This window comes from Diadema setosum, chromosome 13, assembly GCF_964275005.1.
Source record: "Diadema setosum chromosome 13, eeDiaSeto1, whole genome shotgun sequence".
NCBI lineage: Eukaryota > Metazoa > Echinodermata > Echinoidea > Diadematoida > Diadematidae > Diadema > Diadema setosum.
This window is the reverse complement of record NC_092697.1, coordinates 10,720,496-10,842,391: the sequence shown is the minus strand read 5'-3', so window position 1 is coordinate 10,842,391 and position 121,896 is coordinate 10,720,496. Positions and strand designations below refer to the sequence as shown.

General features: G+C 38.5%; 5 protein-coding genes across 5 annotated transcripts in view; 3 read left to right on the top strand and 2 right to left on the bottom strand.

Annotated features, from left to right (window-relative positions):
- Nucleotides 1-1,030: 1,030 nt before the first annotated feature.
- Nucleotides 1,031-6,697, bottom strand: LOC140237216 (glutathione S-transferase P-like). The gene is made up of 5 exons (XM_072317160.1): nt 6,429-6,697; nt 5,290-5,510; nt 4,546-4,680; nt 3,012-3,148; nt 1,031-1,346 (listed from the first exon to the last, which is right to left on the bottom strand). Exons 1-5 carry the CDS (start codon nt 6,509-6,511, stop codon nt 1,083-1,085), a joined length of 840 nt encoding a protein of 279 aa, XP_072173261.1. The 5' UTR covers nt 6,512-6,697; the 3' UTR covers nt 1,031-1,082.
- A 136-nt stretch (nt 6,698-6,833) lies between these two features.
- On the top strand, nt 6,834-60,682 carry LOC140237305 (uncharacterized). Its single transcript, XM_072317243.1, has 21 exons — nt 6,834-6,894; nt 14,886-14,930; nt 27,019-27,156; nt 29,473-29,568; nt 32,201-32,266; nt 37,150-37,275; nt 38,509-38,568; nt 39,659-39,883; nt 40,584-40,750; nt 41,400-41,571; nt 42,595-42,768; nt 43,879-44,088; nt 45,286-45,330; nt 46,917-47,066; nt 47,999-48,184; nt 48,795-48,884; nt 49,910-50,000; nt 50,643-51,230; nt 51,833-51,909; nt 53,197-53,628; nt 60,466-60,682. The coding sequence occupies exons 1-21, from the start codon at nt 6,868-6,870 to the stop codon at nt 60,622-60,624; spliced, it is 3,324 nt and encodes a 1,107-aa protein (XP_072173344.1). The 5' UTR covers nt 6,834-6,867; the 3' UTR covers nt 60,625-60,682.
- Nucleotides 60,683-74,213: 13,531 nt separating this feature from the next.
- On the bottom strand, nt 74,214-86,872 carry LOC140236909 (protein PET100 homolog, mitochondrial-like). Its single transcript, XM_072316845.1, has 4 exons — nt 86,732-86,872; nt 77,301-77,387; nt 76,423-76,455; nt 74,214-75,707 (listed from the first exon to the last, which is right to left on the bottom strand). Exons 1-4 carry the CDS (start codon nt 86,870-86,872, stop codon nt 75,588-75,590), a joined length of 381 nt encoding a protein of 126 aa, XP_072172946.1. The 3' UTR covers nt 74,214-75,587.
- Nucleotides 86,873-87,024: 152 nt separating this feature from the next.
- On the top strand, nt 87,025-100,596 carry LOC140237175 (metalloendopeptidase OMA1, mitochondrial-like). Its single transcript, XM_072317117.1, has 9 exons — nt 87,025-87,213; nt 89,961-90,304; nt 91,204-91,432; nt 93,357-93,530; nt 95,382-95,489; nt 96,192-96,320; nt 97,423-97,497; nt 98,751-98,900; nt 100,477-100,596. Exons 2-9 carry the CDS (start codon nt 89,964-89,966, stop codon nt 100,594-100,596), a joined length of 1,326 nt encoding a protein of 441 aa, XP_072173218.1. The 5' UTR covers nt 87,025-87,213; nt 89,961-89,963.
- A 17,406-nt stretch (nt 100,597-118,002) lies between these two features.
- The window catches only part of LOC140237174 (uncharacterized), a 17,893-nt gene continuing 13,999 nt past the window's right edge, over nt 118,003-121,896 (top strand). The window contains exons 1-4 of the mRNA XM_072317115.1: nt 118,003-118,009; nt 118,730-119,047; nt 119,642-119,929; nt 120,550-120,687. Coding sequence (XP_072173216.1) covers nt 118,003-118,009; nt 118,730-119,047; nt 119,642-119,929; nt 120,550-120,687 — 751 coding nt within the window. The remainder of the gene's footprint in view (nt 118,010-118,729; nt 119,048-119,641; nt 119,930-120,549; nt 120,688-121,896) is intronic.

Here is a 121,896-nt window from a genome sequence, read left to right as displayed (position 1 = left end):
ACTGTATTTGCAAAGTTTTGGATGTACTCTGGTTACTTGTCATATTGCTGTTTACAACATGTATGTCCAAATTTCAGAGGATATGTATGAATTTTGCCAAATATCTATTTACCAAAGCAAAAACTTCCTTTAGGCTGGGTTAACATAGAAGTATACGGTATACGGTATTCGCTATTCGTTAATCGCTATTTACTATACACTATTCGGGCACGCGTGTCCTACTTTTATACTCTTTTGGAGCCGTCAAGTCGACCCAGTACACCATCACCCGCACCATCAACTCCCATCCCATGCAGGGAGGATTTCTTCCTCCTACACAACCATCCCAGCAATCTTATTAACAGTTTCTAAACTGAGATTACATTGGAACGTACCATTTTTGTTACAAGAAAGCTATAAATTAAGTATATGAATAAAAAACTGACCCAAACACTGGGGGTCATTTTGGGTAAATCAATTAAAACTGATTATTTTTAATTTGTTTAATAACATTATATTTGATCATGATACACAACACTGCCTCAGAATATCAGTCTAAATGCTTATTTTTGCTGAAGGGCAAATCAAGACCAAAATTTTCATCATTTCATAAACGAGAGATGGTATAAGCTGCACGAAAATTGAACAAGCACGATTCCCACTATACTATACTATACGCAGCCATACGGCATTTTCGAATAGTGCCCTCTTACTGTACGAGCTGAAATTTTCGCACACAGATATTTTCGTGAATTGGTCCTTCGAGGACATTTTCGCGTGTTGTTAATTTCACGGTTGCGAGGGTCTAACTGAACTGACTTATTTGCGCGTTGTTATTTTCGCGTGTTGTTATTTTCGCGATTCAAAGGCGATTCGCGAAATTCGCGAAAATAAAACCACCGCAAAAATTTCAGCTCGTACAGTCTGTAACCCGGTATTAGGAAATCCTCATTGGATCGTTCAGTTCAAGCTATTTGCATGCCCTCGAAAACGTGCACCGTATACCCGAATAGTATACTCCTATGTGAACCCAGCCTTACAAAAACTCTATAGGCACCTTGTAGCAATGGATTCAGCAACATAATCAAATATGCAAGCTGCCGTTACATCTGCTTCGAAGAACCATTAACCGTGGTGGGCATGTAGGGGATCTTGTAGGGTGCCCTCCTTGGGCTCGACATGTAGGCCGAAATCTTCGGGAGCGCTCTGATGTGGTTGTAGTACGACTGCAGCTTGGGGAACTGGTCAAGAATGACCACAGGGGGGCGGCCCACGTCTAGCATGCCAAATTCCATGTTGACATCCAGCAGGTCGAATATCAGGAAGTCCACCCATGTAAGACGGTCAGTGACAAAGAACTGATTTTGCTGAACAACAAAATAAATGGTGTGGTTATAACTTTTGATATTAATCGCCAGTGCTCAAATATCATTACATCTGCCGAGAATGAGAAGGGCGTTAAGATGCCTCGAACACTATGGCTTTAATAGCAACTTAACACCCTCATCATTCTCACCCGACGAGTCAAAATCACAGTGACTACATCTTAAAGACCTGATAGTGTGGGGATAAAATGGAGTCAGAAGGCCGGTCTGGCTCAAATATAATTGATAATCTCTGTAACAAATTGTGCACAGCTTTAGCACTGATATCTATGTAAGTACACTCACAGCTGAAGAAGGTGGGCAGCAAATGAATAGGGCCACCCATGAATCCCCACAGTACTGGGTCTTTATACTGTACCTGTGCACAAGGCAGAAATAACTGACAATTTAGTGAAATTCTATTCTATTTTCATATTTGTCTGCATTGACAGTAAGTATTAAAGGGACTTTACTACTTCCACAATCCTTACAGTATACTTTTTTCACAGTGCACTTCCTCACCTGCTCTGAAAAGCTACAGTCTGTTCGATCCTACTGGATATTATTTCAAACAGTTGTTGTTTGTATGTAGAGTGTACCAAATAATCTCCACAAAAACAGCGACAGTATATTTTGAAGATATACAGTGATTTTCTTTCTTTTTTTTTTTTTGTTGGTTGTTTTCATTGCATGTGGTGGGGGGGGGGGGGGAAGCAAACAAACAACCAAATATAGTAACAATAATCTGCAAACCATTCTAGTGTTCACAGGATTTCATCACAGGGTGCAACTGGATTTCAAAGCATGTGTCAGGTTCCAGCTCACATGAAATGTGCAGTCATCACCAAAAAGTAGTTTTTTATATTTCCTTCAGTCTATTTTTTTTTTTTTTGGGGGGGGGGGGCGGTGTCAAAGTAACAAGGACAGAATTAGCAGTCATATGATCTAGCATGTAAGACGATAAATGCTACAGGAAATAAGGACAATTGGAAAATCTTCCAAGGAAAATGTAGACAGAGGCTATCATTTAACAACAGCAACACTACTATTACAACAAACTCTAAGCTTTCAGACTGTCTACTTCTTTTAAAACCCTGGCCTGACCGCAGTCAGAATATCACTTACGTACTATCGCAGTGCGTCATTAATGCAATATGACCCTAGGGATTAAAAGTTGAATCACAATTTGGTCCCCTTGAAGTCAAATGAAGAATTTTACTGGCAGCTGCACACCAGCATGAACTTAAAGGAGAATGGCATCCAAATATGTATGCGACTTGAGGGAATGCAGCAACATAAACAGAACAACTGAGCAAAGTTTGAGGAAATTGGCAATCTGTTGAAAAGTAATGAATTTCTAAAGTTTCAGTGCAGCCATCGTTTAATGATAAGACTGCAACATTTTGTGAGGTTGAGTAATGGACAATGATACAGAGAAACTATCAAGAAAATTCAACATATTTTACCTTTTCTATCATAATGAAAGAGCACTTGACTCATCTATTTCAGAAAGCAGGGGAATCGCTATGACCCTTAAGTTTTAACTATGTTAACAGCAAATTCAGGGAATGTGTACTTTTCATTAAAAAAAAAAAGGAAATTGTGTGGAATTCTCTTCATATTTTCTTTGGCTATAACTAATGGTGTAATAAGTCCTTTAGTATTTACCTGTGCGGTAATAGAGGGAGCAATTTTCTCGAAATATCCTAGCCAGAGGGGTGCAGTCTCCTGGAGGTATGTGTCCCTCATTTCCACGGAGAATGCCGGGTCGTAGATCAGCTTGGACAGCTTGCTCTTTGCATCCTCTGGAGAATGAGAAGCAGAAAAGCTACGTTGTTGTTGTTGTAGTTTGTGCGTCATTCAAGACTGAAAGTTTGCGCCTTCAAGTTCATCTTATTCAATCTAAACAATATTAGTAAATGGAAACTGATAAGGGAAACTAACCAGAAAGGCATAAAATTTATAAGTGAAAAAATAGGCAAAAATCCCATTTTCTTTGCTCTTTTTTTCACCTATTAATTAATACTACAATGATAATCCTACAAATATGGGCATAAATACTTTTTTTTCCCTTTTTTTATCTATTTTTTTTTTTTTTTTTAAATCTTGTGGTGAGCAGTCTGCTCTTAATAGAGTTGACGCAGTAAAACATGTGCATGATTATGGGCAAAATCTGGTCAAACCAGCTTGGTGTATGAGCAGAACTTCTCAGTTCCTTAACAGTAATCTAGGTCACTCAGTTTCAGCATGGGGGCGCTCTGCCCGAACACAAAATTATATGAGTGAAGAAATAGATTCTCAAATCATGGGCACCAAAGAGGATATTATCACACAACATACACTTCAATACAATACAGACTCTCATCTACATAATCTTTATTTCACACTATTTTATGTGGATTCATGGATAATTTGTATTCTCTAATATCAGTGGCTTACAATCTGCCAATCCTATTTTTGCCTCAAAACGCAAATCAAAGCACAATCATCATAAATTATCATCCACTTCAGAGTTTATCAGCTGTGAACCAGAGATCAACAAGTGCTAACACCACTGCGCAATGGCTACAGATGGAGTTAGTGTAGTTCTGATTCTCAGTGGATAGAGTTATGATACCCTCATCAACCTCCCTTCGGATAGACCTGCCTTACAACACAAGATGTGTAATTGAAACTCCCTAGACTGGTCCCATCTTACTGAAATCAAAATAGAAGAGGACTGCTGCCAAGAATACGCCATTATTAACTGGCACCAAATGGTTTACAATGGCCCAATGACTTTGTGAACAAAGATTGTAACAATTACTTTGTAGTCAGTGTGCCATGCCTAGTGGTATCAAATAAAAATAAATTCATTGATCCATTCAAACTTGCTACAACAAATATAACAAAATTATCTCTCAATATATATTTGGTGGCAGTCTGACACACATTTTTCTTTGCATGTCAGCTGTCTTCTTTTTGTATAATTCAATGAATTATTAGTAATGTATGAAAATGATGTATGGAAATGATGGAAACCACTTGAAAATACTGCCCCTAAAATATTCACAAGTTTGAAATACAAGACTATCTGTGGATAAATAACAAACCAAAAATTGAAAACAAAACAAGAAATACACCATACAAGAACTGAAGATTATGTGTCCCGAGTATAACAACAGTGGCGGCCTTCCTTTCTGTTTAGTACGCAACCACATACCGACTCCCAATGCCAGCACAGTGCAGTAATGAAGATTCTCGCAATCACAGTCCATTCCTGTTGAGCGACCGATGTAGTGAAGTATAGCCTGCTGCTGTACCATGGAAACTCCTGATGAAGTCACAATGGCTGGGACTGAAGAAAGAACAAAAACAAAACGTGTGTGACAATTTAACATCACTGATTTATGCACGTCAAATGCTTTGTTGATTAATAAACATTGTATGTTACAAGTGCCAAGTATTCTCCCTGCATGGAAGAGAGAGCAAATATCAGGTACTCAAACAAATTGTATCAGTAACTGTAATGTGCTTTCAGAAATCATTAAATGATACAGCCTTCATTCATCAGGAACAAAGACTGATCCCTAGCCCCATTCTGTCACTAGATAGATGAAGTTTTACTGTTCAAAGTGTCCCTAGGTTTCAAACAAATCATATGCCATCAATACATTGTCAAATAATCCTAGCATTCATTCAAGCATAGAACACAGAAGTGATGATGTCCATCGTAATACAGCTTGTGGTGGAACCGGGTGTGCTAATAAAAATTAAAGGGTGGCACACGCCCCCATTTTTTCTTTTTCTTTCTTTTATTTTAATCAAAAAATAAAGGGAGCACGCGCCTGGTGCACCCCCCGCCTGGATACCCCACCGTTGTTCAGAACCAGTTTCCATGGCAGTGAGTGGCTATGAGTAGACAGCACACTTTGTATTCTATTCTGCCCAACTGACATTTTGGTACCTTGGCCATAGGTGTAGAGTCCCTGCTCTATGCCCAGTCGCTTGGCTTCTGGCCAAGTTTCACGCGTGAAATCGGTCTGGTTGTACGGCACACTGGCTTGCTCCAGCAGAAATCGGATGGCCTCTGCCCTCCCTCGGCCCGCAAAGTAGTGGATGGTGACAAATCCCACATCGGCTACTGGAGCACAGCCTGCTTTCCCTGTTGCAAGCTCCTGGAATTTTCTGTGCATTCAAAGCAGCAAAATGTATCGTACTCTCTCATGAGAACTGTTGGATGAAACTCTCTCTCATCATTAGTATTCAACTTCCACTGAAACATGAACAATAATGAAGAAAGGTTTAATTTTTACTCAAAATTGCTTGATGAAATTTAATAATTAATTTCCCTCAAGTATATGGTAGAGTCTACAGAGGATTAAAGGGGCTGTACAGTACAGGTTGAGGTGAGGATTTAGGTTTAAAACATTGTGTGTGTGTGTGTGTGTGTGTGTGTGTGTGATATGACAAACCTCTTATAAAAAATGAAAGAGCATGCAATTTCAAGAAGGATTCAAGGTTTGTTTAATTCAAATTGGCCTTCAAATGGTTGAGATATCCAAAAAAGCGATCAATTGACATGCCACTTCTTAGACCATTAGTAGCAGTGTCTAGGCGGGGAGTGCAAGTATTAGGATCTCTTTGTTTTACCTTGTTTTTAGATATCTCAGCCATCACAACACCAATTTTCATCAATTTAACTTTTGATTCCCCTTAGAATTGTTAACATTTCATAGAGTGGTTTATAAATATCTCGCAATCACAAAAAGTTATAAATTGAATTTTCACCTCAACCAGTACTAATTCATTCTGTAATTAATACAGTCCCTATTTAATGACTCACTTACCAACAAAACAGTTCCTCTGCTGTTATAAAGAACATAAAGTAAACATAAAGTAAAGTATGAGTTAACAAACTGCTAGCTGTACCCTAGTAAATACATCGGGTTTCACGTGTTCCATGCATGGCATGCTCGCTTGTGTGTGGTCTATGTGTAAAAGTTGTAAACAAACGCTAATACTATCCCTCCCATATCACCTGCCCATCTAGGTCCTCCCTATATAGAACTAGGCTAGTCAATGGATGATCTTTCACACGCTTACCGCATAACCACTCCAGTTTTTCCAGTGAAATAAATCGTAAACAAAGCAGCTACTATCACTGCGCCGAACTGAAGAGCATCCATTTTGATCGTAGGAAGCCGAATTGAGAAAAATCTATGTCAGTATTTTTCGAAAGGCACTCGCAATCGTTTGTTCGTGACCAGTACCCCAGTGTGTCTTCAGCTCTAAGCCACGTAGCGTTGCCTGATTGAACAAGCAGCCGTCGCGGCGCGCCACATCGGGGCTCGCCCTTGAGATCGGCCGCAATGCCTCCGTGCCAATTTGCCATCGTACGCTGACGTCTCCGTGTACTAGAGATCTGCCGCCGTGGCCGTGGTTGACTGAATTTCAGATGCGCGGAGTCGATAGTCGCAAGTTAGCATCACTCATGCTCAACGGTAGCTGGCGCTACTGACAAACTTCGCTGGAATCAAGCAAGATGGCTGCTCTTCCCTCTATCAGCCAGGTAAGAGTTGTAGATTTCAACCGTCTTTTTTTACTATAAATGTGGGGTTTTAATACTTCTCAAGGGAAATCATACTCACCCGTATTTTGATTAATGTGTTTGTGTAAAAATTGTTGTGACAAACCCAACTGTATTTGTGTGAATGTGGCTTATATCTTCAGTTACCGCGCTGTATGTGACATCAATTAATTAACTGTCTTTAGCTGACATTTCAATGAGCACGGTCACAAATGGTCTCTGTGACGGGGGCACAGCCCCACCGCATCGCCGCTTGTCAGTGCCCGATCGCAGTGCACCACCACCGCACCACCATACTCCTGCGAGGCGAGGTGGAGGCGAACATCGCAGACCCGCCCATGCCATCCCGTCCGTTGTCCCTACTCAGTGTATCAAGAAATGCCACACCCACCCATAATTATAATATTTGAAGTTAACCAAACCTCTTGTTATCAGTGCAGGGTTAATAGCCACCATAACAAGGGAATAATTTTACCATTTATAGTGATAGGCATAAAATTAAAAGAAATGTACTGCCACTGGCTAGTCATCTGGATCACATGTAGAGCCTAGAAAGAGCACCTTTTGATAATCATGTTGAGAGTTTGATTTGAGTGTCATGTCTTTCATCATCATGGTCCAAATAAAATCTCTTTGTTTGTGGACCATTGTGGCGGGTAGCATTTCCCCCCCTCAGACTCATGTTGTACTCTACAATCTAGGCGTTGTTATGAATATGTGAACTACTACTAGATCGGCCTACATGTACCATAGTTTATATGGGTAAACTTGGTCTAACGTTAGATGTCTAACGTTAGAGTCTAGCTGGTAAACTCGGCCACTTGTATGTAATGCGTGCGCTGGGGGCCGAGTTTACCCGCTAGGCCGAGTTTACCCATAACTACATAGTACATGTATGGTAGAACTAGAAGTAGTAGTGTTGTCGCCCAGTCCAACAATGCTTTATATTCAAATGATATCCCTGTTTAGTGGCTCTTGTTATAAAGCAGTGACATTTAAATTCATATTGACAATATTCAACACGTGATGTGAAATTTTCTTGGACTTACAATTTACCCGCTACATGTCTTTTTCCTGTGTTGACGTCACTATGAGTGTGACATGGAACTACTTGGTTACTTGTTCTATGTGAGTGGTATCTCCCTTATTTGTTGATGATACATATAATGCACTGTATTAAGTTTGTAAATGGATTGAGTATTGAATGAATGAGTGTGAATCAAGGTAACTGAGCTATTGTTACTGGTTAATATTGAATCTTTGAGTGTGAAGATAAGTGTGTACAGACCAGGCCAGTTAGAAGCAAAACTTTCTAGATTTCTATTGTCTTCCACAAACATGATTGTGGTAGGCTTTAGCTGACATTTCAATCAGCACAGTGCTGTGACAGGCACACTGCTACCATTTTGCAGATCAATGAGGAAAAAACAAACAGCTTTAGTGCTTCAAAAATACTTGAATGTGAGTCACAATAGGAATAAAAATAACCTACATGAAATTGGTAATAAGTGTAATCAATGTTAAGTATTGTTTTTAAGTTATATGTGCACAGTGTGAACAATAGTTTTATTAATAAATGTAGAATAACCATCTCTGTGATGGTTTATTGAGAAAATTAGTATCTCCCTATAATATTTGCAGCTTCCCTTAATTTTTTTTTTTTTTGTACAGAAGGGTGTTTTGTAATTGACCCTATAGATAATGTGCATTGATCAAGTATGATAATTTGAACATGAAATCACTGCTCTCAACATTAAATAGTGACTTCCAATGGTATACTATTGTCTAAGTTCACAACATTTAGTTTTTGTTTAATATGATGGTGATTTTTTGTTGTTGCAAGTTTTAGCTGATTCTGCAATTACATGTACTGTACTATCTCTTTATGGCTGTATTTGACTTAATGAATTGTTTTGCATCGATTTAACACTGAGGAAAGTCTAAAATTATACCTGAGCTTATATATAATATGGTATGCATTCACACTACAGTAACTGGTCTTTGTACCAGCCACCATGAACAAGCTTCACAAAAAGAGTCATGCATGTCTGTCTTGTGTAACAGCTGTCAGTGAATAGAAAAAGTAAAATGATGGAATGCAAGTTTATGAGCTCAGTTGTGTGTATTCCATGTAACGCTCACATCAAATTCAATCCAAGAGTATTCATATGAATGTATAGTCTCTGACATTGCAAATTGTGTCTGAAATACAAGGTGGTGAATAAATTGGTGAAAACAGACAATGCAAAGCAAAGCTGCATAATCGTGACACACAAACATGTACTTTCAAGGGTTACTCCTTCTAGTAAGCTATTTATGTTTTTTTTTTTTTTTACATTTCCTACAGTTTGCTTGTTATACATTAGATTCCCCCATCAATCTGGATTACAAAGAGCATGATAGCACTGGTCTCCTAAAATGTTACCATCATGTTTACACTAAACAATGTCTGCTTCCCATACAGGAGACCTCCCAAACATTCTGAATTTGGAGGAAAGAATCTGAATTTCAACCATTCCCAGCCCTTGTTTTTATTAGTGCAGTTTCCTATTTTACATATTCATTTTGCTACACAGTCCTAGATGGGAACTGCTCTTTCTTTCCTATGTTTTTATAACCAAGAAAGGTTGGGAGGTCTGCACACAGTGGTAGCTAGGCACCCATACAATAGTTTCATATCAGCTTGTTTGGATGTCACTGTCAAATGACACCACAAGTCCCAGGAAGTATACTTAGGTTGATGATCACTGCATTTTTTCATGATGCATTGCTTGCATATCATAAGATAGAATAAAAGCTTCAAAGTCACTTGAACCCTAGTACATGTACCCCATTGTACATGGGGGATATATACCTTTGTTTATTACAGTTTTGGTTACAGAATTATCACAAAGCTCAGGATTGCTAATCCTTGCATTAACAATACATTTAAAAGAAGATTGAAGGTCATATTTTTGTTTTGGTCCCCAAATGGCAAATATTGTGTTTTTGCATGATTTTGAGCAGATTTTTTTTTTTTTTTTTTTTTCATTACAACCAATTCCATCTAGTCTTTCTTCAATATGAGATTTGCAGTTAAGATTGGAGTTTCCAACTTATGAGGACAAGAGGATAATTCCTGAAGCAAAATTATCCCAGAAAAAAAAATGGTTATATGGATCCTAATCAAATGATTGGCTGAGAGTAGTCACGTGACTTGTCTTTAATTTTACCCAAAATGCCTAGTGGGCATTAGTTTTTACCACTGACTGCCTACATATGACCGTTACTACCTAGTATCAAACTGTGGTTAGCCGAAATTATGCTCGATGACATCACAGTTGGGTACTTTAACAATGCGCTGCAGAACACAGCGCGTACTCAGTCAGTTTCAATTGTGTACTCTTGTCAGTTTCCAGATGTGCGGTCAATCACCCAAATTATACCGTAAACAAGTTTGTGTTCAGTACAGTACACATGCGTTTGGTTGGGGCATCTCTTCTGACATCTTGGCTTTTTCAATTTCAAGTTTGCCGCAAATTCTACATGTAGCTGACCGGTATTTACCCATAGAATAAGGTATCAATAGAACCATTTTATACAGCAAATAATGCACAGGTTTTAGTTCTCACACATGCATTATATGTGTAATATTCTACACCATTTGCAAGTTGATTTTGGTAACAGACTTGAAGCAGATGAGCAGAGAGGTAGGTTTCTGTCAAAATCACACTGAAAATAATACAGTTTTGGGATTGAGAACTTCACATAAGTTCGACATGTCAATGCATGTGTGCAATGATAACAAAAAATATGTACATCACTGACGTTGCATAGTATATTGGGATGAGATGAAAGTATTGTGGAGGATTAGATGATTTTAGTAGATTATCTATTTAATGCCCCGGGTGTATTGCTTAAACTCATATTGCTGATTTATTTGTGTGGAGAGCTCAGGCAGACAGCCAGCAGGATAATTTTTGTCAATTCAAATGGTAGAGTGTATATATCTCCACAACTGTAATTTAAAACTTTCAAAACGAGTAACAATTTACTGATGACCCCGTGCATGTACAGATGTCAAGGTGGAATTATTTACAAACATTTGGCTCGCATAATTGCTTGTGATTTTAAAACCTACTTGATTTCCATAGGCGGTGGGCTACAGCCCTACAGAATTTTCACCTCTACCATTGTCATTATTTTTTTTCATACTTTTTGTTAAAGTAAAGTTACGCTGATCAATGTACATTTTGTATTTCTGACACAAGTCTCCTAAAGCCTTATGTTTCCAGTAGAACTTGTAGCAGGTTCTTACTTCTGGTACTATACAATGTAAGTTGGAATGTGGTCAACCTATGTTTTTATGTACAAGTGTAGGGTACAACACATTTTTTGATTGTGAACTGTGCCAGTGACAATTACTTGTATGTTAGAGTTTGCTGATATGCACACATAGCTTATGAAGGTTTTGCCTTGAATTGCCCTGTTGCAATGTTTAGTGGAGATCACAGCCAGTTTGGAAAAAAACAGATAAAAAAAAAATATGTTAAATAGTGATGACACAGTTGCTTTTAGAATTGTTGTGATGCATCTTATCAGAATTTTCCAAAAGCTATGTCAATTGTTTTGCAAATCATCATTTTTATAGTTATTTCAGAGGTAAAATTTAAAGCTTAAAGGCATAATTTACCATTTGCAGATAAAACAAAAGCCCAGCATTAGTGCTTCAAATAGTTCTAAAATATGAGTTAAGGATAGAATTAGAAACAACCATTGTAAAAATTTGAACCAGTATAATCAGTGTTAAGTTAAAGTATTGTTGAATACACAAAATATGAACAATAGTTACAATGTATGATAAAATGTTTCCAAAGTAAACTGTCTACAGTTATATGATCAATGAGAAAAATAGTGATATCTCCTTGTATACAATGTATATTTTGGGCTTTATTGCAAACATTTTATATGGTTGGATGTTTTGTGATACAACTGACCTACAATACACATACAATATATGCATCAAAAGTGATAGCTTGAATATTTTTAAATCACTGCTCCCAAAAGTAAACAGTACCTTTAACTGCATACAAAATTGTATTCCAAACATGCATGTGTACATGTAGAAAAAATCAACTCTAAGAATGTATTGAAATGAGATGATAACAAGACAGTTGCTGTCCTAATAGCAATGTCATTAGATAAATGAAAGCACACACACACACCTGTATTCTTCCAGGCAGTTTATTTAAGATGAGGTGTTTTTAGTAATTTGATACAAAGCTACTGTGTGTAATGTGGATGTGTATGTATAACCATGGATGTGTGCTATTGTGGGAAAGAGGAAATAGGGAGTAAAGTTATCCAATACTAAAACATCAAGGCTATTGTCAGTGGTGATGAACAGAGGATGGTTCTATTTTCTTTTGTATGGGCACAAGTGTTTCTACAGGACAGCTGCTCTAATTCCATAATTCCTGTTTGAAATACCCAAGTGCTGTAGCAATCTGTTGAGAGTTCTGCAGCAGGCAGGAGAGTTGTCAATACCGTGATTATAAAAGATTGAGTATGGTGATGCACTGGTTTGCAGGGCTCAAGGTTTATTAATAGACAGAGAGGTCTTAATTGATAGACCACATTTGTATGAGTCACGCCTGAAACTTTCATCTAAACTCCGTGCTTCCTGGTTATGTTGAGATAGCACACTGTAGATAAACGCGTACGCCTGGTCCCATTTCCTTTGAATATTGTACCGTGGCGTGTGTACACCAACAAAACGGTGGCTGTTGTGATATGTTGGAAATGGTCACCCTGGCAAACACCTTCTCATGAAGCAGTATGTCCTCGTTCATAGTATCTGTTTACATTCTGTTTGTTACAATCTTATTGCTCTAATATGCCAAAAAGAGATTCATCTGGTTGGTATCATAATCATTCCAAGAGATTCATTGTGTCACAACCATGATAATTAGTTTGAAAAATTAACTGTCTCCAGAGACTTTCATGGTTAGGCTAGATGCTTCGAGTGACAATAACCTTGATGTTTTTGTATGGAATACTTGACTGTACATTCTTTGTATCTTTCTTATTACTCAATGTTTATAGATCATATCTAAATAAAAGTATTCTTTTATAAGTATTTGATAAATGTATTTGAAAACTCCTGCATTAGAACATCGTGGTAGGAGTTTTGTAGATTATTCATCTTGCAAAATTCATAGTAGGCAGTATGAAGAATTTGCAACTTTTCTGTATAAAAACAATACACAGCTCCTATAATTTTGTGTGCAATATGAAAGACTCGACTCTTGCTGACTCATTTTTGTGCAATTATTTCCAATTCATTGAACATGATCATATTGATATCATGATTTTAGATCCCACACAAACAATATCATAGATTGATATGTATGTTCAAACCTTTTTGGTATTTGGCCTCATGTTTGATATCATATTAAAACTTAACTGGTAACATTAAAAAAAAAAAATCCCAGATCATTTGTGTATATATTGATGTGAGTGTGTTTAATACAAATGTCACATATTCTAGAATCTGTTCATTCAGTTGATGTACAATGTATTTTCGTCAACATTTATCATTGTTTTTTTACATGCTTTCAAATTTGTAGACTGAACTAATTCCAGTATTCACAATTTAGCAATCGTCATGAAGTCTTACATCTTTTGGAGTTGTTTACCGGTAGTCCCTTGTCAGATTTGGCATAATCGGTATTTGCATCTGTTTCACTCTCTCTTTTTCTCTGCTCTGATTTGAATGTAAAACTAAACATGTTACTAATGAATGTTAGTCAGACTTAAACCTGTCTAACCAAGTATTGGCTTGTGATGTCAGATGTCAATAATTATGTGAATTCCACTCAGTTTAAAGCAATGTTCATATTTCTCACAAGATGACATTTAGAATGATAATGCAATGATCCTACAGTGTTGATGTTGCTCATATCAAATTTAAAATGCCCCATTGAATTGTTGTACTAGGAGAAAATTATGAATCTCATTTCAAGCCAAAACAACCAACAGTTAAGTAAGCAAAGCTACACTGTTTACTTTCCTCTGTGGATTCTGAAGCATATTCATGCCTTATGGCAGGGCTCGACACTAACGGTGGCCCGGTGGCCCGGGGCCACCAAAAACGCACCAAAAACGCGGGCCACCAAAAAAGGTCGGATGTTTGCCTTTGGGCCACCAAAAATAAAAGTTAGTGTGGAGCCCTGCTTATGGAAATGGTATAAAAAGTCATAGCTCTAACTATAAAATCTTGATTAAAAAAAGAAAAAAATATATATATATGGGCCATGACGCGAGAAAAGGGCCCTTAGCGCCGATGCGCGCAAACGCCAGGAAACGGCGCGGAAGTTTGACAAAGTAATATGCGCAAAAAAGATCAACAAGCTAACTGCGCACACAAGCATAGACACATCAAAAAGAGGCAGGATTTAGACAAAACATGCTTTTTTTAATGTCGTAATGGGGCCATTGAGGAGTGGAATTTCAGAAAAAGGTTTGCATTATACGTCAGAGTTCCTTCTACAATATGGAGGCGAAAACTCATTTTCAGTATTAAATGCCCTAAGGGCCCTTTTCTGGCGTCATGGCCCATATATATAGATCATATTGGATGATGACCAACTAAAACTTCATATAAAACTTTCAAACCAGACTTAAACCTGCATTTCCCTGTCTGTACAGTATAACTTAACATCTTTGAATAGCTAGATGTGCTTGAAAAGTCTGAAAATTATGCGTATATTTGGTCGAGACCAAGCTTTCTTCTGAAGTGACATTGAGGTCTGCACTTGACTATCGGTATGCGTTTCATTTTCATTCTCTTATCTGATTTTTCATCAAGTTTTGTTAACGATAGATTCTGAAGAGAAGTTGACTGTTGCTGAGTACCATGAATTTTAGGATATTTTAATATCAAATAGTTGGATTTGATTTTGTTTGCTTTGTTTATTTTTGTGCATTCACAGGTTGCTGGGAACAACCTCACTGGATATGAATCACTTTTCAGACAGGTAAGAAACTAGGTTCCAGTGTTCATGTTGACTGTAGTACACACACCTGCCTTTGTTGGCAAGACAGTGCTGTTGTATACACACATTAACCCTTTGAACCCCGCACTATTTGAGATGGTCGTGACCCTCACCCTGCATTATTTGCACATATTTAGCATGCTTTGCTAAATGACTGAATACATTGGTAATACATACAAAAAATACAACAAAAACAAATAACCACAGGTCTGTGAAGTGTGGTTATGATTATTCCAATTTTATTTGAGCTGCAATAATAGCTCAGTATGACAATAATGATTATAATCATAATGATAATCAACAATAGTAATGTTAGCTATAAAAACAATTACCTCACTCCCTGACTGTGCCACGCCCCCTTGACTTCGACGATCACCAACATGATCACCTCGATCTCCAGCTCTAACGGCATCCCAGCTGCTATTTCCCCCGCTGGTACCCGGCTGAGATTGTACATCACCTTGTGCAGCATCTAGCTCATCATCTGTGTCCGTTTCATCTTCAAAATTACTGCTTTGACTATAATATGACTTGTCAATAGCTTCCTCATAATCACCAGATGATTCACCTAAGATTATCGCACGAGCCTCCTCTGCAGAATAGCATCTTTTTGCATTTTTATAGCTCAGAACTTGCAAATCCAAACCGTAATCAACGAAAGTATAGACCGAAGAATCTCTCCACATCGTTGTAGTGAGATGGCGTCGTATTTAGGGGGTCACCTGACAGTTAAAACTCAAGTTATCAAAGTCACATGATTTCTGGCCGGTATACCGGCCTGTAGGGTATTCGCACGTTCTGCGCGCGGCCGGTTTTCCGGCCTTTCGGGTTCAAAGGGTTAATGGCTGGGTTAACAGTCAGTTACCCTGTTTATACTGCTAGTGAGTTTCAGAGCCTCCTCGAGGAGGTTCGAAAGCCCTCTCTGAAAAAGCAGCCTCTCGTCTGTAAATACTGCTCGCCAAAAGCAGACCCGAGCAGGCCCTAGCAGGCCCGACCTTCTCCTCCCCTCTGATATATGGCGCGGGCTTTTGAGTGAAAGTGTGCAAGTTGAAAGGCTTTCTTTGGCCGGGGATAGGTCAAGATGGCTGAGTTGTTTATGTAAGCAGGCGATTACCTTCAGCAATTACCTCCGGGTCGGCCAAAAAGCAGCTTCTCGAACCCCCTAGCGTTTATACTGCAGTCGAGCCTCCTCAAGGCTGCTATAGCAGCGTCTGAAACCTCCCCCTGTAGGTGGTTTCAGAACCTGACCTGATCGGATCTCCTTTTCTGAATTCTGTCTGTTTATACTGAGCTGAAAGGCTGCTTGAGCCTGCTATAGGAGGCTTCAGAACCCCCTTTTTCCTCAGTATATAAACAGGGTAACATTCCCTGTTTATACTAAGGAAACAATGTGTATGTGTATTCTTATGTGAAGCCAGATAGCTGGCATTGCTAAGATTTTGTTTCTGCAATCTGATGTTTTCTTCATTATAGCCTGCTGAATTGGATAGCAAGTTTTAGATGTGGGCTATCTATAGCATTATCCAACATGAAATAACAGTAATTTGAGCTCAGCTGCCATGGTACCACTTAAAACCCTAGAAGCTGTTGATGTAGTTGTGTGTGTAAATGTTAAGTGCAGAGCATGAGAAGATTTTTCGTAATATTTTGAGGAAGTACATGTTCTGATGTACATGGACGGAAAACTGCAGTGCTTCTCAGAAATTGTTCAAACAACAATTCTTTCCTGTATTCATGAATATTCCCATACACAAGAGTAGCTGTTTATGGTTTGATATGAAGTATGCAGGGGATTACTTTTGCAATCGAATGTATACTGTATACGCCATATATTTAGTGAGTCTAATTTTGGCGAATCAGGACTTCCTGACACTTTTTTCACGAGTGGTTAAATTTGCTATTGTGGAATACAGTGCTGAACAGAGAAAATACAATGTGTGCATGCCATACTTGTGTTGGGATAAGAGTTATAGTTTTGTGTGTTTTTAAATTCGCGAATGGCAACCGACTTGCGAAATTTGCGAAAATAAAAACCTCATGAAATATGTGGGGTATACAGTACTATAATTAGATAGAATTTCTTTTGTAACCGTTATTATGCTATTACTACATTTTGTCAATCAGGAACAATGTATTTCATAGTTTGTTGGTGAGAGAGCATCCATGAATGCGGAATTGCCCGAGAAGAAATGTAAGAAAGTGTGTATCAGCCTCTGATTTCCTTGGCAGATTGCTAATACCTCATATTCCTGAATACCCAGGGCAACCAAAACTGGCTGTTTGGCCGGTTGAATGCAAGAAACTTGCTGGTTGCCCAAATTGAGCAAATAGCAAACATTTCTGTCCACCCGATGGGGTGCAGTGATAGAGAATCCATGCACCAATCTGTGATGATTCACAAACATGGGGTATTAATTTTGCATCACATGAGTCACTGCTGCGTTTGCTGCCTGGATTCTCGGCTCAGACGGTTACGCTCGATGTAACAATCTCAGTGCAAGGGGTATTTTAGTCTGGACACACACGCACAGACTCAGACACAGACACAAGGTCATTGCCCATTTTGTCTGTGGATATGACATGTGCGTGCACACCCCTGACACATCTGCAGAGAGCATCATCAACACTAGCTCCAGTGCAGCCCTTCCTGTGACCACTCCCCCTTTGAGGGTCTGTGATGGATATAACGAATGTAGATTAAAAAAAAAAATGCGTACATGAGTAAATATAAATTATACACAAATGTATTTATCTAGAAATGCAAGGGGTGACATCTTTCTGTGCACATTTGCACTATAGCTAGTGCAGACAGTTGGAATTGGCAGCCGCTTCTAGAATGTCAAGTGGGAATGGGGTTCCCGTCACATTTTTTTTTTTTTTTTGTCAGAAGGACGGAGGAAGAAGGCCCAGGCTCAGGAAACGTCATAATGACAGGATGTGTAGATGTACCAGTGGGTTGTTGGGTTGCAACGGCACGCAAGCAGCCAACCCCTTGGGGTACCAAACATAGTTGCTTCATGGATGCACTGGGCTTCCATGATATCAAAGCTGGTAGCCTTTCCAGCTGGAGGCAAATGAATTCAACTAGAGGAGAGTGAAGTGATTTTTTTTTCTTTTCTCCACAGTGTGAATTCCTTTGGCAGTTAGATGAGTAGACACCATAATAGAGCTATTACAGTGTAGATACGTTCACAGGGGAGCTAATCATCGTTGGTATTGTGGCTAATCATCAATAGTCGCTACAGTGTAATCATTGATGATAAGATCTTGCACCCTTAACTAAAGTGCGGGTCCACATGACGACTTGCGTGTAAAGATTGAACTTTCGAGTACGAGAGTCCCACTCGATGATAAAACCACAGAACCGGAAGAAATTCAGGCTGTTCCTGAAGCGCTAGCGATAAATCTGATCATGGTGTAGTGATTCAGTAGTGTACAACAAGCTCTAAGAGATTGACCGGGAAGCTGAGGGGGAGTAGGGTTCATGGAGATGTCACACTAACTTTCAAATTCATCAATTATCGTGCCCACACATTGCTACAAACTATGAGTAGGGACCCCCTTAGCTCTCGGATAGAGCATAATCCCTGAGAAATCTTGTGGTTCTACTAATCCAGTAATCTTTAAGGTACAGTGTAGGTAGCTGACTTTCATATGGATCTGCACATTACTTACAATTGTAACTTCCGAGCTAATCATCAAAGTTTAAATCTTTGAGCTAAACATTACAATTGGAATGTTGTGTGAACGCACATACATGTTTTTCAGGTTGTACAATTGTATTCTATGCAAGCCTTTGTGGCCCTTAAAGGCCAGGTAGCATGGGGATATCCTAGACATGGATGGCTCGATCAAATCGATCCTCATATTTGCTGCCTTCCAAAACCACAATATACAGTATCCCCAGTTTGAATGTATATGTCGAAGCATGCTGGCCTAATCATCAGTAATGGTCAACTCCAGTCAAGATTTTTCAGCTGTGTGTGTATTTTACCTGTACATAGAGATCAGTTAGCTCTGGACTCAATTCGCTATTTTGAAAAAATGGGATTCTCGTACATACAATCCAATCAGGACCTGCCCACTCCATGGTATCCCCACACTACAGGGTCTTTAATGGGACTACAGTGCATGAAGAAACTAGAAATGTCGCTATGGTGACTGGTGTGCCTCCGCCATAATGCATGGTTCTCCTAGGGAAATGGTGAAATTTGAGGAGTTGACCTTGACCTTTGACCCATGATCCCTAAATTCCCTTGATAATCCCTGCCAGTCAGCACATACCAAGTTCCATGAAGATACCTTGAACCATTTACGAGATATAATGGAGAAAAAAGTGAAATTTTAACGTTTTCACCTGACCATTGACCTTTAGACCTTTGACCTCATGACTTGAAACTCTCTCTGGAGAATCTTTATTTGGTAGTACATGTATACGCTAAGTTTAAAAAAAAAAATACGTTCAGGAAATGCGTAGATATGGGGAAAATAGTGAAATATTGAGCATTTGACCTTGACCACATGCTGATTTCATTCAATAACTACATTACAATAATTTGTATTTCATTAATTGCCCCATCAAATGTCATCCTTGGACCAAGTTTGGTGAAATTTGCTTCATCCAGTCTTGAATTATTGCATAAACAGATAAATTTTAGGATTTGACCTTGACTTTTGACCTTTGACCTCTGGCCGATTTCACTAGAAAACTAATCAAGTACTGAGTAATTGCACCATCATAATATGTCATCCTTGGACAAATTTGGTGAAATTTGCTTCATCCAGTCTTGAGTTATCGCGTAAACGGGTACAATTTCATGATTTGACCTTGACCTTTGACCTCAGCCGATTTGACCCAAAATCTAATCAAGTAATTGCCCCATCATACTTTACACCTGGACCAAGTTTGGTAAAATTCCACTCAATATTACTCTTTAAGTCATCGCGTAAACAAATGCGGGCAGACGGACGTACGGACGGACAACCTGAAAACATAATGCCTCCGGCAACCTTCGGGCGGAGGCATAAAAAGGAATGGATACTGAATGAGTAGATGGAAGACTGAATGCATTTCATATTAATGTATGAATGAATACTGTATACTCCATATACTTTATTTGGCAAGTCTAGTTTTTCACGAATCGGGACTTCCTGACAAAATTTTGCGAGTGGTTAATTTCACCATTGTGGAGTACTTACTAAATAGAGTAATGCATATATGCGTGCAAGTCACATTAATGTTGGGAGTGGAGTTAATTCTTTCGCACATTTTTGAATCTGCAAATAGTACCTGACGTATTGGATGAAATTTGAAGAAATAAAAACCTCATGAAATATTTGGTGTATACACTAGTACCGGTAATTGAATGAATAGATAAATATAAATGAATAGTACTTTTGTATTTAACGTGCACACACACATGATGTATGCAACAAACATACATCATTTTATGAATTAAAGTTGCTTACTTCTCGGATCTTATTTTTTTAAAAGTCCAATCACGGCATAATGGTGGAATAGTATGCAGTTATTAGTGAAAAGCTTGTTCTTTTTCAGTGCCCATAATGCTTTTCCATTGCAGTTACACCTTGTGACTTACTTGTTTGTTGGAGCCCTATGAAATGTAGGCTGTACAATTGGCACACAGGCTATTTGGATATAATATATTTTGTGAGCATGGTAGTGTTTACTCTTTTCATTCAATAATATGGTACTCTAGAGACTTTTATGAAAATATGTTTTTAGGCAATTATGGTATTCTCTTGTGCCATGGATTAGTGTCTAACTAGTTTTTGGTAGTCTACTTGGACTGCATTCACAAGATTGTTGAATTGGCTGTACAATTTCATGATGTTTCAATAGTGCCATATACTGTATCAGAATATGAAACTTGAGGTAGAGTGTATACTACAGAATTTCAGTTGAAAAGGAGAGTCATTGCATTACCTAGAAATGTGACTAAGTCATTTCTGGTATACAAATATTTTCTCTTAGAAGTAGTACAGAAAGGGGAATCACAGTTCCCTTGGAAACTATTTGATGCTGATTTATCTTTAAAAATACACAGACATCTCTATGTCCACAGAACACATATGAATGCATTGTCTATGATAATTTCAACCTGCTGCATAGTCAGTGAATAGCAGACTTTATAAAGCAACCTCCTGAATCCCCCCACATAAGATAATTTGGAGAAAGGAGATGGTAGTAGAACAGGACATTTGTAATTAAGACATTATATTAGATATTTCATGGCCTGATGAGCTAGATAATGATATTTTGATATCTCGCCTCATGAACTCAGATTGTGTAACAGCGTGACATGATCCTTTTTAAAATAACAAGCAGGTCATATTGCTGAAAAATATTAGATATTTCATGGCCTGATGAGAAGATAATGATATTTTGATATCTCGCCTCATGAACTCAGATTGTGTAACAGCGTGACACGATCCTTTTTAAAATAACAAGCAGGTCATATTGCTGAAAAATATTTAGTAAGACTGCTATTTGAAAACTGTACTCGGAAACATGATTTATGCTGTATTTCTTGTACAGCCTGCACTTCATGCAATTACTTGTACATACAGTATTCCTGAAATCCTACACTAAATGCCACTTTGTGGTGTAATCTCCCAGTAGAATTTACATGGAGATAAGTATCTTAGTGTAATCTCCTAATAGAATTTAAGCATGAAGACGAGATATTGCAATTACTGTGTGATTCTGGTGAGATTCGTTCATAGCATGCAAGAGAAATTAACCTGTTTATTCTCTGCACAACAAGGGAAGAATTATGAAGAAGAGTTAAGACCCAACAAAGCTTGGAAATGTGGAATATAAAATGCATCAGCTAGCCTTTTTATGATATACACCATGTACTGGCACAAGTGTTCATTTGACCTGTTGGGGACAGCTGATTTTGCTGTTTATAACATGCATTTCCTATGGACACCCACCTGAGTATCCTAGGGACTAGATTTCAATGGGTTGAAATTAGTGAAACAAATTCTGCTCATCATACAACTAGCAAGATCATACTCATTTCCTCCATTGCTTTGTGATGTAACTGAAAAATCATGCAACAGGATTTCCACTTCCTGCAGTGTTCATGGAATGGCATTGATAAACATGTATTCAAGAAGTGAAGGATCCATATCCATGTAAAGTGGATGTGGTTGCAAATATGGATTGAAAAATGCCATTGCAAATAAATAACCTAAACTCATTTGTTGTTGTTGTTTTTAGAGAGATGAATTACTGCTGTGTGCCTGAATGGGCCTTGTACTGTATGTCTCAAATGCTCTTTTTACTCAGCTGTCCTTATTGTGTACTTGAATGTACATGTAATCAGATATACACCAAAATTGTGCAACCAATTAAACTTTGTGTAATTCTAACAAAGTTGTGTCATAGGGATATCTCATACGGCGAATATTTCGCGAGGTTTTTATTTTCGCAAATTTCGCGAGTCAGCTGCTATTCATGAAATTAAAAACACATGAAAATATTGACTCTAATACTGATATGAATGTGACGTACGTGTTAACATTTCTCCATTCAGTACACGACTCCACGATCGCGAATTCAACCACTCGCGAAATTGTCGGGAAGTCTTGATTCGCGAAAATTTAGACTCGCGAAATGTTCGAAAATTTGAATGAGGAACAAATCTGTTTCCCATTGTAGCAAGAGAAGCTGTGTATCACAGGTACAGTGTAGTCCGAATTGTGTAGATGTTACAGTCATCCTGGGCACCCTGTGTAGAGGTTACATCATTAATACACCCATCTGTCATACAATTATATGCTAACATGAAGAAATGATACACCTTTATGTACATTGTTCAATGTATGACATCATGCTTCAGAATATGTAGTGAACTGAAGTGTAAGGCTGTATTTTCATCTCTACAGAGAGGCATCACTAAGATACGATGAAGTTATAGAGATACATCCATGCTGTTATCTTAGGGTATGTTTTATTCTAAAAGAGGAAAACAGTTTAATAGTACAGTATGTTTTCTTTTTATTGATACCATTACATATTTGCCTAGCCAGAGAAGGTGGAATAACATATGGTTGTATTGGTACATTATCCTGTATGTGGAAGCAGATCACATCACTCGCTGAAGCGAGATACACTTGTACGTGTGTACTCCTCAATGCTGTAAGTGATGGAGTGAGAGCATATGTTTGTATCGTGTACAATGTACACATGTACGATGCTGGCATGTCATGTCCATCACATTCTCCAGTCTAGCGAGGAGCAGGCGGTAAGTATAAATAAAGGCTGGATGCCACTTTGCCGGGATCCGCTCTCTCCAGACGAGTGGTTTGCATTCCCCCTGTATCCATCCAGTCTGAGCGAGCACATCCACGGATGTCACATCGAAAGCATTGTATTATTTAATGGCAATCACACGTACAGTGGGATGATGTAGCAGGGTGTGTGATGGGGAGCTCCCAATCTTTCTCATGGTATTCACGCTCCAGTAATATTCTGCCCGCCCATGTGCCATGTTGTATCTCTACGAAGTGCATCTCATTTTGTGCATAAATTTCAGAACTGAGGGTAAAGTCATGAGTTCAATACAATGTAAATTGTGTATGTGTCGTGTATTAGCACAGACTCGGCTGAACTTGTACTGATTTTATACATTGTAAGTAAAGAGGCACAGCAGCAGAATGTTTTGTTAAAAAATGAATTCATATTATGTTAACTGTATGTTTTAGTTCAGTATGGACTTTAACTTATTTTATTATTTGGAATTTCAAAAGGGATTAAATCCCTTTTGACATACAAAACAAATTTTGTATTATTTCTAAAATGATGACAAAGTAATTTGCATGTTTTCATACACATTTGAGGCTGTAATTTGGTTATTAGTGGAACATGCTTTTACGAATTCAAACAAGTCTTGTATAATTTAACCATTATGTGGTAAGAATCAAACAGCAGGTACAATGTAATTCTGGAAATAATTTCTTGAATGTCTGACAGCTATCAGTGAATGTGTGTCATGTACAATGTAGTTTGAGCTCAATTCCAAGATATGATCTGCTACAAACAAGTATTTCTAGTCCACTGACAAACACTGAAGGAATACTGGGATGGTGTGAAAAAAAAAAAAAAAAGTTTGTGTGTGTGGGGGGCATACTCTGATTTTGAGTTGCATTTTGGTCAATCTGTGATCAAGACAACATACTCCCTTTTTCATGTCCCCCCCTCCCCCAACCCCCCCCCCAAAAAAAAAACCACCCTTCATTCCCAAAGTTGCTGCTACCATTGTTGTACTTTTAGCAGGCATTGTTGTATCCCATGGCTTGAACTTTAAAGGTGAGATGAAGTAAAGGGTGGCCCTGAAAGTAGTACTGTTGATAGAAGTTTCTGTGTCTTGTGCACTTTAGTTTGTCATCCCAGGCAACTTCAGTGAACATTGCTTGTCAGTGATTATACAGGCCATTCAGTCTTTGTGTACATAATTTCATATCTCAAAGTATATTTGTGTGATATCTCTTTCGTGAAAGTTCAGTGGAAAGTACAATACTGTCTATGTTTATAAACGTTTCCATACAGCAAAATATTTCTTGTTTGCAGCATTCTTGCATCACATACATGCATTTGCCGACTCGTTCATTCCATTTGTCCCACAACAAAACAAGTGATGCTCTTTCTTTGCAGTATTTCTGAGGGTTTGTGGAGTCTACCCACGCTTTCCTCTTGAGCCACTCTCTTTCATTATCAGAACTCCCTCCGCTGCTTCATAAACCAATGTTGAATACTCCGTGCTGCTTGAAGGGAATTCATGAGTATGCACATGTAATTGATAGCAATTGATAATTGTAACTGAATAACCACATGTGAGACAGCAACCATTTTCAGTTTCATTATCATTTGTCAACCATTGTAATGGCTCGTGCGATCGTCTGTCCATAGGTGTTAGGTGTACAGCTTTAAATTGTGCAATTACACAGCTTGTACCGTCTGCATTTTGTACCACTCTCTTGTCTTTTCTTTAAAACAAATAAAACAAAACAAACCAAAACAAAAGAAAAAACAAAACTCTAGGAACAGCATTTCATATAGTAGTACAGTTTGTGACTGCTCATAGATGCTTGCCTAGATAGTATAGCTTTCATTATCACATGCGTGTACATTATGTGTAAAATGCATTTCAGGCAGGATGAAAGCTGAAAACATAACAGCTGTCCAAATACTGCAGTATGGTTGTCTAAGTAATACAAACAGCTTGCTCTATGTAGCAGCACACTGGTGTTCTATGTTTAAAAAGGTCTGCACGGCGTGATAGGCTGTAGTTCTGTTTAGTTTATGGTACGTGACGTAGATTCATTTAGGTTTAGTAATAATGTGTCATGACTAACTCTGTCAATAGGTTTTAGCTCTTTTGTTTTACACCGTACAGTGCACTGCAGTACATTCAGGTTCTGTTTTTTGGGGATGAGTGTGGTCCTGAAAAGGTACATGTACTTACTACAAGTGTGTACAGGGTTCGAAATTGGCGATGGTCCGCTGGCCATTGGCCACCCAAAATCATGTCGGACTACAGCTAAAAATCATAAAATTCTGAAGTTACTAGTCCGTCTGGCTAGCCAAAATATTGCTTCAGTATCAAAATTGATTCTAAGTAGTCCGCCTGGCTAGTTAAAAAAAAAAAAGTTAATTACGACCCCTGGTGTAGTACTCACACACATTCAAGTATGTACCTGTAGTGGTATGTGATTACTGGCAACAGGCTGTAGCATTGTTTTTTTTTTTTTTTTTTTTTGTTTTTTTTTTGTTTTTTTGCAAAGCCACACTTCTGGTAGGTTCTTTTTTAGATGGGTGTAGGCCTACTTGTACACAGTCATGTAGTGGTAGGCATACATGATAGCTTGTCAAGAGTGGTGACTGTGCAAATGTGTTTTGATGGTGGGTATTGAAACACATTTCAAACATAGGAAAGTTGATAAATGCAGCCTATGTCAAATGAATGTTCTTGGCAGAATGCCAAACATGACAGATTGCGTGAGTGATATAATTCATATTGTATAATCTATTTGTTGCGAACAGTTTTGACTATGGTAATGTATGGTCGAATTGAGGTATGTATGGTTGAGTTGAGGAGGAACCAAAAGCAAATGGACACAGCATACATATCTACATTTGTACAAAGCATCTTTTGTACTTTGTGGCACCCTCATTTAAGTACTAGTAGTGGTCATTATGAAAACATTCATACTTCCATGGATATGAAGTTGGTGTGGGATTATTTCAGATTTCAGTTGACCTAGCTGATGTTTACAAATAATAACCCACTTTGCATGCTTGAAATTCTCTAGTAAGGAGTGGAAAAAAATTTCAGTGAATTGTTTTCATTTTCTTTTTATTTGTCTTTACATTTTCTGAAAATCACTTTTACATCATGTACTCACATTTAAACATTAACCTGTTGAGGACAGGCTGATTTTGCTTCAACACGTTTTTCTTATATAGACACTTGCTTGAGTATACTTGGGACTCGTCCTCAGTGGGTTAAAGGGAAAAGAAGAACTTATCATTTGACTTTTCAGCATGAGTTAGTGTGTAAACAGAATACTGTATGTCTCAAATCAGTGTATGTAGCTTTCTGTAACGAATGTGAGAATTTGCCCAGGCTTTTGATTTAATGGCGCGGGCAAACTAGATAGAGCAAATTCTTCTTATTGTATGCTGCAAAATGCAAGTATTGCATGAATATTACAAGTTTATACATATGGAGCCCTGGCCTTGCTTGACCTAAAATACTATCATTGTCTGTGCCTCAATACGATATGAAGACATCGCTAATATCACCAGATTTTTTGGGAGGGACAAGTACTGAAAAAGTTTTTAAACAAACAGACTATAAATTCCTATTATTTTCATTATGTTTCTTACTTTCTTCTTGTCCCCCTCTCTTTTTTTTTGTGGTGGGTGCAGAGAATAAATGGCAAATGGAATTTTGGGAAAATGTACCCAAGAAGGCGACTAGACAAGAAGTTGGAACAAGAGTGAATATTGTATTTTCTGTGTTTTCCCCATGTGCAGGTTGACAAAAATGGAACTGGGAAAATTGGAGCGGTAGACGCAGCAGCTTTCCTGAAGAAGTCCGGCCTGAGAGAGACGGTCCTGCACAAAATATGGGAGCTCTCCGACCCCCACGGGAAGGGCTACCTTGACAAACAGGTGAGGAGTGATACAGCTTACAGGGGGGGGGGGGGGGGGGGGGGCTGCTTGTGGCTATAACAGAAAAACAATATGAAAATGAAACGAAATTCCTTCTCATGGCCTGAGGCAGGTCTGTCTGGAGTAAAGTCTACATTTGTTACACAGCTTTAATCTGTTTTGTGTGACTTCAACGTGGTGGCTTTACGGCCATAATGTGAAAAGCAAAGATTGATTACTGTAAAACGAGAAATGTTCGCATGCATTTTAATTTCGCGAATTTCGCGAGCGCCAAGATTCGCGAAATTAAAATGCACGCGAAATTTCTTATCTACATTATATGCATTGAACGCAAGTGGCAATTCGCGAAAATTTCTTGCCGCGAAAAAGGCCGTCGGCTCCAATTCGCGAAAATTTCGTGCCGCGAATATATCATGTTTTACAGTATAGATTAACTCCACCTTAGATGTGAGATCTTTATACTGTCGGTGTTACAGAGCCGGCTTTTGGCGGTGCAGAGTTGCAATGTATGAGTGTACAGAATGACAAGTTAGCAGCAAAAGTTTGAATGTGATACCAACGTTGAACATGAATAAAATGCTGTGTGTCTACTCTTGAGCATAAATACAGTTAAACGCTGGAACAAGAAAAAGAAAATGACATTTGAAATAACAAATCTTATCACATAACTCGTGCAGTATCTTTTTTTTTAATGTAACATGCAAGGGAAAAAATTGCAATTCAGCTAGTCTCAGATTTCATAACAGTTTAACCTCAGTTGTTTTACTTTTACCCATTCCCTTTTCTGTATATAAGCCAGTTTCCTGAAACAAGTGTCACCAAATATGTAGAGTCATACACACACATAATATACCATAGAATCTGTAGTATAGGAACCATAATTGATTAGCGTTATCTTGAGTGCCATCATTTATATTGTTACCACCGATGTGCTTCTGTGAAAGCTCATAATTAATTACCACCATTGTGACCCATTAATATTAAGTTACATGTCATTCTCCTTTAATGGATTATGCAAGTCTGTGTGCATTTTGTTTATGAGGATGATTAGAACAGGTTTAAAGGTAGGGGATACCTTTTACAGAACTCCCAAAATGCAGCAAAACATTATATGAACCTCAGGGGACTTGTTTAGGCCACACTGCTTAGAAATTTTGAAGTCAACAGTTATCTACAATTTGAATAATGCACAAAACTCAACTACTCAGTAGTTCTGTGTGTCAGCCACACTTCCTGTAAGCCTTTTTGTTGCAGTCTTCTGTATTTTTTTAATCTATAAACACAAATCTAAAAGTATAAGAGCTGATGTAATAACATATACATTGTAGAGTGTGTGGCAAGAATGTATATAGAAATGTTTGTAAGTTTTGATGAACTTTATTCACAACATATACATGATGGACACACATGCAGTGCATGGGTCTGCAAAGGTAGCCTAGTAATGTACTGGAATATATGGTGAGCCCTGAAAAAAATTCAATTCAAAATCTAAGTCAATAAAAATGTACTAAGTGTTACCTTCCACTTTCAATACTTTATGGGAGTTTCTAAAATGATACTCTCTTCAACATACCACTGTGTTTATACAACTCTTCTTAAGGCATGCAAATGGGATTCCCTACCTTTAACGGCAAGCCTGCCATCACCTTCTCATTGATGATGTGACCTCAACTTGCTCTAAAATTTGCTGGTACTATAGACATTAAGAACCAGACACTCGCTTTTGATAAACACATATTTCTGATGGGGCGACGAAACCTCGTATCTCAATTGTTTCAAATGCTCGGGAGAGAGAAAAAATGGCAGCCAAAGCACTATGACAGATTGGATTGCCTTTCCTTTTCAATGCCGTTTGTGGCTTCATTTTCGGGTTAGACAGGATTTGGACAGGACATGACATGACTGATTATCTGATGATTAATTGGAAAACATGATATTTCACCAAAATTTGAGATACAAGCTTTTGTTACCCCACTGACAATATCTCTCTATACTGTCTGTGTTGAAGCACTACTTGTATTTAATCTACCCCACTCCCACAAATTATATTTGTGGTGTAAGTAATGTACCAGTACGCTCCCTTTTTACTTGTCTATCTAATCTGTTCTTTCATTTATTTGACAATGACTTTGTTATCTTTTCTTCTGTATAGTCCAATTTCCCATGTGAAATGTAGACTAGATTTATAATTTGCTGTATCACAAAATTCAGCACTGCTGATGTGTACTGCAAAGTGAATCCTGATTAACTGCCATACTTTAGTTGTTGCTGTTGTGTACTAGTGGCATCAGTTTTATTTTTCATCCCTCATTCTAGGGCTTCTTCGTGTCACTGAAATTAATCGCCCTGGCACAGAACAGTAAAGAAGTATCTCTTGCTGGCATAGGATTTCCTGCACCGATGCCCAACATGGTAAGAATGTGTGACCTGTCCTTGGAATGGCGTAGCTGGTTTAGTTTCGGACAAAATCTCAATCTGTGGTGTTGCATTTATCGTAAGCACAGTAGCATTGCTTGTATGTGAAGTTTCTGCAAGCTGCCTGTGTATTATTTGTCTACTCTTTCTCTGCATTGTGGTGTATTGAATCAGTGTGTCTACAAGCACCAGAAAACATGTTACTACGTACGTCGTAATTACAATTTAAGTGTGTGCCTGTGTCCGTGTGGATTAAAGAGAAATACCACTCCATGTTTAAGTAGATGGAATGAATGAGCATCACATCAGCCAAACAGGGCACAAATTTCATAAAAAGAAGACAAGAAATATGAAAGTTACGAATTATCAGTGAAAATAAAATGTTTACTGGTATTACACTGGATATATTTTAGTGTAAATTACAATGGCAGAACTATGAGCCCATGAATGGTTTGTATTTTTCGGTTTAGACTGAGTTTAAATTTTGTGAAAGCATGCCACACTGTGCAATGTCACAACTTCGTCTTTGCTGTTTTTTCGTGATATGAACAAAAGCATCTGCCACCATTCAGTTTGGTGCACGTTGCACATTTTATGTGAGTCATCAATGCATATAGAGGGAGTTTTCCAGCAGTATTATGCAAATACGTTGGTGTTATTGTAGATTGTATACATTTGGGTGACCTGATGCCTTCAGACTGTTTCTGCATGATTTTACTGAAAATATGCACAGTGTATACTGTAGTATGCTTGGCAACTGATTTACCACATTTTAATGCTCATTGTACATCAGTAACAGTCCATGAACACAAATAGTGCCACCAGTTACATGGATGTCAATGTGTTTTCGGAGGTCGAATCCACAACCCTGATGTGAGCCAATTGGGATGACTCTTGTAATACTGCTTCATCACTGTCATAGTCTTGACGGAGGACTTTAGAAATGAGCCATTGGTTTTCACTCCCAAGTGCTTTGTGACATCACAATAGGTTGTTGAAATGAAAGTGATGGCAGTTGGCAAAGGTCACGGTATCCAATTAGCATGTTAACAAGAAGAGCTGACATGGAAAGCCTTCAGCCAAAGGAAGCAGGCCAACAATGAATCTCTGAATAAATCATCCTCCCTGTCCTCTTGTGTGTATTTTGTAATATTATACACTCCTTTACCCATTGAGGACGGGCTGAGTTTACTTCAACACACATTTTCCATAGACACTTGCCCGAGTATACTCGGGACCCATCCTCAATGAGTTAATACATGTATTTTGTGTGTGTATGGAGAAGAGATCATGTATTCTATTATGTGTTATTGTTATTGTTTAATTTTACCAATTGTATGAAATGGTATTGTTATTGTTTAATTTTACCAATTGTATGAAAAGGCCCATTTTACAATGGGCCAGTGTTACACCGTTTCTGTACCTTTGACTGAGCAGAGTTTGAACTACATACAATTCCAAATCATGTTAAAGTTGCCTGTAGTAAATAGAGTGAAAAAAAAAGTGAATGGAATGATGACAGTTTGGTCAATATCATAAGGGATGTGAACAAACAATGTGAACCGATATGAATCATATGAAGTTAAATCTATGACACAGAATTCAGTGGGTAATTAACAAGACCCTCCTATTGTGGGTAAATAAATGTTAAGCTGAAGCATATATCATGTCATAGACCCCATTTACAGTGCGGGGCTGGACCGCGCTTTTAAGTAAACCTTTCAATATTTTGTCGTAGTGGCGCTCTGCTTGTAAACAAAAGCAATTTGGTATAGTCTGGTTTTCAGACCCCTTGCCAACTGGATTCCGTGGCGACAAAGTTGCCGTTCGGGCAAAGGCCTTTGGCGAAGGAAAAATCTTTTGCAGGACAAAACCACCTTAAACTATACTAGTTTTCGACGTTGAGGGGGTTAATATCCTGAATAGCGAAATAGTATGGGCAGAGGGTCTGGAAGCCAGACTAAAATTGGCCGCGCATTTGGCCCAGTTTGCGTTTACACTGAGAAAAGACCGGGCTCGGCCGTGGCCGAGCTGCGGCCGAGACCACCTCCAGAGCGTGGCCATTTGCGTGGCCAATTTTGGCCCTGCATTCGGCCTTTTGGCCGTTTACACTGAAATGAAGGCGGGCTTGGCCGCGGCTGAGCGGCGGCCCAGCCCCGCACTGTAAACGGGGTCATATTTGTGACATATGACTTGGTGGGTTTTCTATGCATTGAAAGCATCTTGAAGGCAGGCCGTTCGAAGAGATTTTGACATTTACTTTGCCACTTTGGTCAATCTCTCCCACCCCTACCAGTATTAGAATTCTTTTAGCTATTATGAACATCCTGCTCGAATCTCTGATCTAGCACTAATCACACATTGAGGTGATACATGGCTTCTTCGATGATCTGATTGTCTGTTCACACATCAGCAATAGTGGTCATGCTGTTCTAGATTTGATTGAAAAAAGTGTTAATAAAGAATATGCGCAGACTTTTAATGTCTGTCTTTAATACTGTGGAAATATCAGTTTTGTTTCAAAACCTTTTACTGTAGGCTCAGAACCCTGTTTGTCTTGTTTTGTTTTGTCTGGTACTGTTTTATTCATGTATTTTGTTTTTTTTTGTTTTTTTGTTTGTTTGAACAGAGTGGCACCCCAGTCCATGGCCGCTCAGGTAGCCCTGCCATGTCAGACAGCGCATGGGTTGTCACGGTAAGTGTTTGTACATAGAAAGAGTAGTAGTAATAGTAGCAGTAGTAGTAGTAGTAGTAGTAATAGAAGTATTTGTAGTAGTAGTAGTAGTAGTGGTGGTGGTGGTGGTGGTGGTGGTGGTGGTGGTGGTGGTGGTGGCAGTAGTAGTAGTAGTAGTAGTAATAGAAGTATTTGTAGTAGTAGTAGTAGTAGTAGTAGTAGTAGTAGTAGTAGTAGTAGTAGTAGTAGTAGTAGTAGTAGTATGAGCTGTAGTAAGAGTGGTAGTATTGTCTGTAATTTCATTATCATTTTTGTAATTATTTATATTGTTATTGATATTATCACTATTATTACTCATATTTTTCTTGTTTCCACTGTGGTACAATATGCATTTAATGTCAATGTTTGAGACTAATGAAAGAACACTTTCTAGGCATTTTTTTTTTTGCATATATGTGTGTGTGTTTAATATTTTTATGTAGCCTGCACATTTTGTTCATCCAATATGCTACATCTTCCATCAAGTTAGCAGTGAAGCTAACTCAATGATTATGGAGCCAGATGAATGCACGACACTGCTGATGGAATATAATGAAGTCATGAAAATGAACCACTTGATATGGCCTGCTTTTGCCTCAGCATCAAGTTACACAGTCTTCATGCTTGGATCTATTCTTACAACAAGAAAGGCTTTTGTAATTTATATGTGAATTGTATTCATTTTCTTAATTTATTTGTGTTTTACTGGTGGTGTTTCGCTCATGTTTCTTTGTAAACAAGAAATGTGGTTTGTTAAGTCGTTGGGGCCTCCTGAGATATTATGGGATTTAATTGTAATGTGATATCTTCAACAAGAAGAGTACTTGAAGTGAAGTACTTCATAGCCCAGTCGTTTTGTATGTAGATGGGCCTTTTCCTTCCTCGCTGCCTTGAATACTGGGGGATGCTTTGCCATAACTAAACTAGATTATAGTCAATTTTTGTTAAAACCAGGATGTGAGCGATATATGCACTCTTTCATTTCCTCAGCATTTCCTTTTTCGGGAGAAGAATTTGCTTGTAATGGCCTTTGATATGAAATTTCTGGAATAATGGATGTTTTGTGTTATTTACATTCAAAAAAAAAAAAAAACAACCAAAAAAAAAAAAAAAATTTTGGGACATATTTGTAGATGAAAGGATAGAGCAAAAGCATGTGTTGACAAGTATGTACTGTTGCCAGGCTTTATTATTAAAGGACAAGTTCACCTTCATTAACATAAGGATTGAGAGAATGTAGCAATATTAGTAGAACACATCATTGAAAGTTTGAGGAAAATCAGACAATCCGTTCAAAAGTTATGAATTTTTGAAGTTTTTGTGCAGTCACCGCTGGATGAGAAGACTACTGCAGTGTATGATGTCACATCGGTACAACAATATAAGGAAAATTAAGAGAATTTCACAAAATTTCATCTTTTGAAAAAAAAGTACACATTCCCTTGACTCGTTACTGACATATGTTATGGGTAATATTATTCCCATTGCCTTTAGAAAGAGGCAAGTCAAGTGCTTTTTTATTATGCAAAAAAAGTGAAAATATGTTGAATTTTCTTTACATTTTCTTTATACTGTTGTACTCATATGACATCATGAGCCTTAGTAGTCTCCTCATCCAACGGTTCCAACACAAAAGTGTTAAAAATTCATAACTTTTGCATCGATTGTCCAATTTTCCTCAAACTTTCACTGATGTGTTCTACTAATATTGCTGCATTCTCTTAATCCTTATGTTAATGAAGGTGAACTTGTCCTTTAACTGATTTATATGAAAAGTATGTGTTCTAAGATATGAGCAGATACTGATTGAAACGACAACATTTGGTTACCTCATCAACCCAGTTATAACAGAGACTCTTACATAAAAAAGTGCCGATCCATATCATGTTGTATTTGTATGATTTTATATAGTGCTTTATCACGCATGGTACAATTGTAGTGACCATCTTAAAAGACAAGTTCACCTTTATGTGGATTGAGTGAAGGCAACAATGTTAGTAGAACACATCAGTGAAAGTTTGAGGAAAATCCGACAATGGGTTCAAAAGCTATAAATTTTTAAAATATCTGTGCAATCACTGCTGGAGGAGAAGACTACTATACAGTGTATGATGTCACATGCGTACAACGATATTAGGAAAATAAAAAGAGAATTTCACAAAACTTGACTTTGTGAATAAAGTGCACATTTCCTTGACTTGTTACTGATTTATGTTAGGGGTAATATTATTCCCCCTGACTTCTGAAAGAGAGAAGTCGAGTTTTCTTTTATTATGTGAGAAAAGTGAGAATATCTTGAATTTTCTCTATACTTTCTTTATAAAGTTGTACTCCTATGACATCACAAGCTATAGTAGTCTTCTCATCCAGCCGTGACTGAGCAGAAACTTCAAAAATTCATAACTTTTGAACGGATTGTCCGATTTTCCTCAAACTCTCATTGATGTGTTCTACTAATATTGCTGCATTCACTCAACCCACATGTCTATGAAGGTGAACTTGTTCTTTAATGTTTATATTATGCTTGGGTACAGTGAAACCCCGTTATAACGAGTTCGGTTATAACGAGGAACCGCTTATAACGAGGTGATCGCGTCGGTCCCGTTTTCCTTTGCGTGTAAACCTATGGCAGAACGAATCGGTTATAACGAGTTCGGTTATAACGAGATACCGGTTATAACAAGGACAATTTCGGTGCATCATGACAAAGAAAAACATAAGCAATTTGATCGGATATAACGAGGTTCCATTTCTTGACTAAATTGCCGCTTTCAAACACGCGATAAACGAAATATTGAAAACTGAATTCAAGCAATCCACGTCTTTTTCCCATTTTGCAGAGAACCGTTCCCTCCATGTTTTCTTCTAAACCTTGCGATAAGACACAGGAATGCCTTCCGATGTTCCTACTAAATTATTAACATAATCATTCGCTTTTCTTTTTCGCGAGATACGCGTGCGTGATATCAGGTCAGATCACAGCGCATCGAGAAAAAAAAAAAAAAAAAAAGATAACGCATCCTAAAACTTTCCATGTAGCGACACTTGTGGCCAAAAGTGGACAATTGGAATGCGTGTGCAACTCAGCATTATATCCTTTCCACTTGTAGTTCTGACTTCCAGTTCTTTTGCTAGTTAGCAAATATGAGTGTGGATGATTAAAGCCGAAATAATTAATGAAATCATCGCGATCCCGCCGGCTGACAGTAGCGAAAAATAGTTGAATAATGTATGATGTTAACGTAATTAATCGGTGTTCAGAAAAAGAAACAAACGCATTTATTACTTTGAGTAGATCTGGATTTGTTCATTATGATTTAACAAATGATAATTTAAATATGAGTGTGTGTGATTAAAGCCAAAATAATTCATGAAATCATCGTGATCTCGCCGGGTGACAGTAGCGTAAAAATACTGGAATAACGCATGTTAACCTATACTTAATCGGTGTTCAGAAAAAGAAACAAACGTATCTATTAATCTGGATTTGTTCATTATCATTTAACAAATGATAATTTAAATATGAGTGTGTATGATTAAAGCCGAAATAATTAATGAAATCATCACGATCTCGCCGGGTGACAGTAGCGTAAAAATAGATGAATAACGCATGTTAACCTGCTTAATCGGTGTTCGGAAAAAGAAACAAACGCATTTAACAGTTCAAGAACGGATGTACAAGACGCGAAGAGATTTTCAGATGAAAATAAAGAACGCATTTTAATCCCTTCGGGCGCAACGATAATACATTGTATAAAATTACAGCCGAAATTATTCATGAAATTATCGAATTCCCGCTGGGCACCAACAGCGTCAAATACCTCGCAAGTTAACGGTAAACAACGCATGTTACTCTGAAATCATCGCGATCTCGCCAGGTGACAGTAGCGTAAAAATAGTTGAACGACGCATGTTAACCTAAATCAGAAAAAGAATCAAATACATTTATTAGTTTGAATAGGTAATCTAGGTTTGTTCATTATCACAATTTTAACACTGCATTTCACAATGAAGATTTTTCTTGCTTTCAGAATGGTCTGCCAGGTACAGATTTGCGTAAAAAGGATCACAACCTTCCACATTCAATCTTGTCGCATATTTTTCAAGAACGGATGAACAAAACGCGAAGACATTTTCGGAAGAAAATAAAGAACGCATTTCTAATCCCTTCGGGCGCAACGATCACACATTGTACAAGATTACAGCTGAAATGATTCATGAAATCATCGCATTCCCTCTGTGCACCAACAGCGTAAAAATACCTCCCAAGTTACGGTAAACAACGCCTGTATGTTACTCTATTTGCGCTGGTGCTAATAGAAAAACTTAACAAACAAGAATTACAATAAGGAAATAACTCATTTCAACCCCTATACTTTTTCTTCTAATTCACAAATAATTTCCCTTTATTCTCTCAATAATAATGATCCATAATAGTGTAATAACAACGCAAAGGATGTTCTTCAGTTTCATTGATGGGTATATGATGTCGTGCTTATGTTTTTCTTTATTTTTGATGCGTACGGTTATAACGAGGTACCGGTTATAACGAGGTAATATCGCCGGTCCCACGGACCTCGTTATAACGGGGTTTCACTGTACTGTACTGATCGGAATTCCAATAAATTCACTTGCTTGAGATGATGATATGCCCATGTTATGACTTTTCACTGAACAGTGATAAGAAGAAGTTATTAATTGAAAACAGTGTGATTCAATAGCTGATCTCAAATGTATCTCCACCTCAACATATTCTGAAGTGGACCCTTATGAATTTGGTGCTGTGATGAAAACCAGTATTTGAGCCACATCCTGGCAAAATTGATGTTCAATTTATACTCTTTTGTATCCATTTTGTGACCTAGCTGGAGAGCAAGGCCAAGTATGACAGCATCTTCGATGGACTCTCACCCATCGATAACAAACTGTCTGGAGACAAGGTCAAAGGTGTCTTCATGAACTCCAAACTTCCTGTCGACGTGCTCAGCAGAGTAAGATAATCATCTCTGTATGCACCTCATTTGATTAAACCTCGATTCTGATTGGTCAGAGGTGCAGTCAATAATTCACGCTATACTGCTCAGCAGTCATCTAGTAATGGTTCAAGATCCACACAAGTCTATCTTGCGTGTGTATCTATATTTGTGCATTGTTGCTCATTGTGAAAGTATCTTGAGTGCATATAATATCTATATTTGTGCATTGTGAAATGATACTTTATGTAATTTCTCTGACTGATAGCACATCTTCATTTTCATTACCTTAATTTAGCATAAATAGCTAAAATCAATCAGGATGCGGTTTATAAAACAAAATATCGACTGCTTTTTTTTCGGGTCGCAGTTAAAACTGCACATTACTTCATCTTGTGGCATAGTACTGTTGAGAAATAAGCTCTTGGCAAATTAGTTTTAACCATGTCCCTTGAGCCAGTCGATATTTGTAAACTATTTTGCCCCTTGATTAGTTATTTTCATTCTTACAATATCTGTGATAACTGTAGTTAGCACTACAGGTATAGGTATCATTTGAAAAGTTTGATACTGAAGATAGTATGCACAAGTGTGATAAAATATCTCTGCAATACACACTTTAGTCATAACATATTTTTATGCAAAATGTAAAGGAGCAGCTCTTCAAGTGTTGACTTTAATTCAGTTGGACTGACTTTAATTCAATCTATCTTGAAGAAACAAATATATTCTATCTCGTAATGTACGGTAGAGAATTCAGCCATTAGCTGCGCATTAGCCATTGGCTGAATTTGCGTAATATGAGAGGCCGTTCCGCGCGCAATTGCCATCTTCGTTCCAGCAGAATGTTTGATCGCGAAGCGATTTTTATCTGACCGAAAAAAATCAGAAAATATCATCGAAATCCGTGGAAATATGGGACTGATTTCATGCTCTCTTACAAGCGTGAATATCGTTGGTTTGTTTCGTACTCAGCATGGATGAACCAGCTGACAAATCGGAGAATGCAAAAGCCAAAAAAGATACCGAGCTGTGTGAACATATTTTGTAGTAAACCACGAATGCTTCGTACAAATCTTTGTGTACTTTACAGAGTTTGAACGACAAACTCGAGTCTTTGAAAGACGGTATAAAGTAATAATCCCATGTGTTATTGCATAATGATAGATTATCTGCTTTTGTGATAGATTCTAGGAGATAGAACATTTCCACACAGAAGTTGTAATAATATTCCACATTCACTTGTGACAGATATGGGATTTGAGTGACATTGACAAAGATGGTCTCCTTGACAGAGATGAATTTGCAGTGGTAAGTATTGATTTAATTTGACATCCTGAATCGAAAGGAACATTCAAAGAGAATTTTTTTGAGACATTCGATTTATGCAAAAGACTGAAAATATATTCCTGATGATGTATTGCAAATTGGTTAGAGGCTGTGTATCACCATGCAGGCTACAGTTCCACATTATTACATGTACTCACTGTTAAAGTGGATACTTTTGTGTGAGTAATTCTTCCCGCTCAGCCACGTAAGATAAATTTTATGTATGCGTTTTTAATTCTGGCTAGAGAATGAAGGCATTAACTACTGTAACGTAAAACAAGCAAATATATTTGCGGGCTTCTACTTTCGTGCTAGTTTCATGCTGGTTGCATAAAATGAGTTGTAGTTGCCCGTAAAACTCACTCCACAAATATCAAGTGTGACAATCTTTAACTTCGTCATTCGCTACAGTATTTTAGGCATGTTGACCACTACAAAGTACACCACTACTTACATAAAAGATAGCTACTGTGGCTGCTTGCCAGTGCTTTTATTGTAGTGAGTCTGGCAGTGAATGTTCATAATACACATTTTACCTGTATTTTTGAAGAGCACAAGAGGGAACACAAGTTTTATTCTTTGTGTAACGGCTGGAAAGAATCAGTATATAGGCATATTGCATTGTGCATAGAATAATGTAGTAGAATAATTGAATTCAACATGTATAATATGACATCTATCCTAGCCATCTGCAGCTATTCTCACCTTTCCAACCCGCCCTTGTCACTTAATTTGAAAATCTGTTGAAAGAAGTTGGACGGGATTCAGTGAGATTTCATCTTCACTTAAACTCTACTAATTGGTATGCCTGGTGCTAATTGCATCTATGCTTTCCTTTGCCATTGCCATGGTTCTCTGGCACCTTACCTTGTACTTATCTTCCTTTTTTTTGGGGGGGGGGGGGATGGGGATGGGGAGAAGGAGGGCATTCTTGATATTCTTGGGGATGGGGGGGGGGAAAGGGTGGCATCCTTGATATTCTGGGGATGGGGGAGGGGAGAAGGGGGCATCCTTGATATTGTGTACCTGTCTTTGTGTCTTCACCAATGCACCCATATCCCACTCCTCCTAGGCCATGCACCTTGTCTACCGGGCCATTCAGAAGGACCCCGTCCCCACCGTACTACCCGCCAACCTCATCCCGCCGGGCAAGAGGAAAAAGGCCATGATGCCCGGCGCCGTTCCCGTCCTCCCTGGTGGACTCTCATCCAGTGCTGGCCTGAGGAGAGTCACGCCACCCCCGATGGCCCCGACGGTACGAAGCGGCTCTCCTTCGTCGATGGCATTTTCCCAACAGGTGAAGACAACCCTGAAGATAATGTTCCTTGTCGTAGAGCTGTGATCATTATCTTTAATACTTATCCTTATTACACATTTTACAGTTTCTTACATTTTTAAGGGGGTTGAAGTCATTGCCTTTACCTCTTTGAAGACTGAACTTGTTGTCAGAGAGCTCTAACTACAATAATCATAATCTGGAGAGGTCACATTCGGAGTAATATCTTATGAAATTAAAGTCTGTACCTGCACGTGCATTCAAGATGCACAGTTTTGCCTATTGTTGGATGTATCACATGATACATTGCTGTTCCAAAGGTCAGCGCTGTTTATATTTTATTTCAGTTTTTGTAGGGGTATATTTTTCTGTTCAGACTTCACCTCATCTGCTGCTTTTATGCGGTAGCTTTTACTGTAATGATATCTTTTGGGGTAAATTCATATTGTAAATAGGAATTCTGTTATTGCTTTCCTCCCAGGAAGAGTAATTGAACAAGTGCCTTGGAAAGGTTATTGCAAAATTCTATGTGTTGCCATGGAACTGATTTAATCCTGTTGCCTGCATCACAAGTAATTTGGTAATTGGTAATTTGGTAACTGGTAATTTGCCACTGGTTGATACATGGTTTATGTGTTTCCAGTAAACAGTATGGTAATTTGACAACACTCCAGTTGTATTGTATAATGAAATGATGCGATAGGGTCTGTGTTCTCTGCAGTCTTTACCAGGGGGAAGCAGCTGGGTGGTCACAGTAGAAGACAAGACCAACTGCGACATCCTCTTCAAACAACTGGATGCGGAGACTAAGGGTTACCTGACCGGAGACCAGGTCAAGCCCTCCCTGCTGGAATCTGGCTTGCCCCACCCAACACTTGCCCACATCTGGTAAGGGCTTGTTGTCATGGAAACTTTGATCCATTGTCAGATGAACCACAATTATGTCCCCGCAATGTCCCTTTGCTATTGCAACATGTTTGGGTTGTCTTGGACTGGTTTCTGTTAGACAGTGTGCTTTGATTTTTTTTCCCCTAAGAAATGCTTAATTTACTTTTTTACCTCTGGACTTGATTGAAGGATTTCATGAATTTTAGAATCCAACTGCTGTTATATTTGTCTATTGAGTATTATTGTCACCTCAACATAAGCAGCAAGTTTCAGTCAAAGGTCTTTTTTCTTAACTATGTGTCAAACAGGGTGCGAGGGAATTGAAGAGTATTTGAAATTCAAAGAATGACAGAGGAATTTGTAATTAGTGAACCAAATCCTTTTCTTTGTTTTCGGACAGTTCAATGATGTGTGTGTATTCTTCTTAATAAGTAAATCTTGTCATTAACCAGACAGGAACTTCGGTTGCATGCTAGTGTAAAAGTGAAAATTTTTGGGCATTTCGCACGGCCAGAAACCTGCACCACAATAAAAACTCTTTAATATTTTGGCACAAAAGAGAGCGGGAGAAAACAGAATCCTCTGAAACAATACAAGAAAGAAAGCATGCCTTATTTCTGAATCTTTGTTTTCTCTGCATTTTTCCCAGGAACCTGTGTGATATTAAACAGACGGGGAGACTGAATTCAGACCAGTTTGCCCTGGCTATGTACCTGGTGAAGCAGTCCAAAGCAGGCATCACTCCTCCCCCTCAGCTCACCCCAGAGATGATACCACCAACGTTCAGACCGAAGCCTGGGGTACCCGATTCTTCTCTTGCGGTGAGAACTGCCCTCCAAGCTCCTCATCAGTCAATTCAGATATATAGCATGAGTCATCCCTTGCCAGATGTACATTTGAAGACATGAATTACTAATGCTGATCGCTGACTGTTTCATCAATTTTTGTAGAACGTGAATCCTATGATCTCAATGGTTTAGAGCTGTGTGTTGATTTTTACTGGCCGCACGCTGCCTCACAGAGGATACCCACTCTAAATATGTCATCTTGCACTTGTAGCAAAAGTTTGCGCACTAAGCAAATGTTTGCTCACTCAGTAAGAGACGCCTATTGACTGAAATCTGCACACCAGATGCATGGTTTTGAAGTACAGGATGCATGGTTTTTGTCTAAGGCAAGTCTAAAGGAAATGCATCCAGTAAATGTGCCATGAAATAACATGCTAAAAAAATGGATTTCTGGCAAGAAGATTGTCCCTCGTTCTATAAAACAGATGATGCACATGTCTTTTCTTGCATCAGTAGGAATAGTGTGCATGTGGGAACTATGGAATTCAGCCTAAACCCACGAGGCAAAGCCGAGTGGGTTAGGCATTCCATAGTTAATTTATGCACACAACTCCCAACTGACACACTCAGACCTGTGTGTCATTTGTATATTGTGGCACTTGCCACATAATACAAATCACATGCAACAAAGTTTTCATTGAGCAATTGTTTTTGTTGATTATGTGAAAATGATTTAACTGTCACGTAATATAGAAAGCATGTATGGCCATTTAGTTGTCATTATAACTAGATTACTATCCATGTAGTAGACAAACTTTCATTATATTGTCATATTATCTGTTTAGTAATTGAAGAAGAATTGATAATGTAGGGAACTATAGAACAAGTATGACCTAATTGAGATTGAAAATGAGAGTAGCAAGGACTTTTCAATTCAATTCAGCTCGCAGCTCTTGTAATTATTATGCTTCCAGAGAGTGTCGATATGTTGCTTTTCCTGCTTTTACCTTTGCTGGTAATGATGTGCTCTGTGTTGACTCTTAATCCCCTGCACAGGATCTGACGTCCCTGATGCCTGGTGGGGGCGGGGCGCCGGGCGACTTCTCGGCCATCAAGGAGCTGGATGCCATCAGCAAGGAGATTGACACGCTGAGCAAGGAGAAGAACCAGCTCCAGTCGGACATCCGGGACAAGGAGGAGGTCATCAAGATGAAATCCATGGAGGTCCAGGTGAGGAGATGGACACTGGGGAAGCTGCTGGTCATCTCAATAGATCCAACATCAGATACACAAGCTCCTCACAGAGGAGCCGAAATTTGCAAACTAAAATGCATGTGAAAATTCCTGTCTACAATGTATCCTATGTGTTGAATGCCAGTGACTATCTGTTGGCTGTTGGCTCCAATTCACAAAAATTCCATGCCGCAAAAATATCTTGCTGTGCAGTAAATGGGGAGGTGCTGATCATTTCATAGATCCACCATCAGATACACAAGCTCCTCACAGAGACTCCAACCTTCCTACTTTTGGCACTCAGGGTATCTCCTGCTTTGAAGCCATCTTTGCAAAATCTCCCTCTCTCCCTCTTGAGTTTGAATTGCGTCTGCTCTAGCCATAAAATGTAGATGTAGCATTTTCCTATGCAACTTAGTCTTGTCATAGTACATAGTATGTTCAAAGATAGGGCTAAGATAGCACCATAGAGCATGTACAGCCTGAGAGCCAGACCCCAGCCTAAAGAGATGTCGCACTCTGCACTCATGAGTTGCCCTATGCACCCATAATAGTGTGCGCATGTTTGCGCGATCAGCGTCTCCAGTTTACTAAGGGTCCGGGCAGGAGAATCTCCAGTTTCAGACGTGGATGTTTGTGGAGTCTCTGTTTTTTAGTGCGAACCCTCCTGGATAATGGCTCCAGTGGACATTGTAGTTGATGTATGTCAGCTGCCTTCATAGGAGGAGCCCTCCTGAGCAGATATCTCTAGGTTAGGTAGAGACTCTTATTGCTCCGTTTCTTTAGTGGATGGGAGAAGGGGTGTGATGTGGATTTATTCGCATTTCATTTTATTTTATCATTTATTGGCAGAGATGCTATCTGCTACTTTTTGCAGTATTTTTTGTACTTTTTTTTTGCCAAAAATACTTCAGGTTTCATGGAAAATGCTATTTTTCCTTGAGTGCTTTACTGCTTATGTCTTTCGCAGGAAAGATGAATATACTGTTTTTCCACCTAGAATATAAGATATGCCTTCTCAATCCTCAGAATACTGCTATGCTGTTTAAAATTATGACATCCCTGTATTTTTGACTAATTCTTCGTGCTATATCTACATATTCTCAGGGCCTCCAGAGTGAGCTGGACAAGTCCACAGCACAGGTCAAGCAGCTGGAATCCCAGAAGGCTGAGGCCCAGAAGAGACTTGACGAACTGGACCAGCAGAAGACCAAACTGGAGGGTCTTCTCTCTGAGGTCCAAGTCCAGTGCCAGGAGGTCCAGAAGAGCGTGGACTCCCTGCGGGGACAGATCAGTTCCCAACAGAGCACGGTGAAGGTGAGTAGTATTGGCAGGCTGAAAATTAGATCCCCTTGTATTGGACCACTCAGCACTTCTCACAGAATGAGAAGTTCAACTAGTTGGCGATTAAGTTGATTATAGTGATATAGTGCCAGTGGTGATGGTGATGATCATATAATATTGATGATGATGATGATGATGATGATGATGATGATGATAATGATAATGATGGTGCTGTTGCTGGTGTTGATGATGGTGATGATGAGGATAATGATGGTGCTGTTGCTGTTGTTGATGATGATGATAATTAGGATGATATTATGTTGATGATGCTGATGATAATGATAGTGATAATATGATAATAGTGATGATGGTGTATTTATTTAGTGAAACAAACTTATGGCCAAAATAGACCATGAGTACTGTTAAAAGGATGTAAATCCCAGTGTTTGACAGTGTCACTGCATGTCCAAGGAGTGATGATTTCATTATGTTTGAATGTAATGTTCACTTTACATGTGTATTTGTTTTTCTGTAATGCATGTCAAACCAATTTATTTGTAGAATCTGTTGACATTGTGTGAAGTAAAGATTTGTGTAGATTTCTATGGTAACTTGTGTGTTTATTTATTGAGGAACCACAAGTCTGACACATGTGTCACCCAGAACAAGGGGTCATTGATGGAAAAAAAAAAAAAGAATAGAAAAGAAAAGCATTACACTGAGCTAGACAATTTGACAAAAATCTTATTGAATCTTTATTGCAACTGACTCACAAATTACCCTTTTTCACTGTAGAATAGGAAACACTGATCATTTGGTGTTTGAGTAAAGGCCTTGATAACAAAAAAAAAAAAAAAAAAAAAAATCATGGGTATACTTTCTGAGGAGGAATTTCTACCCACAAGTTCCTGGTTGCTAGACAAGCATCAGTTCCACTTGACCTTTCAGCTTCCGCCTGGACAGCTAGTGATGGTTCTGACACTGAATAATGAATGTTTATTTACATCGATGAAGGGCAATTTGCCAATCTAATGCAATGAAAAAAAAAATAACTTGACCCAAGAATTATTAGTTTAAACCATTGTATTTGTTCTGGATGATGAAGATGTCTTTGTCATAGAAGATGAGGGTAAATATTTCCATGCATGCAGCAATCCAGAGTTTGTTTGCTGTCAAACGATGTCTGTATGTGAAGCCAGAATTTGTGTCTGATGTTTGTATGTGATGTAGAAGAAAAAGCTGAAGGGAGAAGAAGCCAAGAAGGCCATTGCCAAGGTAACAAGCATGGAGGAGGGAGTGGCCTGGGCATGGTAGGATGAGGGGTGCATGCAGGCATGGTTACAGTTGCATGCCATATTTGCAACAACAAGAGTTGTCACATTGTGTTATGCAACCTGTTGTGATCGTACTTGCCAGAGGTGATTGACCGGAGTGTCATTGCTGTTGCCAAGTGGACAGTGCCAGCTTGAACAATTTGTCTATGGCCTGAACTGGGACATAGTTCTGTGTTGTGGGTGGAAACAGGAATTGAAGTGTCCTGTCACCTCAAGAGATGGCCACCAAACCATACAATGTTTAGTTCTGTTTTATTTCGAAGAGAATGATGAAAGTTTGGCATCCGTAATGTATCTGTAATTGAGTCAGATTTCGTGACCACCAAAATGCACCTTTATATTTCTATACTCGAGAGATTAATAGCAGCTTGCATCAAATAGCTTCAGGATGATGAGCTTTATGGAGCCAATCAAGTAACTTGACCTGTGGATTGATAAAAACGCTCTGCTTCCTGCTATGTGCATACATTCCAGAACCCAGATCACATGATTTCTGGGCAAGGGAGGTGAAAGACAATTATTGAATTCAGAGACATGATCTTTTTTGGGGTTGTATATATGTCCAAGATGCATAAATGTGCAAAAATGATTATGTAAGTGCTACTCATACAACAGAAATCAAATTTCTTTCTTCCCAAAAGGAGCAAACTTTTGTGTATTTAGCATATACTTCCTGAAATAAGGCCTAGAAGATACAATCACTGAAATCAGCAAATATGTGGGGTCCACAGACACTCATTTAACAACACTCGAGTCCTGGTTTGACAAGGGCTTGACAAATTTTTACCAAATAAACCAGTGTTACATATCTTGTGTCTCAGGTTTCAATTTGTCCAAGAGAATCTGCATAGCCATTTTGTGTGTAATGCCTTGTCCATCCACTGTGCACTCTATGAGCATGACAGCTAGTTTCAGTGACGTGTATGCCTGAGGTAAAGTCCATCATAGACTGCCTATGCATGGAGCTGCACAATGTCATGTCATTTGAATATGTTTGATAAAATGTCCATCTGCCAAAAGAGTGCAAGCACTTAAGGAACTTTATATCGATGTGAACGTGGGAAGTAATTACAAGGAGAAGATCAAAACAAAACCAAAGACTTTGCTACACTACAATTGAAACCCTTTTGGAAAATTCCCAACAATCAATTCCATGATCGAGATGCATGTGCATGAGAAGTCTCATGAATTGAAAGTTAGAAGGACTTAAAGCATCAGTTTAAAGCCACTCGAAGAGCAGAGCACAATGGATGATTAGATCACTAGGCGTGATTGCATCATGTTTCGATGCATCATTCAACAACAGACATTGTGTAAATGTGCTGTGTCTTTTGCTCTTAACTTTTTTGGTTTGTATTGCAACTTATTGCATCCTGTCCCTTTGTTGTTTGTTGTTGTTGTTGTTTTTTTTAAAATCTGTGATAAACATTTGTACAACTTTCCAAGTGTGTTAGCATGTGTGTTTGTGCCTTTCATACATTGGAACTGTGTCAGTTATTATCATTATTTTTTTTTCGCTGCTCCCAGGCCCAAGAAGAGGAGCTGAAAAAGGCACAGTCCGAGCTGATCACGCTGCGCCAGGAGGAGCAGCAGCTTGAGCAGCAGGTGGAGACGGGCAAGTCCCAGCTGACCACAGTGGAGGAGAACCTGAACCACACAAACCAACAAATCACAGAGGTGAACATGTAATTTTGAAGGTTTCATGACATTTGCTCTTGCGACAATTGCTCCCCTGACATTTCTTGCACGCTAAGCCAATCATAAATTCTACCCACAAACATAACCCTAACCCCAATCCTTATTCTCAAACTAAACCTAATTTGAAAACCCTCTCACAACCCTAACCCTAACCCTAACCCTAAGTCCTTGGAGAAAATAAGCAATTGTCACAGGAGCAAATGTGTCACTGGTATTGAAAGTGGAACCTGCAGTCAGGAATTTAGCTCTGTTGAATCTACACGTAAGCCCCTAAATGGATGAAAACTTTGTGTTGGGCTGATGTCTAAGATCATGCATGTGATATGTAATTTGTTTTGTGCAAAAGAGCCTTGAAATTGTTCAGGTTCTTTGCTTCCACAGAAATCTGAGATTGTTGTATCTCAAGCGTTCAGTTGATTCCATTTTTGATTATCTGTCGCTCCTCTTTCGTGGATGCTGTCATTAGAAATGCATTGTGTAACTATTGGTATCACTTGCATTGATATCAATTTTAGATTACACTCTCAACTATGATAATAGGATGAAACAGAACAAGCACCAAAGTATTAAGTGGAAAGACGTGTATGGTAGAATCATTCATAATCTTTTCTTAGTCCTAATTCTTCAGTTCTTCCAATTCTCATATGATGTGCCACACTTACTCATGTAATGTTTGATCTGGTATTGTTCATTTGTTATTGCCATGATAAATTCAGACATTTATCAAGTAGAGTACCTGTGCAGTAGACAACTTCATTTTGAGTTCTGCCAAGAACGCTGGTTGTCTGTGCTCTATGAGACCAATGTGATGCTTTAGTAGAAAGGTAATATGAAGAGTGGAACTGGGGTGATTCCTCAAGAAAGAGTTACAAAGAGCAAGTCTATCAAAGTATAAAAATTGTCTTTCACAGCTGCACACGAAGCTAGCCAGCCTGAGGGAAACCAAGAGCAACCTGAACGGCAAGGTGACCAAGATCTCTAGTGCCATCGACACGGCCAACTCGACAGGATCCATGCCCCAGATCGAGGAGCTGGGCTCCTTCTCAGACGCAAAATTTGGCCTCTCTCAGGAGGACATCTTCAGTAGCCGGGCAACCGTGAGTGGTCATCCAGGAGTGAGAGACCGGACATTAGGCCTTGTCCAGTGAAGAAGAGTTCAACTTTGACCCCTTAGTTTTGCTGATCCACTGCAACAGTGCCTCTCAAAGTTGAATGATTTCAGTTACAATGCTTTGTACTTTCTGAATAAATTTTCCTTCTGAAATTTCAATAAAAAACAGTCTTTGCTGTTCAGCACTCAACCAATCTAAATGCTTGTACTTTAATAACAAGACAGTGAATTCTTCTGTGCATGATTAAATATCGAGAGAGTTCATGCAGTTACTGACTGTATACACATTTTTGGTGAGTAAATGAAGTAATATCTTAAAAACAGTAATAAAGTAATTTTTTGTTGTTGGACTTCATGAAAGTGACTATTCTTTTTTTTTAATCACTGAGTTGCTCACTATGCTGTAAGAAGAGATTTTACAACTTCTTATTGTCAAAACAGTTTTTTTAATGTGATGTGTCTTGCTCCAAATGGATATTAACCAAAATGGATGCTGTAGGGACAGCCTTTAGTCTTTCTTCATGTAGCAATGTATGTGAAAAGTGACTAACCAATTATCAAGGAAGAATAACAAGGAAACGTCTTTTATCTTCCAGGCTGGAAGTAGCCCTGTCAGCAGCTTGAGTGGATTCAGTGTTGGGTCAGAGGTCAACAGCAAACTTGAGGATGGCACGGACGATGGCAAGGTAATGGGTTGCTGTGGGCTTGTTACCCGGAGAATGAAATTTGTGTGGCACACCTCGCATACTTGAATGAGGACAGGTAGACATTGGTGATAATGTGTTGACTACGTATTGAGGCTAACTGTTTTGACACTGGTAGAGTGTGTGGAGAGTGTATGATTTTTACTTTTGAAAATTTATCCATCCCAAGACTTACAGTCTGGGAGAGGTATGCTTTTGTAGACAGGTCCTCTATTTCTAATTTTGACCTCCCCCTCCCCCCCCCCCCCAAAAAAAAAAAAAAAAATAAAGAAAAAAAAAATCCTAGTTATGGACCTGGTGCGTGCCAACCAATCTTCCTCCTTAATGTTAGGGATGCTGAACTGAATATAGTGATGTGATTTGTCCCGTATTGATGGTAAATGTAATAATACTCAAGGGGGTTGCTAAGAAAGGGATAGTAAATATGTGTGAAAGTGTGCTGTGAATGATATCTCCTGGTTGGACGGCTTTACAAAAGCATAAGACAATGTGTCTTGTCCACTTCTCATTTACAATGTTTTTATTATATGAACAAATCAAAAACTTAATTTGCATTGGACTTCCTAAAACTCCTACTACATGCATCAGGGACTTTGTGCAAATTTCCTTTTGTTAATTGTGAGATTTGAGCCACAATATTTTGACACTGTAGGCGTTGTCAGACTGGCAAAAGATCAAGAAGTTTAAGATCGCGAAATTGGGGCCATTGGTACGCGTGCAAGAAAGAGTGCGCCGTCCGATGGCTAGTAATTGTGACGTAACAATGCACATCTATACATGACAATGGCCTCGCGCTGCAGAGACACCGCCCGCAAACAGATCGAGAAGTTTCACTGGAAGTTTTGTGGGAAGTTTGTGGTCTCACTGGCAAAACTTCGAGATCTTAAAGATCACGATCTTAAACTTCTCGATCTTTTGCCAGTCTGACCGTGCCTTGTGTCAGAGACGAGATGACCAGTCAGCGACAGTGAGTTTTCCTCTCCTGTTTCCTTGCCTTTTATCTCCAGGACGATCCATTCAAGGGGAAAGACCCATTCGCAGGCCTTGGTGACACCCAGTCTTCAGATCCTTTCCAATCAGAGGACCCTTTCAAAGACAGTGAGTACACGACACAAATGAAAAATATCCTTGGTATATGTATAGTGTGTTTGTCTGTGTAAGTATATGTGTGTGTGTACATGTGTGTGTGTTTGTTTGTTTGTTTTGGGGTTTTTGGTTTCGTTTTCCACATTCTACAAGTAAATTATAAACACATCAAGAATTGAATGTAAAAATTGTCCAGTACAAACAAATAAAAGAATGTATATGTGTGAAATGATGTAGGAGGAATCTACATAGAAGAATTGCTTGCAGGGTATAGAGTCCAAGAAGGTAATATAAAATTATGTCTGTCTCAGTGTGCAGAGACCAAGTGCACGTTCATGTACATGTAAGTTCAGCTGATTCCCCAGAGTCTCTCCTCTTTGAATGTTTCATTCATAGGGTAACATGGTACTTCTTTGTGGAACTCTGTAATTCTCTGTAATTGTATGTCTCTGTAATTCTATCGTGTGCCAGTAAAATTATTGAATTTTGATCTTGGCATTCATTATTGTCACTAATATTTACTGTAACACTTTGAAATGCAAGGCACTAGTGGCATGTAATTGCTTGCAAGATTATTCCTTTATATACATTTTAATCTGCAGGCAATTGAGGCTGATATTACACCATAATTGTTTTGAATGTTTATTGTCACAGGTGATCCATTCAAGTCTGATGGTGGCGATCCGTTCAAAAATGATGCGTTTGCAGCCAACCCCTTTGGAGGAGATCCCTTTAAAAATGACCCATTTGGTGCTCCAGGCACGACAAACTCAGACAATCCCTTTGGGGGCTCTACAAACTCTTCCAATGATCCCTTCTCTTCATCCTCCCCCGGATCAAGCGACCCGTTTGGCGGCTCAGCAGGGTCAAAGGACCCTTTTGCATCAACGTTAGGAACAGACCCATTTGCATCGAAATCGGATGACCCTTTTGCATCAAACTCAGCAGCAAACTCGGCGGAAGACCCTTTCGCATCAAAAGGCTCAAAAGACAGTGACCCATTTGCATCTGAGAGTTCAACGACTTCCAAGGACCCGTTTGCATCAAAGACTTTAGGGGGCAGCAGTGACCCGTTCGCATCAAAATCTTCAAATGGTAGCAGTGATCCCTTTGCATCCGGGACAGGGTCATCAGCTGCCGATGACCCCTTTGCCGGCTCAACAACATCTTCTGACCCTTTCAAAGGAAATGACCCTTTTGCATCTGAGTCAATAGGAGGACTAACAAATGGCAATGCAGAAAGTAAGAATCTGTTAAATGCAATGCTCTTCTGTAGACTCCGAGTTGATTCAAGTACCCCCTGCGCAGTAAACAAGCTGAGACGTTAATTGTGTACATTGCGATTAACAAGCAAAATAAATATGCAAAGTAGATGTTGTGAAATTATGTTGATTAGCTAATTGTATGTGAGTACATATTGAGTTTTTTTTCATGTTGTGAATGCTTGTCTAAAGATTCTCATTCTTTTGTACCTAAAGTCTTCTTCATCGACTAATCATATACTGTATAAGCTGATATTTTCGTGAGGGTTTAATTTTCGTGAATTTCGCAAATCACAGTCCTATCGCGAATTTAACAACACGCAAAAATATCGCGTTGCACTGAGGTAATACTGCATTTACCATACCGTTGGTGTCAATTCGCGAAAACAACATCTCACAAAAATGTCTCTGACCTCCGCTCCTCATTCGTGTAAATATCTGTACATGAAAATAACAGCTTATGCAGTAGACAGTCCAGCTTGATGTTGAGTATGTGTGATATATCTCCCCCTCAGTTTGTTAGTTTGTTTTGACCCCTAACACAACCAAACACATTTTATACATTTTCTCTCTGTAAACTAGCAAAGTCATCCAGTGATCCATTCGCTTCAATAGACCCGTTTGGAGGGAGTGCATTCCAAGCGGATTCATTTAGCAAGGTTGGTATCAAGACATTACAGAAGAACTTTAGTCTCCTGAATTATTAGTGGGTTCAGGTCCCGGTTCAATGACATTTATTTCCCGCAAATATAAGTACAAGTAATACAAGTACAAGTAATAGTAGTGAGTTAGAAATATTACCTGTGAAAATTTCTGTAAGTAGGAATTGATTTGATATATGTTACAGTTTTAAATCTTATGTGCAGACCATGCAATGTTAAAGGTACAGTTATTTTACACTACATGTGAGGAATATTTTAGTAGAATTATTATTTTCAGTTTAATCACTGGTGTCACAAGTACTTCCAAGTGTCACCATCATGATATTAACCCATTTCCTACGGGAACATGGTGGCCTGTGTATCAAGTCTTTGGGGAATTCAGAATTCAGTATGGAATGGGTTCAAATGCCTAAAGTATATACTTTATATCGAGAATCAGGTGATGGTTTGGATCTAGGATGTTTTGTCTGTTGTCTGTTGAGAGCCTTCATTTCATGTATTTATTTATCTATTTATTTATTTCTTTATTTTTTGCATTGACATCTACCCTTGCCAAGTTCAAATGAACTGTGAGAATGATGCATTTTCAACTGTCGTCAACTGTGCATTTACAAACCATGCTTTGTGTTTATTATTTGTTGGGGGGGGGGGGTGGGTAAAATGAGAGCAATTCAATACATACAGTCAGACCTGTCTCTGATGCAACCTACCTGTTGTGGCCACCTGATCTTTTTGGCCAATACAGAGTCCCATAGAGAGATATTACGTTGTATATGGTGAAGACCTGGCATAGAGAGCCCCAGCTAATTTGTCTCCTGCAGCCGGTATTTCACTGTGTAGTAGCCTCAATATCTAGTTAGGGCTCTGTCAGTGCATAAATCTTCACTGAGAGCAAAACAAAAAACAAAACAACAACAATAAAAGAAAACCAAAAAACAAACAAATAAAAAATCCAAGCAAACAAACAAAAGAAAACATGCAATGCTAAACTTTTCTCACTCTCTTATTTCTGAAATGAGACATTTAGAACATCTTATGTTATTTTGCAGTCATACAGTATGTCTGTGGGATATTTATAATATGATATTTGTTGCAAATACCATCGTAAGTGAAAACTGACTTGCCAACAGTGGCCACCTGTGTATAGAGGCCACCTTCTAAGTGTTCCTTGAGGAAATTGCTGTATGCAGGTTTGACTGTAGTTATATACTAGTACAGATACATTCCTTGTATGTAGTGCAATACAGCTCATTTAGTGTTTGACCCTTGTGACCTCCGTCACAGAGCTCCAGTACCGATACGTTCAGCAGCGATCCTTTCAGCCGGCCTGAGGAGACGCCGGCCCTGCCGCCGAAGAAGAGTCGTGCCGGCGGCAACAAGCCGCTGTCAAACTCCACAAGTACTACGTCCACGGCGAGCGACCCCTTCCAGGCCTTCTCGGCGGACTCCTCCACCCTCAGCGACCCCTTCACCACGGGCAAGGGTGACTCAGCGACCAGTGGCGGGGATCCCTTCGCAACGGGCTCGGACGCAAAGGTCAGCACGAGCAGTGCCAATGACCCCTTTGCCGGAGGGAAAGACCCTTTTGGCAGCAGTGGCGGTAGCGGCAATGACCCGTTCTCGGGTGGCAGTGACCCCTTCGGTGGTCCGGCAACAGGCAAGGACGGCGGTGGATCAGATCCGTTTGCAAACTTCGCAGACTTTGGGAGTGCAAAGGTAAGAATGCTTTCTTTCTGTTGTTAATTGCAGATTCAAAGCTGATAGACACTCAGACAATATATTTTATGCTGGGTCATTTTCTTTTAAAAGTCTGTGTAGGGGTTTATATTTTGGCTTTGATGAAATTCATCAGAGTCCTTCAGTACACTGGTGTTACTAGATTAATTATTTGGTTCAATTATCATAATTTTTTACATTTTGTACATTTGTAATATCTTTTATTAGGTGCATTGGTGTTCCAAAAAAAAGTTTGTAGTGCATATACTTCTTACTGAAAGCATTAAAGGGTTTGTACAGTTCTGGTTGAGGTGAGGATTTAGCTTTTAACGTTTTGCGAGATATTCAGAAACCACTCTATGAGATGTCAAATGGCATGCAATTCTAAGGGGTATCAAAATTTTATTTGATGAAAATTGGTTTTGAAATGGCTGAGATATCCAAAAACAAGGTGAAACAAAGAGATCCTAATAAAAAGCGTGGCCTGTCGCTTTTATTGTTATCACTTTTTTTGGATATCTCAGCCATTTGAAAACCAATTTTCATCAAATAAACGTTGAATCCTTCTTAAAATTACATGCTCTTTCATATTTCATGAGGTTTCTCATTATCTCACTTGGGAATGTTTAGAACATGAATGCCTACCTCAACCAGTACTGTACAGTCCCTTTAAGCATAACCCCCCCCCCCACAAATATATATATTATATAAATACATAATAATATATAATGTACAGCAGGATATGAGTGTCAGTCATGCGATATAAGTAAGATGTAAGATTCCTATTGTCAATCAATAATGTTATAATGCTGTACGGTCAGTGCTTCAAGAGTAACATTAATCTAGAAATCATTGTGAATATCATACAGTGGAAATTTAAAAGTCAGAAGTCTTGAAACAATAGGAACAGAAGAAATAACTAGTTAAATTTACTGCGAGGACATTAGCAGGATTGAGTTACTGTTTTAGTCCCATAGACTGAATCTGTGTTGGATTAAGCATGTTGTTATAGTGCTGTAGCATGCTATTTTATGAAAGTTTTCATTGTGCCTCTCACAGTCCACAAAAGTACACATACTCTGTTGATAGCAACTTTCCAACTTTTGCATGTCTCGATTCCACCGATGCATTTGGATTTGTGCAGAGACATTCCAAGATTTGATCTGGGTCGTCACCAGTTGACCTTCAACCTCCCTAAATAAAGCCAGGCCTGGACTGGCTTACTTAAAGAATAGTTGAAAATTTCAATATGATATATAGTGAGAAACCTGAGGATGAAAACAATTTTGATTCATCATGCACACAGTAGATGAAGATCGTTGAGCCTTTGTTGACAATTTTTGCAGGGATAGCGTAACAGAATTTCAGCCTAAAACTGCTATTGGAATAGCCTTTACATAAGCATCCTCTGTGCCGTATAGAATCAAAATTTTTCTTGCCCTCAGTGCTCCACAGCACATGTACGTTATATGATATAGTCTCCTGTCCAGGCAGGGTGTTAAAAATCACAAACTTTGCCTCCGGAGCGTTCTCACTGTGTGACGCTAACTTATTTCTGTTTCTCCTCACTTGTCTCCAACACCCCCCGGCGCAGCAGGAGCAGTGAGGCTTTGCACCACATTTCACATTGATAAATTAATCCCCAAACAAGGCAAGACATACAGACACTATAAAGACTTGTAGCTCGCTTGCATGGCATGGCACGTCACCCCCCCCCCCCCCACTACTCACACTGTACTGTCCACTTCCCACACCTTCCACAGCATGTCCATTGTGACTTGCATCATCTCCACCTCAGCTCAAAAGTGCTGAAGTCCCTATAGCTCTCAGCAGGAGCCTTGAAGAGAATCTTTACGTTCTGCAGTCATTTCGTTCACAGTCTACTCCAGAAACATACGACATCATGGGTTCTTAAAATATGCATGCCTGTGATGCACCACATAGTGAAAAAAAAAAGAAAAGAAAAAGAAATAAGAGCTAACACGAATGCACTATGTGCACACACATATGCAGCGCTCACACAGATACACAAATCAGCAAACACACACTCATTTATTGCCTACTACTATGCACGTGAAGATTTGTGTTGAACATCACTCAAGGCAATGGGGAAAAACAGTATGTCAAATCTTTACCAGAATGTCAGTACTGACAAGTTTAACCCAAGGCATGTCAATGACATCAACAAGTTTTCAGATATTTGGTGATTTTTTTTTTCCCCTTTTTGTGTAACTCATAATGCATTGTGAAATATTGTCTCAAAACCTGATACAGTTTGTTTATGCATTGCACTATGATACCAAAAACAGTGTGTTTTGAGGATTTCAGACTTTGTAGCAATTTCTGTAGCCCTTGAATGGTCAAGGCATAGGAGGCAGACACACAGAGTATTACTAGACTGCTGGTCTTTGAGATATTTTTCTCAGAGCTTCAGTGGACTTCTTGAGGAAATATCTTTACATTGTACATGTAGGTTCCTTTCACACTACCACGCTATTCATTTTTCAGTTTTTTTTTTTTTTTACATTATGAACAACATCTGAGTGATGGTCATAAACAAGTTTATGCACAAAAATACTGTAACAAAAGCTGCAATGTGTAATGCTTCCTACTGTCAAAAAAAAAAAAAATGTGTCACTTCAAATCTTCAAACTCAAGAATTATGGCTAACATAATATGCTTATTCCCACTTCTCACTCTCCTATTCCAGAAATTCTTTAAAGAACCGTTTGTAAACTCTGATTTCTACTTAATATCTAGTTTCTACTGATGATCTGTGTGCCACACCAAAAAGTAGACATGAAACTAGTGTTTGCTTTCATTGAGGTTTCAATTCGCCTTTTCATCCTGTATTTGCCCGTTGTATGTTGTATTCATGTGCAAGTGAATGTAGATCATGGCTGTCTATGGACTTGTCAAGAAGTAGCCACTGCTTCATGTTTATGTAACTCCAAAGTGTTGGCATGTCGTGCACTTGTACATCTTCATGTATGTGTATTGCATCAAGCGGTTTGCTCTTCAAAACTGTATTGCACGTGTGAAAGTTGTTTCGCATTGGTTGTAATGAATGTTTGTGATGCTTGTCGTATTTCACAGCATGTTAGTGTCTCAGTGTCTTGAAAACGGTCGCATGGCAGAGTTTTTAAATGTATCTTGCTTCGTGAGCTTAGTACAAGCAGTAATGCTTGAATGCACATCATTGGTATAGAGATCTGGGGGGTGTTTCATCAACGTTTGTCAACGCTGACAATTTCAGCAAAATCCTTGGTTTTGAGTGGATGAGATGCTCTGGTCACTGACTGTTACTATGGTGATTGTCAGCGCTGACAGACGTTGATGAAACACCCCCAAGGGTTTAGGGGTACTATGAAAAGTCTTTTCTATCTGTTAACCCTATGTGTGCTTTGAGAGCCGATTGTCACAGAAAACTCCATATCATCGTTGGACTGTTCAAAATCGCTGACACACAAAGGATTATAATGCCCTTAATGATTTTATTACAAGTGCACTGCTTCTCCATGCTTCAGTTGACTTTAATAAGAATAATGTAATCAAAGAAACAAAATTGTGAAAGTTTCATTAGAAATTGTGCAGAAATGCAATACACACGTAGGTGTAGAATTTGTAAAATAATTGTTTTATGTAATGAGGAACAGTAATAATATTCTTAACATTAACAGTTTGAGCACATCACGTCATCACATCGCAACTCTCCTCCTGGTTTTTACACAAATATACTGGAAAAAGTCATGATGGTTTTTTGGCACTCATTCAGCAGTTGCAACTGCTACAACTAAACCACTTTGTACAGTACAAGGAAAAGCTGATGTTTTGCAGGTGTATTTCGTGCAGGTGTATTTTGTGTGGTTCTGCAGGTGTAGTTCGTGAAATTTTTGTTTAAAAAGGAACATTTTAGGGAAGAGTTGTATGCAGCATATCACACTGGCACCATCATCACACATATAATTTGCACCAAATTTCTAATATTTAAATGTGTGAAACTTTAAAACACTAACTTTCATATTTTTTTTTTTTTTTTTTGGTAAAAGCTGTTATTTTCGCAAATTTGGTGAATCACTGTTGAGTTGCAAATTTGTCAACACACAAAAATATCACCATATGTGACCGTGCACCTCAAAACGAACATAAAGTCGCACACACTGATTTTGCGTGAGGACTGAAAATAAGTGAAATGGGTCAACCTAGCCGAACTTGACTTTTTCATATTTTCTGAAAGAGCGGGTCTTCTTCTACATTATTCTAAAATTTGGTATCATAAAACGGGCAGGAAAGTGTGTTTTTTTTTAGCAGTTTATCTCGAACATTTTTGGTAGAATAGTGTGATTAGGTGTGTCTTTAGAGTCCCTTTTTCATTTCTGAAAAACCGTGTCCACACTCTTCACTTTCAACTCTAATATCTTTTGAAAGGATAGTGCTACTGCTTTGAAACTTGGCATTAGTTATGGACAGAATGTGTTAATGAGGCATGCTTAATTTCAGTTTAATCTGATAATCCCTTCATTGTCGTTTCTCTGGTGGTTCACTTCCTGTTTTTTTCCCCATTCATCGCACAGCCAGCACGGTTTGGTAAAGATTAAGTGCTTGAATAGACACTGTACTTCAGAGCCTCTTTTCTCAGTTCACACTTTTCCTGAGTTTGTGCTTTCTTTCCAATATTTAGATAGGTTAGGAGAGTCCATTTGATTTGAGTTATACATCATTTTAAAGCTTAAAGTCTGCTCTTTCAGAATATGGTCTTAACTAAAAATTCATGTCTGGCGACTTTTTGTTTGTTTTGAGGTGCAGGGTCACATATACAGAAAAGTGGTGAAGGGAGTGATAGCATCAATGTAAAATCGCGAGAACAGCATCTCACGAAATGCTTGTGACCTCCTCATTTGCAAAAAATATATTTATGCAAGAAGAACACCTTTACCAGCATCAGATTTTGATGAAATTTTGACATATATCTCTTCATTTACTTTGACAATTGATAAAGCCAACCTGATCATACAAGTGGCATTGCATGTAACTTCAAAAAAATTGATGTGAACATTGTATGGCATTGCACTCTAAATCATCATAGCATACACATACCATACCAGAATTTCAACCATATTTCCTTAAGGGGATTTGAAAGTTCAGTGTAGTCAATCTAAATAGAAGGCGAAAAGCATTACCATTATGTTTTCAAACTATGAAGCTGATTTTAGGGGTAAGTTCAAATGCCCATCAGAGTGCTGCAAAGCTGTCCATGGATTTTGAGATTGGTCATTGAGATAGGTTAATGAATCAAATGAAGGAATTCTTTATTCACCATCCTGCATACATGTATCTTGGTTACTGCATAATTGATGTGAATCAAATGTACCATTGTGACTCTTGTGCATGATTCTAATTCGAATGTCTCCCCCTCTTCAGTCTAACATTACAGAAATTATGCATTTGTAATTATATACCAGTATTTGTACATTGTGCATTGCACTGTATAGACTGCGTTCATCAATGCTTACCTATCATGCAGGTTTGTGTCTTGTGAGACATGCTTGACCCATTGTGAAAATTGAGTATTGCCTGTGCACAAATTGTATGGCAATCATGCTGGTGTGTGTGCACAATACTTCTAACCATTGTAGCCCCCCGGTCACGTGCGTAATTTCAAAAAATGTGGATTATGACATACAAATTGCCTTGATCTGTGTTAAGAAAAGATGAAATAGTGTGACGAGTTGTAATAACCAAAGCTGTTTTTTAGTCAATTCTTTTTTAAATCTGTTAAAATTTCTCATTGAGATGTAATGTGTGATTGTATGACTGGGAAGTGTCTCATCGTGGAAATGATCCGCAGTGTTGGTATTCATGGTTCAGAGTAATGTTGTTTCCCTTCCATGGGTCAATGCTGCCTACGAAATAAACAAGATCTTGCCGCACCTTCTGCATTATTATTATTTAATCTGCTGTCACAGTCTTCCAAAGTCCACGCAACATTTTCAAAAGTTCCTCTGTTCCCAACCATGACAATGATCTTCATATTTTCATGTATACATATAATAACTTTTCTAATGTTTGTTCGACTCTTCTAGAGCCTCGTTGATCTCTCTGTTTTTTTCTTCTTATTTAGTCATTAAATCAGCATATTTTTCTCCTTAAGGAAAATATTCTCCGTGAGTTTGAGAGTTTTGGAACTTGATTTCTCTGAAATTTGTATGAACAAAAACACTCTTTCTTTTCCTTCTAAATACATGGGATAGAGGTTGTAGATATGAATAGAATCAATCGGTGTTGATTTATTTGGATGTCCCAGTAAACCAGTCTTTCATTATCGAGAGGACTGTAACAGACATCTTCTTGTATTACATTCTTCCCACCTGTGTTTGGATAGCAAGAGTCAGAATCAGACAATTTACAGTTTTGAGAATTTGGAGCAGTCTTTTAGGTCCCAGAAGTTCTGTAAGGTTCAAAGTCTCTTATTTCAAATCAACCTTGTTTACACCAAATATTCAGGTGAAGATAACAAACTTCATCATCAGGATGTAAATCTTGTCATTATTGTAAATATTATGATTTTGATTATCATTATTTATTATTTGATTATATTATCACTATTATCATTTATTAAAATAGTCATTGATGCAATGACTGCTACCACTACTGCCATTCTCAAATTTGGCACTATCAAAACTCCCAATTTTGTTATCAAGTGTTATCAGTATCATTATTATCGTCATTATTATCATTATTGCATCATCGTCATTATCATAGCTTTTTTAATACCATTATAAATGTTTTTTGTTTGTGTTGTTTTTTTCCCCCCCATTATTGTTTTCCCTCAAGCAGTTTGAGTCAGGGCTGAGTGAAGAGGACCAGCTAGTGTGGGCAGTGAAGGAAGCACAGAAGGAAGAGGAGAGACAGAAGCAGCTGGCGAGGCAGGAGGCCGACGACCTCGAGAGGGCCATCCGACTCAGCCAGGAGGAGGTGGGGTCATCGGAGGCGTAGCACAAGCTCTCCACGGCCCCGCCCCCTACCCGCCCCCTACCCTACCGCATCCTTGAACCCCGCCCCTGCCTCCATTTCATCCTCTTTGCAATTCTGATTCTGAGCGTACTGTAAAAGCTGTCATTTTTGGCGCACAGATACTTTTGTGCCTGAGGAGGTGATGCTGTTTTTTGGCAATTTGACACCGCTACTATCCTTCACTCCGCCACTTTATTTACTGTACACGGCAATATTTAAATTATAAAAATATGCAGCCCAGTGGTGATTGGCCAAAATTGAACCCTCGCAAAAATAACAGCTTTTACATTAACCCAACCCTCCTCTGGAAGACAAGTGGAGAGGTGATGTCCTTATCTTGTAGTAGGATGTTATCTTGCCCGTAGAGATATCTAGATGCATATTTTGTGTTGAGGGAATGCGTTCTGTGTGTTTGTGTGTGTGTGTATATGGGTGTGTTTGTAGATATGTGTGTATGTGTGAACATATCTGTGAATGCCTTTCAATGTAGACCTACAACGGGAAATATATTTTTGCTATGCCTCTGGATGTGGACCCCAGCGGACCGTGATCGTGATCGACTCATGAATCACATAACAGAATGGCACATGAACTGGGTCAGACTTTCCTAGAGTAAAGGAATGGGCCCTTTTGGCCTCCTGTGAACTTTGTGCCCGTCGGGTCCGCAAACCTACCTAGTGGATGGGTTTATGTTTTGTAAGGCCTTCATATGCATGTGTTGGTTGTGTGTATGTGTGTATGTGTCTGTGTGTGTGACTGTTGCTGATAAGAGAAAAGTAGAACATTGAACTTGATGAATCCAACTTTAAAGGGGAAGGCTAGTAACTGATCAGTGGGAATCAGTGGGAATGCTGGGGGATGATTGTTCCAATCCTTGTGGGATTCATTCAAGAGTACATTATATATCTATTGTTGTGTGAAAATTATTTGCTTCAGAATGGGCTCATATTCAAGTAATGTGCAGTTTAATGTTTCCAGGCTAGCATGCCTGTACAGTGACGGGACGTTAAACTGCACATTACTTGAATATGAGACCGTTCTGAAGCAAGTAATTTTCACGCAACAATAGATATATAATGTACTCTGAAATGAGACCCACAAGAATTGGAACAATCATCCCCCAGCATTCCCACTGATTCCCACTGATCAGTTACTAGCCATCCCCTTTAATGTAGTGTTGCACAGCAATGACAAAAACAGACATTTAGTCTATGGAGGTAACACCCTGCACTTCTAGCTCCACTTTTATCCACCTGTGTAGAATGAAGAGTTTCGGAAGAATAAGCTGTATATGTACGCTAGCAGGACCTTATTGCCTACCTGCACCAGCCTAATTATAGTAGACTCAAGAACCAGTCACTTAATACTTGCCCTGGTATAGTATGTGTGCAAAGATGTGTAATCTCATGGCTAACTAGCACAAGAGGCAAATATGCAACTTGAGCAAGATTATATTATTGTATATTTTTGAAACTGAGCTAATGTCTGTTGGTGTTCACAATCTATTTAATCATATTTCTGCCTTCAGGGGACGTGGAGTAAATTTGCTGGAGTTAGCTAAATATCTGAGGCATGGCTTCAATTGTATTTTCATTGCTGTCTCTTCTTCTTCTTCTTTGTTTACCTTTCTGTTTAATATCATCCTCTCAATTATTTTTCCTACTATAAAAGAATAGTGATTCTTCCTGAAGAGAAAAAAGAAGGGTTTTACAGATATTGATGAGGCGATTGCTGAGTTAGTGATGATAGTGTCTGTCAAGTTCCCAAACCCAGTCTCTCTGTGTGGTTTGTTCCTAATCCTGACATTTATTTGTGAAAACATTTCGATGCAAAGAAATCTGCTACGGCCCTTGTGTGGTTACCATGGTAACTGACCATATGTGGCACTGAGGTAGAAAAATGACACACTTTTGGTGATTTACGTTTTCATTTAAGTAAAGATTGCAATTATCATATCATCATCCAAATATTAGAACTCAGTGGAGTTTTACGGACATACATTGATATACAATGTAACAAAGTGTGTGTGTGCATGTGTACGAACAGCAATCATCAATATGCAGTATTTTTTTTTTTGTGGGGGGGGGGGGCTGGAGGGGGAGGGTTTTGTGCAATTGCAAACGCATGCAGTTGGCTTGTTGGTTGTCTGCGTACATCCTTTGAGCATGATTTCATAAATCCTTATCGTTTGTCGGCTGTGTTCTGTCGACATGGCAGAAAGAGTGTGCAGAAATATCATACCGCATGTTAGCATAATGCAATTTTGCACATTAAAGGACAAGTTCACCTACACATACATGTGGATTGAGTGAATGCAACAATATTAGTAGAACACATCAGTGAAAATTTGGGGAAAATCGGACAATCCGTTGAAAAGTTACGATTTTTTAAAGTATCTGCGCAGTCACTGCTGGATGAGAAGACTACTACAGTGTATGATGTCACATGCGTACAACGATATAAGGAAAATAAAAAGAGAATTTCACAAAACTTTACTTTTTGAATAAAGTGCAAATTTCTTCGACTTGTTACTGACGTATGTTAAGGGTAATATTATCCCCCCTGCCTTCTGAAAGAGAGAAGACAAGTATTCTTTTGTTATGTGAGAAAAGTGAAAATATGTTGATTTTTCTTTATTCTTTCTTTATATTGTTGTACACATGTGACATCACAAGATATAGTAGTCTTCTCATCCAGCCGTGACTGGGCAGAAACTTTAAGAATTCATAACTTTTGAATGGATTGTCCGATTTTCCTCAAACTCTCCCTGATGTGTTCTACTAATATTGCTGCATTCACTCAACCCACTTGTCTATGAAGGTGAACTTGTCCTTTAAGGGAAATGTGAGTGCAGAATGTCAGTAGAAACACATTCTGTCCATCTGCCTGCTAATTGTGCAGTTTCCTCTCCGTGTACAGAAACATATTGTATAATCTACCTGGCCAAAATGGATTCATGTGCGCAATATCTTCCGACCAACCAACCAACCAAGGGCACACTGGACAATGCACTTTGAATTAAACATACACACTCACACAAAAAGAGCAAAAATGTAGTATGAATTGAGAACTTTAACACTGATATGTACAATCAATGAGAAATTATTTGCACTTCTACATGTAGTCCCTTTTGTAATGTAGACTTTTCCAATATTATGAATCACAGTGATTGATATTGCTATTGCAGTAACTAGAATTCTGACAGTTGCATAACTGATAAAAGACAGTCACCATTGTATAAACTGCAAGTATTGTGAGTTGCAGTCATTGAAAAAGGCCACAGACTGTAGTTGTATTGAAACTGCACTAGATAGCAACATTTTAAGTGATTTGCTCGTATTAAACCTTATTTCTTTGCAGTAAATCAGTTTTCTGTAATTTTCCCATGTTGCTCTGCATGAGTCAATGTAGTCATAAGTTGTTCTTCAGTGTTGCGTGGTGAAAATGCTGTTTGAAAAGCAGAATCAGTTAAGATATATCAGGACATACAGTCATTCATGAATGAAAAATGAATTGGAAAATGCCATAATTGTCTAAGCAACTGAGTCAAGTCTTCATTTCTTTGTGCCTTTTGTTGATACCTGTTTAAGATCAAACCTCTCCCCCTTCCCCAAAAAAATTGAATTTTCTTTTTATTTTTTCATCATTTATGAAAGGACTACCTTTGACAGGCATAAGTAAAGTTCAACTGTGAACAAAATTCTCTTATCAATATTTCATTAATGAAATGACTGATTTTTTTATGCATTTTTCTTTTGCAAAGAGAATGGTTCCTTCATGTTGCCAACAGTACCTTGGTCTATTGTAGTAACTTTTATTTGAAATAGAATGATCTTCACTAAAGTCTGTATACATTTGTGGATCTATGGCTGTTCTGAAAATCTTTTACTACTCTTGCTGCATTGTGAGTACATGAGAACAAAATCTAGACACTTTTACCCAAAAACATCACTTAATTGACAAAACTAGATTGAGCTGTATGTAATCCCTTCCCCCATATTACTGTACACATATCGAACAAGAAAATATGCACTGTATAGCCTTATGATGTCAAGTTTCAAATAGATTAGAATTATACCCACTAAATTTTCTTTTGGATACAGACATGCATAAATTGAGGGTTTTTACATTACCATGTATAACTTTATTTGCATTTGTAGATATTGTCTATTTGATACAAGAACAATATATTCTTTCATGTCTCTGCTTTTTATTTTGTTTTTGTTTTTCTCGAGCTATTTATGTGTTCTGATTTTTGTTTTCAACATGTAGATATAGAAGTGTCTTCTTTTTCCTTCCAATAAGCAAGTTTGCTTTCAGGATTAGTTATGAAACCAATGGTCAGTGACCGTATTAACTGACCAAGTGGACAATGATGATATATCTTAATTTTAACCACTCTCAATGTTCAGCGATACACCTTTTGAAGAAGAAATCATGTAGTCAATTGTTAACTTAGAGATTTTGTGCATGTGAGACTTGTATTTTTGTTAATAGCGTTATCAAATAAAGATCAATTGAATGTTGAAAATTACATTTTAAGATTGTACAGATTTTGATAGATTTTTTTTTTTTTCCCCCTGCACACCTAACTGTGGTATTAATGTTGCAGTCCCCACCCCGAATAAATTACGTATGCTGTGTCACAAATTATCAGGATTCAAAACGATCCATGCAAACAGTGTCTAAATGAACTTAAAACATAACTCACAAAACATTTTAATTGCGTGCTGGGTTGCATGACATGGCAAATGTAATTGAGCTGTAGCATTTTTCATACAATCTCTCAGTTAATTTTCTTTCCAATCAGTCAAATGTAGTCTGCAATAAGTTCTGTCTATCTATTGCTGTATCTAATCCACCTCTCCTTGTTACAACGTGAGCCTCCTGGTAATGACTACGTTACTGATTGGACGATCCGAGAAACTGTCTTGCCATTGAAGATAGAAAAAGTGAGACTCAAAATGAAAAGAACCATGACCAATATTTTATTTTTGTTTTGTTTTGTTTAGTTGTAAACTTGATGGAAATTGGATATTAGTGATTGGATATTGGATATTGGATGTTAAAGAGAAATAAGGTTTGAGCAAATGAACCGTCATTTTTGACCAATGAAGCTTAGAAGTAATGAACTGTAGCGTCCTTTAGTTGTCAGAAATGAGACTTTTTCATCGGGGACATGTACATGTACTTGGGGGAATAAAACAGAAGTTTGAAACGATCTACAGTAGGATCTTCCCTCTCATGGCTCTGTTTAATTTTCTGTCACTTCCCTATTACAGTTGCATTACAAGTGTGCTACAAGTTACAAAGGATGTATAATATATTTGTCATAAAAACTTCCTCTTGCAGCGTGAAAGCCCAGCTCTTATCTTTTCTGATTTCCCTGCTTTTTTCCCTGCCAGTCAGTAGGCCGAATGAAAGTTTTTGAATGCCTGTTGTGGGAGGTATCCCTTTGTCCTTGATCCATTACATAAACGAGAAAAAAAGGAAATGATCATATATACATCTATACTAAAGGAAGTGTACATGTTTTTATTTTATATGATTGTATTATACATACATATATTTTAGTACCCTTTTCATTTACAATGTGTTATTGGTCGAAGTTGGTCTAGTTTAAAAAGAAATGCATTAGGTTGGAGAAATTAACAGTCTCTTTTTTTGCTGTTATTTACCTATGCAATGAGCAGAAAGAAAAAATAAATGTTTCAAAAATGAAAGTTTTATGTGTATCTGCAGGCAGAGACAAAGGGAAAGTATATTATAGGAACCGTTTCTTGTGTTCTCTCATGGTTGTTTTTGTTTTTGTAATGGATAGTATGCGTAAGCTTACTCAATGAATGATGAGTGCCTAATCCAGGACATAAGGGGGGGGGGGGGGTGGGTGGGACATATAAAAAGTATAGTTGGTAAGGGTTAATTCTTGAGCAGTGTTTTAGATACAAATGCAAGAAGTTTGGTTTGGCATGTAATCACTGGTTATCTGAAGAATATTGATTCCAACCTTTAAAAAAAAAAAAAAAAAAAAAACTCTGAAGGAAAAGAAAATGAGCACTTGGAACAAAATTGCCAGAGTTCACTCAAATTCTTTATGTTAACATCACAATATCTTGAAATTATGTTCAATCAAGAGGGCATGCATCAAATTGACAGAGACCAAAAAGTCATAAGAATAGTAATAATAATGATAATTGTAATACAATACATTTATTAGGCGCTTAATACGAATGTTTCTAAGTGCACAGTTTACAGGAAAATCAATACTTTATCCAAATTGATAAAAAAAAAATACAAAAATCCCCCCCAAAAAGAGAGACAAAAATGTATATAATTCATGTATGATATGATAATATTAATAATGTACAATGTAACTGTCATAGTGACAGTCATCACTGATAATTGGGAAATATGCATCAAGGTACAGTATTGTTTGGTCTAATTTACAGATGAACAAATGCTCATTTCTGTTTTTTTCTCAAATGTGTATATACATGACATGGTAATGCAGAGGCATTTCAAATTCAGTGCTACAACAAGCTCTCCTCTCTAAAGTACTGGCAAGTCTTAAAAATGAGATCCCCAGCTTCATACCTGAGGACTTTTGTCTGTTCTATCTGCAAGCATTACTGTACGGTACTTTCTTTTGCTTTATTTGACTTATTTATTTTTTTTAATCTATTTCCTTTTTTTTTCCATGCCAGTGGCATGTGTAGATTTCTAATGGTCAGTGCCTACCTCAAAGTCTGTGGTCACATACCGGTCAGCCTGGTCATTGTGGTCATTCTTGCCATTCGTTTCCTAATGGCATTGGTATTAAATATCATTTTGTGCTGTGTATAGGACAAGTCTGATCCTGTCAGAGGTATTTTTCAGCACTCTGAATGCAAGGGACTTTATCTGCAGTCATCATTATTGTATTTTTTATTTTTATTTTTTTCCTTTTGGTTGGGGGAGGGGGCATGTTCTTGAGCCACAATAGAAACATACAAGATAAATCAAAGCTGTAGTATAATTTTTGGAACCCGCGAGGAAAAAGAAGAAAAAAGATATCACTTGACATTGACCGTTCTTTGTGAATAATAATCACATTTATCTAACAGTAATAGAGGCATGGACATGACAAAGACGGTCCAAATTCCTAATTCAGTCAAATATAAAAATGGGCCCAATTTTGATGAAGTATTATCATACAGTAGATGATTTGATTATACTAAAAAAAAATTGCTAGATGTTGAAATTCTGCTATTGCAGTCATTTAAGACTACCGGTATGTAGGATTATGCATTCTCTACCTTTTACTTTTAGTGCACGATTTGCCAGTTCTCCTCAAAGGGGAATTTCACTTCAGATTATGGTGCTATATAGAGTTATGTTGTTGCATGCAACTGTATAACTGATGGTGGCTGTACTCACTCTACCACAGAATGCAGTACCTGAAATCTTTGTTGCCAATTTGAAGTGCATTGCAATGAATTCCCTGGTGGCAGATCTAAAGAGGGGATGTGTAGTGATGTTGCCAGAGTGTATGTTTTTATTATTATTATGATGATGATGATGATGATGATGATGATGATGATGATGATTATCATCATCATCATCATTATTTGTATTTCATCATTTTTATTATCATTCATTAATTTTTCCCCCTTTTTTTTGAAGGGGGGGGGGGGAGTATTCTTTACCTCAATTTAAGCTGAAGCATTTAGGAAGGACAGGCAAGATGTGTGATGTGGATCAGATTATGTTTAATGGTAGGGAATGCCAACATTTTATTATGTCGTCTAACAGCCCCTCCCCCTGCAGAATAAGGTAAATGATGGAAATCTCAGAGGGGGAGAAATGCAAAGGAAATATTGTGTCCAGCATCATTGTATGGATTCTCATCAAAAACTGTAGTGTGCATTCACTCGGGTCAGTGTGTGAATTTCACAATGCACTTCAGCACTTTTTGCATCTGCAATGGTCAACTCTGTGGGAAGTTAAGTGCAGTGTTTTGTAGCTTCTGTATTTAAAAAAGAATGCTATTCCAGTCTGGAATAGTGGTCTTTGTTTTTGTTTTTGTTTGTTTGTTTGTTTGTTTGTGCCGCAATGCCAGCATGGGAAGGAGAAATACGTAGGGCAAAGAGAGTACATACTCCCAACACTTCAAAATTAAAATATTTTATGTGTGTATTTCATTACGCTTTTGGATGTAACGGCGTATTGCGTACAGTGTGCCATGGATGGATGAATGATGTGGGTTGTTTTATCTGTGAATGTATTAAGGCATCATCAGTTTCAGGACATGGCATTGATGCCTGCTGCAGGGAAAAAAGTGCATTTTTCCAAGAGTGAGAGTGGTGACATTAAATGTTTGCCATGTGTGATTAAAATTATCATACTTTGTTTTTGTTTTTTCTTCCTTCGTCATGGACAATGGCTTATCTCGTCCCACACATGCCTTTTCCGACACACGAGATATCTGATTTTTGTTACGTAGCGACGTTTCTTGAGGCATATGCATTGGTGTGTCTTGATATAACCATGTTTTAATTTTACCAATGATGTATCATAGATATATGTCAGCTCTTGAATAGTATAACTGAAAACTATGTACCGGTATTTTATGTTCAGTTTGGTGCATTGTAAGAGAGGATATCCATGGAAATGTCCAACTTAAACTCATCAAATGGAGAAAAAAAGAAAAGAAAAGAAAGACCCTGTAAATGTTATGTTCTGATGAGAGGACTTGTGCACTTTTGTTCGTCAAAATTGTTTTGTGTCTTACTGCAAGCTTACACTGCAATTATTATCAGCCATTTGGTAAGCAAATTGTGGAAGTTATTGTATGTATAGTTATGATATACCTATGTAGCTATCATAAAGTTACGATTGTATGTATCAAAATAAAATCAATATTGTATTATTTGCAGGCATTACACGTGTGAAATCTTTTTATTATGCTTTTGGTGATATGCACCTCCGTAAATTTGTCATTGGTGTTAGTGTTTATTTACATGTGTATATATGTGTGTATGTGTGTGTGGTAAAGTTTGTCTAAGTTCTCATGTCTGTGGCTTCCTGTAGTATCAGATTAATGGAAATTTTCCCCAGAAAAAAAAGAACAACAGGGAATAAAAAAAAATGACAAAACAAAAGCAAAGATCACTTACTGAAAGAAGTGAAGCAATATGTATATATAAAGTATGTAAGCGTCCATAGGGGGAATATATGCCTAAAAATGAAGTATCTTAAGGGGAAATTGTCGATTCCCCTAAAGGTTTTGACAATGTTTTTCAAAGCCTTATTATTGATCTGGAGCCTCTGGACTACTCCAAAGTAGGGAACAGATGGCATAGTGTGTATAAATTGAGGACTGTACCATCAATTCAATTTAGAGGAGATTGACAGGGATGCAAGAGAATGGGTGTATATATTGGATGTGCATAGAAAACGGGTCATTGGGGGAATTAAGGTACACGAATCTGCTTTTTATAAAAAAAGTTGTATTTTCTTAAATTAACATACAGAATTCAGTGGTATAAGATATTTTGTGCTTGTGTCAGTTCAATTCTGCATTGAGCCCATGTTAATGCATAATCTTTCAATTTTTCCAAATATTTTCATGCTTTTTATCAAAATTCCCCAAAACTAACATTTAAATTTTAATCTGCATTTCCCCTTATGGCTGGAAATATATTATATATATATATATTATATATATCCGTTTGGCATATATCTATCGGGAATATGTAGTTTGTTGAGGATTGAAAAGTGCTCAATGCTATAAAGCAGAGCATATTAGGTGGATCGCGACAGCGTGAAAGCGCCGGTAGCAGACAAGGCACCAAAACACAGGTACACCTATATATAAATATATATTACAGTCTATTCATAGTGACAGCAATGGACTTTAATAACCAGAACATGGCGGGACAGTGCAAGGTGTGTGTGTGTGTGTGTGTTTGTGTGTGTGTGTGTGTGCATATATATATATATATATACATATATTCGGTGTGACCGTACATCACAAAACAAAGAGTAACATGCATTGATTTTGTGTGTGGCCTGAAAATAGGTGAAATGTGTCAACCTTGCCATTTTTTGAGTTTTTCATATTTTCTGAAAGAGCAAATCTTCATCTTTATTGTTCTAAAGTTTAGGATCATAAAACAGACAGGAAATTGCGTTTTTAGCAGTTTTTTCTCGAGCGCTGTCTGTAGGGCAATGTGATAAGGTGTGTCCTAAAGTCCTCTTTTCATTTCTTAAAAACCCTTTGTACACTCAACTTTCAACTCTAGTAACTTTTGAAAAGATGATGCTACTGCTTTGAAAGTTGGCATTAATTATGGACAGAATGTGTTAATAAGGCATGCCCAATTTCAGCCTAATTTGATAATCCCTTCATTGTTGTTGCTTCGATGGTTTACATCCTGTTTTTTGTCACATTCATCGCACAGCTAGCATGGCTTGGTAAATATCAAGCGCTTGAATAGACCGTGTAGTTCAGAGCCTCTTTTCTCAGTTCACACTTTTCCAGAGTGTGTGCTTTCTTTCTGATAATTAGATAGGTTAGGAATGTCCATTGAGCTGAATTATACATCATTTTAAAGCTAAGAGTCTGCTCTTTCAGAATCTGCCCTTAACTAAAAATCCATGTCTAGCGACTTTTTGTTTGTTTTGTGATGCAGGGTCATATATGTATGTATGTATATGTATATATAATATGTACTATATGTATTATATACATTGTACATATGAATATTATATGGATGGAATGATAGTGGATGTAGTCATATTTTGAAGTTGGGCATACAACAGCACAGAATCACTTGCAAACATGCGCACACACACAACTAGATTCTAGATTTCACTGGTCACACAATGAAACAGTTTACATTCATTCCTAAGAGCAACATGCTCTAAAATTTAATATATACATAAGCTTTGATGCACGACTGAGGCACTGGACATGACTGGGCAATTCCACCCACCAATCCTCCCCCCCCCCCCAAAACAAACAAACAAACAAACAAACAAACAAACAAACACACAAACAAACAAACATAAAAACAGCAGCATGCACCCATAAACAGTCTTGGAGACACAGAAATGTATTTATTCTCACTATGCATGTCAAAAAAAACAAGGAAAAGTAGAAATTACGTGGTGCGTAATATATGTCCCCGCCGGAAGTAGCATTTCGTAGCAAAATGTACAATATAGGTCAAAAATCAAGGTCAAAGGTCAAAGAAGTCAAAGGTCAAAATTCTGTGTAGAAGTTTTGAAGCGCTCACCTAGTGCCATCACATAAAGCAAACGGAATCAAAATCGGGTAAGAAATGGCGAAGGAGTAGCATTTTGTAGCAAAATGTACAAAAAATGTAGGTCAAAAATTAAGGTCAAAGGTCAAAGAAGTCAAAGGTCAAAATTCTGTGTAGAAGTTTTGAAGCCCTCACCTAGTGCCATCACATAAAGCAAACAGAATCGAAATCGGGTAAGAAATGGCGAAGGAGTAGCATTTTGTAGCAAAATGTACAAAACAGGTCAAAAATCAAGGTCAAAGGTCAAAGAAGTCAAAGATCAAAATTCTGTGTAGAAGTTTTGAAGCCCTCACCTCGTGCCATCACATAAAGCAAACGGAATCGAAATCGGGTAAGGAATGGCGAAGGAGTAGCATTTTGTAGCAAAATGTACAATACAGGTCAAAAATCAAGGTCAAAGGTCAAAATTCTGTTTAGAAGTTTTGAAGCCCTCACCTAGTGCCATCACATAAAGCAAACGGAATCGAAATCGGGTTAGAAATGGCGAAGGAGTAGCATTTTGTAGCAAAATGTACAATATAGGTCAAAGGTCAAGGTCAAAGGTCACGACTGAAATTCTGTGTAGAAGTTTCAAAGCTCCCATGTAGTGCTATCATATAAAGCAAACAGAATCAAAATTGGCTCATAAATGACAGAGAAGTAGCAAATTGAAGATTTTGATCACACACGGACGCACACACGGACGGACACACGGACGGACGGACGGACAGACGGACGGACGGACGGACGGACACACGGACACACACACGTACGGAGCCCGTTTCATAGTCCCCTGCTCGAACTCGTTCGGCGGGGACAAAAAAGAAGAAAAGCATTTCACACTGTTGAAAGTGACAGCACTTGTTTTGTGAACAACTGTTAAGGTGCAAAAGTCAAGAGTGTTGAATGCACAATCTTTCTAGCATTTACAGACTGATGATGTGAGATATATAACACATGAAATTAAGGGATGGTGAAAAATCTTTTGCAGTACGTATGTTATTCTACACTGTGAAATCAAGATTATGCTCGGTGCACTCCCGATTTACAGAACACGGTTGACATGTATATCAAAATTCCAGTTTCAGCGAAAATAAAACTTCAGGCCGCAACATTATCGGCTCTCTGTTTTTATTGTTTATTTGTGTTTACAAGGAAACTTTGATATAACGAAAGAAAACTGCCAGTTCCGAGGACTTCGTTATAACAAGAGTCCACTGTAACAGCTGTGTAACTGAGATAACTTTCCCCACTGCCATGAGCTAAATTTATCCAAACATGCAATTGCATGCATGACAAAAATCACAAAGAGCTCACAAATTTGTAAAGAATCACATTACAACAATCAAGAAATATTGGTAGGAGAAATGCTATGGTAAAGCCTTTACTCAAATGTAAATTAAGTTGCGTCTCTTCCCATTACCGTATCACAGTTCATTCCATCGCGCTTCAAGACTACCCATGATGTTTTGCAAAGTGCATTGTTTTAACCACCCTCTGAAGAAGCAAGTCACTTTCCTCTTTCCATGTTGTGATACATATCATGGAACCATCTCATAAAGAGATAGTAATCATTGCATCAAGCAAGAACCAAGTTTGTTACCTTGCTGTACACATAATAACAGTACAGTGCACTGCTACAACAAATACAGTTATAGCAAAATTCCTGTTACAATAAAGTGAAAATTTGGGCTCCTAAATCATCAATTACAGTATTTATCTTTATATACTTCGATTTGTTTGGTTATAACAAAATTTCAATTCATGTGTATAATGAAAGAAAACTGCCGGTCCTGAGGGCTTTGTTATATTGGGAGTCGCCTGTACCTGAAATATGTGTACGTTACAATTGCCACCCAGCTCTTGAAACAACCAACCATAAACTAGCCAATGCAATGTGCATCAAGTTAACAGGATTGGATGATTTTGACAGTAAGGCATAATTTGATAGCATAAGAGACCTGTGTGCACACATTGCATCAACAAAGAACTAAATGTGTATCTGCTTCCTGCAGATCTCCTCTTAAGATGTTCCGTACACAAGTCCACATGACACAGACTTTTAAGTACTCCTCATTGCTCATCCTAGTTTTAAAGACCAATAACATTGACATACCATAGTCAGATCAAAGCTCAGTTTTATGCACGCAGCGTTGTACTGCTACATCACATACATGTAGATCATGACTGCCTTCCAGCAGTCCAAAGACTGGTGATTTTAGAACACAGCTTCTGTACATATGCACTGCAAATATCAATTATAATACACTTGTATGTCTCTTGGTGGTGTTTTTTTTTTTTTTTTTTTTTTTTTTTTTTTTTTGGGGGGGGGGTATTTTTTTCAGCATTGCACAAAAATGTGATAAATCATTCTTCTCAATCACTGAAAATATTACCATTCTACTTTTAGGTACATCATTTGTGATTGTAAACACAAAAATGTTCTTCCACAGGAGAACATTACATGTTCCACCATCAAATACTTATACAATACATGTGTAGGCCATAATATGTAGGTTACACGTATATCTGTACAAACACTGGAGCTGAGCTCAGCTAGTAAAGCATCATACAAGTCTCTACAATTCTGAGAATCCATGTTTCATATGGATGATGTTACATAGCGGTAACATGTGCAAACATATTCTACATTTTTCCCATCCTCTGTCACTATAGCTAATGACAAGTGGTATCGTAACAAAAATTTGCATCCATAAAAAAAAAAATTGAAAAAAAATTGATTATGTTAAAAAAAAGAATGATTACAAGCAAAACCTTGAAAATTTGTCATCCAGGCAATGACATGAGACAATAATACAGAGTGAATGCAATGAAAATTTAGTGAATTGCTTCTTTGACACATGATACCAAACTGAAACCTATCTGTTTTTCACCAATATTACACTGGACTTTTGCTTCTTCTTTTTCAGTTCATTTTTGCTTGGTGCAAAACTTTCTAAGATTTCAGCATGATATTGCTCATGCAATTCTTCTGAACATCCTGTTCCTAAACAAAACTGCCCACTTATCAAACTTCCTATTCCAAAAGTCTTTAATGGATATTAACCAGTTCTACAGCTGCACAGTACCATTCAATATTCAGAACTGTGATACACTGCAGTTTTCCAAATTTCAGACAAAGGCATGCAGAGCAACTGCATGAATATCCTATTAACATCTTTCATCCAAGCCACATTCAATGCAAAACATCCTATTAACATCTTTCATCCAAGCCACATTCAATGCAAAACATTGCACACAAATTAGTCTCGATCAAACTGAAGAATCTCCTTCTAAAGACATATCATTCAAATGCTTCAAGCAAACACATTCCACAAAGCCAAATTACAATAAGGCGGTGTTTGTCCCTGCAATGCTTCGAGGAAGAAAATTGTGGTGGATTCTTTCTTCTCTGATTAAGAAATCACTTGCTCCTTGAGCACTGAAACAACTCTCTTCAAAGAAGTCCACTCCATCACTGTCAGTGGCTCCATTTGGATAGATGCTGCCAAATACGATTTTTAATCCAAAAGCAATCAATTTCTGAATCATCACCTCACAGCTGCTCCTCAACTTTCCATTTCATTTCCTGCAGCCACACAGTCTTTACTTTTCGATGTGATCTGGGCACGGATGCGTGTAAGGCTATCTGGTATGAGGCTATCTGGCAGAGGCTTTCTTTGCATCTGCGATCATAATCCTCTCCTCCTCTTCCAGGCGTCGAAGTTTCTGCTCGTGCTTCACTTGCATTCTCTTCCTCAAGTCTTCCAACTCTTGCCTCTGATTGGGGCAATATGAAAGGAGCGATAATTAAAATTTCTTTTAATGACATGACCAAATGCATGCGCACATTAAAAATGGAAATGGGCTTTGTTTTATTTCCTCAAATTCATTCACATGATTTGTCTAGCTGATCATTGCATTTCCTATAAATTTCCTATGAGCTGTCAATTTCTTTTGAACTGTGTTTCACTTTTACTGGGAGAAAACAACTGCAATAATTATGACAACGGAGCATGATTTTAAATACTTTTCTACTCCTTTTCACCTGTAGGAGTCAAGTCTTCGACATAAGACATTTAATTTTGCCTTCAGATAATTGGTGACCCACTTAATACCCGATTTCCTGATTATTCTTGTTTATTGTTGTCATTGTTGTTGTCTGATTGACATTGCAAGAGTAGATATTGATAAAATAAACTAAAATTCTAAAATTCATATTGATAAAGGAAATAAAGTAAAAGTACCAGGTCAACTGCTTTTTATATATCCAAAATACAATAAACTTTGAAGTTTCAAGCAATTTTGTCTCTTCCCAAATGTAACATTTTGTTTTACTCTCGGAAAGAATGCTTAGGTATTATGTTTCACTGTTAAACAAGTCTAATCTACAAACTGGGATAAATATTGTGTACATTACAAGTCGAGAGCTCAGCATTTGCCAGGCTACAGGTCTATCTTCCATTTCCTGTTCAACTCCTCTATTTGTACTTACATGCATCTTGCTTTCTGGAGGATACATGTCTTTCTGTTAGGGAAACAGAAGATGAAATACATCAAGTCTGATTACTTTGATGGCATTTAATATAAGGTATATCTAAGAATATGAAATTCAATTTGGAATGTTGGACATGTATAAAGAACTTCTTGGTTAACTACTGCATGATTGATAGATATTGTTTTTGTTTGTTTGTTTTCTTTTTGTAAATCACAGTTCTACCTTATGAAATCACATTGATTTTGAAACTTGAACTTGGAATGTGTGTTCTCTGAATATAGAAATTTTTATCAGAGGGACAGCATTTCCAGAGCTGGGAAACCCTGGAATTCATCAATGTGCACATATGATCCAAAGTATTACGTAATTTCTTTCAAACATTAATATGTGATAATATGGTAAAAACATGCATTCATTCTCTACCTCTGCTCCATCTACAAGAACAGTGTGAATAAATTACATTCCTTCCAGTATATGACCATGAATTGACTCCTGATAGTCCAATTACATGTAAATGCAATGCAATTTGAACTGGTTTACCCATGTGGCTGCATATTCAATTTTGAAACATAAATGTACATATTTGTTGCTGGGGTGACAAGACCTTGTATCTGCAATTTTGGTGAAAATTACTTTTTTTGGATTAATAGTCAAATAATGGGTTAAGTGATGTCCTGTCCAAATCCCAACTGTCTTACTCTAAAAATGAAGCCACCACGGCATGTCAAAGGAAAGGCTATCCCATTCGCTATAGTGCTTTGGCCGCCATGTTTTTTTGCTCTCCTGAACATTTGACATTTTGTAGATACGAGGTCTTGTCGCCCCAGCGACGATATGTAAAATCATCTTTCCAATTCATGGAAAGTGTAACATACCACTTTCTGCGACACATATTTCTCAAAGAGGTCTGTCTGATTGAAGTAGTAGAACATCGCTACAGGAAACATTACATAGATTGACATCTGAATGGAGACATAAAACAAAATATGCAAAGAAAACCAAAGAAAGGTTCCACATAAATGACAAGAAGTTTGCAACTAAAGTTCCAGTTACAACTGATTGTAACGAGGTTTTCAACACTCATGGATGTTGGCGTACCTTTCACGCATCATTCACCTGCACACACACCGGCAGTCGTTGAAAATCAAAGTCCCATTCCACACAAGTCGTATGTGAACCTTGGTGTCCGCTGGACTTTTATTCAGCCGAAAATGATGTGTACAGTTGGAGTGAAATGATTCTTCACTCAATGAGCTACTTGAAGATGTCGAGTTGTAACTAACTATTTTGAGGTCTTGCACCCTGGTTTTGTTTCAGGCTCTCAAGCTTCATGCATATGATTATTTTACTGAGTCCGCCCCTCTTGGAAACCAAATTAAAATGTAACATTAAATATGGCACATAGATGTCCCTCCCCTTGCCGACACAATTAACCAATCATATAGATTACCATTGGTCATCTGATGAATAATTATGAAGTGGACACTCCACAAGGCACTGTCAGCAAAATAAAGACTAGTGTCAGCACAATAAAGACTAGTGTCAGCACCTAGGGACTAATGTCAGCACATTACCCCCTTGTCAACTTAAAGCTAGTACTCATGGGGCAGATAAAACTGTCACTCCTCATCTTGTTTTGACCAGTGTCAGACTTCCACCAGTTATACCTTTTCTTTACAACTGGTATTCCCTTGACTCGATTCCAGGTGCCTACAGCTGACCATTTAAACAAGTGTGATCCCTCTCATCGAATTCAGGATACCTTATGTAACGTGCAAAGAAGGGTCATATCAGCATTTTGAGACACTTTCTTATACTGTACATTGTCTACCAGGAACACTTTGTTATTATGTACATTGTCTCCCAGAAACAATTTGTTATTATATACATTGTCTCCCAAAATGAAGCTTCTCAGCAATTTCAGCATTTCTCATTTTCGAGAAAGACACTCATCAGCAGTTTGGCTTCTCTTCTACTTTGGATGGTCTGCCCGGACCGATCTGCAGCTCTATGTCCTGGCTTCTCTTCTACTTTGGATGGTCTGCCCGGACCGATCTGCAGCTCTATGTCCAAGCACAATAATGTGCAATGAATATGTTATTAGTCATATTCATTATGATAGGCCCTATATTCCTTATGCTTCGTCACAGACATCCCCCTACCCAAGACGATGAAAAGGGAATGGAATGTAGTTGAAAGTTTTCACTTCATTAAGACCCTTTTCATACCCAAATTAGAATAGTTGGATGGATACTTGCGAGTCACTGTTCTGTATGAAATGAAACAATCATTATTAAATCATAAACCACGAAATCACATAAACATTATTACTCATGCATTTGTACATAACACCAGAAGCATAATCGATCATATTTCTTGAGTCAGTGCATATTTTGTCACATTTAATGACGACACACTTCCAGTTTTCAAAGTGTCCATGCTAGTTCAATATGCATGTGTGTTCGGGTTCATCGCTGATTATTCGAATCTCTTGACTTCTAGTTACTCAGTCTCTTGATGCACGGTTTCCTTTGGATAGCAATGTTCAACATGTTATGTCTAGGGTACAATTGTGAGCTCTCTTTCACTATTGGCAAGGCAGAGTTGACACACATAATTATTTCATTCAAACGGTAGGTATTGCATGCTTACCGGGCCTAGTCTGGCTTTATAACATGTATATATTTCCCATGATCGGTTGCTTTAGGAGTTGAAATTAGCCAGTTACACGAATACCTAACTTTGCCCTTTTTTTTTTTTTTTTTGTCAACATACAATTAGCATACATGAACACTTACAGTTATATCTTAACTGAAAATATGAGATACAAGTACTACCTCATCCGCCATCTTAGTCATGTCATGCCATTTCAGATATATTACATTCTAGATAAACCGTCTGCATTCCCATTTTTGCTACCGCTCCTGTGCTCAAGTTTCATTGAGTGTGTCTGTAGTGCCAGACTCCATCTCATCAGTCTTGGGTTTTGATTTTTCATCGTGTGGAGCCATTTCAAAGGATTGTGATCGGTCTGTACGAGGAACTGTCGTCCAAACAAGTATGGCTGGAATTTTTGGGTGCTCCACACGATTGCCATACACTCTTTCTCGATAGTGGCATACTTTTGCTCTCTTGGCAGTAACTTTCTGCTTATGTATGCCACTGGGTGATCATCACCTTCATCATCCCTTTGACTCAAAACTGCTCCAATTCCCCTTTCTGAGGCATCTACCTGTACGATGAATTCTTTGGAGAAGTCGGGATTTTTGAGCACAGGTGAGCAAGCAAGGGACTTCTTCAGGGACTCAAATGCCTGGCCACATTCGTTGTTCCACCTAACTAGTCTAGGTTCACTTTTACGAGTGAGGTCCGAGAGTGGGGCTGCCACTTTGCTATAGTTTGGAATGAACTTCCTGTAGTAGCCTGTTAGGCCCAAGAAGGCTCTGACATCCGTCTTTGTTGCAGGCTGCGGGTAATTCATTACTGCCTCCACTTTAGCTGGTTCGGGTTTCACACAACCCCCTCCCAAAACAAACCCCAGATAGAGTACCTCCCTCCTGGCGACTTTACACTTACTGGGTTTTGCTGTTAGGCCTGCTGCTCTCAACCTTTCTAGCACTTCCCGGACATGGACCAGATGCTGCTCCCAAGATTCACTGTAGATGATAATGTCATCTATGTACGCAGTCGCAAACTTGCTTAATCCACGCAGCACCTGATCTACAAGCCGCTGAAAGGTGGCTGGCGCGCCCTGCATCCCAAAAGGCATCACATTGAATTGAAAGAGGCCAAAGGGTGTAATAAATGCAGACTTTCTCTTTGCATCGTCGGTTAGGGGAACTTGCCAGTACCCTTTTGTCAGGTCGATCGTGGTCATAAACTTGGCCTTTCCTAGCTCGTCTATGATGGCTTCTATATTGGGCATTGGGTATGCGTCAAATTCAGTCACTTGGTTAAGTTTGCGATAATCGACGCAAAGTCGAAGGGTGTCATCTTTCTTTCTAACAATCACAAGGGGGCTAGCATATGGGGAATCGGAAGGGGAGATGATTCCCGCATCCAACATCTCATCTAGTTCTTTCTTTACTGTATCTTTTAACGCATGTGGGAGTCGGTATGCCCTCTGTCTGATTGGGCGGTCATTTGTAGTGATTAAGTCATGTCTCACTACATCCGTCCGTCCAGGTTTGTCACTAAGGATGTCGCTATACTCCCCTACTAGGTCAGTCACTTGTTTCGTCTGTGCATCTGAGAGGTAGTCTGGTATCTTGACCTCAGATGGGGACACTTCACAGGTCATTGACTCGATGACCTCGTCTAATTCCTCACACTCGGCACTTTCAACGTCTATGTACAATGTACTCTCCCGCTCTCGCCACTCACGCAGCATGTTTGTATGAAACACGCGGTGTTTCTTTCTTTTGTCCCCCATCTCAATCACATAGTTAACGTCACTCAGCTTTTGTATCACTGGATAGGGGCCTTGCCATTTAGCCATTAGCTTATTAGTGCTGCATGGGAGTAGCACCAGCACTTTTTGGCCTACATTCAGGTCTTTTGCTCTGGCTTTCCTATCATACCACACTTGTTGTTTCTTCTGGGCCATGGCTAGGTTTGTCTGGGCTGCCTTCGTGATTGCGGCCAGATTTTCTCTGCTCCTTAGCACATACGTCACTATGCTCTCTTGTGAGGGAATTTCACCTGTCCAGGTCTCCCGAATGATATCTAGGGGTCCCCTTACTCTGTGCCCATACAAAAGTTCAAATGGGGAGAATCCCGTTGATTCTTGGGGAACCTCTCGGTATGCAAACAACACATAGGGGATGAGTTCATCCCAGGTCACATCCCCTTCTGTAGTGTACGGTTTCAGCATCCCCTTCAAAGTCCCATTAAATCTCTCTACCAGTCCGTTGGCTTGGGGGTGATAAGGGCTGGTCCTTAGCTGCTTGATACCCAGACTACTACACAGCTGTTTCATTAGGAGGGACATAAAGTTTGACCCCTGATCTGTTAAGAGCTCGTCTGGAATCCCTACTCGGCTGAAGATCTTTATCAGTTCGTCTGCCACCTTTTCAGCCTCTACTGAGGGGAGGGGTACTGCCTCGGGATAACGTGTTGCGTAATCACAGAGGACAAGGATGTATTTATTGCCCTTTTTGCTTCTTGGTAAGGGGCCCACAATATCCATAGCAACCTTCCTGAATGGCCTGCCGATCACTGGGACTGACACTAGTTTTGCCTTCCCTCCCCGGTACTGACTTGCACACTTTTGGCATGGACCACATGTTTTGCAAAATTCTGCTACATCCCGGAATATCCCTGGCCAGTAGAAATTTTGCATCAGCCTCTGTTGTGTTTTACCAACCCCCAACTGACCTGCCGTCAGATTGTCATGTGCAATATGTAGCAGCTTTCCTCTGTACTGCTTAGGGACTACTATTTGTCTGTATCCCTCCCCTTGGGCTTGATTTGCACCAGACCATTTACGCATGAGCACCCCCTTGTCCACATAAAAGTAGCATTTCGTGTTTCCATCCTCCTCCTCTACTTTCTCCCAAATTGACTTTAGGCCTATGTCCTCTTGCTGGGCTTGAATTAATTCTGTTACCCCCATGTCTAATTGGCTGTGCCCTCTACTTCTTGAGTCTATGGATTCTTTCTTCCCCATCTGTTCTCCTGCTTTGTGGCTACTTTCTTCCCCCTCGTGAGATTCCCCATCCATGGGAGCTTTGTCAGCATCAACTACTTCATCATTTCCCTCATTCATGCTGAATAAGTCTCTCACACGAACTTGGGAGTTCTCCCTCTCTGTTCTCTCGTTTTCTACCTTTTCTTTTTCCACGCGAGCCTGGCTCCGTGTTACTACCAAGCCCTCTTCCTTTCCACTCACTACGGGCATTTTCAACTCGGGGTCTTCTTCATGGACAAGTTCATTGCCCAGTATCATGTCTACTTCAATATCATCGACTACTCCCACACGAATCCACTTCTGAATACCATAGGCATCACTCGTCAGATGTACTCTGGCCACTGGTAGCTCTTTCTTAATGAATAAACCCCTAACATGGATTGTCTCTCCTGGGATAATGAGGTCAGGGTCTACTACGTCTACTCTAGCAAGGGAATGGGTGCAGCCTGAATCACGCAATAGGCTCACCTTTCTTCCTCCTAGCATAGCCTGGCTAGTGTATGCCTCTAAGAATTTGTGGGGTCTAGATCTACAGAAGTATGCAGGGCCTTGTTTTGCATCCCTTTCCTCCTTTGGGGTAGATTTTTGAGCGTTCTGACAGTTTACTGCTATGTGCCCTAGCTTGCCACACTTATAGCACTGTATCTTCCCCCGACTGCCTTTCTGTTCTTGGTTGTGTACCGGTTTCTGGGGTATGTTTTCCCCTTTCCCGCTCCCAAAACTGGGCTTTCCTCCAGATTTAGGGAATGATCTGAGGTCCTGTCTGCCTCCTGTGTATCCCTGGGGCTTTCCCATTCCTTTTCTACTCTGCACATATTGGTCTGCGAGCCTCGCCATGGCCTGAAGTGTTGGCGGCTCATGATCCCGGAGCCATACTCTTAAGTCATAGGGGACTTGCTTCAACATTTGCTCCATAAGGATTTGCTCCTTCAATTTGTCAACATCTGTGTCTGCTCCCGCCCCCTCTAGCCAACGCCCTAACAGGTCGGAGAGCTTCACAGAGAATTCTGTGTACGTCTCTTCTTTGTCAACTCTCAACTCTCTAAACTTAACCCGGTACGCATCTGGAGTCAGGTCATATCTACGCAGTATGGCTGCTTTCACTGCGTCGTAGTCCCTACTACTCTCTAATGACAGTCTGGCATATGCTTCTCTGGCCTTTCCTGACAACAGTGGGGCCAGTTGTAGTGCCCATACATCCCTAGGCCAGTTATTCAAATGGGCCATCTTTTCAAAAGTACGCAGGAATACATCTACATCCTCCCCTTCTTTGTAAAAGGGAAGTTGCCGCCTAATACCTCCCTCCACCACGCTTGCATTTCCAGGTGCTGCGCCAGGCATGTTTTCACGCTTTTCTTTTTCTAGCTCTGCTAGCCGCACTTGCATTCTCAACTTTTCTAATTCAAAGCGCATGCGCGTTTCTTCTAAAGACTCTTTGCGTGCAGCAGCATTTTGGGCCTCATCCCCATCTGTGCTAACAACAGTCGCCTCTGGCTGAGATGAAACTTGCCCTTTATTTGCCTCTTCTATGCTCTGAACCAACTGATTTCTATTCAGTCCTTCATGTGGCAGCCCCAACTCTTCACACTTTTGCCTCAACTCTTGCATTCTTAACTGACTTAAGTTGCTTTCCCCCTCCATGTTAATACAGTCTTAACAACAACCTGTCACAACACTTAGGATATAACAGTGATTATTTGTAGTACTGTTTACCCCCTCTGCCTTGCCGTGAAATTGACCGAGAGAAGCTCACTTACCCCTACGATAAGACTTTTGCTCTCCCTGTCAATCGTCCCTGGCGATGTGTTGTGGTCACCCTGCTCAGCTGTCTGCTGCTCCGTGTAGTCTCGTCCCTCCTGGGTCCCAGACTCCGTCCTGACGGCACCGTCCACGTCCTCGTCTCAGCCCGTCCCTGGACCGGCGTCTGTCTGCAACCTGGTCAGCCCAATGTCGAAAGCGTTGAAGACATCACAACTGCGTTGCAGACGACTGACTTCATGCAGCTCAGCTTAGCTTTTCAAATTGTTCTCTCAATGTTGGGACTCGCCAAACTTCTGAGTCTCAAGAAACTGTTCTATAACAGCAACCTCACAACCAGCATGGTTGCTACTCGGCTACTCAGGTGATATTTCTGGATCACACAGAAAACAGAAACAGTCTCAACTGATGGTTGCTTGCTTGCAATTTCATGGGAGTTCATCCCACCGCTGCCACCAAGTGTAACGAGGTTTTCAACACTCATGGATGTTGGCGTACCTTTCACGCATCATTCACCTGCACACACACCGGCAGTCGTTGAAAATCAAAGTCCCATTCCACACAAGTCGTATGTGAACCTTGGTGTCCGCTGGACTTTTATTCAGCCGAAAATGATGTGTACAGTTGGAGTGAAATGATTCTTCACTCAATGAGCTACTTGAAGATGTCGAGTTGTAACTAACTATTTTGAGGTCTTGCACCCTGGTTTTGTTTCAGGCTCTCAAGCTTCATGCATATGATTATTTTACTGAGTCCGCCCCTCTTGGAAACCAAATTAAAATGTAACATTAAATATGGCACATAGATGTCCCTCCCCTTGCCGACACAATTAACCAATCATATAGATTACCATTGGTCATCTGATGAATAATTATGAAGTGGACACTCCACAAGGCACTGTCAGCAAAATAAAGACTAGTGTCAGCACAATAAAGACTAGTGTCAGCACCTAGGGACTAATGTCAGCACATTACCCCCTTGTCAACTTAAAGCTAGTACTCATGGGGCAGATAAAACTGTCACTCCTCATCTTGTTTTGACCAGTGTCAGACTTCCACCAGTTATACCTTTTCTTTACAACTGGTATTCCCTTGACTCGATTCCAGGTGCCTACAGCTGACCATTTAAACAAGTGTGATCCCTCTCATCGAATTCAGGATACCTTATGTAACGTGCAAAGAAGGGTCATATCAGCATTTTGAGACACTTTCTTATACTGTACATTGTCTACCAGGAACACTTTGTTATTATGTACATTGTCTCCCAGAAACAATTTGTTATTATATACATTGTCTCCCAAAATGAAGCTTCTCAGCAATTTCAGCATTTCTCATTTTCGAGAAAGACACTCATCAGCAGTTTGGCTTCTCTTCTACTTTGGATGGTCTGCCCGGACCGATCTGCAGCTCTATGTCCAAGCACAATAATGTGCAATGAATATGTTATTAGTCATATTCATTATGATAGGCCCTATATTCCTTATGCTTCGTCACACTGATACAGTAAAATCTAAAGCAAAAAGATTTTCAAATTAAATCTGTGTTCTGCCATGTAATCTCTAAATGTGAAAGAAAAATAAATAAATGATCACAATAGTTTGTGATTGTGACAAAATGTATTTGAAAGATGTTGAATGCAAAAGATGTGGTAGAACTGCAAAATGCCCACCACCATATCATCCTTTTGTTTCACTTTTGCATGCTAAACAGGTATATAAGTGTGCTTATGTTTAAAGTTTACAGAAATGTTACTGCTTATGGATTAAAATATTCAGATTTTTAAGAATGAATGTCAATCAAAGAGGTTTAGGGGCCATGCACAATTTACCTTAAAATGACTCATAGCATTCTTGATATTTCAGGTCATAGAATTGTATTTTAATGTGTTGCAGATTTTCTACAATGCCATTACAATCCTACTTTATAATTACACTAATATAATAAAATTGCGATAACATATTTCTTTAAAAGTGCATTAGACATAATGAATACCACATCTATATTAATTTGCTCACTACTCCCCATACACATATTAGTGACTTCCTGGCATTTGTATGTATTTGAATATATCCCTTTTAGGTAGCCCTTGGTGACAGATTCCCCTCAAGCCTAAGCAAGTTGCTAGAAGTTTGTGTGTTGTTGTTGTCACACTTAAGCTCATTCCATTTCATTCAAACTCACATATTACCAGTTTATGCAGTATTGAATACTGAAGATACAAATGCCTTTTCAACATCTCAGTTGTAAGTTGCAGACAGAGGTAAATGATAGATCTAGATGAAACTAATCCCAAATCTGTTACACTTCACTTAGAGTTTTTTCCTTTCAGCGAAACGGGGGGGGGGGGGGGGGGGGGGGGGGGCTTTGGACGAAGGGTGGTGATCCCATTAACGCGACGCTCCACCACCCAACCCACCCTTTCGGCACAAGCCTCATCGACATCAGACAGCTGAATTCCTAGGACTCCTAACCAGTCCATAGGTAGGTACACTTGTTTACAACTTTCAGGTCAATGCCTAGCATGTTGTCTAAGTTCCTAATATTGGGTTTTTGCTCTAAAGACTAAGGGGCTAAGGCAAGGGTCTAGACCTAACGTTAGAGTAAACAAATAAAATTTACTAATGTTAAACTAGCCCGAGCAGACGCCGTACAGCCGCTGGGCTGTAACTGTGCGTATAGTTAATTAAACATGTTAACATAAAACTTTTAGGGATCTGCATAGTGATGGCGCTCACAACCACACCTTCGATTTCAATCGGTGGGACTACATTCAGTACTTTGGCCCACAGTCACACCGTCTTTGCAAACAGTTTCTTGCACATCATAGCATTACTAAGTTTCAATATATCATGCACTGTACCTTGACAACTTCCAGCTTCCAAGTCCCCATTATTACAGATCTGGATCTAATCTGATTGCTGAATACTACTAGCTTTTTCGTTCCTTCCCTGGTCAAGTTCGATTCGCCTTCGAAGAATTGCGCAACACAGATGGCTTGCATCAGAAGGATCTTTGCTTGCTTGCATGCGGCGCACGCCAGCGGCGCGGGCCAGTTGACATACCGCTGCCTGCCGCCGCCGCTGCATAGACGGCACATGTTCTGGCGCGCGGTCCGGTCACAGCGCCGCAAAGTTAGCGAATGCGAATTGGGGAATTGCGAAGCCCTCATCACACAAGCCATCTAAATACACATGCATCGCTGTTGCAATCTTCCTTTTCATTATTTCATTTGATGAGGCCAGCAGCCGAATACAGAAAGCCCTGTGTACGTTTCTGATCAAAGATCGGATCTTCCAAGAGACAGCAGAGACAAAACTACACGTACACTGAGAGTTCGGCTGCGTAAGTTTCATAATCATGCATAGCCTGTGTAACTCCGGGGCGCTCCTTGTACACAGTAATATACATAGGCCTAGGCCTACTGAGTTAAAACTGGAAAAGTGAACTGAGCTGACTTGTGTAGGGTAAAGATGGTAAAGGCAAAAGTCCTTCTGTTAAACATGTCTCACAATCCGACAATTCCTTGTAGAACTCGACTACATCTACTACTCAGTACTAGCTTTCAAAGTTGCCTTGGGAAAGTTATCTAAAACACTGTTTTTAATCTACAAAGCGACGGCATGAACCTCCTAGCAAGCCTTGAGAGCTACTAGATTCTAGGCTTATAGGCACTACTGATGGTTGGACCTAGCACTACTCATCAACCGCCTAATGTTTATTTGCTTGATAAGAATATTTAACACTGAAATTTATGTAAAAACTTGACCTACGTGATTGAGAAAATCCAGCACTATCAAATGCCGTTGTTCCCTTTTCAATTCGAAGTTTCGGTGCAAAAATATTGCCGTCGAACTTGCGTGGCCTCTTTTCAGCTCCCCGCAGTGCGGCTCCTTTTTTAGATCGACTGCTGTTTTTGCATTGACAATGCACACAAACCGAGTTGTACTGAACACCGTTTTGTACGAAGCTTTTTAGAAACTTCCATAGACATTACATTATGATTCGGTTAAAGGGGCATAGTCCTGGTAATGTAGAGGGCGCTGTTGGTAATACTGCCGATCACCGTTAGCATTGATACGAAGATTACCGAAGTTGTCGAGCTGTCATCAAGAGTAAAGTGCGTAGGTGTTGCTAAGTAATGTTGCCTTCGTTGTCTTCTCTGCGCATCGCGCAGTCTGTGACTGTAGTAATGCCAGGGTGCGTGCATATGTGCTTGTTTATGACATCACAAAAGAAGTTTATTAAAGCTGTCATCCCCCTCAGCTGAATCATGAGCCGAACTGTGATCGGACCACTGACTACAGTGGATCGGACTTCTTCGGACTCGGGGAAGTGGGCCAAAGCGTAAGCGCGAAAGAGGAGTCGATAGCGTAGGTCTCTATAGGAAACTTGTGCCGTGCCATCACGTACGCATTTGACTAAAACACCGGGACCATGCACCTTTAAAATATTCATTCGAAATTTTGTCCTTGATTCAGACCATTAATGAACAGTGAATTTTCGCTTTTTCCTGCACATCCTCATCAACAGTCAAAGCCAATCCATTTTTATGTGCTCTGCGCACCGTGCAGTGCGTACTAAGGGTTCTGTGCGCCAGTGCTACGCGATCGGTTTAAAAAAGGGTGGTCATTGTGTAGTACAGCTACCATACTAAGTACATGCTTCTCTCTGATTGATACTCAGTACCGTATGCATTTTTGTGCTTTGTGTTTGCTAATCTTCAACACAGAACACTTTTCCATGACTTTTACAAACAATAATAGTTTTATGTTAAACTACCTGGCTCAAATTTTGAAAAATAGTTGATTGATGAGCCGACTTCCAGTCTAATGGTAGCTGTCTGTTTTCCAAAGAGTAAAGATAAGATCAGCAGTGCTACAATATGAGCTAATTCTCATAAAGGATACAGGATATAAATTTCTGATCCTAGATATTTATTGGGCTTTAAATTACACAACTAACCACTTAAACACTTCTTTGGATGTTGTGATCTGATGTTTACTGCCATCTGTATTTATACTAAAGGGTCTAGTCAGGTTACTGATTAGATACACTTTCAGGTGTTGTTTTCTATCTGAATTACAATCAAAAGCCTTTCGCATTTCATTTAACATTTTTTTAAAGGTCTGCTCCTGCATGCGCAATTAAAAAAAAAAGACAACAACAAACAAACAGGAGAGGATAAAACCAGATTAATGAAATTCATAAACTGAATAAAGGAAATGTTCATAATCATAGCTACATGAATTTACAGATGTAAGTGATAAAATTCTTTAGTTTCAACTCTCTCTGGTATATACTAGATGGCATCTCTGTTTGCGACAAGGGCCATTTTAGTCATCAATAAGACAGCCAAAAAACGTCAAGTGTGCTTAGTCCCACTTTCTATTATTTATGTTTGAGTTTCAGTTTAGTTTCAGTTTAGTTTCCACAAGTTCAGGTAAAAACATATAAATATTCAATCAATCAGTTCTAACACATACATATACAAACCAAAAATTATTTTGGATAAGTACATAATCACAGTTAAAAGTTAAAAAGTGTGTGTTCAAGATTGACATAACAATTAAAATAAATGGTGGAGGAAATCAGCAGTAGGCCATTGGCCTTTCGAGGCTGATCTCATGAGCAAATATACAATATTAAAACTGTATGTCGTTATACACTGTTTCATAAATCATGAGTCGCATAAAAAAGAACCGGATTTGCAATAAATAAGGACAAGAAAAGAACATCCAAAAGGAAGGAACCAAGACATACCAAAAAGCAACCATGAATGGGTGGGACAAAAGGACGGGCAAGAATTATAATTAAATGCAATTCAAAAAAATATATTTATACAGTTTGTGCATACAATATTCTATACAAATATGTTTTCAGCACATATCTCGTTAAATTCCAGCTGTGATTTTATTGTTGATCTTTGTTTGTATGTACTGCCTCTTTGTTGTTGTTTTTTTCATGGCCCTATAAAAGTAGTATTTAATATCATCTATTACTGTGCTAAAATATGCAAAAATCTCTGTCATCTCATTATTACACTTGTATTATGTTTATGTTTCTGTCTGTTGTGTGTTATAACCCCACAGGAAATGGCTGGTTGTCGTACAGTAGGAACGCGGCTAAGTTTCCTGATCGCAAGACCCAGTTACATCTTGCAAACAGTATGCTGCAGAACGAGTGTGCAGTGCCCTGTCAATGCAGCTCAACCCTTTCGGGCTTCATATCATCGTCATACACAGATGATGAATGGAGGCCACGTCAGACAGCACAAAAGTCTTTCACCCCCTTTCCAGCAATGCATCAAACATGAACGCTTACACCCGTGCCTCGAAAGATACATTCATACCTCAAGGCCCAGACATGCGCCTCCGTTGGCACTGTGGCTAGCTGTAAAGACTTTCGCCAAGACTGCTGCAATATTGACAGGGAGGTAAGGGTGCATAAGGGAGCCCGGACATTTGCGTTGTAATTGCTCTTTATTGGCTTAAATGTGATTTGCAACCAGTTGCATGTATACTATCTTGTCAGTGTTGTCCCCAATCTCATCTTATACTTGCTACATACTAAATAGCTGTGAGTGATCTTTGTTATAGACACTGTAAACCAAATTGTTAAGTAAAGTATAGTGATAGAGCTCCAGGCTTTCAAGTAACAGGTGTTTCCTTAGAAATCTTGTGTCTTTTTTCCCCTTACATGTGAGCAGTTTTCTATGAAGGTGGGCAGCAATTTATCTAGAGATGATACATGTATTTCAAAGACTTCATCAAGTATTAAGCCTGTAGTGTCATCCATAAATATCTGGTAAAAGTGATTAGCAAGTTTGTTTGAGCCCAGTATTGTGAATATGTCTAGATATGTACATACATGTATATATTTTTTCTTTTTTTTTAAAGACAAGCCATTAAATTCCTAATAGTTTTATTGAATTTATGATCAGAGTAGAGATGGCAGTCCATTAAAAACACATTAATCAGAGGTTCTATGCTATTTGCTATCTGCAACTGGGTCTAGGGCAATTACCCCCTGGGCAACTACCCCGGACCCTTCCCCTAACCCTAACCCTAATCCTAACCCAAATCCTGAACCTAATCCTAACCCTAACCCCAACCTCTGTACTCTAAACCTAACCCTAATCTTTACTTTGACCTTATCACTAACCAGTATTTAGCCAGGGGGTAATCACCCTTGGGGGGTGATTGCCCTGATACACTGCAACTATTCATTTTGTAGTGATTATGCCAACTGCAGTCAATAATTTGTTGATGCTGATGGGTAGCCATGCTCTGATGTTAATATTCTCCCCCCCCCCCCCCACCTCCCCCTCTGTAGAACACTCAGGAATCGCTGGAAAAAGCACCCAAAGCACAAACACTTGACAGTCAGGGAAAGACTACATGCCAACCGAGGCAAGTTGGCAGCTGGACTGGTTGGAATGTTGGCAGCGGGCGTAGGGTACTACTGGTATCATATAGACTACACACCACTGACCAACCGGCCTCGTTTCATCATCTTCAATGGGACTCAATTTCAGAAGATAGTCGAAGACGAGTACAAAATGGTGGGTTGCTTCTCCCCCTACTCTGAAGTGAAACTCTGACTTGCCTGAATTTGATTTAGATGAAAGGAATGAAACAGCTAAGAGTGATTAAAGTTTCTTTGAAATCTGACCAAAAAGATATACAATTGTAGGAAAGCTTTGAAGAACCCAAGTGTAAATGTTTTCATCAACTAATGATATCTGTCACTTTGAATGGTGCGTATTGGCGTATTTGATTCGGCAATGATGTCTTGCCACTGTTCTGTCACTGTATTGTACATAAAGATATATTTGCTTTTTTTTTTTTTGGGGGGGGGGGGAATTCAGCAACTCTAAACCCCACCCAAACAGATTCATCATCGCCAGATAATACTACTAGTAACTCAAGAATAATATGATTTGAAGTATACTTCTTACTTCTAGCATTCCTGTTCTAAAGATTTTTTTTTTTTTTTTTTTTTGGGGGGGGGGGGGTTGGGATGGGGTCGGAGTATTTCAAATCTCTAGAAACCTGTGAGATCCATAACGTCGTTATCTCATCTCTGTGTATCCTACTGTCACCCCAAATCCTGTTTTGGTAATAACACATGGAAGTTTGGGATTTCTGAAAATTTCTTATTTTTCATAAATTGATTTTTAATGAAGCACCCTCCTCTCACATCAGCTATACTTTCCCGTGAGCGTACGCGGTGACTAGGAAATTATCAGGGCAAGTTCTCATGTCTCACTGCCTAAAATTCAGGAGAAGTCTGATGCAAAATTTGCCAGAGTGATGCTGACAGCCATGAACAAGTCAAAGCTTAGATAAGATCGCAGCATTTTCATTCCCTTTTTGTGTGTGCATATGTATCTTCAGAAATCCTTGGCATATTGATACAGGCAGAGCTTGACATTAATGCTGGCCTGGTAGCCTCGTGACCCGGTTTCCCGGGGTCACTGAAAGTTAATGTCGGGCAACCAAACTTCCATACCAGCTATCTTTTGGTTGTCCCATCTAGTAGCTGAGAATCAAAATGGATTGTTATGTTTTCTTTTATTCCGGGCCACAACATTTCTTTTTCGGCTACCAACATTTCAAATCTAAGGTGACCCTATACGGCCACGAGAAAAACAGATTACTGTAAAACACGATATATTCGCGGCATGCAATTTTCGCGAATTGGAGCCGACAACCTGTTTCGCGGCATGAAATTTTCGCGAATTGCCACTAGCATTCAGTGCATATAGTGTAGACAAGAACTTTCGCGTGCATTTTATTAATTTCGCAAATCTTGGCACTCGCGAAATTCATGAAATTAAAATGCACGCGAACATTCCTCGTTTTACAGTAGTTTCAAACCGTGGTACAGTTGAAGGCAAATCATTTCAGAAAGATCAGGCACGTCAAAAATGAGGAGATATCAACGAGATAATCATGCAAAGAACTGTATATGCCATATATTTCAAGAAGTTTAATTTTTGTGAATGTGCTCTTTGCAAATTTTAATGCACACAAAAGTATTCATTCTTATCCCAGTGTGAATGTGAAGTGACAAGTAGAGTTTTTCGTCCATTGCTGTACTCCACGATCATGAGTTTAACCACTTGCAAAATTGTTGAGCAGTCCCAAGTTGCGTAGACAGTAATGTCTTTGGATATCAAATCAAATGATATCGATGATATCAAAATAATTAAGTCTTCTCTCTCAGAGAGAATCAGAGCCTGAGTCTGCTTTCTTGGCAGCAGCTGGTTTTATCAGCAATTGTATGTTCTTGTTCATGCTTAAATATGATTGGATTATACTTTCGCAGAGAAAGATCTGTAAGCCATTCGAACTGCCTTACATCTAAGGAGCCAGGTTTACCGCGTGCCAAATCTGAAGGGAAATAGTACATTTCAGAGGCAGCAAATAAAAGTGTTTAGCTTGACCCCATATAATGTTGTCTTGTGGCTGGTTTTCGAGCAGCACTGCGAGCAGCACAAAGATGACTTTGTGCCGACGAGTCACCCAATTTACGGGGTCATCACCGACGTCGTCACGAGACTGATCCAGGGCAATCAGGACGTGGCCCAGATCCGCAACCAGACCTGGACCATCCATGTGGTCAACAGCAAGAATGGAAATGCCTTTGTCCTACCGGTCAGTCCAAAGGTTTTGTTGTAAATCAAGATTGACAGTTTTACTTGTCCAGGGCTATTCAAGGGCCCCTAAAGACCCAGAATGTGTTGTCATATCTGGGTCTGTTTCTTGAAGAAGTAGATTATGCACATGTTGTTTTTGTTTTCTGTTCAAGCCAATCAATTCTTGATGATGCCATATATACATTGTATGTAGTGACCATTTGCTAGGCCTCCAATTTTCACCAACTTTATTCGTCTATATCATTCAGTAGGAGATTAGCAGGTGGGAAATTAAAGTTTAAAACTACCTGGGGATTGAGCTATAGGTAATGATAGGCTTCCCAATATTTGCTCTGTTTTCTAGCCATGCTGCAACCGTTTTCTTGGATTGTATACAATACATAATTCACTTTGTTGACTTGTAGTTTGAGAAAAAAAAATAGATGTGATATTGTGACAGCAGTAATAATGGTTTTTTAGCTCACCTGGACTTGAGCTATTGCGATCGCCCTTCGTCCGGCGTCCGGCGTGCGTCGTGCGTCGTCCGTCATCCGTCGTGCGTAAACTTTTTACATTTTCATTTTCTTCTTGAAAACCCCAAGACTGATTTCCATCAAACTTGGCAGGTAGCATCCCTAGGGGGTTAGGAACTCAATTTGTTAAAATGGGCACCATGCCCCACCCAGGGGGCCCCCAGGGGGGCCCAAACCCCCCAAAATTAAGGAATCTGTAAAAATCTTCTTCTCTAGAACCAGAAGTGATAGAGCTAAGTTAATACTTAGAGTTAGTACATTGATGACTGTAGTTTCAAGTTTGTTCATGGCAGAATCAGGGGTGCCCCCCTTGGGACCCAGGGGAGGGGGGTGGGGAGCGGTCCTAATGGGGCCTAAATTGTACATTTTGATTTGATTTGATTTATTGGTTCCTGCATTATATCATTGCTTATGCAGATACATACACATATATCATATACATTGTTGGTACCATACATATAAATGGATATACATAAATATTAAGTGCTAACAAGGTAAGTTTTCATCTTCTTCTTGAGAACCCCATGACCCATTTTCACCAAACTTGGCAGGTAGCATCCCTAGGGGGTTAGAAACTTAATTTGTTAAAATGGGCACCATGCCCCACCCAGGAGGCCCCCAGGGGGCCCCAACCCCCCCCCCCCCCCCCCATGAAGAAATCTTTAAAAATCTTCTCTAGAATCAGAAGTTATAGAACTAAGATAATACTATGAGTGAGTACATTAATGACTGTAGTTTCAAGTTTGTTCATAGCAGATCCAGGGGTGCCCCTCTTGGGGGCGGGGGGGGGGGGGGGGGGGGGGGGTCCAAATAGGGGCCTGAATTGTACATTTTCATCTTCTTCCTGAAAACCTCATGATGGATTTTCGTCAAACTTGGCAGGTAGCATCCCTAGGGGGTCAGGATCTCAATTTTTCAAAATGGGCACCATGCCCCACCCAGGGGGCCCCAGGGGCCCCCAATCTCCCCAAATTAAGAAATCTTAAAAAATTTGGGCCTTTTTTTTTTTATTGTATATTTTCATCTTCTACTTGAGAATGCCTGGTCAAATTTTAGTAGAGCTGTGAATAATTTAGATTAGTGACTGCGTGAAAGGTGAACTTGCGATACTCAGGTGAGCGCTAGACCCGCGGGTCTCTTGTTTTTTCAAAAGCTGCTTTGTACTCATCTTTTTCCCAGGCTTCTCATTGATTCATACTATTGCCATAAGGAAATCACCGTGGTGCCAGCAGAGTACTTAAAAAATCACTTGTTTTGTGGATGACCAATCACAGTCTTTATACTTGTCCTTGAAGGAGATTTGTCACAGCTTGGTTTTGTTTGCCCTTTTGTTACAGAATGGTCACATCTTTGTCTTTGCTGGCGTTTTGGAGATGACGGATAACCTGGAGCAGCTGGGCACAGTTCTGGCTCACGAAATGGCACATGTGGTACTTAGCCACGCTGTAAGTCCTGCCTGGCTGGCTTCTAGAGCTCTGTAAAGAGGAATGTTCTCTATTGCTGGTTTTTAAACTGCTTTAAGATGGCATTGACTCCCAAGCTCATATGCTTTATATTATGGCATTTTCGTGCACCTTTCACGATACACGATAACATATAAATGTCATGTAAATATCTCACATGCCACAAGTGCACATGAGGAAATGAATAGAAAATTTGATGATATTAGAACTTAAAACCTGAGTGTGTTGATTGGTTCTATCTGCATGTAGCTCCCCAGATCATTATGTAATAAAAAAAAAATAAGGAATGTCAAGAAATAGGAACAAAAATCACATTATTTCTTGTAATTGCCACTGAAAATTCAATAATGTAACAATAGCAGCCAATCCAACTGTTGTGCAGTGGGGCTCTAGTAGTAATGGTGATACAGTATGTATGATGTATCTTTAATAGCATGTAATCTCATACAATGTAATTAATGTGTAATATATACATGTATACCTGGTATATAAGTTATACTCAGTATTTATATTATGCATCTGCCATACTTGCGAAGTCACAGTGATATACAAAGTGTATTTCACTATGAGAGATCTATAGTTATATTGATATCATGTATCTACCATACTTCCATAGTGATATATTTCACTGTGAGAGATCTATGTGTGTACTTACTATATGCCATACCTGTTGGTATTTTGCAGGCTGAGATGGTAAGCTTCATGGAGTTGTTTGATTTCTTCATGATCGCTGTTCTGACCGCCCTCTGGACTTTCCTCCCTAATGATGGTATCGCTCTTGTGGCAACGTGGTTCAAACAGAAAGTCATTCAGGTATGCAATTGTTTTGTCTGTGTTGTGTGCCTACCTTCTTGATTATCAACATTATTTAATTATTGGAAAGGTATGGCACTGAATTTCATGGACAGCCAGTATACCAAGTTAAATCATAATCAGTTTTATTGTGCTTTGAATTATTTGGCTTTACTTCTATAGTGCCTTTATTTTATTGAGTATATAATATGTGACTTTAAATTTTGACAGGACAGTCAAGATATTGTATACGCCATATATTTAGTGAGTCTAAATTTTTGTGAATCGGGACTTCCGACGATTTCGTGAGTGGTTAAATTTGTGATCTTGGAGTACTTTTCTGAATGGAGAAATGTATACGTGTATGTCACATTCATATTGGGATCAGAGTCAATATTTTCGCGTGTCTGTAATTTCGCGAACAGCACCTGACTTGTGAAAGTCATAAAAATTAAAACCTTGCGAAATATTTGCCGTATACAGTAGTCAGTCTTAACACTTGAGAATGCTTTGTTCTATATCATGCTGTTCTTCGTTGTTCTGTTGTTGATATTGTAGTTTTATCATTACACACTGTGCTGAAATATAACAGAAAATCTTACCAATACTAACCTATCATTCTCTTTGCTGCATTTCCTTTGTCATATATCACACATGTTTCAGCTTTACCGAGCATAGGTGAAGTTTGACTTCATGAAATGAAGAGGAGCTAGTGAATCTACATCCGATATCATTGTGATATACAATAGACTCCCATTATAACAAAGTCCTCAGGACTGGCAGTTTTCTTTCGTTATTTCAGAATTTCATTATAAATCAAACAAACAATAAAGATGCATAGAGTGGATATGTTGCAACCTGAATTTTTACTTCGTTGTAACCAGAATTTCGTTATAACCGTGTTCGTTAAAATGGGAGCGCAATGTAGAATGATCCAGTTTCAAAGGCTGCACTTTGATTTTCAGTTTTTGTTTGTTTGTTCTCACTGTGCCTCATTGCAAATGAAATGTGGGATGATTCTACATCTCCTTTTCTTTATTTCTGTTCCTTGCCTTTATGTATTTCTTGCCATCACTTAATGATTCCTATGTGCAAGCCTCTTCTCTTCTTCTGCCACTTGTAGCTACTGATCCAGATGCCATACAACAGAGTATTGGAGACAGAAGCAGATGAAGTTGGACTGATGTTAGCTGCAAAGGTAAGCCATTTTTTTTATTACACTGTATTATTATCATTATTATTATTATCATTATTATTATTATTATTATTATTATTATTATTATTATTATTATTATTATTATTATTATTATTATTATTATTATTAATGTCTTTGTCATCGTCATTATCATTATTATTCTTCTTTTAGAGGGAATATTGTACCATCATTAATTCTGAACAGTTCACAAGGGAATAAGAAAATAATTGTAACAATTTTTCTCACAAACACATGATAATCGATGACAAAGTCATTCATTTATGAGATTATTTTAAAGACAGAGGGTGAGGAATCAGAAGTAAATATTGATTGTGAAATCAGTGCCAGTCTTTTTAGCTTTTCCCTAAAATAGATTCTCTCAACTACTTTCAAGTGTGGGTGAAAAGCAATTTGAAAGCAAGATAATGCACAACAAGAAATATTTAGATTATAATGTGCAGATAACCTTTAATTGGAGACTGAATGGTATGGTTCTACAAACCTTTGATTTTATCCAAAATGAAGCATAAGTGGAACTAAGGTGTGCAAGAGCCACAACTCTTGCAATGTTAACATGCCTCTTAAAATTAGTACTGAAAAGTGGAAATTTTCGCGGTGTTGAAATTTTCGCGCATTTCGCGCAACCAGAAACTAGCGCGAAAATATAATCATGTGAACATTTTTGCTTGCCATGTGTTCCAGTAGTGATGTCTTCATTCCGCGGAATTACAAACACGCGAAACTCTTTTTACCCGGCTGAGCGGGAAAAATTAGTTGCGTGAAAATATCCACTTTTACAGTATTTGAAATCTGTGAGGTAAAGGGATTGTACAGTTTTGGTTGAGACCTAATTTCAGGTTTCTAACATTTTTTGGTGAAATAATGAGAAACCTCTTATGAAATATGAAAGAGTATGTAATTCTATGAGGAATTCAATGTTTATTTGATGAAAATTGGTTTTGAAATGGCTGAGATATCCAAAAAGAGCGATTCTAATAAAGTGTGGGACCCACACTTTATTACGACCACTTTGTTTTTGGATGTTTCAGTCATTCCAAACCCGATTTTCATCAAATCAACTTTGAATTCCTCTTAAAATGGTATGCTCTGCACTATATCCTAAGTGTTTTCTTGGTATCTCGCAAAAAGTTAAAAGCCCAATTCTCATCTCCACCAATACTGTACCATCCCTTTAAGGCACAAGGAGTTGTTACATGATTATAGATCAGTGTCATCTTATACCTTATCCCTTCAAGAGCTGCTTTGATGTGCGAGAGTGCCAGCAATTTTGGGAAACAGTGGAAGCCAAGCAGACGGCCATGGGGGAGGCGGAACCTCTCGAGTTCCTCAGCACGCATCCATCTCACCTCAAGAGGGCAGCACACATACAGACATTACTGCCAAAGGTGAGCAAAAAAAAAAGCAAACCAAACTGTGATAGGTTTGCGGATGTGGTATGCTGTAAAGGCTTATATGGTGGCTCCTGTCTGCAAACTGAAAACCATGATGTTAATCATTAAGGATGGGGGAGGGGGGGGGGGGGGGTAGGAGGGGTGTAGTACCGAAATGGTTTCAGAGTGATTGGGGTTCCATGTACTTATTTAGTATTGTTGTGACAATGTCAATGATTGCTACATTGTTAGTGCCTTGACAACTTGTAAAAACAAAAATACAATTGATTTTGTAGCCATGACTTTTCTTTACATTTTATGCAGCCAAGACTAGAACAAATGCTGCTTTTTTTTTCTTTTTTTTTCTTTTTTAACTGCTGCTGCTATTATCGTATGCTATACATTGAAATAGATTTAGCCTTTTTTCAGCTCTTGCATTTTTTTTCCTGACTAAAAGAATTATATGTTCCTCTGGTATGAAATCAGTTCCAATATTTACCCCAAGAATATTGGCTTCAGAACAGCATTTGTCTTTGCAATTAGATATTGAATATTTGACTTCCCTTTATATTTTCTTCTATGTCATTGCCCTCCTCTGACATCACAAATTGTTGTAGTCATCTCATCTAGCAACGACAGCACTCAAATCTCACCCAAACTTTAAAAATCTATTGGAATGGATTGTCCAATACCTTCAAACCTCCCTCTTGCATAATATTAATTTTTCTGCATTCATTGAATCCACATGTATGTATGGGGGGGGGGGGATGGGGGATCCCTCTTAAATGATACATGTGTTGGATGATTTCAGTTTACATTACCAATCATCACCTCAGTAACACAAAATGTACTTCCCTATTGCCAAAGGTTGGAAGTACTGGTATCCACCCAAACTGCCTAGAAAACTACCAGTATCTACCCAACTGCCTGCAAAACTACCAATTACCTAATACCAGGACAAACATTCTCCAGTGGGACATTAAACTCGTACAGTTAACTCCGAAGACAATTGCCAGTGGGAAAAAAGGGCATCCCAGAGAGTAGAATTAGATAGAGGGCCATTTCTGTGTAGTATTCATACTTGGGCAGTTATATTATAGTATATGTAGTATTCATAGTTAGGCATTTTACTAGATTGTTATGGCCCTGGGTAAATTGCCCATTGCTAATTTTTTGGGTGATTGGGGTGGGGGAAGATATATTGTTGTGGAGTGCAGAATAAAATTTGACAAGAGTGATTCTCTTTCAGTGTGGGTGTGGAGCAAGGAATGTCAGTTGTCTCTGATGAATTTATTTTGAGAGTAATTGTGTGAGAGTGTAGAAGTACAAGTTGGAGTGATGAAGGGGGGGGGGGGGGGTTTGAATGGGAAGTTGCCCTAGGACCAGTAATACCACTGATCCAAATACACTCTCATTCACTGGTTGTAATTCATGAATGAATATTTGAAATAACATCTGCAAGTTTCTGTTTATTTCATTGTGACAGTATATTCACTGTCGTGGTGTATTCAAGTGAGCAATATCTGATGACTGCGGTGACAAGTTGAGACATTGTAATGAGATGTGTTCCTCACTTTGTGTGCCATACCAGGCCCTGCAAGTGAGACAGTACTGCAACTGCCCTCCGCTCCCAATGAGGATATCGGGCAAAGCCAGAGCGGCGATCCGGGCTCCCCCAGCATCAGCAGCAGTAGAGGTGGCCGGTGCATGATGGCTGCTAGAAGGTGGATGCACGCCAGACCCACCAAGTAGAACTCTCGCAATCGCTGAAGTATGATGTAAACTGTGCAGCTGGAAGTTTATGAGTACAATTTGTACAGTGAACTCCTGTTATAATGAAGTCCTCGGGACTGGCATTTTTGTGTCGTTATATCGAAATTTCGTTGTAACCGAACAAATGAGCAATAAAAAAACATAGAGATGATAATGTTGTGGCCTGAATCTTTATCTTCTTGTAACCGAAATTTCGTTATAACCGTGTTTGTTATAACGGGAGTGCACTGTGTGCACATATGATGTACTGTATACGCCTTATATTTAGTGAGTAAAATATTTCACGAATTGTGACTTCCCCACAATTTTGCGAGTTGTTAAATCGCGATTGTTGAGTCTAGAGCTGGATGGAGAAGTGTGTGTGTGTGCATGTCAAATTCATGTCGGGGTCAGAATTGATATTTTTGTGTGTTTTTAAATTCGCAAATAGCACTGGACGTGTGAAATTTGTGAAAATAAAAACCTAGTGAAATATTTCACGTATACAGTAGTCAGCAATGCTTTGTCTTTGAAAACCTTCCTCATGGATTGCAATGTGCGTACTTAATCTGGAGGTTTTCTCACAGGCAGTGAAGATTTTTAACTTGAGAAGTTCTTCCAGGCAATGAAAATTTATATCTTAAGGACTTCTTCCCAGCAATTCAAACTTCCAGGCATTTTATGAAATTTGTGAAATGAACTACATATTGATCAGATCGAGATTATACTACCGTATTGAAATGGCAATGTGTGTGTCTTGTGTTTTTACAGTTTTTAGTCCAGTTCTGTGGATAAGTTTCAAATGCTGCACTCAGAGTTTACATTTTATACTTCTGTAAGGGAATTTCGTGCTAAACTGCCTAACAATAACGTTCTAGCAGTCTCGTTTATGGGGACAGCACAGGGAAAACTCGTTATAATTACCTATTTAGGACCACTGAAATTTCCTTGTTTTATCTTGTATTTCCTTATACTGTATCAAGGATAAAAACCAAAGAAAATGAAAGGAATGAGACCTGAGAAATTTCCTCATTGTATCTGTTATCTTGGTTTATCTGACCTTGTTTTAATGAGGTTCCGCTGTATTTCGGCTTCTGTTGTGAGAACCACCAAACACATGTCCCTCGCATTTGCACCTATTTGTACGGCAATGATCATAAGGTTGCCATAGCAACTGGAGGCAATAAAGGAACTTGCAAGGAAATATACAATAAGTGCTGGTTTATCAGTACAGGAAATCCTGATGGAATAAAGACTTTAAAAAAATTTTTTTGCCGGAAGTAGCGAAGAAAAAGGGAGATAAGATTTATGTAGGAAGTGGTAAGGTAAGTTTTTTTATGCGAGTGAGAACATCATGTAGTGAAATGATATGTTTTTAAGGATTCAATGCAGTTATGTGGATTGGTGCAAGTGTGTACAGTTGAACCTCTATTATCCGGCCTCCCTTTATCCGGATCTCTCTATTATCCGGACGCAATCTCGCCGTGATTTTTTTAATCTTTTTTAATAATTACGGGAGGAAAGGGGGATTCCCAACTCCTTGAGAACTCCTACACAAACGCACATGAATTACATATACTTGATACATTTCTTAATAATTATTTAGGTAAATCATCCCAAGAATTTATAAAAGAAAATGATTTCATTCTTGCAAACACGAACCTCTATTTTGGGGTCTGTTACTGAGTGTAACAATGAAAAGGTTGCAGTATACACAGTACTACATGTGGTACTACAATGGGCTACATCAGTACATGTGCATGTATATGTACATGTATAAAGCATTGAGTCTCCCGTATCCGGCCAAATCCCTTATCCGGACGAGCCCCGGTCTCGACTTGTCCGGATACGAGAGGTTCAACTGTACCTTGATTAGTTGATTGGCCAAAGTCACAAAATGTCAAACTTGTTTGGTGTGTGCCTTGGACAGATATAGAAATCAAGATGCGTGCACTGGAACCAGAGCAAATTTGCTCATGAACAATGGGCAAAATGAGATATGAGTGTATGTTGCGATACCATGTCTTATTCAGGAATTGATATACATGTAGAATGTAATGACTTGCATGCTAACTAAACTCAAATTTGGTCAAATTCCATCCAGAATAGCACGTAATTTTAGAAATAATTCAGTGAAATGGTCGCATGAAACAAAATGAGTCTTCCATGCTTTGTCAAAATGGCTTAACTTTAAGAAATGATCTTGATGTGTGTTTCATAATACCATCAAATTTTTCATGACAAATTTTAACATCTTAACTCAATGGTTACCTACTTCAGTGCTGCAGGTGGTATACAGGACAAGTCACTGAAATTACAAAGGCCTACCTAGATGTACTTGCCTAAACAATGTACTAGTATTGGTGAATGCTATTAATTCAAGATTAAAAGGACAGGAAAGGAAATAATGACAGTTTTACTGGCAATATTTGTATGCATGTTGTTCATCACAGGATTTGGCTGTACATATACCGATATGCGTACTCATTTTCCTCTTATAACCCAAGATGCTGTCAAAAATAATTTTGCTAGTTTTCTGTTCTTGTTAATACTGAAATAATAATAATATGATAATAAAGTCTTATTTATCCAGGGTAGCCTCTTCAGTGTTGCCACTGCTCTATCAGAGGACCCTGCTATTATTATTACATGTACCCTAGCGTTGCCAGGTACCCATTTATACACCCAGGTCGAGAGGGACACAGTGGGTAAAAACATCTTGTCCAAGGACATAAGCACTGGGCGGGATTCAAACCCGGGTCCTCTGATCAGGAGTCGGGAGTCTTATCCACTATGCCACGGTGTCCCACATCAAATCTGGGCAGTACTCTTCTTTCTGCACTGATTCAACACAACAATCATGAGCATTCAGACATGTTCTAGTTTTGCAGTAAGTACAGTAAACCTTGTTTAAGTTGACCCTAGATAAGTCAAATAATCACATAAGTTGAAGGTCTTTTCAAGACTCTTCTCTTTATATTCTTTTGATTTTAATCTTTCATTAGTCGAATTTTCTTTTAGTCAAATCTGTTTCTTCAGTTCAAATGGATTCAACATAGGCAAGGTTGACTGTATGTGAAGTAGTATTATAGTTTGTTGTCTTTAATTTATGATGTATTCACCATCGGATTTTCTTTCAAGCGTCACTTAGTGGGCATCAGATTCAAGTGTGCAACAATTTTTAGAATATATAACAGTATTTTAACTGAAAGGAATCATGCCTTACCCATTTGTGTACAAAGGTCAGCTACGTTTAAAGGAAGAGTGTGTAATACAAATACATTGTATGATGAAATACACAAAAGTCTTAACAAAAAGAAAAAAAAAAGGTGTGCAAGTGTCCGTGAATGTAAATGATGCTTTGAAATTTCAGAATGAGTGTGAGTTTGAGTTTGTAGTCACTGTGGAAGCAATGGAATGCTTACAAGCAAGAAATTATGGGACCGAAGCTCCAAAAGAATGGGCGGTATTAAAGGACAAGTCCACCTTCATATATTGTACATGTGGATTGAGTGAATGCAGCAATATTAGTAGAACTTAGCAGTGAAAGTTCGGGGAAAATCAGACAATCCGTTCAAAAGTTATGAATTTTTAAGATATGTACGCCGTCATTGCTGGATGAGAAGACTACAGTGTATGGTGTCATGCGTAGAGTGATAAAAGGAAAATATCAAAAGAATTTCACAAATGTTTATTTTTTTTGAAAAAGTGCACATTTCCTTGACTTGTCACTGACGTATACATTAAGGGTAATATTATTCCCCTGCCTTCTGAAAGAGGCAAGTCAAGTGTTCTTTTATTATGCGAGAAAAGTGAAAATATATTCAATTTTCTTAATATTGTCTTTTTTTTTACTGTATCGTTCTACACATGTGACATCGCAAGCTGTAGTAGTCTTCTCAATTCTCATCCAGCAGTGACTGAGCAGAAACTTCAGAAATTTGTAACTTTTGAACGGATTGTTCAATTTTTCTTAAACTTTCATTGCTGTGGTCTAGTGATGTTGCTGCATTCACTCAATCCACATGTCTGTGAAGGTGAACTTGTCCTTTAAAGGATGAAATGTCTCGGCCAAGGGCACTACGTTACTTCTGCCTCCAGTGGACTGAAACCAGGGAAGTCAAGATGAAAAGTCTGTGGTCTTTGCCACTGAGCCACAAGGGTTTAAAGGACAAGTCCATCTTCATATGTACAGGATTGAGAGAATGCAGCAATATCAGTAGAACACATCAGTGAAAGTTTAAGGAAAATTGGACAATCCATTCAAAGTTATGATTTTTTTGAAGTTTTAGTGCCGCCATCACTGGATGAGAAGATTACTACACCTTGTGATGTTACGTGCGTAGAATGATTTAAGGAAAGTATAAAGAAAATTCGACATATTTTCACTTTTCTTGCATATTAAGAGCACTTGACTTGCCTCTTTCAGAGGGCAGGAGAAATAATGTTACCCTCGACATATATCACTAGCGAGTCAAGGGAACGTGCACTTTTTTCAAAAATGAAATTTTGTGGAATTCTCTGTATACAATGTATTTTCCATATATTATTCTACACGTGATATCATACACTGTATTAGTCTTCCGTATCTCATCCAGAAGTAACTGAGCAGAAACTATAAAAATTTATAACTTTTGAACAGATTGTACAATTTTCCTCAAACTCTCACTGACTGATGTGTTCTACTAATATTGCTGCATTCACTCAACCGTTATGTATATGAAAGGTGGATTTGTCCTTTAAAAGAAGTTGAGATGATGTTGATACATTAAACAGCTGATATTTTCAAGAATCACTGCTGGGCCGTAACTGTTAAACATTTAACATGCAAAAATATCACCATGTACTGTAAAGTGGTGTGCACTATGATAGCCTCTGTGTCAAATCACAAAAACGACATCTTGCAAAAATGTCTGTGACATCCGCAATCACAGAAATATTTGAAGGTGAAAACGGCTTTTATACATAGTAAGAGATAATACACACACAGAAGGACAGACAGTACAGACATAAGGAGTACAGCAGGACAGAACGATACAGTACCGACAGAAGGAGTGATCTACTTGGAATACTGACACACTGGTCTGTAAACATCTAATGATCACTGTAACCATGGAGAAGCAAAGGTCAAAGTTCACTTACCAAAATTACACTGCATCACTGCGCCACTGGATTACATAAAAAATGGACCCTCCCATTTAGGCAACAGATATCTCTCAAATGTTGATTACACTGATAATATTTTGTTTTTGCATCAAGCCCAATTCCCTTCTGATAGAAAGCGAGTGTGAGCAATACCTCAGGTAATGAGGGGAGTGAACGCCAAATACAATGTGTACATGTTGTCTGATATTGAATGCAGCAATACTGCTATAACACGTAAGTCAAAGTTTAAAGAAAATCGGAAAATCCGTTCAAAAGTTATGAATTTTTAAAGTTTTGGTGCCGCCACCACTGGATGAGAGGACTACTACAGATCATGGTGTCATATATGAAACACAATATAAAGAAAATGTGAAGAAAATCTAACATTCTCACTGTTCTAGCACAATGAAAGGGCACTAGACCTTTCTCTCTTAACAGGGGGAATGAAATTACTCGTCATAATGATATCAATAGCAAGTCAAGGGAATGCAAGTCAAGGAAATGGGGGCGCTGTGGCATAGTGGATATGACACTCGACTCCCAATCGGAGGACCCGAGTTCGAATCCCGCCCAGCGCTTACGTCCTTGGACAAAATGTTTTTACCCACAATGTCCCTCTCGACCCAGGTGTATAAATGGGTACCTGGCAACTCTGGGGTAATTATAATGGCAGGGCCCTCTGGTAGAACAGTGGCAGCACTGAAGAGGCTACCCTGGATAAATAAGCCGTTATCATCATCATCATCATCATAAAGAATAATTGTGGAATTTCTCTTTGCGTTTTCTGTATAGCATTTTCCATATGTGATGGCATAATGAAGTCTTCTCATTTTGATGGCCACGAAAAACTTTAGAAATTCACGACCTTTGAATGGATTGTCCGAATTTCCGCAAACTTTCACTTATGTGTTGTACTATTATTGCTGCATTCAGTTAATCCACATGTATATTTGGGTTTCATCCCCCTTACATTTTAAGTGCACAAAATGCATTCGGAACCAAGTTGAATATTTAAATCTATAAACTTGTTTTCCTCAATTTAAAGGTGCTAAATTATTTTGAAATGTAGGCCTACCTGCAGAGCAAACAAAGGCAGTTGTCAAAACTACCTCAGCAAACTTTAGCTTACATTTCAAGTGCACAGAGTGCATTCAGAGCTGAGTAGAACATGCCAATCTATAAATTTGTTGTTTCTGCATTTAAAGACCCTAAACTATTTTGAAATGTACATGAAGAGCAAACAAAGGCAGTTGCCAAAACCACACAAGCAAACTTTAGCTGCTGCCTCCATTGCTCTTTGTCTCACAGAGAGAAATGGGAGGTGAGATCTAGTTATATTGAAAGGGACGACCGATGGTGATTTCCTGTTCTATTGTTTTCAATCGTGATCGGAAATGAAGAGCTTTGTTTTTCTGATTGCCTAAACACGTGTGCGGGATTTCCCACATGCCACTATGCTAGCCTTCCTGCGTCCTTGTCAAGCAACGCAAACCGTTTCGAGAAAATTTGAATATGATTATGAGTGCTATAATGAATGTCAGATTACTTATGTCACAGGTAGCGGTCAGGTGGGTTGTACAACAAATGATCGTTGGTTCTAGCCCTGTCCAGCATGTACATATGCACTGTATACTGTCACTGATATGATGTCTTGCTCGCTATAATATGTCCGTCTGGACCAAGGTGTATAAAATTGGTCAAGACTGGAAGTGGTCAAGGCCCTACAGAAGAATTTGCTTCCTATATGCAGAGACGGCATTGCACAAAGGAAAAAAAAAAATCCTATCAAGCTTTCTTTGTGATGATAATGCTAACTATATCACTGTTGTTGATCTGATTAATATTAATGATACAATACTATGGTTATCTTTTCCATAAGTGTTAGCATCATCATTATTATAGTACTGAGTGTATAGCAGCTGTAATTTGTATTCCTCTGAAAGATGCCAAGGCGTACTCTTTCAGTGCGCTCATTCTGCCATATACAGCCGTACCAGATATCAGGGCATAGAACTATTTAACACATTGTCTTACCCAGGTGTACTGCATGTGATGCAGATGCAGTGATCAGATTTTGGGCAATTATAAACTTCTGAAGAACAATTGTGGAAGTACATTCAACTTTGGCAATATGTATATTTGAGTACAATTATAATGTCAATCATTGCATTTGTCAGTATTTGTACACTACATTTAGATTTTGAGTTGAAAGTGTTCATATTTGATTGCAGAAAAGAGCCCCCCCCCCCACACATACAAAAGAAGAAAATAATGACATATTTTATGCGAGCGTCTATAGGAATAAAAACTTGCTGAAGGCAGACTACAATTTCAGGTTTTTAATCTCCATGAATATTCATGCAGTAGATGAAGCAAAGCGTGATGGATATGAGCATTTCTGTAATGTTGAATATGTCTACAGTGTTCTCTAATCTTGAATCATGTGTGTGACGTCAAAGGCCCAAATCTCGTTATGCTGTGTGAATCAGATGAAATTGGATACAATAAAAAAGTTCCTAAAAGTGAGAAGGCCGTAAGTACATAAACAGATTATTACATAACCTAGTATTAGCGAAATCATACCATCGATGTAACTGTTTAAACATCATTATTACTCATATTCATTTTCACATCATTATCAACAGATCATATGATGACGATAACCTTATTTCAATAGACCTTATCTTCTGAAACGAGGCAAAACATCACTTTCCCTTTCATTTTACATTTTTGTTTTACATGATGTCAAATAGGTAGGGCCTACAGTACTTTTCAAATGATTTGCATGGAAGGGTGCCAACATTCTTTATTAAAGCACGTGACACTTGATAACAATCTATTATGTACGTCGTGATCAAGATATACGTGAGCAAAGCTTGTATAGAGTTTCTTGCAAGCAAGACTATCTTGATATGATAGGGCCTATGGACAAAATGGCTCTAATGAGCTAATAAGGAAACAATGAGATGATCTGCTGCATTAAGATGGGTAGCTCAAATTATCTAATCACTTATTCCATTTTGCTCAGAATTTCATGAAGCTGTCTTCTTGTGTAATCTATTTCATTCAGTGTGCCTTTTTCTAAACATATTAGATGTACATTCATTTCTGTATCGATTATACGGCAGCCATAAAAATTGGTTACTTATGTATTCGAATCTCATTTGTTTGTTTTATGTCATCTGAGAGGATGGCTTAATAGTCCTATTCTACTGCAAAACTTCGTCTTCCATGGGGTCTAGTTGGATGTAAGGCGGGACCACTTCACCGGGTTAAAGACCCTGTTCTTTGCATTGATGAATAAATGAAACGGGATCTTAATTCAATTTGCCTGGGAAATTTTGATTGATATCACCGTTAGATAGTATGCATAACTATAAAAGAATTACATTTAGGTTTGTTGTACAATTTAGTATACGCCGATTACTTCAACATTTACCGCTATGCATGTTTGATCTTATTCAATTTGTAAAATCATTGAGAAAATGGGGCGGAATATACTTAAATTAGGGCCTTGATGAATGAAAGTTATTTCGTCTTCACGAATTTTAATGTGCTTCCTTTAGTTTAGACCATGCAACATGAAACTGAAAGTACTACCATTCGACCGGAGTCATCATGTCTATATGAGAATGACCATTTCAGCCATTCAAGCTTAGTTTCAAAAACCAAAGTTATGTAGGTCCCGTACACATTATTGCTTCCATTTTTTAGATGTGTGAATTATGTCAGGTCTGACATTAACTCTCTCTGTGAGACATGTGCTTCCTTTAATCTAGACCATGCAACACAGAAACTGAAAGTAATGCCATTCGACCGGAGCCATTATGTCTATACGAGAATGACCATTTCAGCCGTTCACGTTTAGTTTCAAAAAACCAAAGTTATGTAGGTCCCGTACACATTATTGTTTCCATTTTTTAGATGTGTGAATTATGTCAGGTCTGACATTAACTCTCTCTGTGAGACATGTGCTTCCTTTAATCTAGACCATGCAACACAGAAACTGAAAGTAATGCCATTCGACCGGAGCCATTATGTCTATACGAGAATGACCATTTCAGCCGTTCACGCTTAGTTTCAAAAAACCAAAGTTATGTTGGTCACGTACACATTATGTTTCCATGTATGTATGAATTATGTCAGATATGTCATCAACTCTCTCTCTCTCTCTCTCTCTCTGTGCCACATTGATATCATGTCCATAGACATGTGTGTAAAATTTGAGTACATTTTACTCATTGGCAAAGAAAGGATTAAGGAAGGAAGTGACCTTCGTTTGCAATATAGGCGTGAGTGCTGATTGTAAAGTGGATCGGTTTAATGGTAACGTAAAACCTTGACGCATCGGCAGGAAGGCGTTCTTTTTTTATTCTTTCACCTTTGACATTATTTTGCGCTCATTCAAAAGCTGGATTTGATAAGCTGACAAATTCCCCCAAAACTATCTCCGTAAAAGGAACTAGCAGACACAAAAAAAACTGTTCGAAAAGAATGAAAAAAGTACATGCAATACATCTGAAAACTGCAACGTAAGGATTTGCCAAGCGAGGTCTCTTCATCCCACATGCCACATGAGGAAATCCTCGCTGTGAGCACGGATAGCGGACGTTCTTAGCACCGTTTCCGCATTTTATTTTATGGCTGTTTTAGGTGATAGACAAAGCTCTTTATTTTCAGACAGTTAGTATGCTACATGTACTGTCATGAACATTTTTGTTTTCATGCTTTGTTATGAATATTTATTTAATTAATATCATGTAACAATGTAGAAAAGCATGTTATAGTCCGTAAGCTCTGCGAGGCGATGTTATCGCTGCACAACCACTATGCATATGCAGTTGGTTTGTATATACAAAGGGAAAAAAGGTGATATACATGAATAATATATACATTTAATCTAATCTGGGATCTACCAATTATCGTTGTTATGGTAAAAACATCAGGCTCCTAGCAACTTAGAATTGAATTCTAAAATGACAATTTACAATATTTTGCTTACAAGCCAGTTTGAACTCGAAAGTAGGCCTATAAAACCGTCTGTTGTAAACCCTTTTGGATGAAAATACTATATCTATATTCTAACTCTGAAAATGGCACTTAATCTCAAGGTATGTCACAGTCATTGGAGTGTTACAACTATAGGAATACATCTCGTTGGAGGTGTTGAAGACTTAGTATGCAATGCATCACTTCACTTTCTTCATGACACCAAATATCTTCCACTGTTTGTAGCGTCTTTCAGTGAAGTTCATCTTTTGACTGTTTTTCCCTCTTTTATTGGCCATGTTCATGATAAATGCCATGAGTCTATAAAAGCCAGTTCGTGTTCATTTTTTTTTAATAGTTTGGCTTTGGGGTTAAAAAAAAGTCAGGGACATTTTGAGCTTGGTTCGCTATCCTATAAAGTAAAGTCTACATGAAGAGGAACTCAATTCCATGTCTAAACAATGTAATCAAAATTAGGTTGTAATGGTGTAATATATATATATATATATATATATATATATATATATATATATATATATACATATGTATATATTTATTTATTTATATATGTGCTTATATTCTGAAAATAAACATGGGACGCATGGCAACAACAACGTATCTGCGGAATGGAACTTAATACATTGAAATGTTACTATACAATCATGATCTCGGGCAAAAGTCCGAAAAGCGACGGGAGTTCATGTTAGTGTCATGGGCACTAAACTACAGTTAACGTGGAAATTTTTATTTCTTTCTCTCTCTCCCTCTCTCATCTAAAGGGAAACCATAAATGGCTTCCCACTATACCGACTATACACCCTTTATTCGAGACTTTGGAAGACTTTTGCGGCACACGTGTATGAATTGACTGGAATTTTACTCTTGTATTCGCGCTTCAGGTCGTAGAAAAACAAAATTTAGGAACAACCACTAAATACTCCTGATAATTGAAATCAACCCATGAGTTTGATACTTTTTTTACTCTCCCTTTTCTTTTGTTTGAAAACAGCTTGGTACGAAACAAATATTTGAAAAGTATCAAACAAACAAGGGTGGGCAAATCTAGAAAAATATCATTGTTACAATTATGATTCGTCACCATCAATATCAGTAGGCAACTATATTGCTCGATGCATCCTTGCGTTGTTAATAGGACCTATGGAAACAACGTCCAACCCACGCCATACCGCAGAGAGTAATATAATAATGTGGGAGAGTAATATTGTTACAATGTATTTGTGACTTCAGTTTTGCATGAAGAAAAAAAAAGACCTTGGCCAAAGGCGAAACTAATATTTACACGACTTACTTTTCTCTGAGCAGAATGCAGTCATCCTCGTTAGTAACCAACGATGAAACTTGACGGGGAACATCGCCACTGTTCATGAATAAGTCTCCACCAACCGCAAACGGCGGTGTATCGTTTTTGATCAATCATGTGCTTTGCTTGGATGGAAATTAGACGTAGAAGAATATGTTCTACGTCCATTTCTCTCCCTGATACAAATGCAATGGAAAGACACCCTCAAAGCAACCAATCAAGAATGTCAATATTGGCAGAAATAACGCAAGCGCTACTGGAATTTCAAATAAATCCATTGCGTGGATGGCAAACTAGATTTACTGAATGTACACACCATTGTTATTGTTATTGTGTCGCCGTGATATTGTAAATCGCGTATACCTTATTGTCATTTCTATGTAAACATCAGTCATTGGACCAAGAAAAATCTTGTAACTGTTATCTGCCCAGAGAAAATGAATGCCATTGAAAACAAGTTGTGAAATCATACACGTTATGCCTTCACTGGTCATTAAAAAGAAGGATATGGCAGCAGAAATTGAGAAAGCCACATTGACTCATTAAGAATACAAAGAGATGCATCTCCTCAAATGGTCGCTGTATCGCATATGTGTGTGTATATTTGCGTGCACGAATGCGGATATTATACATATAGGGGCCTACGTATCATCAGGGCGCGACGCCATTTTTTTTATTTTTTTTTATTTTGTCTCTTTCTGGTGGCTCGTTCTGCCCCTCCGTTTGGACCATCAATATCTTTACACTTGGAATTTGGGTGACTCGGAAAAGAAATAGATTGCTCCGAAATAAAAGGAAGCAACAGAATAATCAATTTCGAACCTTAGTTGCCCAATCGAGCCACGAAAAGATTACCTTTTCTTTTAAATGTGGCACGCCCTGACGTCAATCTTTAGTGGCCCCGGGCCACTTGGTCACCGGGCCACCGCTGAGAGAAAGAGATAGATATATCTGTAATGATAGAATATAGAAACAAAAAGAGAGAAAAAAAAGAGAAAAAAGAGCATAAGTTAGGGACATATTACATATAAATGTATTATGGAGTTCAAGCTATCTTTTGAAATAATATCAACCGAAAACACGGAACCTTTTCTCCAAGTATATATCAATACTGAACAATATTATGGCAACACAACAAAGAAAGCACTACATCATTGTAACGCTTAGATAAGGACGGAAACGAAGAACAGGAAGTATAGCTCCATTTCCGGAAGTTACCACCGAAATAACTACTCTCTTCCATCACGGGTTGTTATCCTACGCAACGATTACTATGTTGACTGTTAAGTTGTTTTGCACTGTGTGTGTGCTTTGTGTGTGCTTTATGTGTGTATGTGCGCCCGCGCACCCTCGCGCGTCTGTGAAAAATATAGGTTTATGATATTATAGATTGTATATTTTTTTCTCAATTCGTGATATTACACTGTATCTTGATTTTTTTTTTGTGGGGGGGGGGGGGTAGGGATCTCCTCCAATACCCTATGTTTGGGTGACACGGGGAAAAACAATGTCAAACATTGTCACTGTCAAATATTGTAATCAAAACATTAATTGCCCTTCAAAAAATGTTGATTTGGATATATGTTACAAAATAGTATGATGCCATTACTTGTGGTTTTGAGCAAGGACTGAACATAAAAAACAGAATTCAAGTATGGCATAACGTTTTAGAAAAAAAGTTTCAATATAAGGTTTATTCAAGTCATTACTAGCAATAATTATACAACCAAGGATCAAACATCAAAACAGAGACACTCGACAAGAACGTGAAACATAATTATACAGTATAAAACAATTACAGAAAGACCATAAATGAAAAGAAATTCACAACAAGTGTTGAATACAATAATATAGACACATTTAATGATACACTTTAGGCATGTGTGTGTCTGTGTACTTGTGTATCAGTGCGTGATGCAATGATGACCCGGAATACCTATACCGAGATGTGATATATCGGTTATATACTATATACGTAGATTATAGATGATCCAGGATGTGGAAGAACCGGAAAGAGGGGGAAAGAATCTACACGAACGAGGTCACTTCCGGTTACGTCTAATCAGCTTTTGAGATGATAAAAGTTTCTCGTTGTGCATCGCAGGTCCAAGCGTCCGCCCAATACTTGCGTAATAATCTTTAAAGTGCTAAACAGCCGCCCTTATTACCAGTATTCGTTGTTGACATCGTTGAAACTATGAAATACGTGACGTCATAATCAACGAGTACGGTTACGGAACGAAAATGGTGGTGGGAATTGAAGTTCATCACACTAAGCTGCTGTGAAGCTGGTGGCTGAATTTATTTGAAGCGTTAAATCCAACCATGACTTGCAACTGTTTGACTCGATAAGCTCACGTAGCTTACTCCTGATATCTTATGAGCAGTTGTCAAATCGGAATGAAACCCAAGTGGTGGTACAAAGTGTATCTCCATACATGTATCTAGGTATATGAAGATGCGTTTAACACATTAGGGAACTGGTTCAGAAAAAAAAATCTAACTTTCGGTAACGCCATTGCTTGATAAAAAGAAGACTGAAACAATTTGAGCTTTTGCATTATAGGAAAGCGACATGAAGAAACTCGTAGAATGTATAACACACTTTCTTTATCTATTGTATTGACGAGCACTTGGATTTTATACATTTCATACTGGGCATGATATCCACACTCATGCCGGATAGGGATTTTGACGCATTGATAAGGTCTGAAAGAAAGTCTAGCTGCAATGACGCACTTCGCGCGGTCAAAAGTACTTTCCTCCAATGAAAGATTTGGCTGTGCGCGTTAGTCCTACCAATGTGTGAAGGGGATTTCCCTTCAATGCGTTTTGCCTCCAAAGAGCCTGTGCTCTGAAGCGAAGGCCAACACAGTACCTCTGTTCGCACACTGATATGGCCAACTTGGCTCATCATATCACTACCAGAGCTCTTCGAGGTCAATCGACATTCGATGCAGCCGCTCTGAAGCACCCCCACCCACCCACCCCACCACAATCATATGTTTGTTTAATTATTACGTGTACTGTTTTCATCCTGTCGCAAAGTTCATTAGGAGTTCATTTAGGCTGCTCTTGATCTTGTCGTGTTAATGCATTATTACTGCACGAACACTACGAAAGTGTCCAATACGCAACATCATTAGCGCGTAATCAACTCTGCATTTGAAGGAAACATTCTTTAAGGAATTAAGTGTACTTCTATTTTGCTTTACCGGCCGTAGTTCGGGAAAAACCCTAATGAAATCGCTGATTTTGATGAGAATTGTGTGTCCTTTCTAATTCCTCAGTTCTTGAGCGCATCGCATCGCTGTGTTTCGATCGGTGTCGAGTGTCTCACGCGAAAGAGGAAACCGAGCTGTGACGCCGCAGCGGTTTTACTGTCCACCACAGATTTGAGCCGATAACCGCTCCTGTTCAGCGAGCGCCTGCATACTTGCTCGGAACAAAATAATGCTCAGATGCGATTGACGGTGTCACGCATGTGCAAGGGTGTCGGAGTGTATTTGACGGAGCATGTGCCTTCTTGAAGTTTCATGAGATGATCATTAACTTGCTCAGCCTCTTGGTAAATCTGAATTGTCTACCGTGATGAACGACAGGACGAGGACAGCATGAGTTTATGATTTCAACTGTATAGATTCATGTTACTGTGTTTTTAACTTCGAAGAGATACCCGATTCTCTCCACTTCCTCAGTCTACCAAGCAGTGTGTTGGGTGAGATCTCTCTCGAGCAAGCTATTGAGCAAAACAAAATGTTGCATCGAAACTTTCCCGACTTCTCTGCCAAGGCTTTAACACTGCACGCGATGATTGCTACGACTGCAGTTTTGTGTGTATCTGTAGTACACGGTAAGGGAATCAACCTACTCATATTCATAGTGAAAACATGTGCATTTTTTATAGATATATGTGATTGTCATGCCACTCAGTGAACCAAGTTTGATCGTTTTTTTCTTTGTTTTTCTTTTTTTTTTTAGATACCCGCATTTTGAACAAGGTCTAAAACAACTAACATACAGGTGGTATATATTGTGGGAGATGAAGTATATGCCTATATAAGCTCAAAATGGAGCAGAAGCATGAAACTGAAACTCCGCATTTTCGAACTCGGCACACTGATTTCAGTTGTGTTTGTAACAAATGTGTGTAGTTATCTGCCACCACGTTTGTTTAGTTTTCTCCCGACTGTGGCAAAAGTACAGTTACCTGTACAGACAATAGCGACGTGTTCATTGAAACGATGCAGTATCCATAAATTTGCTTTGTCCTAAATGGCATTGTGCATTTCCTCATAAAAACGAAAATGTTCCTTTCACGAGGGGCCATCAAAACAGGAAACATCTACTTCTTGTGGACTTAATAAACAAAACGCAATGCTGGCTGCTAGGCAATGTTGGTGTTCGGTGTTCGGTTATTATTATTATTATTATTATTATTATTATTATTATTATTATTATTATTATTATTATTATCATTATTATTATTATTATTATTATTATTATTATTATTATTATTATTATTATTATTATTATTATTATTGTTATTATTATTTGTTAGCTTTGTCTCCTATTACTACATAGATAGTTCCAGTCATTAGATCCAGTGTAGGGAGTTGTTCAGGGTTTTTGTTTCGGATAAGTTAGGTTATAGGTCTTTTTGTCTTAGTTTCTTTGTTTCATCCATTTTCAATGCCTATTAGTCTATCGATCATATTTTGTTGTATTACGTGTGGGGGGAATGCAGCCTACAAGCTCAGCTTTTTAGCATTCCTCCCCATTTCCAACATTTTCCTATACCTACAAGTTTTCTGTAAATTTATCCTTTACTTTGTATGATGAAATTTATGCACTGTATTCAATTTTTGTAATATATTTATATGTTTTTGTTGGAAATGAAAAATAAATGAATGAATGAATGAATGAATGAATGAATTAATGGAAGCCCCAATGACAAGGTAAAGAATACTCCTAATGTAATCAGCTCATGTTCAAGGAAGAATTTCCTTCGAACTAAAACAAAAAACAGAAAAAGAAAAGATAACAGCCATTTCTAGCCAGACCAGAAACACACTTTAAAAGGAAAAACGTGTCAAACTATACCCTTCTATTTTTAGTTTTTATGTCATACGATGTGTAATATCTTGGGATTGTACAAGACCTGTGATGTGATTTTAGCGCTTCCCATTGACTGATTTTTGGATATATAATTGTCTCAAAATATGACACCTATACAGTCATGGAAATGATTCTTACATGTTATCAAAAGTATGGCGGTGTGAATTATATTAACAGAAATGTAAAGAAAAAGTGCATTAGTCTAAAGCAAATTCTGAAATATGCCTGTTGAGCATCCAGAAAAAAAAAGTTTGATTTTGGGATAGAAATAAAAAATATCTCAATAGCTAATTACTCAAAGAATATGGGATATGGGCTGTTCTGACAGTACGTGTTAGTCGACAGACAAATATTTGTCAGAAGAGGATTATAATTGCTATATTTCCCATGCACCTGTATAGTTACGGTAGGCACATGTGTCTTTTGGTTTGTGGATCGTTTTCACAGTTCAAGCTGAATGCTATTTGTTTCACACATGCATCAGAGGACGAGAGTGCATATTTCCTGACAGGAAATATTAAAGCACTAAACTACAAAACCTTGACTGCAATGTCCTAACATTGCTTCAATGTATTTTGAAACCCACGCTGCCTTGTACAGGTGTATGGGAAAGAAATCACAAATTTCATATTTCAGGACCAATAAAATAAGAAGGAAATGACAAGGTATAAATGCATGAAAAGATATCAAATTGAACCTGATAAGTTACTCTCTCTTTTTCATCTTCATTTTTTTTTATCCTGCCTCTTAAAGTACACTTAAAGTACATTTGTGTTTGTGTCAATGGCATCAATGGCATGTATGTGTGTGTCAAATTGTTCGTGTGTGTGTGTGTGTGTGTGTGTGTGTGATGCTCCTCAACGTGCACTGTGGTGATCAGCTGTTCAAATAAGTGGAGCATGGGAGGAATTGATTTCTTTATCTTGATCTTTGTCAACACCAGAAACAATGATCATGGCATGGTAATTTGATGATTTAATGATCATTTTCAGGGAGAGAATTTACGGTTGAATTGATTAAATTGTCAGTTTTTTTTTCTCGATTTCTCTGATTCGATTCGTACATCACAATATACCTTTGGTGTGCATGGACAGTTTAAATTCTGTATTGCATAATCACATCATGCATGTCATCTTGACAAGTCTATTTTCGTATTATCATTTTTCTTCTTTGAATCACTTCTATACCTTTCAGTGTCATTTTGGTGTTAAAATGATGATGAAATCATGTGGAAATAGAGTAAGGAATTATATTTGATACATAGCATGGTTAAAGAGTTTTTTTTCAGTCTTTTTCTTTTCATTTGGACAGTTGTGAAATAAACTCTTGCTCAAAAGAGCATATCCTCAGTTCTGTCATGTTATTTTAGTCATTATCACATATATCACATTTATAATAATTTCCCCATCTTCTTACTAAATGTAGTTTATAAGTTACAATTCATGTTGGTCAAAATAAACACAAAATAATCACAAAAAAGACGCCTCAAACTGATTTGAATATATCTCTCCCCTTGCAGGTCAGTCACTTTTCATATCAACAACCAGCCGATATTTCACAAGTGCAGAGAGTGGAAACTCGTTCTTTACCTGTTTTCGAAGTGCACCAGATCTTGATGCCACTGTTTCAACTGGTCGCTATATCTACACGAAGAATAATGTACAGAACCCCGATCCTCCTGAACCACAGCTTCGTTCTCTTATTGATCCTCCAGTACAATTTCATCTAACATTACTCTCAGATACCACTAATCACAGGGCATATGGTACATTTTATTGTTCAGCCACCAAAGATGGACAGTCCACGGTGGTACCGACAATATTTCTGCGGTCTGATGGTAAGTGTGAAGAAGTCAAAATATTCTCTTACATTGACAGATATCATACAACAGTGAATACACCTTTGATTGTTCCAGTGTATTAATTCGTGAAGTATGAGTTTTCTTCAATTTGTCTGCCCTTTATACAACTGAATTTTGTCACATGTAATTGCTGATCTATGTTTTTAACAAACTGGAAAAAGGAACCAGCGGGAATCGAATCTGTCATATACTGCTTTCCGGGCAGGGACACTATTACCACCAGGCTATACTTGGTTGCCGGCACTGGCACAATGAACTTGGATCAATACCCAAGCGCCGAAATTCCAAAATTGCTATCATAAGTAGACCAAGACGGACAGGAGGGATTTTAAATGAAAGCAAGAGATTATAAAGCAGACGGGTGAGATGTATGAGTTTTCTTCACTTTGTCTGCCCTCTGTACACAAAATAAGTGTAAGATTGGCACCGCTGATCTACATTGTTAAGAAATATGTCAGGGAAATTTTGAAGATTGATTAACCTTCCAAGTCAAATGTACCAGTAGAAATTCTAGTCCCTTTATTCATTTGTCAAACATTTTGTCAAATGCATGTGCTTAAATTGTTGCAGCTAGGTTTGTTCCAGCAGAAGGAAGATTTTCAAAGACTGTGAATGCCGGAGATGTGAATGTGACAGTGGACTTCTCACCAGCGCAGCCCATCAGTGATGGTTTACAGAGAAATTGGAGACACAATGGAACGATCGATGAAAATGACGTCCTGATTAAGTATACTGGAGCAGCAACAAGTTACACCATTGTGGGAGAAGTCACACCAGCAGATGGAGGGGTGTATGAACTGCACCTGAGAAACGAGAGAGGTTTGGCTAGAGCTGGCTTGATGCGACTCATTGTGAGAGGTACGCTGATCATTACTGTCATGCCTGATATATTATAGGGTTGGATGATTAACACGATTGATTATCAAGTTTAGAATCAACATGTATGAACATTATAGTACTTTAAATGAATGAAAGAAAGATATTATTTAGAGGGGTGAAGGTTCAGATACAAGTTTCTTCACTTTGTCTCCCTCGGCAAATAGAATGTTAAGATCGCAACTGCTGATCTGAAAATTAACATGTCGTAAACAAACAACAGTAGATGACAGGTTCTAGTCCCACTGGTTCCCTTTTCCGATATGTTTGTTAATTTGCAGATCAGCATTTGCGATCTCAACAAATCTAATTTGTAGAGGGAGACAAAGTGAAGAAACTCGTGCCTGATTATAGCAAATTTATCATTAACCAAGAGTATGTGAAGAGAACCTCCGGCAAAACAATTAAGTATGAAGTCTGTACAATCTTATGATTATAATAATGACATTGCTGACATGACAGATGAAGAAGGATATCAGTCTTTTGCTATTTTTGTCATAATGCCACTATGATAAGTTTTCCATTTCGCCATGAATAAAGTAAAGAATTTCACTATTAGGAAATAACATGAAAATATTGACAAAGTGCTCTAACTCCAATAGATTGTCCAGCTGGTCGCCACGATGTACTTGGTGGATGCCTTCAGGCCTGTCAGTCATGCTACAATGGAGGCATCTGTCACAGTGAGACTGGAGAGTGTGTTTGTCCCCCTGGTTTCATGGGAAATCAGTGTGAGCAGAGTAAGTAAAGCGCTAAAAAATCTTTCTGACTCAGAATTACTGGATCCTTTTTATCTTTTTATTCTGTAGAAGAAAGACAAACACTTGTGACTTGGTCCGGTTAAGGGATGGTATAGTAGTGGTGGAAATTTTTGCGAGAAAAAAATAGTAATAGTACAGAGCATGCTATTCTAAGAGGAATTCAAAGTTTATTTGATATTTTGACATGGCTGAGGCATCTAAAAACAAAGTAAAACAAAGAGATCGCAATAAAAGACGGATCCCACTTTTTATTAGGATTGCTCTGTTTTGGATTCATATCAGCTATTTCAAAAACAATTTTCATCAAATAAACGGTACATTCCTCTTGCACATGCTCTTTCATATTTTACACGACAAATATGCACGATATTTCTCGTTATATCACCCAAAATGTTAGAAACGTAAAGTTAGACCTTGACCAAAACTCAGTCTGTACGATCCATTAAGATATATAATAGTCACTATTGGGACGTTGCAGTAGCATGATTTCTGTACTGTTTACGCAGTAGTAATCTTAAATTACATGTGGTTTGTGTACCTGCATCTACTGAAAGGTTGATTTACTGGTTGATTGATTGATTGATTTGATAGATTTATATTCTTTTTTATTCTGCCTGAAGTGTTGTAATTGCAAACTGTCAAATTACACGACCATAATTTTGACAAAAGGAACCATGAGGTGCAGGATATTCAAACTATCATGATCATAACATTAAAGAGACCATGAGTTAGTATCCACTATAAAACAACAACAAACAACAACAACAATCAGGAAACCCTGAGGGCCCAAGTCATTTAGTTGGCTCTTTCCAGACCCGGGCTGCCCAACCTGGTGCACCCTTACCACTCCAGTGTATGTTCTGATTTCGAAATATGTACTATGAAATTTGTGAATGAAAGCCGAATAAATAATAATAATAATAATAATAACAAATTGCTCACTATGTCATGCATACACGTAGAAAATAAAGAATAACACAGGTCACTAGTAAAAGGAGAGCATTGATGGTAATGGTGGCCTCAATGAGAAATAATTAAGTTAGGCTTAGGTTCTACTCCTCTGCTTAATCCTCCCTACCTTTCCTTATAGCTTAATGATTCATTGAATGTTCTGGTCTAACTTATCTAATTCATAAAGCTGTGTAGAAGCCTTCATGCCAAGTTAAAGACAACCTAAATGACTTGAGT

What these genes read in the sequence shown, in the direction of transcription:
- LOC140237305 (XM_072317243.1), top strand. Translation starts at nt 6,868, where the DNA reads ATGGCTGCTCTTCCCTCTATCAGCCAG. An exon ending in CTGTCGACGTGCTCAGCAGA is followed by an intron (nt 37,276 to 38,508) that starts GTAAGATAATCA and finishes CACTTGTGACAG; the next exon opens with ATATGGGATTTGAGTGACAT. An exon ending in ACAGAGATGAATTTGCAGTG is followed by an intron (nt 38,569 to 39,658) that starts GTAAGTATTGAT and finishes CACTCCTCCTAG; the next exon opens with GCCATGCACCTTGTCTACCG.
- LOC140237175 (XM_072317117.1), top strand. Translation starts at nt 89,964, where the DNA reads ATGGCTGGTTGTCGTACAGTAGGAACGCGGCTAAGTTTCCTGATCGCA. An exon ending in GAAATGCCTTTGTCCTACCG is followed by an intron (nt 93,531 to 95,381) that starts GTCAGTCCAAAG and finishes CTTTTGTTACAG; the next exon opens with AATGGTCACATCTTTGTCTT. An exon ending in TACAGACATTACTGCCAAAG is followed by an intron (nt 98,901 to 100,476) that starts GTGAGCAAAAAA and finishes GTGCCATACCAG; the next exon opens with GCCCTGCAAGTGAGACAGTA.
- LOC140236909 (XM_072316845.1), bottom strand. Translation starts at nt 86,872, where the DNA reads ATGCAAGCCATCTGTGTTGCGCAATTCTTCGAAGGCGAATCGAACTTG. An exon ending in AATATGTGTCGCAGAAAGTG is followed by an intron (nt 76,456 to 77,300) that starts GTATGTTACACT and finishes TTTCCCTAACAG; the next exon opens with AAAGACATGTATCCTCCAGA. An exon ending in CTCCAGAAAGCAAGATGCAT is followed by an intron (nt 75,708 to 76,422) that starts GTAAGTACAAAT and finishes TGCCCCAATCAG; the next exon opens with AGGCAAGAGTTGGAAGACTT.
- LOC140237216 (XM_072317160.1), bottom strand. Translation starts at nt 6,511, where the DNA reads ATGGATGCTCTTCAGTTCGGCGCAGTGATAGTAGCTGCTTTGTTTACG. An exon ending in ACTCTACACCTATGGCCAAG is followed by an intron (nt 4,681 to 5,289) that starts GTACCAAAATGT and finishes TTCTTTCTTCAG; the next exon opens with TCCCAGCCATTGTGACTTCA. An exon ending in CTCCCTCTATTACCGCACAG is followed by an intron (nt 1,347 to 3,011) that starts GTAAATACTAAA and finishes TTTGTTGTTCAG; the next exon opens with CAAAATCAGTTCTTTGTCAC.